Source organism: Rhamphochromis longiceps, linkage group LG20 (genome assembly GCF_057381845.1).
Source record: "Rhamphochromis longiceps isolate RC_006_pf linkage group LG20, R_longiceps_female_GT1.1, whole genome shotgun sequence".
In the NCBI taxonomy this organism is placed as follows: Eukaryota; Metazoa; Chordata; class Actinopteri; order Cichliformes; family Cichlidae; genus Rhamphochromis; species Rhamphochromis longiceps.
Window position 1 is genome coordinate 7,217,863 of NC_140576.1, and position 104,877 is coordinate 7,322,739.

The 104,877-nt window shown below is 39.9% G+C and overlaps 8 protein-coding genes across 15 annotated transcripts; 5 read left to right on the top strand and 3 right to left on the bottom strand.

Moving 5' to 3' along the window:
- The first annotated feature begins 2,424 nt into the window (after window positions 1-2,424).
- On the top strand, window positions 2,425-43,049 carry espn (espin). The gene is made up of 15 exons (XM_085394258.1): window positions 2,425-3,188; window positions 6,042-6,235; window positions 17,219-17,405; window positions 17,765-17,947; window positions 18,637-18,768; window positions 19,679-19,934; window positions 21,787-22,079; window positions 25,541-25,699; window positions 27,600-27,831; window positions 28,737-28,790; window positions 31,879-32,024; window positions 32,283-32,699; window positions 40,020-40,098; window positions 40,826-40,847; window positions 41,191-43,049. Exons 1-15 carry the CDS (start codon window positions 2,889-2,891, stop codon window positions 41,333-41,335), a joined length of 2,799 nt encoding a protein of 932 aa, XP_085250384.1. The 5' UTR covers window positions 2,425-2,888; the 3' UTR covers window positions 41,336-43,049.
- On the top strand, window positions 34,625-36,691 carry LOC146644824 (espin-like protein). The gene has a single exon (XM_085394259.1). It carries the CDS (start codon window positions 34,646-34,648, stop codon window positions 36,689-36,691), a length of 2,046 nt encoding a protein of 681 aa, XP_085250385.1. The 5' UTR covers window positions 34,625-34,645.
- A 1,941-nt stretch (window positions 43,050-44,990) lies between the features above and the next one.
- Window positions 44,991-57,715, top strand: arhgef16 (Rho guanine nucleotide exchange factor (GEF) 16). 2 transcript variants are annotated; one of them, XM_085392835.1, is made up of 16 exons: window positions 44,991-45,189; window positions 45,617-45,736; window positions 45,846-46,460; window positions 46,993-47,044; window positions 47,778-47,935; window positions 48,255-48,311; window positions 50,767-50,927; window positions 52,847-52,999; window positions 53,084-53,213; window positions 53,824-53,898; window positions 54,014-54,106; window positions 54,278-54,429; window positions 55,193-55,378; window positions 55,772-55,842; window positions 56,511-56,612; window positions 56,757-57,715. In XM_085392835.1, the coding sequence occupies exons 2-16, from the start codon at window positions 45,677-45,679 to the stop codon at window positions 56,894-56,896; spliced, it is 2,205 nt and encodes a 734-aa protein (XP_085248961.1). In that variant the 5' UTR covers window positions 44,991-45,189; window positions 45,617-45,676; the 3' UTR covers window positions 56,897-57,715. The 2 variants fall into 2 exon arrangements, with proteins under 2 accessions (XP_085248961.1, XP_085248960.1); XM_085392834.1 differs by lacking the exon at window positions 45,617-45,736 and having other exon boundaries at window positions 44,993-45,189.
- On the bottom strand, window positions 57,568-62,410 carry ybx1 (Y box binding protein 1). 4 transcript variants are annotated; one of them, XM_085392836.1, is made up of 8 exons: window positions 62,143-62,410; window positions 60,297-60,360; window positions 59,975-60,008; window positions 59,783-59,872; window positions 59,327-59,668; window positions 58,899-58,996; window positions 58,288-58,574; window positions 57,568-57,912 (listed from the first exon to the last, which is right to left on the bottom strand). In XM_085392836.1, exons 1-7 carry the CDS (start codon window positions 62,249-62,251, stop codon window positions 58,334-58,336), a joined length of 978 nt encoding a protein of 325 aa, XP_085248962.1. In that variant the 5' UTR covers window positions 62,252-62,410; the 3' UTR covers window positions 57,568-57,912; window positions 58,288-58,333. The 4 variants fall into 4 exon arrangements, with proteins under 4 accessions (XP_085248962.1, XP_085248965.1, XP_085248964.1 ...); XM_085392839.1 differs by having other exon boundaries at window positions 58,911-58,996; window positions 59,390-59,668; window positions 62,143-62,409; XM_085392838.1 differs by having other exon boundaries at window positions 59,390-59,668; window positions 62,143-62,409.
- A 4,393-nt stretch (window positions 62,411-66,803) lies between these two features.
- ppih (peptidylprolyl isomerase H (cyclophilin H)) lies at window positions 66,804-87,417 on the bottom strand. Its single transcript, XM_085392582.1, has 9 exons — window positions 87,229-87,417; window positions 75,670-75,734; window positions 75,519-75,542; window positions 69,724-69,768; window positions 68,546-68,588; window positions 68,168-68,260; window positions 67,911-67,998; window positions 67,790-67,830; window positions 66,804-67,183 (listed from the first exon to the last, which is right to left on the bottom strand). The coding sequence occupies exons 1-9, from the start codon at window positions 87,292-87,294 to the stop codon at window positions 67,115-67,117; spliced, it is 534 nt and encodes a 177-aa protein (XP_085248708.1). The 5' UTR covers window positions 87,295-87,417; the 3' UTR covers window positions 66,804-67,114.
- On the top strand, window positions 79,704-84,851 carry LOC146644828 (uncharacterized). Its single transcript, XM_085392578.1, has 2 exons — window positions 79,704-79,843; window positions 82,370-84,851. Exon 2 carries the CDS (start codon window positions 82,408-82,410, stop codon window positions 83,503-83,505), a length of 1,098 nt encoding a protein of 365 aa, XP_085248704.1. The 5' UTR covers window positions 79,704-79,843; window positions 82,370-82,407; the 3' UTR covers window positions 83,506-84,851.
- Window positions 87,418-88,379: 962 nt separating the features above from the next.
- On the bottom strand, window positions 88,380-92,170 carry taf10 (TAF10 RNA polymerase II, TATA box binding protein (TBP)-associated factor). 2 transcript variants are annotated; one of them, XM_085392580.1, is made up of 5 exons: window positions 91,791-92,170; window positions 89,880-90,037; window positions 89,701-89,765; window positions 88,847-88,961; window positions 88,380-88,701 (listed from the first exon to the last, which is right to left on the bottom strand). In XM_085392580.1, exons 1-5 carry the CDS (start codon window positions 91,915-91,917, stop codon window positions 88,612-88,614), a joined length of 555 nt encoding a protein of 184 aa, XP_085248706.1. In that variant the 5' UTR covers window positions 91,918-92,170; the 3' UTR covers window positions 88,380-88,611. The 2 variants fall into 2 exon arrangements, with proteins under 2 accessions (XP_085248706.1, XP_085248705.1); XM_085392579.1 differs by having other exon boundaries at window positions 91,785-92,168.
- Window positions 92,171-92,631: 461 nt separating this feature from the next.
- On the top strand, window positions 92,632-98,496 carry LOC146644830 (uncharacterized). Of its 3 annotated transcripts, none has more exons than XM_085394707.1 (14): window positions 92,632-92,807; window positions 93,092-93,200; window positions 93,415-93,499; window positions 93,575-93,648; window positions 93,742-93,801; window positions 94,615-94,722; window positions 95,106-95,162; window positions 95,522-95,652; window positions 95,845-95,899; window positions 96,008-96,100; window positions 96,194-96,328; window positions 96,896-96,997; window positions 97,666-97,765; window positions 98,038-98,180. In XM_085394707.1, the coding sequence occupies exons 1-14, from the start codon at window positions 92,794-92,796 to the stop codon at window positions 98,043-98,045; spliced, it is 1,131 nt and encodes a 376-aa protein (XP_085250833.1). In that variant the 5' UTR covers window positions 92,632-92,793; the 3' UTR covers window positions 98,046-98,180. The 3 variants fall into 3 exon arrangements, with proteins under 3 accessions (XP_085250833.1, XP_085250830.1, XP_085250831.1); XM_085394704.1 differs by having other exon boundaries at window positions 92,633-92,807; window positions 97,666-97,827; window positions 98,038-98,493; XM_085394705.1 differs by having other exon boundaries at window positions 92,650-92,807; window positions 93,099-93,200; window positions 97,666-97,827; window positions 98,038-98,496.
- Window positions 98,497-104,877: the final 6,381 nt, after the last annotated feature.

Sequence of the window (104,877 nt, forward strand, 5' to 3'; positions counted from 1 at the left end):
TTATTCAGATTCAGCTGAGGTTATATTCAGTTGAAGGTCATTTTTTCCTGCGAGTCAGGGCAGTGTGTCTGAAAATAAACAAACAGTGCTAGCGTATGGAAATGTGCGAAGATTTAATAGTGCCCATAAAACGACCACAATGTGCTTTGCTTCCGAGCTAACGGACTTGTTCCACATATATGTACTTTAGACTGAGCTAAAAAATCTTCTAGGTTAAATGACCTCTCCTCCCCCCTCGTTTATCTCCAGCCTTTTTGAGAGCTATTACTGTCCATTTCCTCTGGGGAATTGTAGTTAGCACGCTCGTGGGAATTCCCCCCTCCTCCCTCAAATTGGCGCGCGGTGTCCATGACAGTTGGACCTGTGAGACAGATGGGCGGAAGAGGCACGCGCCGAGCACGAGACTCGCTCATACCCCGCCCCCCGCCACCACCTCCTCCAAATACTCAGGAGTGAATCTACCCGAATACTGCAGAAATTGGCTGAGCGGAAAAACCAATCGAGTTAGTCTGGCAGAAAGTTAACCTGGTGTGAAGCTTCATTATTTTTCAAAATTTGCCCCACATCTAATCATTTAAATACCCTAGTCTTAGGCTGTAACTATAGAATAGTCTTGTTTAAATCCGGCAGTGTATACCAAGACTGTATGTTTACAAAGCAGTTAGGGGAGCATATTGCTGAGTTTTGCTTATTTTTTTTAGATAAAAATGAAGACTTTCAAATTTGTCGTTTTTAAGACATGTTATCTGACTCTTCCGGTGTGCAAGCTTATTTAAATTTGTCATTTTTCAAATAACTTGAGGTATCATCACCTGTTCCAGGTGGAGATAAGCTGCAGAATACGAGGCTTTCCTGCCACCGTTTGGTGGTGAAATGTATTACAGTTCTTTGCAATATGTTCATGAAAATACAGACAGCCTATCTGCATCATTTGCATTGAAACTTGACCTTTGAAACTTTTGTTAAAACTGTCAGTAAGGCCACATAGAAGATAATGCTCACCAACATGTGCTTCTATACCTTCCGCAGGTATAGCTGCTAAACGTTTAAAGTAGGTAGCTTTTGCACTATATGGACAAGAGTACTGAACATCTATACATTACACCTACAGGAGCTGCTCAGCCCATGCCGGAGAAGGTTCGCAGCCCTGCAGTTATTGGGTTAGAGCTTTGGAGACTTTTACTCAATGTGCGCCTCAGTACTCGGCGACCCTGCTCCATAACTTTACTTGGTCTGAAACTTTGTCTTAGTTGCTGAAGTTCGGTCAAATTTTCAGCAAAACCACTTACAATTAGTTGATCGTGGAACATCATAGGGGGAAACATCAAGACATTTCAATGGCATCCTGTCACTAATCGTGCTCCAGAAAGCCCCATTGTTTCACAAATATTTGCAAAGTCAGAGTGCGGCAAGGTGCTTGATTAGACACTGAACACATGAATTCAAAGGCTCAGTGGGTTTTCTCCATAAAGTGCACATAGGTTGGACTTCAGTATCGCTGGAAGACCAATTTGCTGTCTTATATGTAATGCAAAAAAAATAAAAAAAATAAAAATCATAAAACTGCTTTTGCAATCTTGCACTATGAATATTTACTTTCTCCAAATGTAAAAGATGAAACTTTTTTTTTTAAGAGTCCTGCATCTGTGCCTTATCTTGCTGTTGGATAGCTTGCAAGCAGCATTTTGTTGTGGTTGATTAAGGGAATGTTAATTTAAGCTATTTTATTTCATGTCTGGCACCCAAACAATGAAACACACACCACTGGCGTAAATGCACTAAAATGCATAAACGATCATTGGGCAGGACTACTTCTCATGATTTATCCGGTTTCAACATCAAGTTTTTATTCCTCAGAAATAACTTGTTCATCTTTTAATCTGGCATCATTTAAGATGTATAACTATTTCCAATTGACGTATTAACATGCGGTCTATAATAACAATCAATATAGTTATAGTTATTTTTTTTGTTTTGTTTTGGGTTTTTTTTTGTTTTTTTGGGGGGGGGGGGTTACACTCCCCTGAAATGCCACTAGATGGACCTCTGTAGTGTGCAAAAGTGCTCGGATCCTGTGATGCTGATTTCACTGCTACATGTAATATTAATGCTGTTTGCAAACAGGATCTGGGGTGTGTTCAAAAAGTTCATTGCTGAATTAATGTTTCCTTGTGAGTCTATCTTGACTGGCAGCGACGAGCACCTTCACCCCAGCAGCATAATTAATGTATATCCAGAGTTGTAAGTAGCATGTACGTACTGCTCCTTTAATTTCTGAGCCGATTTCCAGAAAGCAGCAACCTGTAACAGGCTCAGTGATCCTCCCCCTGATGGATTATTTAACAGGCGCTGAGTCCCATGTCGCCATCTGCTATAGGAAGAAAAACACAGCGGAATATTCCCTGGGGCGCATGATACGCGATAGTTATTCAACAGCAAAAAAAGGTTAATAAACTAATTTGGGGGGGAAATATAGTTTAGACCGTCTGGTAACCCAGAACACAACTTGTGCAACAGGTGGATGCTATTGGAGACAGACAGCGGATAACCTACTGAGCTACAACGTCGGGCCAGACAAAGCCTAAGAAAGAGGTTAGTTTGTCAGTCGGGTATGAAGTTTTATTTCAGCATGTAAATATTGCACTACCTGGAAAACAAAAACTTATGAACGATAAAGGGATCTTTCATTTGAACAGCGCTTTGGGAAGACCCATGGAGCGATAACCAAGCGTCTCTCCCACCAACACCCCACCCCAAAATTAACCCGGCTACTGACATGATCCACTCATTTATAAATACAACTCTGACCCTATCCGCACTATCTGCACGGTGATCGGGTCAACGGAGGCAACCAAAGGACGGAAGGAGTCGCGCAATCTGCAGCAGTCATGGTGGTGGAGGGTGACAAGACCCTGCTGGCCGCAAGGCAGGGGGACATGCAGACTTTAAAAGTGCAATTAGCGGCAAATGCGCTGACCAGCGACGTCAAGGATGCGCTGGGAGCTTCGCCCGTCCACCACGCAGCCCGGGCGGGGAAGTTAGCCTGCCTGCGGTTTTTGGTGGAGGAGGCAGGGCTGCCGGGCGATTGTGTGGCAAATAACGGGGCAAGCGCGGCGCACGACGCAGCAGCAACAGGCAACCTGGCATGCCTACAGTGGCTACTGACCCAAGGTGGATGTCGGCCAGAGGTGAGTTACTACAGTTGTAGCTGGATCGGTCTAAAAGTGTAGCAGACAGTAGCCTAGCTCTGCTTCATCCGACTTGGCTGTCATTTCTCATCTGTGGAGCCTACTCCAACCCCCATTTGAATCAGCTCTCCTCCTTAAAGCACATTATATCTATTTTAGTGCCTTAAACCTACACGTTTTTCCTAACATACACATTAAAATCCTTCTCCTTAGGAATAAAGTCTTTAAGCTTTTATTTTAACATAACTTTCTGTGGGGTTTGCGGGTTGTTTTGTGTCACTGTCAGGTATTTTGCTCCCAAGTCCATTTGGTGTGCTCTAAATGTCCTGATGATGTTGTTAATTCTCTTGTAATCTTTAAGGTTTTGACTATAAAAGCAGAAGGTTTAAAAACCCACTGGTCTTTTTCAAAAAGGGACCTTCCTCTTTCACAAGGCCCTGAAAGTTGTTTTCATATTGTTTTGGTAAGACAGTGAAATGCAACAAATTCAAACACTGTTGTAGGTATGAAAGAAATTACATTAAATACCAGAAGTAAAGTAAGTACACAGAAAATTATACTTTTAAAAAAAAAAATTTAATTTAAGGCTAAAAACCTGGTTTTCAGTGTTATGTCATGTTTCTATGGTAATAAAGTATGCAAAACTGGATTTGCAAATCCAATATCTCCTGTACAATAAAAACAGTGACTCACAAAAGGCACAAAAAGAAACACATAATGACAGTGTAGTTTGATATTATAATGAGGGGTGGTGTTTGGTGCTGTAAGGATTGTGGTTGAAGTTTCACATGATGAAATAAATCTTATTAACCTTTTCGACCTTTTATTGTTCCTATTTGTGCACAATGCGTTTTTTCACCTGGGAAGGAGTCATAGTAAATGCTCCAACACAATAACATAATCCATACCATAAGTATTCAGTGGGTTTCTCGTTTTATTAGGTAATACATTAAATCTCTCAGCTTTAATTTGTGGAGGTTTACATCAATACTCAAAGGCCTGTTTGAGGAATTTTCTATCCCTCTTAACACATTTCTTGGGCAGCTGTGTGTCTTTTTAGTGCTCATGCACATAAGAACTGGTGGCAACTAGTGAGTTGACATTTAGACTCAGGAGTTGTCTGCTGATATTACGAGTAAAGTGTTGACAGTGTCACTAAAGAAACCACTGGACCAACAAAACGATGAGACTCAAAAAGCACAACTCTATCAAAGAGGTATCAAAGATGCCTTGCAAAAATAAAAATTAGACCTCTATTATTAAAAAAAAAATGAAAACAGGAGCAGAAAACTTGTGAGGATGTGCAAAATCCACTCGAGAATGATCTTAGGGCATATTTTCGCTTTATTTGAATCTCAGATGATTCTTAAATCGATTTGCCTTTTACTATTTAAATCCCAAAATGTGGACACCTTGTAAAGGTTATTCTATGTTGATATAAGTCTTTTCAAATTGAAGCTGAACTTTGCCTTATGTATAATTTCTCATGAAATACAGATATCAAGATACAGTTTTACAGTTTAGCGTGGCCCCAATTTACAACACTTAAATGTATAAACACATAAAAGTTATTCTTGTATATATTTATTTGTAGTATACTGCATATTCCAGCATATTCCAGAAAGATACACAGATGTGCATCATTTGTGCCCTTAAAAGGAAATTCAGATTTAGAGTTTACCTATGTAACCAATATGATAATGAGGAGGAGGAGGAGCTTTGCTTTGACTCACCCACATGGGTCTCATTTATCTTCACCTTCTTGAGCAGAGGTAAAAGTGAAACTGACAAAGTGACAAATTCATATTATGTTATTATGAGTACAACACAGTCCTACAACCCTGCAGTATTAAGTTATCCACGTGAAGAACAGTCATAAGCATTCCATCTTCAAGTGACAAAGAGTGCCCACAGATGAAGTGGTAACATGGCTGGTATGTAGTCAAAACTCTCAGTACACTTGAGTGCTTAATGCTTGCTTTCACCTTTGTTTTCTTTTTTTCTTGTTTGTGTTACGAAACTGTGATCATGAGTCTATTTGATGCTAACACCATTAGTCTGTAGCAGTGCACTACCTCAGACCTAAGCATCTGTGTTAGTAAGATGTTAACAGATGACATGTCTGTTCAAGGACCACACAAGTTTGGTCTTTTAGGTTTTCTGTGTTAGCTATTAGTCTGCCTCTTGTTAAAGCTAATTGTTTTATAGCACTGAGATAAATTCTGTGCTTTATATTCTTGCTACTGTGGTAAGTTATGAAGGTTTTTTTACTTATTTCAGAAAATAAAAATTGATTCCCCTTCCCGTAACAGTGAACAGGGTGATCGTGGCTCAAGAGCTGGCAGTTTGTCTTGTGATCGGAAGGTTGCCGGTTCGAGCCCCGGCTCTGACAGTCTTGGTCGTTGTGTCCTTGGGCAAGACACTTCACCAACCGCCTACTGGTGATGGCCAGAGGGGCCGATGGCGCCATATGGCAGCCTCGCTTCTGTCAGTCTGCCCCAGGGCAGCTATGGCAACAATTGTAGCTTGCCTCCACCAGTGTGTGAATGAATAGTGGCATTGTAAAGTGCTTTGAAGGTCTCGAAAAGTGCTATATAAATGCAATCCATTATTATTATTAACAGTACAATATACTTTGTAGCCAGTAAAAGTGGCTAGAAAAAAGTATGGGTATCAATTATTTTCTGGAGGTTATTGTTTTCTGGAAAAACAAGTAACCAGTTCAAATTAAATTAGTTATCAAATCATCATTTTATAATGCAAAGTCAGGCTGACAGTTGGTCACAGTTATTTTAAAAGGAGGGATTACAGGACTCCCTAGTTCAACATGTTCCTTATTTGTTTGCTTTACAGGCCAGGGACAGTTCTGGTGCCACTGTTCTTCATCTCGCATCCCGCTTCAGTCACCATGAGATCACCGATTGGCTGCTGAAGAATGGTGAGGTAGACCCTGGGACCCCCACCAATACAGGTGCCCTGCCTGTTCACTATGCTGCTGCCAAGGGAGACTTGCCCTCTCTCCGACTGTTATTGGGGCACAGCCCAAAGTAAGACCAACATGATATTGTCTCCACAATTTTGTCTTTATCCTGCTGTTGATTGATAGTCATATATTTTGGTAACTTGTAGGATTTCAGTTGATGTTTTGAGCAGGAACTACAGATGCTCTTTATTTAGAACATAATCTCTAAAAGCAAGTCGGGTGCCACCACCTACATTTTAAAATGCTCAACAAAAATTCTATAATATTGTATTTCAATTGGGGAGGGGCATATGAACTGCGATATGTATACAAATTGCAGTCCACTTTCTTAACTGCATATCCAATCAAATGTTTAAGAATATAAAACAGAAAATTAATGCATAGGGCTGTTGTTTCTGAAATATGTAACAGTAGATCAATTCCACAGATTCAGGTTTCAGACTCAGTAAGACCACTTAGAAAGTCTGACGCTGACAAATGAAGTACTGTGATTTACTAAGGTTAGCGCATCAACTCTTATTTCTTTTCCGATGTTTAAAATGTTTAAGTCTGCTACAGAAATAGCCGAAAACACCAACTTTCACTCGTAGTCTGTAGAGTACAACTTGGCACTAGGGTGAAGTAAGTTGAACTTAAAGATTTAATTTGATACCTGATACTAAATGCTACCTATTACAATGTAAATGCTCATATATTGTTTTGAAAACAAAGGAAAAAAACTCTTGGTGGTTTAACTTTCCCAAAATACTGCACACTACTGCATCATTAATGCTGATTAAGTAATAATGCTGATATTGGTCTGTATAGCTGCATTTTAAGTATATATTGTATATTGTACATATTTAAAAAAAAATTGGTAAACTGTAAGAAAAAACGTGTTTTGATAATGAATTAATCATCAGGTTATTTACTTGATTAATCAATTAACAACACCAGTGCAAAAGTCCTAAATATTGGATTTCCTAATACCTGAAGTCTAAGAAAAACAGCAAATTTGTGAATATGTAACTAGCATTAACTTATATTAATATTTTAAATGTTGTTTTATTTAACAAGACAAGTCCTACTGAGGTAAGACATGGACAGCACCATTACAGGTTTTAAATGCAGCACCAGCCTATAGAACAGTTAATTGACCAGTAATTGTAAGATATGTGTGCATATGTGCATGGGTGATTGCCTCCTAATGAATGTTACCCTAATCAATGCAGTGTCAGACCCATCTGTGCCAGAGATAATATTTGTTCATACTCATAACCACTGTATTAGTGCCATGATGAGGGAGTCATTGGTTGAGTTCTTTGCAGCAGCAAAACCAGATAAAATCTTTTATACATATATATATATATATATATATATATAAAAAAACACCCAGCACGCCCCTGCGGGCGGTTTATCCTTCAAGCTCGGATCCTCTACCAGAGGCCTGGGAGCTTGAGGGTCCTGCGCAGTATCTTAGCTGTTCCCAGGACTGCGCTCTTCTGGACAGAGATCTCCGATGTTGTTCCCGGGATCTGCTGGAGCCACTCGCCTATCTTGGGAGTCACCGCACCTAGTGCTCCGATTACCACGGGGACCACCGTTACCTTCACCCTCCACATCCTCTCGAGCTCTTCTCTGAGCCCTTGGTATTTCTCCAGCTTCTCGTGTTCCTTCTTCCTGATATTGCTGTCATTCGGAACCGCTACATCGATCACTACGGCCGTCTTCTTCTGTTTGTCTACCACCACTATGTCCGGTTGGTTAGCCACCACCATTTTGTCCGTCTGTATCTGGAAGTCCCACAGGATCTTAGCTCGGTCATTCTCCACCACCCTTGGGGGCATCTCCCATTTTGACCTCGGGACTTCCAGGTTATACTCGGCACAGATGTTCCTGTACACTATGCCGGCCACTTGGTTATGGCGTTCCATGTATGCCTTGCCTGCTAGCATCTTGCACCCTGCTGTTATGTGCTGGATTGTCTCTGGGGCATCTTTACACAGCCTGCACCTGGGGTCTTGCCTGGTGTGATAGACCCCAGCCTCTATGGATCTTGTGCTCAGAGCTTGTTCTTGTGCTGCCATGATTAGTGCCTCTGTGCTGTCTTTCAGTCCAGCTTTGTCCAGCCACTGGTAGGATTTCTGGATATCAGCCACCTCCTCTATCTGCCGGTGGTACATACCGTGCAGGGCTCTGTCCTTCCATGATGGTTCCTCGTCTCCCTCCTCTTTCTTGGGTTTCTGCTGCCTGAGGTATTCACTGAGCACTCGGTCAGTTGGGGCCATCTTCCCAATGTATTCTTGGATGTTCGTTGTCTCATCCTGGACTGTGGTGCTGACACTCACCAGTCCCCGGCCCCCTTCCTTCCGCTTAGCGTACAGCCTCAGGGTGCTGGACTTGGGGTGAAACCCTCCATGCATGGTAAGGAGCTTTCTTGTCTTTATGTCAGTGGCTTCTATCTCCTCCTTTGGCCAGCCTATTACCCCAGCAGGGTACCTGATCACGGGCAGGGCGTACGTGTTGATGGCCCGGATCTTGTTCTTACCATTCAGCTGACTCCTCAGGACTTGCCTGACCCTCTGCAGGTACTTGGTGGTTGCAGCTTTTCTAGCGGCCTCTTCATGGTTCCCATTCGCCTGCGGGATCCCCAAGTACTTGTAACTGTCCTCTATGTCTGCAATGTTGCCTTCTGGTAGTTCAATCCCCTCAGTTCTGACTACCTTCCCTCTCTTTGTTACCATCCGACTACACTTCTCCAGTCCGAACGACATTCCAATGTCATTGCTGTATAGCCTGGTAGTGTGGATCAGTGAATCGATGTCTCGTTCACTCTTGGCATACAGCTTGATGTCATCCATGTACAGGAGGTGGCTGACAACTGCTCCGTTCCGTAGTCGGTATCCGTAGCCAGTCTTGTTAATGATCTCACTGAGGGGGTTCAGGCCTATGCAGAACAGCAGTGGGGACAGAGCATCTCCTTGGTAGATCCCGCACTTGATGGTGACTTGTGCTATGGGCTTGGAGTTGGCCTCTAGTGTTGTACGCCACATCCCCATTGAGTTCCTGATGAAGGCTCTTAGGGTCCCATTGATCTTGTACAATTCTAGGCATTCCAGTATCCAGCTGTGGGGCATTGAGTCATAGGCCTATATATATATATATATATATATATATATATATATATATATATATATATATATATATAGGAGATGGCTGATATCCAGAAATCCTACCAGTGGCTGGACAAAGCTGGACTGAAAGACAGCACAGAGGCACTAATCATGGCAGCACAAGAACAAGCTCTGAGCACAAGATCCATAGAGGCTGGGGTCTATCACACCAGGCAAGACCCCAGGTGCAGGCTGTGTAAAGATGCCCCAGAGACAATCCAGCACATAACAGCAGGGTGCAAGATGCTAGCAGGCAAGGCATACATGGAACGCCATAACCAAGTGGCCGGCATAGTGTACAGGAACATCTGTGCCGAGTATAACCTGGAAGTCCCGAGGTCAAAATGGGAGATGCCCCCAAGGGTGGTGGAGAATGACCGAGCTAAGATCCTGTGGGACTTCCAGATACAGACGGACAAAATGGTGGTGGCTAACCAACCGGACATAGTGGTGGTAGACAAACAGAAGCAGACGGCCGTAGTGATCGATGTAGCGGTTCCGAATGACAGCAATATCAGGAAGAAGGAACACGAGAAGCTGGAGAAATACCAAGGGCTCAGAGAAGAGCTCGAGAGGATGTGGAGGGTGAAGGTAACGGTGGTCCCCGTGGTAATCGGAGCACTAGGTGCGGTGACTCCCAAGCTAGGCGAGTGGCTCCAGCAGATCCCGGGAACAACATCGGAGATCTCTGTCCAGAAGAGCGCAGTCCTGGGAACAGCTAAGATACTGCACAGGACCCTCAAGCTCCCAGGCCTCTGGTAGAGGACCCGAGCTTGAAGGATAAACCGCCCGCAGGGGCGTGCTGGGTGTTTTTTTTTTTATAGATATATATATATAGATATATAGATATAGATATATAGTTTCTACCTCTTCTACTTTCTACCTCTTCTTCTTTTAAAGAAACCAGTCGTCATTTTACAATCAAAGTTTGCCTTAGCACTCATGTCAGATGCATTTAGCTAACACGTACGGCTGTTAGTTAACATGTCCCAGAGCCACATGCATGGATTAGGTGCTCAATCACGTGGCTGTTGTTTGGTTTGTTTATTGCTGTAGCCATCACTAGCTCTATTATTACTTGACATACTATAAAAGTTATAAAACAGAAAACATTAACTGCTCAGTGAAAGGATATTCTTTGTGCTTGTATCTGAACAACTATCAGTAAGAATTACATACTGCTACCATAAAGAAACAGAAATGAAATAATGGCTCAGTCTTTAACCCAAACTCTTTTCTAGAACTAGACTGACTTAAAATGACAAGCATGAGCCTTGTGCATTGACCCTTCAATATTGTGTGTTTGCACCCCAGATGGACGCATACCATCTGAAATTTTAATGAGTCTCATGGACATGTTAGCTCCCCGATAGCTGGGCTTCATTCACTCTTCTCCACCACCCCTCCCACTGTTGCTGTTTACCACCATCACCATGGTGACACACAGTAGCTCCAACTGGTGATAAGATAATGAGGAAAACAAATCCATCTGAAAAGACAAGCTGCTCTCTAAGCAGTAGCCTCGGGCATTGTTTAGATTGCAATTTTGCAGCCGAGAGATAAAATGGTCGTTTCGGGGTTTATTACAAGCTGCAAATTTGTATTAATGAGTTTTAAGAGGCAAAAAATCACCAGGACTTTTTACTCTCACAGCATTGTTCATCAGTATAAACCAATGGGTTTAAGGTTTAGGAAAGAACTCCTTATACATCATCAAAAGAGTGAATATGTTTATACAAGACCTCATAGAGTATTTCCCCCTATACTTAGTAGTCTTGAGCTACACCTCATTTCTTGGTACTTTGCCTCCAAGGAGTTGCAAGCAATAGTCTTTGAGGCTTTCTGAGCAACCTTTATTTTTACTTTGGAGATTGGCTGCTTTTTTGTTTTGTAAGACACTTAACACTGAAAAATGAATCATTCAAGTATCAAAGCTGTACATAACTCAAGAGATGAACCATTTTTGTGTCTACACATAACAAACAACTTAGCAAAGGAGCAGTTTTTAATTGTATCTTTAAGCACTTTGTTAGTAGTTTCCTGTCACATTATTTGTTCCTATTTCTAGTTGAATCTATGAAAAATAACAAACGTAACACAGTTTGACAGGGATAAATTAGTATTTCTGCACCAGAAAGGCAATTCTCAAAGAGCTTTTAACTGAAAATGCAACAAGTCCTGAAAAAATTTGAGGAAACCAGACAAGTGAAAGACATAAGAAGACGTGCCAGGCCTTAAAAACTACATACAACTGATGAACAGAAACTAAAAATCATATCCCTGATGAACAGGAAGTAGTTTAAGGAACTGACACAGGGACCTTCATTTAATCCATCTACTGTCCACTAAACCCTCATCAGAAATGGTCTCTGTGGCTGCCAATAAGCTGTTCTTAAGGAAGGCAAACAGGGAGAAAAGGCTGAGGTATGGCATATTACACAAGAACTAGACTGCAAATTAGTGACAACACGTCTTATGAATCCAAATTTGGAATTTCTTTTTTAAAATCGTCATCATTATTTATGGAGGTCATTTGGTAGTTTCAGGGCCTAACGCCAGTTGCAAACTACAAAATACTGTTCATCAGTTGTCTGTAGTATCCCCCAAAAGACAAATTATCAGCAACCGACCGATGTGGATATGGTTTGATAAATAGTGTGTTTTTGGTTATTCATCCGTATAAATAAAACATTTAGCTTAAATCTTTAAAAAAAAATCAGCTTGATACGCATGAACTCATGAAAGCAAGAACACACCCCTTTGAATGGTAACAAACATCATTGTTTGGGTGCGCAATCAGACCGGGACGCATTAGTGTCTTTACTTCCAGGGTGTCTGTTGGGTTTCAAATACACCTCTAAATTGGTAGTTCACCCCCACCCACGTCCCAGTAAACCAAAACGAAAACCCTCCTGGGCTGTGTCTCTGCTGATAGCCTCAGTACACAAAAGAGTGAATGAATGTAAGATGGTGAAGGAGGGAGTGAGCGTGAGAGGCTACAGACAGGTTATGCAATCTATTAGTGCAGCTTAAGATCTTTGGTCGTGCCACAGTTTCTTCATGCAGTCGAAAAGGTTGCACTTCTGCATTAAGATAATCCAGAAAAGTGGCCGCCTTAACCTCCTCTGGAAACATGCAGAAGGAACAAGCATCAAATATTTGATTACTTTCATCAAATCAGCTTGTTCATTTCTTGCTTTTCACAGATTTGTTGCGTAGCAGTTGCTGAAACAGGAGTGGTTATGACTGAAGTGGTTAGCGAAATCCAGAATGTAAACCCATTTCTATTAACAAAGCATGTCCTCTCCCTCCAAGAAGTAACCTTGTGTTGGGTCGGGTGTCGCTCATGTCTCTGATCTGAGCATCAAGAGCACGGGAAAACCTCCCTGCTGAAAAACATAAGAAAAGACAGAACATTATAGCTAGTTTAAACATTTATTTAGACCATAGTACTTAATAAGATTATTGAACATTAAGTGTGTTTTCTAAAGATGTGTACGCTCTCTCATTTTTCTCTGAAAAACATATTTGTTATAGTCCAACAGGTGTAGCAGCTCAAAACTGGTGTTTATTCTGTCTCTGACTTGTTTATATATAATGTTGTTTGAATTCGTGATCAGATACACGGAAAGTAAAGGGTAAACAGGCCAGTGGAGTTTTTTAGTCAGCCTGTGGCTTAGCTGCACTTTTTTTTTTTTTAAATCTTCTTAATAACGTCTTGGTACATGTTGAGTAGACCCACTTTCTGCTCTCTTTAATAAAAACAGGTTTAAACTGAGGGGCAGTAATGTAAACAGGCTGCATTTTTGTAGTGCTTTTCTAGTCTTAGTGACCGCTCAAAGTGCTTAAATTACAGCCCACACTCACTTTCTCATTCACAGATGATAAAAACAAATCAGGTACCCGGTGTCACGTCATCTCACAGACTGCAGTTGGGGATCAAACCTTCAGATTAGTGGGCAACTGAGCCACAGCTTTCTTTGTCAGGCTTCTTTCTTTATCAAGTAGGTAGCACACCTGCCATCAGGATAACATCTGTGCAGTGTGTTTCTTAAAGTGAATCAATAAATACTTTCACAGATTTCAACATGAATGATGTTTGGTTACGAAGCCAAACAAAGTATATTTTATTCAGTTTTCATCATGCACAGTATCAGTTAGAGATGTAAGCCAGAAGTGTTGCTTATATGTAGAACCACATCAGACATCCCTGTATGTTCCCGCTGGTTTATATCGCTGTTTCAGTTATACCTTTGTGGCTGTGCTGTCAATTACTGTATATAGAAAAGGTGCAGATTAGAGCTAAGTATTGTGCCATCAGATTTCCATTGTGAAATATGTAAAAACATACAATTTCATACAAAGAACTCACAGGTTGGGAAGCTAAATAAATCATATGATATTTTTCATTATTCAGATGGGAAAAACCACTGAGCGGGTAACAAGCTTTTATCAAGCAAGAAGGCCATTAGTGTGACATCAATTACTTTACTAGTAATGAAGACAACCTTGGTCTTTGTTACCGTGTACATGAGTGGCTGACGAGGTAGCGTCCCTTGTGCCACTTGCTAGCTGTGTTGTCACACAAGGCTAAGCACTTTCTTAGCTCTTTGAAATCTACACCAGTTCTCCACTTCTTTGGTAGAGAGAATTCAAGCCTATTCACTTTGAAGAGTTGTGACAAAGGGAGACTGTGCTTTGTTAGCCTGGTAACCATCAAGATTTTCAGCTATGATTAATGATAAATAGACATGGCTGTGTGCAGATAAAATTGTTCCCACTTTTGTTACACTCATGAATAAATAACTTGACTGCCCATTTCCTGATGACAGGAATGCAGATTACTTCCCCTTCTTATTTTGAAATATTTAGTATGTACTTCTGCTTGGAGCTTTTTTCTCAGTCACCCAATAGGCCCTCCTTTTTTTGATCTTCAAAGGTTAAGTTATTCCTTAGCATATACTCTTCCTGTCTCAGAATAGGACCTGGCTGATTGTCATTCACATGTGGCGTTAAGTGAGGCAAATCCTTTTAAGGGAAAGCACGACAGGTTTGTGTTTGACTCTGCAGGAACCAACCATCCACTTAAGCTCTGCCTCTCAGTTTACTCAACTTCTGTTGCTCTCTGGCTACTCAGTTTGTCTTTTCTACTTGCACTGTTGGACGAGCACAAAGCAAGCCAGGTAAAGCCAGTGGAGTGATAATCCTCTTAAGAGACTCCTTGCTCATTTGTCAGAGTCCAAATAAAGCACTACCTTATAGGATTTAGTGGAGATATTTTTGTTCACTCTCTGACCTCCCATTGTGACTATAAAGATCTGGGACAAGAAGGGATACAAGCATCAGATGAGGTTTTGCATTGAAGGCGGAGCCAAGGGTAATAAAGGTGAGCAGGATCTGGCTGTGCATCACTGCTGTCTGTTCTCAAAATAGCTGCATGTTGATGCTGACAAGTGTATCTTTTCCTGTCCCAGCTAATTGTTAACTACAGCTTACACTTTCAGTTTTTTTAGATTAATACCATTGCTTACATATGAAGATTTAAAAAGATAAGGCTTATGTTGTTTCAGGTTATTTTCATAGAGTGCTCTGTGCACACATGACGAAACTGATGTTTTGGCTGGCAAATAACGTGCACACCCATCATCTTGTAAGGAGCAGACACAGCCAGGTTTCTTCTCTTCAGTATAAAGACTGCCATCTTTTGTCAGAATTGCCACAAAGAGATTTTTTTTTTGTTTCGTTTTTTGCCTTTGTGACAATTGAAATATAATTTAAAATGAAAAATCAGCAAATCTACAACAGAATGTATTGGTCAGTCATTACAGTTTTTCTCAGTCGCTTTGGTGCATTTCTCACAACAGAATTAAACATTGCACAACAGTTAGTTCAACCACCACAACATGTAGTCGTTTTGGCACAACCCTGTGGCGGTTTCACGTTCACTGCGTCCAAAGGCAAATGCCTTTGGACATGAAGCAGTTGAGTGAGTACAAATATCTAAAGAATGGTCACGTTTGACTTCCTATTCATCACTATCTCCTTTCTTTTATCATGAATGTCACAATTATTCATACTTGTACCGGCTGAATAGTCATTGTCCTCACAACTAATAGTCTTCATTTCATTGCTTGTGTCAGTGCACTCAAAATTGTTGAACATCTTGTCAAACACTTTGTACACCCATTTTGAAAACCCTATTTTTAAGGAGTTTCCATGAAACCCCTGCACACGTTTGTATATCTTGACGAAGCGGGATTCAATCTTGCAAAAGGCGTGAACGAAATCACATTGGAGAAATAGCCACCATTGATGTCCCAGGCCAACGAGGAGGAAATATTTCAATGTGTGCAGCAATCTCAGAAAATGGCGTTCACACCCATATTCCTCGTATTGGTGCATACAATACACAACACCGGTTGGCTTTTCTGGACGCTCTTTATAGGGACCTAATCCCACAAAATGAAAGGGATGATCCTGGTGACAATCGGACAATGTATGTAGTGGTTTGGGATAATGTTAGCTTCCATCACTCTGCTGTAGTCGGGCAGTGGTTTGCAGCACACGACAGGATACTTATGGAGTTTCTTCCTCCTTACACTCCATTCCTAAATCCAATTGAGGAGTTTTTCTCTTTCTGGAGGTGGAAGGTATATGACAGGCATCCACATACCCAAATGACCCTGCTAGCAGCTATGGATGCAGCTTGTGATGACATCACAGCAGAGTCCTGCAGAGAGTGGAGTTGACACTCCAGAAGATACTTTCCCCGATGCATCGATAGAGCTGACATTCGCTGTGATGTTGATGCAAATATGTGGGCAGACAGACGGGAGCGTCTAGATATCAATGATTGATATGCAGCAGTGTCTGTTTTTCAGTTTTGTTTTTTTGTTTCATAACCACTGGAGTGAGGTTTACTGTCTAAGTGAGTTTATGTTTGCTGTAAAATGTTTGATTTACTGTATTTCCCCAGTTTGCACAATGCTGTGAACAGTTTCAATTAAATATTATCAAGAGTGCATATGGAGTGTCTTGATTTTCCTTTACAATTTATGGTTTTCAACATGCCATGCATGCTGTCCAGACTTGACATGTCATTGGGAAGCACCTACAAAGAAATCCGTCACAATGAGAACATGTTCAAACCATTTGATTTTGTGACCAAAGGTGCTGGTGTAATGACTTGTAATTGTGACAGCCCTGACACTTTGATTGATATAAGTACTTGCTTTTGATGAATGTATTATCTGTTTTGCTCAAGGGATTTGTTGTTGATGCATTGACAACTTATTTTGGACACCTGACTTTTCTTTTTGATGGAGTGACTCACTTTTGCAAGTTATCCACCATGTTTTGCAGTTTGCACTAATTGTTTTGAGAAGTGCCTTAGTAGTGGTGGAGAGTTCAATTCTGTTGTGAGAAATGCACCAAAGCGACTGAGAAAAACTGTAACACCTGACTGAAATATGGTGGTGGGACCTTAAGAGAGCTGTGTACAATCAAATACCCACAAATCTCAATGAACTAAAGCAATACTGTAAATAAGAGTGGGGCAAAGTTCCTTCACAACAATGTCAGAAAACCATCACTTCATGTCACTTTTGCTAAAAGCTACTGAATCATGTGGTGTACTTGGCTTTTCTCACACTGCTTCTGAAGTTTGGACTTTTTTTGTTACACAAATAACGTCAAATATCACATGTTGTTGCTCTGCAGCGGTTGTTTTAAACCAATTTAGAACCTGGTATGAACCAGATTATTTTTCTTTCATGATACATTAAAGCATAACATTGAAACAGGGTTTTACAGGTCTGTATTATCACCAATTTGGTTTTTATTTTTCTTATTATGCAGAAGTCTTTCATTTTCCTTACTGATTCACTTTCCTACAGCCTTGTCAACTCCCAAACAAAAAATGGTGCCACACCACTCTACCTGGCCTGCCAGGAAGGCCATCTGGAGGTTGTCCAATACCTGGTCAAAGACTGTGGAGCGGATCCGAGCATTCGAGCCAATGATGGGATGACACCTCTGCATGCTGCTTCCCAGATGGGCCATAACACTGTCATTGTCTGGCTGGTGCGTTGGACTATCAGAACACTGTAGATCATGTCTTAATAATGGAATAGTTTTTCTCCGCCAATTGTGGGGGTTTTTTTTAAACGGAACAAGTGAAGGTACAATACTGATATTTATGATTAAGCAAATTACTTAATATTAGTAGTATTAGTATAATATGCTTGTGATATCTAAAATAGCTTGTGATATCACCAGAAGTCACATCATAATTGAACTTTTAACCAAAATTTTCCTACATCATTTACTTGAAAAATGTGCCAAAGCCACCGTTTACTACTGGAGTCACAAAAATTGGACCAAAAGCAGCTGAAATCTTTCTGATGACTGCTAATCATTAACCTCCATCTCGTTTCCTGCAGATGAGTTTCACCGAGATCAGCCTGACAGACAGAGATGGTGACGGAGCCACGACGATGCATTTTGCAGCCAGTCGTGGTCACGCAAAGGTCCTCAGCTGGCTTCTGCTGCATGGTGGGGAGATCGTCACTGACAACTGGGGAGGGACCCCCCTCCATGATGCTGCAGAGAATGGTGAACTTGAGGTGTGTGTTAGGTCTTATTGGATCAGCACAGTAGCAGAATATGTGTAAAGAAGCGCTCTTTCAAGAATTGTTGAAGTATATAGAGAAAACTATGTTTTTCATGATTATGTTTTTTTTCTTTTTTTACAAAAGAGTTGATCAGTGTGGACTTTTAAGAAGCTCACTGAAACACAAGTCAATAGGGCAGAACAAAGGTTGCTCAGTCTGAGAACAACAAGCTTATTCCAGCTTCCACTGGTGCTTGGTAGAAAGCTTGTTAAATTCATGCTTTAAACTATTTCCAAGTTTCTGTAGACTTTGAAACAGAAACTTTTTCATGAGAGAGAGAAAAATGAATGATAACTAAGAGAAGATCAAAGAAAAGCATGATACTGCTACATTAAGTATTTTGCTTTTAGCTAGGACATTTACATTAATTAGTTGATCAGTGAGGGAGTGTGGTGATATAATATGGTGTTTTTCTGGTCTGATGCAGTGTGAAACAATACACAATTTATGTTAACATGTACTCTAAGCCTTGCATTTATCCACTCAATATGTCAAACATTTTACATGTTGAGAGTCTGTCACACTGAACTGAGTGGAGTGTAAACAGTTTTTATCGTTGCTAATTGAAGATGAGTCTAAGCAGCCTGTTTCACAAACACTGACATCAATCCACTCTGGAACTTTCTCTGTCTGCTTTTCAGTGCTGTCAGATCCTTGTTGTTAATGGAGTTGACCTGGGCATAAGGGACCAGGATGGCTTCACTGCAGCAGACTTGGCCGAATACAATGGCCACTCCCAGTGTGCCAAGTATCTGCACACTGTGGAGAACATGGTAAGAGTACATGTCTAAAAAAAATGTAAATGTTGGATGGATGGTTGGATGGATGGATGGATGGATGGATGGATGGATAGAAGTCAGCATAAAGTCATATGTTTTATACACACACACGCATGCACACACCCACAGACAGACAGACAGACAGACAGACAGACAGACAGACAGACAGATAGATAGATAGATAGATAGATAGATAGATAGATAGATAGATAGATAGATAGATAGATAGATAGATAGATAGATAGATAGATAGATAGATAGATAGATAGATAGAATGAATGAATAATGGAGATATTTCAATAATGTTTAGCTTTCTATGAACCTGCCTCCCATGACAGACTTCAGACTCAGATAATTAGTCAAGCTACCTGACACACAGTGCTCTCCATGGCCTTAACCCTCTGAAGTTCCTGAGTGGCCAGGGGAATAATTCTTTCTCACAGAGCTCGTTTGGCATCGATGACATATTTCTCTCTTCTTGTGCTCTTTCTCATGGGGCGCATTCAGCCAATTGAGTCCTGCATTGTGGGAAAAGCAAAAAGATCCCCAGAGCCATTCTCACTAGCTGTGAGGTGTTTCATTAGTGTGCCTGTAATGCTGTTCTTCTCCTCGTTAAGTCACCAGGGACTGAGTAGCAGTGAGATTTAACAGCTGATGAATGCACATGTAGATTTTAATAAGAGACAAATTTATGAGCCTGCCATAATGACCCTGTATCTTTCTAAATCTAAAAATTAATGAACCAGATGTGTTTTATTAATGATTAATAAAGAATTAATTGATGTACAAATGCTTTTTGCTTTGTTTTAGTAATGTGGAAATGATATCTATATATCAGACAACCAAGTAGAATAAATTGAACAATCGTGAAAATTGAATGTTCATAAAACTCGTCCCCTCGCAGAGTGTGGAGCACCGCGTTTTGTCCCGGGATCCCTCGACGGACCTTGAGTACAAGCAGCCAGACTCTGGCCTGTCCTCCCCAAACACCACCATGCCTCCTTCCGCCCAGGCAGCACACTTTGACATCGGTTCACCATCCAGCTCCCTGTCCAACTACGACTCAGCCAACTCCAGTCAGTCCAGCACTGGGGAGAAGAGGAGCAGCTTGACAACGTCACGAGGCCCACCTGCTCAGCTGAGCGCAGTTGCACACACAGGTCTGCTGCTCTTTACACATTAAGGATATAATGTGTATCTTTTTCAAGCATTTCAGAATGACAAATGCCGATCAGATCAACAGCTACATATACTTTTAATCACATCATAATAAGAATGTTGCATGAAAGGCTTGCTTCAGTCTATATCATGACTCTACTATTATGGCATTTCAGCAATAATACAAGGAGTGCAGAATTTTTTGGCAAATGAGTATTTTGTCCACATCATCCTCTTCATGCATGTTGTCTTACTCCAAGCTGTATAGGCTCGAAAGCCTACTACCAATTAAGCATATTAGGTGATGTGCATCTCTGTAATGAGAAGGGGTGTGGTCTAATGACATCAACACCCTATATCAGGTGTGCATAATTATTAGGCAACGTCCTTTCCTTTGGCAAAATGGGTCAAAAGAAGGACTTGACAGGCTCAGAAAAGTCAAAAATAGTGATGCAGCAATCTCAAAATTGCAAAGCTTCTGAAGCGTGATCATCGAACAATCAAGCGTTTCATTCAAAATAGTCAACAGAGGTTTATTTCAGAGCTGCAACATCACTGGAGTGCCCAAAAGCACAAGGTGTGCAATACTCAGAGACATGGCCAAGGTAAGAAAGGCTGAAAGACGACCACCACTGAACAAGACACACAAGCTGAAACGTCAAGACTGGGCCAAGAAATATCTCAAGACTGGTTTTTCTAAGGTTTTATGGACTGATGAAATGAGAGTGAGTCTTGATGGGCCAGATGGATGGGCCCGTGGCTGGATTGGTAAAGGGCAGAGAGCTCCAGTCCAACACAGACGCCAGCAAGGTGGAGGTGGAGTACTGGTTTGGGCTGGTATCATCAAAGATGAGCTTGTGGGGCCTTTTCGGGTTGAGGATGGAGTCAAGCTCAACTCCCAGTCCTACTGCCAGTTCCTGGAAGACACCTTCTTCAAGCAGTGGTACAGGAAGAAGTCTGCATCCTTCAAGAAAAACATGATTTTCATGCAGGACAATGCTCCATCACACGCGTCCAAGTACTCCACAGCATGGCTGGCAAGAAAGGGTATAAAAGAAGAAAAACTAATGACATGGCCACCTTGTTCACCTGATCTGAGCCCCATTGAGAACCTGTGGTCCATCATCAAATGTGAGATTTACAAGGAGGGAAAACAGTACACCTCTCTGAACAGTGTCTGGGAGGCTGTGGTTGCTGCTGCACGCAATGTTGATGGTGAACAGATCAAAACACTGACAGAATCCATGGATGGCAGGCTTTTGAGTGTCCTTGCAAAGAAAGGTGGCTATATTGGTCGCTGATTTGTTTTTGTTTTGTTTTTGAATGTCAGAAATGTATATTTGTGAATGTGGAGATGTTATATTGGTTTCACTGGTAAAAATAAATAATTGAAATGGGTATATATTTGTTTTTTGTTAAGTTGCCTAATAATTATGCACAGTAATAGTCACCTGCACACACAGATATCCCCCTAAAATAGCTAAAACTAAAAACAAACTAAAAACTACTTCCAAAAACATTCAGCTTTGATATTAATGAGTGTTTGGGTTCATTGAGAACATGGTTGTTGTTCAATAATAAAATTATTCCTCAAAAATACAACTTGCCTAATAATTCTGCACTCCCTGTACAGTCAGCAAAGCGCAGGAAACAGCACGGAGCAGTTTTCTTGCTGTCGCTTGATGTCAAAGGTGCCATACTAGTGCTGCACCCTAGTGGCTTGTGTGCAGACGTCATTAGTGTGACATTCATGTTTCTCATTCATCTCTCAGTTGTGTAATCAGATGTAGACTGGAGGGAATGTTTTACAAATGCACACATTTTCCTTCCTGTAACAGGCTGTTGTTTTCACAGGTGCACCAGAGACAGCCATTTCAGACATGCAGGCATACATGGATATGCTAAACCCAGACATCAGCTCCGATATGCACAAGAAGAATGAGGAACCTGATGATGGAGCCTCCAAGCTTCCGCCACCACCGCCCCCCTTTCCCCCACCGCCTCCCCCAGAGTCTCCTCCGACACCCCCTCCACCCCCCAGCTACCCAGCTCCACAGCCTCCACAAGAGCCATTGGCAGCCGAGTTCCTTAAAGTCAAAAGCAACTTGCGCCGTGTGGACAACAAATCCCAAAAAAAAGAGACGCTGGTAAGCTCCCGGTTCAGCTGAGGAAAAGCTGTTTGTCGGAAGTGCCATGAGGTTGTGCAAATATTTTCTCTCTATGGAGGAAAATCTGACAGAAAAATGAAAGCAACCATATTTATATAAATTAGTGTTTGTGCATTTATCTCAGCAGGGATAGGGTTTCACAGCCTGGCTTATTTATATCGCAAGACCAGCAGAAGATTTCTTTAATGTGACTTCACACAACATCAGCTTCAACATGCTCACTTTTAGTTAAACTTCAGATGTCATTAATTTTGGGAAAGCACCAAAAGTGACATGATGTGACCAAGACTAGAAACAGAAGGAGCGGGATGGGGGGGGGGAATAAACTAGCCATTAGCTGTTATTTTCCCTTGTGCCTAATCAGTGAGCTATAACTCTTATGTAACAATGTGCCTTGTCTTATACCCACAATGATGTTATTGTGTTAGCATTGCTAACAAGGGCAAAGAATATGCTCATTACCGTAGCAGGGCTCTGGCTTGACGCACAAACAATGGTTGATGGGTTTGATCTTAATGCCAGTAATTAATCTGGCCCAAGATCACTCAAAAATGTTGTTGACAAGAAGCAGCCATTAGGACTGGCATAAACATTAGTGTCTGCAACACTGCAGTACATGTGAATTTATTTAATATATGAGTCTCTCTCCAGTTACAAGTTTACTTGACTTTCACAAAACACTCAAACCAAGCATATATATTAAACAAAAAAATCAATTGTTCAGACAGGGGCCGTGTGTATGGTTGTTGTTCGCTGTCATCAAGCCCACAGTTAGTGAAAGTGTCCTTTCGCCATAGATCATCTCCATGGTGAGTTCTGTGTGTATTTGTATCTAGGAGCATGTGCCGTCAGCCATGTGGAGCTTTTAATTAGTACCCCCACCCGTCCCTCCCTTCTTTGTACCCAGGTGACCGGCCCTGGGCGGCCATCATTAACATTTAACAATGAAAGCACACATAAGATCATTGTGCGCAACATACGTCGGAAAGAAAACAAATTACCTTGAAACAGTGAATGGTGCCATTTCATAATCTAGTAAAGGAACTTCATGTGCAAAAAATTATTTTAAAAGCTTACTAAAAGATATTTTAGGAGGGGGGGGGGGGGGGTGCATCTGCAGTCCTTCTGGAAAAATTTGGACTTTGAACTCTCACTTACATGAGATCTTTGCTGCTAATTCTGGGCCCTGAAAGCTAGAAAATTCTCATAATCCTAAAGCCTGGGAGATTTGCATGTGACTGACCACGGTCAGGGAAACACATGGGTGTTGGTGTTTTGCATAAGAGGAAACGGGCAGAGTTGAGGAGTGGTTGGTCTACGGGTTAGTGGTGACATCACTGCCAGCATTGTGGCCGGCCCAATAGGTTATTGATGAGACCTGTAGGTAAATTGAGAGGGCAGGTAAAGTGACAGGCATAGCACTGAGGAGAGAGGAGGTGAAGCTCTGGATCTGGTGACAGCTACCTTCTTTGCTCTGCTGGGTTTTTGTGGATGAGACTCTGTCTGTACTGGAGGAGAGCTATAAGAGAGGACTCTCAGCGCTGAGGTAAGGTGTTAACAGGAAAAAGTGCTGTCACGTAGTGGAAAAAAATGAAGAAAAAAGATGCTACAAATTGTTTCACATATTATCTCCAGGTTCAGGTTGGAGCAGTTTAAGCCGCTGTATGAACGATGAGTGTGTTGCATAAAAAGTCATGCTTGAATTTTAGAGTTGGATTTACTTTACTTTTTAAAAGGTTATTTGAGTAGTTTGCTTTTAACTTTTAAAGGATGTCAAAATATTTTAATACGACCGTGCCTTTTGCAAGGCTACATGCAAATGTGCTAAACATCTTCAACAACAAACAGGTTAAACAACCTTCAGTAGTCAGGCATACTGACCATCTATCTATCTATCTATCTATCTATCTATCTATCTATCTATCTATCTATCTATCTATCTATCTATCTATCTATCTATCTATCTATCTATCTATCTATCTATCTATCTATCTATCTATCTATCTATCTATCTATCTATCTATCTATCTATCTATCTATCTGTGGGTGTGTGCGTGCGTGCGTGCGTGTGTATAAAACATATGACTTTATGCTGAGAGATAGATCTATATAATGGGAAGAAAGGTTGTCTGTGTGTATGCTTCTCTGTGGCTGATGGGAGCGGGGGGCAGCTATAATGCTTTGTACAATTGCTATTGTTGACCCACCTCCCTGGAGGATGACAAACCATCTGTAGCACTCCCCAGCTCACATTACTCTCCTACTTGATGAGTGCTCAGGGACCATTTCTGTGACAGCAGACATGAGTCAACAAAGTTAAATAGGCTTATAAAAACTCAGAACATGACACCACAGAGGAGGAGAGGTCAGGGGTCAGCTGTCAATTATTGGTTATGTTAAACACTGTGCTCTTGTCTGGATTTTGTGCGAAGCCATGACCTATGCACGCATTACAATGTAAATGACCGCAAGTCTGTTGCCTAGCCCTGGATTTGAAAGGCAAAGTAATTGTATTTTTTTTCCGTCAACGACTCTCGCACGCTTGTAGCTGAAAGCTTTTAAGGTTCATTTTTGACATTAAACATTAAAAATGTGCTGTGTTGTCTTTTACACACATTTTGTAGTGTACACTTTTGAAAATCAATCATTTCAATTTTAAAAAGTTTTCATTGAACATGATTTGAGTTGAGTAAATGCAAATTTGAGGCTTTTTGCATTAGTAAAATCTGTCCACAGAAAGACTGGAAAAGCATGTTAGTCATAATGCAATGTGATCGCATCCATCGCTACTGTCCAGTAACCTGGTAACTCTCATGTATATGCACGCTTTAACCCACACAGTTTCTTTTAACACCAGCTTTGATATCCTGGCTTTACAGCTCCAATTGTTGGATAGATGTCGGAGTGGAAAGTGAGAGCCCATAACTAAAGGTTCAAGTTAGTGACCTCTGACCATGCTCTTAAAGAACGGTCTCCCTTACGCTGGTGTAAAAGTTGCATTGCATGTGAACCATTATGTCCTATAGCTCCACAAATTTAGCATGAAATATCAATGACTATTGAACCAAACTAAAGCCTTGTTGTGAAGTGTTGTGAGTGAATAAAGCCACTTTGGTCACAAGAGAAGGCTAATCTGGGAATAAAAGATGGTAAATATGTTGTACATAGCATCGCAGAATGAAAGGTTCACTCCCAAAGCATTGACAATGATTATAAGTCACAATAAAATAATTCAATGCAATTCAGCACAACATAAATGATTATACATTTTTGCATCCAATTCCAATAATCAGTCTATCGATAGCAATCATTCATTGACTGGTTTTACATGCACTTCAAACTTTAAAAAAAAGCGTTAATGTACTCCTGTGAAAGTCGGTGGGTTAAACAACATAAATTATATTTCTCCTTTCTCTCTCTTGTTTGAATCTCTTAATCAGTTGACTCTTGGAGAGAGCCACGACAAATTGCGCCGTGTGGATTCAAACAGGAAGTCAAGGAGTTTCAACAAGCAGCCCAGCACTGGGGACTACTACAAAACCCTGGGGAGCGACACGGCCGAGCCTTGTGGGAGCAAAATCATGGCACCCAACGAGGAGGTGAGCCCGAGCTCTGCCGTTTCTGCAAACTATACATGGTTAAAAATGATAATAATATGTCTGCCTCTATATATGTTTGTTGTATTATAGGTTCTTATTTTAATGTATGTACTTGTCTATATGTTTCTGGAAATGTGTGTGAAAAATGCTTTTTTGCCCTGGTATGTTTGCTTTTATTTCTTTATGTGACATACCTTTTTTAACACAAGGCAGCTTAATATTGTGTGCATTATACAAAAATATAAAAATAAATATTACTTTGTTATAATTCAGTTATCTCACTATTTTTGGTGACATTGAAAGTCAGTACATGAGCTGATGTCTGATGGATGTAAGGTTAGTAGTGGGTTGACATAGTGTGCCCTGGTTCTTCCATGAAGGCTCCTTTTCTCCTTTTTCCTTTCTTAACTCCTTATAAGGTCATTCCAGTCTGAGGTTTAGCTTGCTGACGATGGCATTCGGTTACAAAACTGGCTCCACTATTTGCCTAAGCATTGCCACTCAGCATGTTATATAATGTTGCGTCCTCTTGAGCTTTTGTTTGCCACCTGATCCAAATTATCCCCTTATTTCCATTGCCTCTTGAGTCTCCACCCCATTGTGTAAACTGTCCAAGAGGCTACAGTAGATCAAACTCAGTATGATCGCTGACAACAAAGCACTTAGCAAGAAATCACCAACGAAAGGGACACAAAAAGGAGAATCCCACTGAAGCTGAACGTATTTGTTAGATAAGTGGCCAGCTTGTATGTGTTAGGCTGTAATAAAATCCCCCACATGTACATCAGACTGCAATGCAAACATTTTGATAATGCTTTTTTATTGACTTAGGCACTATTTATTAGCCTACTCGGTCACCATTGACATAATGCGCTTGCACAACAGAATTTCCCCAGAAAGGACAAAAGGTTAGTCCAAAATTATGTGCCATTGTAGGTGCCCTGAAAAGTTGATCAAGGAAAATTTCTGTTCGCATTTGCATGTCAATCCCAGTATTAAATATAAGCTGTGTGCTTGTTGCCACATACCTTCACAGGCAGCTGAATGAATAGAATCTGGCAGACTCTCACCAACATCCCTAGAGAGGTGTTCTTATAATCTCATGGGTATCAGGGGTGGGGGTGTTTTGGATGACATGGGTTATAATCCTCATTGAGCCAATTAAGGCCTCAGCGGGGCCCCTCCTGGTCTCAGCACAACCCTAGCAGATGGGCTGGCTAATCAGCAGAAGCGGCACGTGCTGCCAAGACCCATCTGGACATGGCCAACCCCCTTCCAGCTCTCTGGGGGGTTTGAAAAGTAAAGGCGGCAACAATGACAAGCACACGTCTGAGGAATAATGGAGCGGTGGAGTCGAGTTAAATGTCATGGTCTATTAATTTGTCTCCACAGGAGGTACGGCACACTTTCAGAGTGTGTCAGACGTATGCACTGGGTGGGGCAGTGACAGATGGCTGTTTTCCCCTCAGACCTTTCCCCCTTGAGATTATGTCATATTAGCTGTTATTAGCAAAAGGCATTGTGTTGTTATGAGTTAATGAAAGACAGGAGGAAGCTGAGGTATGGTGCCACTATACATTTGCGCCTGTCAAGCCTCAGCGCAGGAATCTCAAGCTTTCTCAGATATTATTTTAGATAAATGTCGTGGCACCTTTTTTTCACCAGTGAATTTTTTTTAATATTTCCAACACTGAAAAAAAACAAACTGTTTTTGTAAGGCGCAAAGAAACTCTCAAGAGTATGCAAAAAAAATATTTAATTTGTGGAGCAAAAATAAGTGTTATTTTAATTCTTTCAGGATAAAGCAGTGTTTCCAGTTAACAACAATGTCGTTTTTAAGACAAAACCTCAGAATGCAGAATGAGTGACATTTTTTTTACTCTCCCTTTTGCTGGTTCAGGGTTCTGTGTTATTGGAGGAGCCAAATGAAAATCCCGCCCAAAGCTCTGAAAATGGGACTACAGAGGAATCTGTCCCTCAACCACCACCTCCTCCACCACCACCTCTTCCCCCAAGCAATCCAATGCCAACACCCCCGCCACCTCCTCCTCTGCCTCCGGAGACACAAACCCCTCAAAATAATGCCAACGCCACGCCCACCAATCAACGACGCCCATCTTCGTCATCAGGAAGTAAGTCAACCAAACCTGCTTTTTTCCCTAATCTCAATACTTTTACCCCCATCCTTGTTTCCTGCTATATTAGTCCTAGAAAGCAGAGACTGGTGTATTAATGGGTACAAAGTAATCACCCTGGGTAAAGATGAGTTGAGTCTGACCCTAGCATTCTAAATAAGAGATTATAAATTAATGATGTAGCGCTAGCATTACCCTGAGAACTGGTTTAGTGTTCAGCCATTTCCTTAAGTGCCCTGGACGCACTGGATGATGCAGTCTGACGGTGCACATGCCGCTCGAGTTGCAGGGAAATTTTAACTTTTGTATAAGGCTGTTTTTTAAGTGCTAAAAATGTGGAATTTTAAAATACATAAGTGTTTTAAGATTTGTGATCGGAAAAACAAAATATTTATCTTGTTCTAACGTTTATTAATGCATTTCCTTTTTCTAGAAACTCATTAATATACAAGGAAATTCAGTGAAAGTGAAGTTCCTAAATTTGATTATGACAAATCCAGTTCTTGGAGCTAACATCTGCCATTCTTTGCATACATGTCTACATACATAACTTCCTGCTTATACTATTGGTCAGTATACTACAAAAGCAAACTGGAAACTGAGCAAAAATACCAAAAATCTTTGCTTAAAGAATTTGTTAATGTTAGGCAGATATCAGTTTTACCTGATAAAGATATTACATGAAGAGTGACACATACAAAATACTTTTTTCTCTTGTAATTCTAAATACATTGATGTCGCCTGGTTATAAACTGTCACTTTCAATTCAGCATTGCTTTTCTGCTTTATACGTTTCTGTTTACATGTTCTTTATCTCTCCTGTTTGCTCTCCATGCACTTCTCTCTGTTTTGTTTCTTTTGTTTTTTCCCTCTTCTTGCCTGCCACCATGTGCTCTGTCAAGGCGGAGATAACTCTGCCTCACAGGCTGAGGGAGGAGCACTTAGACAGATGAAGAGTAAGTAGAGACTGCGAATCAATTGCATTTAAGCTAAATCACTTCATCCTGTTTAGATACGTTCAGAGTTCACAGTTGTCCTTCCCACTTACATGACATTTTATAACATTTGTCTAAATTCTAGAGCATTTTAACCTGTCCATAGCATTTTATGTAAATAACTTTATATGAGATGTTATTTCAAACCATATGTATCCAATTTATCAAAGCAGCTGTTCTATCACCCTTTGAAAACTGAACTGAAAGAAATTTACTTTTAAGTACAATGTGACCGTAATTGCTGTTAACAAAGGCAATGTTTGAATGATTACCTACATTTTTTTATCTATTTTTACCCAATGCCGCATGGTCAATACAGTGAGGACTAGTATTAGTGCAGAGTGACTGTATTCCAGGTAAAACAACATAAAAAAAAAAAGATTTTTACTAAGATTTCAGAATCAGTGAAACGGCAACATAAAACACAGAATAACAGAAAATTCAACATTACAATCTAATTAAGAAACATTTTGTAACAAGTACAGCAGGCGAGGCGTTTTGTTACCTTAAACAAAGCTGTAAGTAAACGCACCATTAAAATATAACCTGGCTATAGCATAAGTGACAATTATACCTTTTTACAGTCTCTTTATGTTATCTGTACGCTTTGTTCAGCAATTATCCAACTGTCCTATCTGTTCATGCTCCTTCTGCCGACCAATGGTAGGAGAGCAATAAAAGACTTAAAGCTAAAGAGTGGTGTGTGCTCGCTAATGGCATGAGTCGCGTGACACTGTTAAACAAGTTGTTTAGTGGTCATAAAATGAAACACCACCAACTCGTTTGAGAGCTTAAGATAAATTTACAGCTCAAACACTCGTTGTCGCCACAGCAGCAGAACAAGTGGCAAATTCCAAATGCTGCTGCAACAATGGCGATGGTTACGAGTCCTTTATTGTCCTGTTGCTCTTCTATTGAGAACAACCGCTTACCTTTTATATTGTACTGCGCACATTTTCATCTAATGATTTGTTCAACAGAATTAACCAGTAGTGATAAACAGGCCATAAAATTAAAAACCTTCTATTAATCTTGGAGCAACAAACCAGGCGGCTGAATGAAGAGGTTTGTGTCCCTGTGGTTTTCTGTTTGTAAGGGTGCAAAGGATCCTGCTTTTTATATCATAGGTCATAGCTGACCTTAACAGCAACACGCCATAGGAACATGTCACACTGTTTGCCCACTGTGTGAGTCTCTTCATCAAACCTCCACCCTCTCTCCACCCACATCCCAGGCTAAATACAATCGTACTAGCAAAGACTCAAAAACACACATTTTAATCTCTTTTCAAAAAGTTGCAAGCACACCAACTTAGAATGTGTCTTTTTTTTTTGAAAGATACAGCTGTTTAATGTTGTTTAGCTGTTTTTAAGTTTGAAAAAGCATTTAATCATGCTTATGTGCAACTGATCTAGTTACATTTTAGCCCAGGATATTTTAGATTTGTACCTCTCGTGCGATGTACTGAGCTTTTTAAAATGAATTTAAATAGCTGTCAAAGGTGTTTCAGCTCTTTCTTTTTTATCCTGAAGCTTTACACAGGCCACAGTTTCAATCAAGCACACATTGTAAAAAGGCTTAGTGGTGTCACACACAGGCAAATCTCTCTCTCTTTCGCTCTTTCGCTCTCTCTCTCTTTCTCTCTATCTCTCTTTCTCTCTCTATGTGATGCAGTAAATATGAGGGACAGCTGTATGTGTCTCGAAACAGTTTATCAGGTCGAGCGAACTGAATCTTGGTCTGGCTGTGGGCACTGAGAAGCCGGGGATTGAAACACGGTGTGCGTGTGTGCGTTTGTGTGTGTTAATTCCTAGCTGGCTTGCCAATGGCTGGCTGTCACTTCCAGTTACGGGTGATTCCTTTAGATTTCCCCCAACTGTGATGATAGGTCTTTAATGGAAAGCTGTTCTCTCCTCCCCACGAGAGAGACAGAGAGAGCAGGGAGAGTGAGGTGGGGTGGCACGCTAGCGAGTCTTTGTGTCCGGCCGGAGCATTGCGGTTGTCTCAACAGGGAGCACTTTTTCAGTAAGACTCTTTTTTGTTTTGTTTTTTTCCATTCTGCACATAGAGGATGAGTAAACAATGAAGGATTGAGGATATTTATTTTCCTAGAAAAAAACATTCGCAAAAACAGGTGAGGTGTCCTTTTGTGCGTTTGCTTCAAAATATTCTACATTTAAATCCTGGTAAAAAGATATGCGTAACTGTTTGTTGTGCACTACAGCATCATCTTTGAGCTTTTTCCATTTACACTTTAAATGTTTTCTTGCTTAAGAACTCAAACGACAGCTGCAGTGGTGCTTGCATGCAGTACTTTATGGTTTTCTTTATGGTTAGTATAATCATTTTGAAAAGCTGATCTATATGTATAATTGCATAAATTAGCGGCATATTTTGACATTGCCTGATTGGCATAGGACCAATTTTATTTTTCCTTTAAAAGTGAAAATGAAGTTAATTTTCAATTGCATTGAAACAGAGTTTGAAGTTGAAGTGTAGTTAAATTTGTTGAAGGATTCATTCAGTAGATTATTGTAAACGGGAACTGAATGTATATCTTTTTAGGGTGTTTAACAGCAGCTGAGCTGTAACGATAATGGTCAGATGACAATGAAAGAGAATGTGTGTCTCTGTTCTTTGAGTTCACTGTAATAAAAGTATATTTAATTGCTCATCCTCATTTAATCCTGGCTCACTCCAGCTGTTGGCCGATTTAACAGTTGCCCAACGATATTTACGTCTCCAGCAAACATTCGACCCCAGCAGGAATAAAGGCAGATGCCAACCAGAGTAATCAAATCTAAAAAGAAACGTATCTAGCTTATCCATGAGTGAGGTTTAGAATACCATTATGACCTCCCATCATTGTCCAACATGCTCCAGGTCAGCATTGTTACCTTGCTGATTGGATGAAATATTTAACAGTGAAATGCCACTCAAGCCCTTCTTCTCCTCATCAGTCTATCTCTCTCAGTCTGTCTGTATCCATCTCTCTCTGCTCAATCTTTCTACCTGGTTTCACTTGCCTGCTCCGTCCTTTTGTCCGCAGGCGCAAAATCTTTCAACATGATGTCCCCCACCGGCGACAACTCGGAGCTGCTGGCAGAGATCAAGGCAGGGAAGAGCCTCAAGCCCACACCTCACAGTAAAGGCTACACCACTGTGTTTTCCAACAGCGGGCCCACAGGAAACAATGTAGGTCACTTAGCTTCCTTAGCTACAGACAGTGACTCATGCAGAAGGGATCGTTCTGAAAGTTAACTCACAGTTTTTACAATCACCTGTGGATTTGATGTCACGCTCTCTATTTTAAATGAACTATATGTGAATCTAACCACATTCTGGCCTGATTTGTGAAAGTCAAAATCTCACTCTCTTTTAGCCACATGTGTTAAAATTTATGTGACTCCTGTTTGTTTGTTTTTTTCCATCTGTGCCTTTATTTCTCTTCAGGAAAACTCTACATCTCCAGAGAGTCGATCATCTAGCCCACCAGCCAAACCGCCATCCCCTCCGCCAACCAGCACACCAGTGACCTCACAACCCACCAATCCGAGCCCCAGCCCCAGTCCCAGTCCCAGTCCCAGCCCCAGTCCCAGCCCCAGCCCCAGCCCCGCTGGCTCCGGATCTGGCAGGACCGTGTCAACATCTGGGAGCAACGAGCAGCTGTCCTCCAACTCTGTGATCAATGGGAACAGTGGTGGAGGCACAGCAAAAGCGGATTCAGGGAGGAAGACGAGCCTCACAGATGTTGAGGCTCTAGTGCCTACTCACGATGAACAAGGGAAAGCCATCCCTGAATGGAAAAGGCAGGTGATGGTGCGCAAGCTTCAGGTCAAGATGCAAGAGGAAGAAGAGCACAAACGCAAGGTAGGCATAATGGCTGAGTGTCATTAGCTATCCCATTTGTGGGCCTATAAATTTAACAGTGTACAGTAAAAATGACTAGAAGTGACTTCAGATTCAGATCATGAGCAAAGCAAAGGGGATAGCTGTTGCTTGGATTTGAGCGTGGAAGTTTGTGATTTTGAACCACAGACAGTATAAAAGATGGACGTAGCTACTGTTACATCACCCACTGCTTCTGCAGTCTTGTTTTGAAACCTCAAGATGAGCGTTTTCTCCATCACCGTCTTGATTTTGGGAATAAAAAGGATGTGATGAGGAGTTTTGACTGTGAAACCACATACTCACTGGCAACCACAAGACATTTTCACAGATAATCTGCCATTTTGAAACATGGTATGAACAAGATTTGCAAAAATAGACTTTTTAGCAGGTTTAAAGCACTTCCTAGCCAGAAACTACATCCATGTTTTATACTGTCTATGCTTTGAACACTGGCATTGTGCGAAGGCATGTTTAATTTAGTTCCATTTTTGCATGAGATCATTCTTGCTCTTTGTGTTAGCTTTTCTTAGAAGTCGCTAGTTTAAAGCTAAGCATTCAGTGGGGTCATATTTTTCTCAAGGACTACAGCCAGCATACACTGATGCACAGTCATAGCACTATATTATGACTATTTAGACAAGATGTTTGTACCGGAACAATCTGAACACTTGCTAATCCTGTGTAATACAAGAAGGACCCTAGTAGTATGTAACATGCTTGATTAAATTTGACTGATTAATAATTTACTGCTATCTAAGGAATTGTAATGTTGCACCACTAAACAACAAGCTTAAACACACTGCTCACGTGCAGTGTTTTAATTGTTTAGTTCCATTTTTTTGATAAAAACATTAAACTGGTAACACATAAGCTAATAACACATGAAAACATGTTCACGTCCACAAAATGATCATCTCCTTGTTCTCACATTTTTCAATTATTTATCCACTTCTTTTGCATTTCTTCACATGTTTCTTGTTCGTATTTGTACTTCTTGCCAATAGCAGACCTTTTTGGAGTGCACTGAATTGAATACTTGGCTACAACAACCATCACAGAATTTGGCACACTTGACTAATGGGTTCACAGTGTGGGCTGGTGTTTGATGGTGGAGTTTTGCTGTTCCAAGTTCTTACATGCTGATTCAGTGGTGTGATGCCGAGTCCATTCACACTACAAGTCAACCATTATTGATACCAACAGTAACACAAATAGCATATTAACAATACTGAAAACTTGTGTCCATTGAGGATTTTTTTTTTTATTTAAATCATCTCTATCTAATCATTGTAGCAGTCTTTTTTTTTTAATTTCCCCAACATCTTTTTTGGGGGGGGAGAAGCTGGCAGGGTGCGAGCAGATCATGATCTCATAAAGAGTAACGCCAATGGTTTGCAGTGTCAGTGTCCTTGTAGTAGAAGTGTTGTGTAGATGCATAAAAAAATATCAGACAAAAGTAAACACTGGCTCATAAAAACAGAATAGAGCCTTTTAAGAGGCATTACGCAAATGTTGTGAAACATCTGCAGTGTTAAGTGCCTAAAATACAAATACTAACATGTTGTAACTCTTGCATGCCAGTATTGGTCTAGCTAACATATAATTTCGCATATAACTCAACAAAGTAGTCACTGTTCTTTGACTCAAAATTCCATTGGAAAGCTTTATGCTTGTAATCAGGCAGTGCCATTGCACCACTAAATCCATGTAAATCCTGTGTGTTAGGATGGATTTGCACTGAAGCGTGTGTTCGTACCAGGAAATTCAAGCTGAAGGAATCCCTCCCTCCTTCCTCCTTTTTTTTTCCTTGTCCTATTGGTCTCCTTTGACCTCTGATTTAGTTTGCATCAACTGGGCAGTACCAGCCTCTGGAATGGCACTACTCCCACGCCCACAATGCCATTTTGGGCCCATTTGGTGAACTGATGACTGAGGCCGACCTGAACCGAATTGAGAAGCAAATTGAGAACCTACAGGTTATGCATAAGGTATCAGAAGTCGAGAAGGAACTGAGTGAATTGGAGCAGGAGCTTCACCAGCTTCTACCAGTTTCTGCTGCTCTCAATCAGGGGCACTTCTCAGTCAATCCAAAGCAGGTGCATGGCAAAGCTGAAGATCTTCCAGCCTGGTGCAGCAAGATTTCTACCCTCCTAAAGAGTATGGCTATCCTTCTTGCCACTCTGGGAGGCAAAGAGATAGACATCTTGGATCTTATATGTCCTGGATATTCCCAAGAAGACACAAGAAATGTGAGCACAGGTCAGTCAGTGGGATCAGCTGGAATTATGGGACGCTCTCAATCCTTTTCAACAAGAGAGGATGTAGAAAAGGAAATAAAGCAGTGCGGCGTTTCAGTGAAGAACCTAAAGGCTAATTATGAAGTTCAGAATCAGCCGCAGTCTGCAGATAACCAAGCAAATAGGGTTTACAAACGCAAGAGGTCACTCCCTGTGGTAAGTGAGTCTAGTTATCATCCAGAGACAGTCTGTGAGGATGAGGTCCCTTGTTCCTCTGCTTCCATACTGGAATCCAATACCAATGGTGGTTTAACTTCAGTGGAGGAATCAGTCTTACCACTTGTTGAAGAACCAGCTATCACCGCATCTCATGCTCCTAAGACATATATGTCTTCTGAGGCAATGGCACCAACTAATATTGAACAGTTCAGCCAGGTTCTTTCTGCAGACCCTGTTTTAAATAATGATCAACTAACAAGAAGCTTGGAGGTGCAGACAGATCTAAGCTATGTCCAGGAATGTATTGAAATGAGGAAAGAGAGAATTGTCTTCCTGTTCCTTGAACATTGGCGGAAGTATACAGTCTCTGAGTCTTATCAGACTAGATATACTGGCAGGAGGCGAAATCATTTAGATGTGGACTGGGAGGACTACAGCCAATTTAGTGCACAGATTGGTGGAGAGATGCACAGTGAAGACGATAAACTCCTCCTATTTATGAAATCAAAGCAGGTAGTAGGGAATCTGATTGGCCACTGGAGGGCAATCATGAGTCAAGTGCCCACACGCCAGATCCGCCGGCTGAGTCGTGCTCAGATGATCTATTGGCCACAGCATTTCCTGCCGCACATCAACGGGTTAACTGTGAGCTATGAAAGCCTAACTCTTGACCTTTTCATGCTTGGCTATTTCCAGCTATTGGAAATGAACATGTCTCAAAGTGAGCGGAAATTCCGACACCTTTTATGCTATGAGATGTTTGACCGTCTTGGCAGCCACAAATGGGAGGTCATAAGGCAGTTTCACAAGGAGGTCATGGAGGAAATTGAGTGCGAGAAGCGAGATTGGGCGGATGGTTTTGAGGACATAAAAGTCAAGTACTTTGGAGACTCGGGTGAGGGAGGAGGCATGCTGACAGCATCGCTACATTCCATGTCTCCTGACATGTCCATAATGTCAATGCAGGAAACACTCCCTCCCCCACCATCCCACCCACCACCTCCTGAACTCCCACTTTCGAATGCACACTCTGCACCACCTGCACCATCACAACAACCCTCCTTACCAGTCTCACATTCGGGGGTTTCTGAAGGTTCGTCACCTGCTGTGGCTCACGATGGTCAGTGTGTGGAGCAGGGACCCCCCAAGGACTCAGTGGAGGACAGTGTTCAGGGGAATGTCAGTTTAAATAAGCCTGCAATTTCTAATGGGAAAGGTTCAGAGCCGGACCACATGCAGGACTTGGCAAGCGTGCAACATGTTGAAGCAACAGCTAAAGTTGAGACACTTCCAGACACAGCAACACCATGTCCAGTGAAAGATGCCCAACCTGTTACTGTTAAAGTCAAAGAAGAACCCCACGTTGATAAACCTCCACCCAAAGAAGAACCCAATGAAGATTCAATTAAAGTCATCTATGAGCTTAAAGAGTTCAGCAATGAGGAAATCATCAAATACATTGACCGAAGCTTTGCTTTTTGGAAAGAAAAGGAAGCTGAACTTTTTGATATCTAATAGCTATGTAGGCTAAGGTTGTGCTGAAGGTTCACTGCTAAGATCAATTGTGGAAAACTAGCACGCACAGTGCAACATGCTGACAAGAGAACCTAATCTGCTTTGTTAATGTTTAGGTCATGTCACGTAATGGACTTAACTGCAGCAAAGAGCATCCATGCTGCTGTGCTAACATTACCGCTTCTGTATGTTTAAGTGGAGGAAAGTATGCATTGTATTACAAAAGATGCACATATTGTGTGAAACCAAGAGCTTTTCAGACGAAGTATGATTGATTGCCACAAAACACAAAGGAAAAAAAAGTTTAAAAGGAAAAGATTTGCCATAAAAATCAATGCTGTTTGTTTCTTTGGGTCATCTTTGTAATGGGGATGATTAGTAAAACTCTGCATAGTTGTTTTACACTGAATATTTCAGACTGCGTTTATGTGAGGGTTTTATCCCATCTCATTTTCATACAGTAGGTGATTAATTGGCACTGGTATTAGTAATGTGCATAAGAAGATGTGGCTCACTTTTAAGTGACAGACTCAGGTCTATAGATAACATCCATATATTCCACCGACTTTAAAAAATGACATGGAATTGCACACAGTTTTTGCTACATAAAAGTTACATTTCCATTTATCTTTCTTTCTATGCACATGATCAAACGTGTCCCTTTTTCTCCTCTTTGTCACATTTTTAGCCAGTGAACTCACACAAAAACAGCAAGTGACAGCGAGTGAGCAGCATCTGGCCTCTGTTCTACCTTCATTCTTGATAATTAGTGAAGGGGAAAATGGCCTTACTGTCTAAATGGTTCCTTTTTGCTTGAACTGAAAGAGAAAGTAGCTCAGTCTTTAGTGGGTTTGAAGTTTAGAACTACTTAGTGGTTCACAAATGTCTTTGTTTAAATTCAAGTGGATTATTTACTTATAAGGTGTGCCTTTTAATAAACATTACAGAATTGGTGAAATATGGTGAAAATGGTTCAAAAGTTACAATTATTTTCTCTGAGCATATTTAAAAGTATTCACCAGTCAAAGCTTTAACTTAAATAAAACATCACATTAAAATGTTACAACTGCTTTATGGTGTTTATTCCATTGTTTGCTTATGTTATTATATAAGTATATTTCAAATATTGGCTCAGAGTTTCCATAATTGATTTCATGTTCTTCTATTTATTGGTTTCTAGGTTGGTGTTATAAGTAAATAAAACTGTCATTTTTGGGGATTAGCAGATTTAAGCAGCAATTAACCATTTGGAGTTTTTGCACTGATGCACCTGTGTGGCAAAAAGGCCAAAACAATAGATTACCTAAGATATTGTTTCCATCCTTTTGAGAACTTACATAACGACACTGATTTACCAATGAAAGAGCAACTGTCAAACACACACTCTTCAATGTGTAATCCTCAAGTGCAGTGCTTGTCGATGCAATAAACCGCACACTGCACACTATTCTCATAGTGTCTGTTCTATTGCATCAAGATTACCTTGGAATAACCCTCTTAACACCCCCTGCTGTCCTTCTATCTGTGGCTTACAGGAGCCATAAGGAGGTTACAGTGAATCTTTATCAACTTGCAGGTCGCACGAGAAGGCAGTCAGCTGGTAAACCTAAAGCCACTTTCTATCAAACTTTTTCCCCTTTGCACAATATTTCAGGCAGAGTTGGAGCACGTACACAATGCAGTAAAGAGTGATGTTAGTAACAACACTGCCTTAACAGATGGGCAAAACTATAATAGACTATGATGTAATCTGCTGAGCTTGCACAATGCGCTCTTGCATATATGGAACTGGAGGTCAAGTTGCTGTAGTAATTACAGTATCAACAGAATTAGTCTTGACTGAACTACAGTTTATTTGTTTATTTTTCTTTCATTAGACAAAAAATAATGCTAGATTCAATAAAATTACCTAAAACTATTATTGATTATTGAAATAGCTGCTAGCACAGCAAAGTCTAGGCAATAACTTCATCTTAATAATACAATGTCATTTTCACACTTCCAAATTTATAAATCTAATAGCCTACAATTGTTATAATCCCAAACAGTATGCAGGCACAGCAAAGGGTTGTGTGTTCTGACCCTTGTGGATGTCCACTGACACTACAAATATGGCCCACAAAACCAAAAAACTTTATTAAGCCCATCAAGAGAGCTGCTTAATTCGTATTTTGCAGCTTTTTCTTTTTTAATTGGTTGGCTTAACTGTCACTCTTACTTAACTGCCAGTTGACTTGATCACACTTAGTTTAAACCTTTAATAGCTACTATCAGCTACTTTTTGGTGAAGAGTTTTGGTGGGGGGCGGTGTAAATTTGTTTATTTTGGTTTGTTTTCTCCATGTTTTTTTCTTTTTCTTTTTTTTTTTTTTTTTGAGGCAAAATTCCCAGGGGACTCATTAAATATTAATTCCATAGATAATCTTACCTGGATTCACACTGGCTAGGGCAAGTGAAATCCTTCAGTAAAATGAATGCAGAAGGGTAATGTGTCTAGTTGGGCGAAGATGAGAACTCCAAGATGGCTGCCTTCTTTCTCTCCCACTCCACCTCCAGTTACAGCCTGAAAGGGAAAAAAGGGATCCAGTTACCATATGTGTACACAGAGAATATCCTGTAAAACACTGTCCTTTTCAAAGGCTTTGTTTCATTTTAAACAAACAGCAGAAGCAGACATTTTGTGAGATCTGTTTGTTTTGGTGAATTCATACATTAGTTTCAACTATATTGGGTTACCATTGTTTAGGTTCTTAAGTCTTACATAAAGGCCATTTGTTTAAAACTGACGTTTGAGAATCTGCACAAACAAACAGACTGGACTAACATTTCATTACAGTTGTTCTTTATGCAGGTGCTTGCCTGCTTTAGTGATGATTTATGCAGTGCTACCGACATAAATCATCTCAATATCACCTTTAATTTAATATAATAGACTCAATAGTAATTTCCAAATATTTCAAATGTTAACACATCTATTATTATATCCAGGTGTATTATAACCAGATATTTTAAAAATGATCTCATGGGGCACATCTGTTCATGACTGTGTGCTAACCTAAAGGTGAAGACTGAGATTACTACTTTTTTAAAGAAGAAGGTTGCACACAAGATGATGCAAGTGAAGTCTGTAGCAGAGTTAGCTACTTAACTGACTGAAGAACTTGCTCACATTTACCAAATACATGTAGTAGACATTTTGCACTCGCGATTTCTCTTAAACTTGACACAAGTCTCCTCACAACAGAAGATACTTTAAAAGTACAAATTCATTGCTGACTGCTGTGGGCCCCTATCTCTGTCTCTCCCCGGACCCCTCTGTCCCCTTACAGGCTGAGGAGGAGGCGGCACGCTTGGCGTCAATGCCAGCCTGGAGGAGAGACATGATGAAGAAGAAAATGGATGAAGAGAGGTGAGTAGCCAGTGTTACTCAGCACATCTCATTTTTGGTGGCAGGTTAGTAGTGCTTAACCCAAATGGATGACATAAAGGCGCTCTGGGCTGGAATAAGTTGGCAGAAAACACTTAGTGGCTGTGATGCCACCAAAACATCCAACCAGTTGGGGGGTTTTGTTACTAGAGAGTTTTTTTTTCACAGGAAAGCACTTTAAATTCTTGCCATTGCAGGCCTTCTTTATTAATTTACTGTTTATTTGCATTTCAAGAAGCTCTTCTGCTCTTCTGCAAATATTCAGAAATACCCAGCTTACTAAATGTATTTTTTGTGTTTGCATTGGGAAAATGTTGGACCTAATCAAAACTGCAGGTGCGTCATATGCTCATATGCACTAAAAGTAAAAGGCTAGTTTTGTATCTGTTTTTAAATCCATAAATCAGAGCCTGGAAGAAGTAAAAGAGTCGAGAACTTTACATGAAAGGTTTCATTCATTTTTTTCCTCCAGTGGAAGCAAAAATATATTGACTAATTCAGCTTTACCTCAAGATTTGTGCGATCTTTAGCCTTCTTTGTGACATTTATTGTTGAACAATTTGAACTTGATGTTTAGAGTATAAAGTGTACTTCCTATTTTGTCACTTGCACGTGTTAAAATTATCATTTAATTGCTTTAACTTGTGAATTAACTGCTGTTGCTGTTTAAGATATTTAAACCTTGTCTTCTTGTGCTCACCATCTCCTGATGTGACAGGGAACAGAAAAGGTAAGAAAATTTTATTCATTCTGCTTTATACAACACGTAACACAAAATGTGTTGAATGAGAAATTTGTTAGGTGCTGTGAGTCTGAGATCAATGGATTAAAAACTTCTTTAATTACGTTTAAAAAGAGCAAAGAAAAAAAATTTAATATACAGAAAATACAGTACTATTCTTTTAACAGTAAATACTGCCCAAAAAGTGAGATGCCTTGGTGGTGGTTTGTGCTTCTGAGTGCTTCGTGTCTTGAGATGTGGTCATTTGCATATGTTAGAAGTAACAACTATAAACTGAAGATTTACTGTACAACTCTAACTACTGTGAATTATCCTTTATGGGTGCACGTAGAAAAGAAGAGGAGCAGGCCAAAAAGGTGAAGGAGATCGAGGAGAAGACGGAGTTGGAGCGAATACGAAACCTAGGCTATGACGAGACCAAACTGGCGCCCTGGCAGCGGCAGCTCATTTTGAAGAAAGGGGATATACCCAAATAGTAAACAGGATCATCTCCCCATCCTCTGCCCTGCAGCGCTCCCCACCCCAACTTATACCAATGCCTCCCCCTCCCTGATCCTGCATCCCACACTGCACAGGTCCACAGGGGAAAAGCTGGTCTTCCTTTAAACTGTGTGTTACTCTTTGGCCTCCAGACACACAGGGCCATGCTGTGGCTGCTGCTGTCCACACGGGCTCTGAGGCTCAGCTTGGGATGACCCTGCACCTGTTTTATTGACACAAAATCTTGTTTTTTTTCTTCATTTTTTTAACATTAACAACAGTTCTGAGATGCACTGATTCTTGTGACCGGATAAATGTATGTGTCCTGAACTTAGCATCTATCCGCTTTCCTGCAAATCACTAGACTAGACAAAAGTTAGAACATTTAACAGACTTATAATAGAAAGAGACTACTTTTAAGCCTATATGCCAGACTCACTCACCTTTATGTAATGAATGGGGAAAAAATACTCATGAAGCAGCTAATGCATTCTATATGTAGATAGTGTTACATCTCCATCATGGCTTAGTCATGACATTTTTGTACCAGTCTCATAGAAGCGTTTTACTGCCACGGTTGCAATTCTTTTCAATTTTTTAAAGCAAAATCTCTGCTCAAACGTATCAGCGTCTCGTAGTTAAGCTTGTCGTGCTTTCTCAGCGGATTTCAAAAGATGATAAAATATCCTATTTTTCAAAAAGAAAATGCAAAATGATATAGATTGATTTTCACTGGAAAAGGATAAAAGGATCCAAATGAGATTTTTCAGTGTGTGACCTAAACTTTAAGCTGTTCTGAGCACGAATGTTACATGTTGTGTGCATGTGTTGCATAAAGCGTATCAAGTTGTGTTGTTTTGTTAAGCATACTTGACCCAGGGGTTCCTGGATATTCTCAAAGGAAGAAAAGAAAAGACACAGAAAGTCTTACTAGGCATCCTCTATGTGAGCATAGCCTTTAAAAGAAATGCACATCGGCAACTTACAGCAGTCGTCATCTTCACACTAAATATTTCAAAAGTTAGAGAAAAGACAACATTTTGTCCTGTGTCATGTTCCGGTCTTTGTCCCACTAACCTGGACTCTAAATCTTTGATGAGCAGATCTGCTTACACACATAGTCACGATACAAATTTTGTGAAACGACAGTTTCAGTAGTCGACACCAGTGACTACAAAAAAGCTGATTTTTCTTTTTCAAGTATTCTTAATGATTCGCACATCTGTTGGGCACAGTTTGGCCAACAAATAGAAATTTGGAAAAGCTGTGTTGAATACTTTCGGCAGAACTGAGGAGACATACATACTGCAAGTTTTACCAGTTCACGCATTTGCACAGTGGAATTTAAGTGAGAGTAAAGCTCTTAAATGAAATTAAATCATGCTGTGTTTGTCCGGTGGTTAAAAACATGATGTTTCATTTTTGTTGGATGGACATTTTTACAAGTATGCACACGATGTCACATGAATATCATGGGACTGTTTGATCACTTGGATATATTCTAATTCACTTTCATCGGATGCCATATGATATTGAAATTGAGGATGGTGTAAATGTCATTGCCATTTGATTTTCTTTATATATAAACTGTGTACATAGTGACCCTCAGCATTTTGTCACCTCATTGTTTCCACATTGCATTATAATACATGTCTCAGCCTTGCTTGAATAGAATATTGGTTAATGTGTAATCATATTTTCAGACTGTTAAAGTTGAAGAAATTAAATCTTAAATTACCAAAAAAAGAGAAAATGTGTGCTTCGTTTTTTGTGTTACTTTCCAAAAAATATAATACTTGTGCAACACTAATTAATTCCCATACAAACTTGTCATGTATACTTTTTTTGAAGAAGCTTAAAATCTTATATGGACGGGAACACACTGGCTCTACACAAAAAATGAATTGTCCTCTAAGCCTAAAAACTGGTTGTCCCACTGCTGGCTGCAAGAACTGCAATCAAGCATTTGTGATAACTGTTGGTGAAGCTTTTGGATTGTTTTGTTTAAGCCACATTGGAGACTTGTTGAGCATTCAATCCAATTTAAGTTCTGACTTCGAATGGGCCACTTCATTTTGGGTTTTTTGAGCCATTCAGAGGTGGACTTGCTGGTGTGTTTCAGATTGTTGTCCCTTTGCATATGCTTGAGCTACGGGGCGTGAACTGACAGCCAGGCATTCTCCTTCAGGATTTTCAGGTAGAGCGCAGAACTCTCTCATGGATGCCATTTTTGCCCAGTCTCTTTTTTTATTGCTGAATTGTGAACTCTAACTCTAACTAACTGAGACATTGAGCCCTGCAGTTCTTTAGATGTTCCTGTGGGTTCTTTGGTGACCTCCTGGATGAGTCTTCAGTGTGCACTGTTTCAGGTTTCTCATAATGGCTCTCACTGTAGAGTACCAAAACCAAAACTTCACTTTATCTGTAAGGTTCTATTTAAGTGATTTTTTTTTTTTTTAAATTAAACACATCTGGTAGCAATCAGGCCTCAGTGTGTCTAGTAAAATTCAACTCAGTTTGATTCATCATGATTATACATGATGATTTAACAAAGGAGACAATTACTTTTTCACATAGGACCAGGTAGGTTTAAATAGATTTTTTTCTTCAGTAAATGAAATCATCAATAATCATTTGAATCATATTAAATGTGTTTGTGTTGGGGTTTTTTCCTCACAGCACTGTATTTTACAGCACAGCACTTTACTCAATTTGAGTGTTTAGTGTTTCTTTACTTCCAGACTCATTCACCCACCAGGCTTGAAGTAATTCATGCAAGCACTTCTTTTAACCTACCCTAACACTCCAGTGGGTGCAATCCTGGAAATTCAGGATTCAGTATCTTGCTCAAGGATACTTTGACATAAAGGGTGAAGGAGCCAGGGATCAAACCACTGGCCTTCAGATTATGCTCTACTTTCTGAGCAACATGAGTCTGAGGCTGGCTCAGCTTTAGTGACTTGTGGAGATATTTGCTGGTGATATTTTTAATCTACAAGGAAAATGAAATGGAAATTGCAAGTTCAAACACGGCTTAAACAAGAGTTGTTTTTTTGATGATTTTAAAATGATTTGTACATAAAACAGATTACCGCACAAAAATGACTGAAATATAATAATAATCATTTTTAAAAAAAACAAATGTATTACTTATTAATGACTCATTTGTGGTTAAGTTTGTGAAAATCTGGATTTATGCTTGATGAACACAGTGTCATGCCTCTTATTGGTCACTAGAGGGGAACAACGAGCTACGTAGCTATGTGTTACCAATCAGGTATACAAAAATCAGAAAAAAAAATTTTGTCATTACAAGTTTACGCAAAAGGGAACACTTTGTCTTTATGTATGCGCAAACGGATTTCAGCTACTCAAATGTCAAAATTCTACTTGATGCTCTATAATAATGTATATATATAGCCTATATATATTTATTTATTTTTTTTCAAAGTCAAGGTTTGTATGACCGAGACGAGACTGGTAAATAGGATAATCCAGCATCACAGGGGCAGGTGTTAAATATGAATGGCTAAATATAAGGCTGCTTATCCGTGAGAAGCTGTCTCGCGAGCTGTGTCCTGCTTTCATCGAAACGGTCGCTTATTAATGATTGATTGACGCTCACCTGTAGTGACGTAAAGGGTTCGCTTTAATGGGCGCCTGCAAACACAGGAGGAAGTGGGCGAGTAAAGACGGAGAATGTGACAGAAAGCGGCGGAGGAGTACAGCTGCAGCTCAATAAAAGCTGCACTCTTTCTGCGCGTCGGACAGCAGCTCCGGAAGCACCGGCGGACTGACCCGTGCTGTCAGCGAGTAAACGAGGCTGCTGTCAGAAGCTCTGCTCACTCAGGTAGGGCAGTTTGTTGGACCTCTCTCGGTGTTGCTTGCATTGCGTGTCATCTCGCTGTTTTGAACTGTGGGAATGCGAGGCAGACATTTTTTTCCCTCTCCCACCCTAATCCGTCTTACAGGCGGCGAAGTTATTGGAAATCAATTTGCGAGTAAGGCGAAATGCACGGAAAAAAAACCCCCAAAACACTTAAAGTGGATTTACAGCAGCGGGATTTTATATTTGAAACCCACATGCAAAGCTGATTTCTCACTGGCTGGTAGGAATGCCACTTAAAGACTTTCGCCAGGCTTATTTATAATAGAGATGTGTTTATAAGAAGTACGCATGTATTAAAACGGGCTTATGGGTCTGCGCTGGACTGTTCACAGAACAGGACAGGAGTAGCCAGCTTATTAAAAAGTTTCTTTTCTTGTGGTTACTGCAGCGTACAGATTTACAGTCCAGCGTAGGAGTAAGTGGTGACTCATGGGTTAAGTCCCTTCATATGAGTTTGAAGGGTATCAAAACTCTGAGTGCTTGTGTGAGAGCGGAACTGGATCACAAGGTGGGTCACTGGAGATTATTTAGGGCCAGACTGTTGCCTTGTTTCTGTTTAAGGTCCTGCTTTATACATTATAACTCATTTCAATTCTGTACTTTGTCCATTGTTGTAGTTGCTGAAGAGCCCAGACCAGCCAATATTAGGACAGGAGGACGCCATGTCTCAGAGCCAGTCAGAGGACTGCCAGGTCCCTCAGATCGTGGAAAATCAGTTCGCCACAGAACTCCATATATACGAGTCGGGTGATGAGTGCCCTTCGCCAGGCTCTGCAACACCCGAGCCTGAAGCATCCACACCCAAGGAGCAAGCGGAGGATGTGGATGATGATAAAGTGGACAGGCTTGCGGTGCCTCAGCAGGTGGTTCTGAGCACAACAAGTCCTGCTGCGCTGAAGGTTGGCAAGGAGCAAATGATCCCCAAGAAGTTAGCAGTGTCCAGCCGGCCTAAAAACCGACACCACACCACCGTGGTGACATTCCCAGTAGGACTGGAGAACTCCAGCAGTGCGAACCAAAGCCGTCGCTCGGATGTGTCCTGGGACGATTACGACAGTGATGGAGAAGGTTTTGGTATTAGGAGGAACCGCAGGAACCAGTCATACAGAGCGGCAATAATTAGCTTGAATTTTGAAACCTTGGCGACAGAACAAGCAACTGCAACCGAACTGAAACCTGTTAGAGAGGGCAGAGCACCCAGTCCTGCCCCAATTCGCACCCATGGACGTAAGGTACATAAGTTGAGGCCAGGGGGTCTAAGGATAGTGCTCTACTCTGCCCATCTGCCACAAATATATTGCAAATTAGATGAGAACTTGTATGCATGTCACAGTTTGATATTAGCTTATGAATTGGTTAGAAAAACAGGCATCCGAGCTAGTCCTTCTAATTAATCATACTTTAACTTATCCAATTACTTGGAGCATGTGCAGCATCATTTTCTTTGTGTAGTTGTGACCTTTAAACACATACACTTCGACTGGGTCTGTCAAGCTCTTTCAGTCTGGTGTAGCTACCAAAGTTCTTAAATGAGCAGAGCTGATGCAGTCTTGTCCTTTTAATAGGTGACAGGGGGAATACCCAATAGTGTCAGCAACATTCAACTTTAGTAATAAAGATGATGGCGTTTTTCCACAATCGACTAGACTAGTGTTCAGGAAGTTTGTTAAAGGCAGAATGAGGAAAGAAAGGAAAAAATATCAGCATCAGTGACACACATTTATTCCACAGTAACTTCAGGCTGCACTGCTGTTTTGTCTCTAGGGAACCCTGGGGAGAAAGAGGAACCAGAGACAACGTGGATCATTCAAAGATGGTATGTCCACCCGTGCGCCGCGTTGTCTGCGTCTCTTAATTGGGTTAAAGGGCTACAAATACTCAGAAAATACCAATTACATTTGACATTTTGAAACTAGATTGCAAATTAATCGTATGCTCAGTCATGAAAACCTCATGCAGAGAAAGCTGTAATTTCCATGCCATAGCTTGGAAAGGAGGGGACCGAAACGGAAATCGTTCTCCCTGAACACTCCTGGCATGTTAACTACTTGCTGGGCCTTGAAGGTTGTCCCGAACCGTCAGGCACTGCGACGTCTCCTTTTTGAGATGTGATTTTTAAAGTAATCTCTGAGATCTAGTTATGTGGAATTGAGAAGAAAACTCAGTTTATAAAACTGATACTGAAGCAGCTGATTGAGAACTGCCTAAACAACACTTCTGTTTGCTTGTTTGCTTCTTTTTAAGTCCTCGAGGATCATTCGATGTTTAACCTGCTCTTTGATCTTTAACCTGCACATTTAACACACTCTCTGTCTACCGGCTGTCCACCTAACTGATACATTCTCACCTCCCTCGTTTTCATTCTCAAATAATCCATCTTAGTATGGTGTCACAATCCAGCTTTGGCATTTTTGTGGCATTTGTGAGTGAAAAACAGCAAAATCCACACGTAAGCTGATCATGATAGTAGATACTTTTAGAACTGTGCATTTAGGACTCTATGACTATAAAATTTTCTGAGTTCAATTTGATGTTGATGTTGTCCTCAGCTACACCACGCCTCTACCAGGAAATCCGTGAGCGGGGGCTGCAGTCCACCAACCAAGATGAGTCCCTTGATGAGTCTGTGGTGGCAGAGCCTGCTGCAAATGATCAGGGCATTGTGATAAAGAGCTACCGACCAACCCAGCTCACCTGGAGCCAGCTGGTACATGTCCAAATGCAATGAGGGAATCAAGTATAGGCTAAGAGCAGTCTATAATAATCTTCAGTTATCAATAAAGCAGCGTGCTAGTACAGAAATCATTTTCAGTCCTCACTTCCTTCCGCAGAGAGCACTGTCTGCCTTCTGGGGGGTTTTTTTCCATTGTTTTTTTTTTTTTTCAAATCAATTTGAATTAAAGTTATCTGATATAAACACTTACTCTTACTGTACTGAATATGTTTTATATAACGGTCTCAAAAAAATTATTCAAAGAAATATTAGTTTCAAACTATTGATTATTTTTTTTATATCACTTTTAAAGGTGAAGGACACCGGTATTCTGGACTCGGTCACACCTCAGGAGCGAAAGCGACAGGAGGTAAGAGTGCGCGTGCTTACATAGCAGCTTACTATATCAGGTTGGCCTGGTAAGGTTAACTTTACTGTGTAACAAATCTCAGATTAAGTTGTCAACAAGAGATGACACAGAGGAAGGTGACAGATTATGGTCATTGTTAAGGACCAGAAGAAATGTAAAAATTGTATGAGTAGGTTTATTCGTTTAATATGGCAAGCACTGGGTAGGTGCATATTGTCTTGTTGAAGGTATCTGGTTTATGTAATGAAATCTCTTTAGCAATGAATAAAATGTGCACTGCAGGCTGTGGAACTGAGTAGTTTGTGGTAAAGATTAATGAACTAATTTGGTCAATCATCATTAGCTTAAATTTAAGATGATGCTGCTCCTTACGATCACTTCACAAACTCAGTCTTTGTAGTAGAGGTATGGGTAAAAGACAGCCACGATATGAGCTGATGGTGGATGGTGCAGTTGGATGAATCCAGAGAGACCAGTAAACCTCTGTGTCACAGCAGTACAGATCAGGTGATCACAAAGCCTGGCCATGAAGAAAACAAGTCCACGATGATTACAATACAAACCAATTTGGTTATTTTCATGTGAGTCATTATTCTCCACGACGCTGCAACACTGGATTTACCGGTTCCCTCATCTTCCAAGTACTACTGACCCCTTTTCTGAGAGGGATTGTGGTGTGCTTCAGCATGCTACAGAAAACCGCACACCACTAAAACTCCGTGGATAAACCATAAATGCAACCATAAAACATTTGACAAGTTCAAAGCATTTCACCCAAAATGTTTACATTAAGAATGACAACTTTTTTTTGCTATATAAAATGTTTTAGGAATATTCTTGATGACAGAATGGAGAGAAGAAGAAAAAAACTATGATATGATGATATGATGATATGCTGCTTCCGTTCACTCAGATAAAGAGAAAAGCTGCCACAGCCTGTGGTTTCAATAAAAACTGATACCAGAATAAGAAACCCCCACACATGCAGTGACTATTAATAGTTTTTTTTATACTGGATCGCAGTTTATTAATGCAATAATTATTATCATATTTTATAGTTTAGTAGAATTGGGGACATACAGGGAATTGTTTTTTGTTTTTTTGTTTTTTTTTAAAAAGGTGATTAAATGGATTCAAGCACAACATGATTACTGAAGGTTTCGTAAGAAAACTCTGATTTAGCCCAATAGTTTACAGAGTTTTTGTTTAGGGGGAAAAAGTTCATCCTGAATTCATTTCCTGAATGGAAACCTGTTCTCAGAGAATTTGTCTAAAGGCTCTCTAAGCAGGTTAGGATCCCGCTAAGGTGGGTTCGGGTGAAGTTAATGTAACAACAAATCCAGTTATATTTCATTCCAGAAACTTCTGAAAAGCCAACAAACATCACAAACTGATACTATCTGTGCAGTGTAACACTATCCCAGGGTGGATTTTTCCCTCACCAGCCATCTGAGATGTCAGCTGTTGTGTCAATAGCAAAGGTCCACCCTGTATGCACTACAGTCCCTGAATAAAGCCACACCCTGTGAATGTAATCATTCTCTGGCTACACAGGTGCTTATCATGCTCCTTTGTACTTTTGGTCAACTCATAGGTCTACTTTAAATGGTGAACCAGTTTCCTGCAGTCGTTCAAATCATGTTTTAGGAACTATGAAAGCATTTTATTGAAGTTCAGGATTGCTGAGGTTAATAAAAAATGCTGCACTCCTTGTGGATAGACTGTAGTGTAATGAAGATTTGAGATTCTTGCAACAGAGATCTTTACTCAGTCCAGCACGCAGTGTTACTTATTGACATTTCAAGCTTCAAGTCAGAACTTGTTAGATTTAGCTCAGCTCATGCCCTTTGGTCATTCCTGGAAGGTGTGTCGTTCCCACCTCTTCGTTCCTCCAAGGTTCTAACCACAACACTAGTGGTAAACTAAGATAATGTAAAACATAGTGTTTATTTTGTTATACAGCTGAAAACACACAGCTACTAATCAAGCAGTGGTGAAGTGTCTGCTGGTTTTGCATTCATTACACTTCAGTGTTCTGTGAATTTTAAGATGAATATCTGCAATACTAAAACTGCATTTAGGCATTGCTCCCTTTGAACCGCCTGGTTTTTTTTTTTTTTTTTTTGTTTTTTTTTTTTTGTTTTTTTTTTTGAAAACCACAGCAGCCTTGATAAACCAGAATGCACAGCAGCAAACGCTCATGTTTTATAATGTTGTCACATGCTGCACACTGGGTTTTCTGGCTGGTTGTAATGTAGTGAAGCAGAATGCCGTAAGAAGATGCTATCTCTCTAAAGGAATTCTGGGATATGTAGGAACTCACTACATCACACACATGAAATAAGGAACACGGTGAATTAAAGTGAAAGAACTTGACAGCAGCAAGTACATGTTGCAGAGTGAATGGCTCATTCCGATTTACTTGGTTGTGTAACTTGTTGTCTTCACTTGATAGGCCATTTTTGAGATCATCACCTCAGAGCATTCATACCTGCACAGCCTGGGTATCCTAGTACGCAACTTCAAGGAAAGCGAAACACTGAGGAAGACAATGACGGCCACAGAGCACCACCACCTCTTCTCCAATATTGCCGTCATCCGTGACGTTAGTCAAAGGTTAGCGCATGACTCTTAAGGATCTCATAGTCATCATTACTGTATTTTGCTAATTTCAAAAAGACCTTCATTTTTATTTTATTTTTTTCTGGGGAAAGCAGTGATGTCGAATTCATCTGAAACCTATTACTTGTAAGGAAAAAGGTTGATTCAGGTAGAGCATTTGCCATTAGCATTTCTGTAGTGTCCTGTAGGCCCCATAAACATGTTAAAACTTGCTAGTCAAACTGGTTCTGCTGCCTATCTGCTCAGAGTGGTATTCCCAGGCTTTATAATGATAATGTGTTTGAAACCAGCCTGTGTGTAATGCAAGCAACTTTATTAACAAAGAGAAATGCCCTTTCATCTTTGAGCCTCTTCTTCGGTTTCCAAGTAAAACAGTATCTGTGAAACTACTGAACGTGTATTGGAAGCTGCTGTCTCAGTTAGAGTGTGTGTGTGTGTGTGTGTGTGTGTGTGTGTGTGTGTGTGTGTGTGTGTGTGTGTGTGTGTGTGTGTGTGTGTGTGTGTGTGTGTGTGTGTGTGTGTGTGTGTGTGTGTGTGTGTGTGTGTGTGTGTGTGTGTGTGTGTGTGTCTCCCCTGTAGTTGGTTTGTTGGCTGGGCGGTTTTCAGGTTTCATTTTCTTTTTTGTTTGTTTAAAATGCACTTTTCAAGAGTGGGGCTAAAAGTCATTTTTCATGTTGATGTTTGTTATTTATCTGTTCGAAACCGGTGAGGCAAAGGTCAAAAGATGTTTCTTCCTGTTACTAAGGTTGCTTAACATTGCCACAAACTATTTCTGTGATCAGTGATAGAAGTTATATCCCAAATACTTTGATGTAACTTAAAGGTCATTTTTGATTTTTAGATTGTGGTGTGAAAGTCATAGGATTTTTTTTTTTTTTTTTTTTTTTTTTTTTTTGTACTAATATACAGTTCTGTGCAAAAGTCTTGAGCCACTTCTTTGTTATTTTGTTAGAAGAGTTAGGTGTTTGTGCAGTTCTTTCCTGAAACATGTACGCACATGGAAATACATTATACACGGCAAAAACCGTTTGTACTTTAATGTGCTAGAAAGGAAAGCTTGAGTATGGCCACCTTAGTTTTTCAACATAACCTGAACTCTCTTCTTCTCATTTCTTTAAGTAGTGTTCAAGAATATGTTGGCTGCCTTTTGCTCCGTTCTCTGTCAAAATGATCCCACACTCCATCTGTCCAATCCAAGACCGTGTTTCATTGTGGCTTTGTCTGTCTAGATGTGCTTTTACTCCGCTGGTAGTGTGTTTGAGATCATTGTCATGCTGAAAGATGAAGTTGTTGCTGATCAGATGCTTTCCAAATAGTATTGCATGGTGGATCAAAATCTGATGGCATTCTTTTGTGTTCATAATTCCATCAAGCTAATAGCTTGACAATCACAGCTAATCTAATTTTTCCCTAATTGCACTGTTGGGGAAATTTTTTTTTCTCTGTCAAACAGTGTCATCACAGTATTTTTCATTGCTTCAACTAAAGAAATGGTAACAACTGGGTTTTAGTTTGTGTTTTTGCAACAGGCTCCTAGTAACAAAGTGCCCAATCAGTTTAAAATGGGTTCTTTGCTAAGTAGTCTGTTATGTGTGGATAAAACACTGGTACTACCCTTGAATTAGGTGATTTTTTTTTTTTTGTTTTTTTTGTTTTTTTTGTGCTTGAATAAATCATTGGTCAGTGTGGGGGGGGTGCATTAACTATTTAACTACTTCTCAAAATTTCAAAGAAGTTTGGTTCATTGGAGTCAGAGAAATATTTCATCTGTGCATTGATTGATTTGTATTACACATCAGAAATGTAAACTGTTCAGTGGTCACAGTCAGTTCAGCCTGAACACCCTCTGTATATGTCCTACAGAGGTGGGAGAAATAACATATCTTTTAAATTGTTACTGAACTCTCCCTCAGGTTTTTTGAGGACCTTGAACAACGTCACTCTGACAACCCAGTGATCATGGACATTAGCGACATTGTTCAGACCCACGCTGCTAACCACTTTGAGCCGTACATTAGCTACTGCTCCAACGAGACCTTTCAGCAGAGGACCCTGCAGAAGTTATTGTGAGTAGAAGAACAAGCAAGCTATTGAGTTTCTCCAGTAACATGGCTAAATGAGCTGAACATGTGTCTTTCTGCATCTCTTAGGTCAAGTAACAGTGCGTTCAAGGAGACCCTGAAGAAAATCGAAATGAACAGTGAATGCAGAGGTCTCCCCATGCTCTCCTTTCTCATCCTTCCCATGCAGCGAGTAACCAGACTGCCACTACTGCTGGATGTCAGTTTAAGATTTGCTTTACTATATGAGTAAAAGTTTTTTTGTTTTGTTTTTTAAGAGTGGAACATACAAAGCAACTTAAAAGGGACATTTAAAAAAATATGGGTTCATGGTCAGCAGGTTCTGTGTGTATTTTCTCTTTTAGTGAATCAGAATCATACATTCATTAGAGCCCGACTGACACAGGTTATGGTAGAAATCCAATACATCAGCCGATATTTTTTTTTCTTTCAGACACATGAAACATAAACAGAAGCCTGACAATGCAGTTTAAAAATAATCCTGGTTTACTATTTCAACAAGTTGTGGATTACTTGTTTATGCTCTGCCCTTCTCTGCTCAGATCAGCTGATTGTTTTTGTAGCATTGCAAGATAGTCACAGAGTGCCCTCTGGTGGACAAACGTTTTTGAAGGGTGTTTCTACAAAGTCTTTGTGTCTATCGATCCATTTTCTTTAACATTTTTTTTATTTAAATTATTGACTATATTATTATTGAATTATAAATGCTGATACTAGTATATCAGCCCTGCCAGTATATCAGTCGGACTCTTATGTACTAAGTGTTAACTAATACACAAGAGAGTAACTGGTATTTGTTTGCTCCTCAGACAATCAGCCAGAAAACTACACAAGGAACAGCGCAGTACTTTGCTGCTATCTGGGCATTGCACTACATCAATAAGGTACTGAGCACACCTCAGCTAGTATGCATGTGAAGCACTCTGCAGCTTCACAGTTATCATCTGAGAGCAGACTGGGACATTTATGCTGCTATTGTTAAAATTATTATGCCAACAGCTGGTCACTAGCTGCAATGATGGAGCTAGACGGATGGAGCGAACTGAGCAGATGTACACCATCGAGAAACAAATGGATTTTGGTAAAATCAAGGTGTGCTTCCACACAGTCAAGAAAGAATACACTGATACATACATATGGTTACATTGATTAGTAAAATATCATAAATGATTGTAGTAATAAATAACAATGTCATTTAAAAATTCATATAAAACCTGAGTCCACTTTGCTAACCTGGAATGATAAATCTGTTGATGCTGACAGGCATTCCCACTGGTGTCATCATCGCGGTGGCTGAAGAAGCGCGGTGAGTTGCGCCTCTCACTTGAAGAGTTCAGCATATGGAAGGCTTTCAGCACCAGAAGCTACTACCTGTTTGTCTTCAGCGATGTACTGATTGTCACCAAGAAGAAGAGGTGAGTGGAGTGCCAACAATCGTATTCACCTAAAATACTATTATCTGGATACAGTGGGAAATTTTGAAGCTGAGTATGAAGATGACTGTCAGAGTTAGTTTAAGGCTTTCCCTGTGTAATGATTGAGTTTTTTCATTGATTTTGATGACAAATATTCAAATGATGTATCTTAAGATGATTCCTGGTGGACCATAAGTAGTGGACACCTAAAAGATTAATGGTAGAGTACAGTAGAACATGCCTGGACATCTGCTAAAGTGGGCAAGAGAAGAGAACACTTAAACCCACAAACAGTTTAATTCACTTGCTTGCTATTTCCTTGTGACTGTAGTGGATACGAAGTAGATCCAGCTGCTGACAGAATATGAGAAACAGAAGAGAGGAGGGAAAGGGACAGAGCATGGAGAGAGTATGGATGTGGTGCTTGCATACTTGAGATTCTTCGATCCTGCATTCAGCGTGTCAGCTCGACTGACTACAGCTTTCTGTTTTGAGTTAGGGAGAAAGCAAACAATGTCAGCTCAGAGGAACAACACTAGAGTCATTTAGACACTTTTTTAAGTCAAGTGATAGTATCTAGGAGAGACCATTATCAATCAAGTGATGGAGTTTTAGCTGCTTGGGATCTAGGTACATTGACACATGCATAAACTAGGTTTCACAGCAAGTTTGGCAAGACAACACAATAAGCTTAAAACTGCCATGTGATGGACTTTCTTTTTTGTTTTTTTGTTTGTTTGTTTTCTCCCAATTGTTTGTCCAGTGAGGAGAGTTTTGTGGTGTTGGATTACGCTACTTTAGAGAATATTGAGGTGGAGATGGGTGAGGATGGAGAGAAAAGGGCGCCTACGTCTCCCAAGAACAACTCCAGCTACCTTTCTTTTAGACTACTGATGAGCAAGAACAGTGAAGGGAGAGCAGAGCAAATCTCCCTACTGGCTGAGTCCAGGTACTGTGACTTTCAGACTCCTCTTAAGCTCAGCTATATATATCTCAAAGAAAAGTTTACTTACCCAGAGGTCTAACAACTTCTAATGCTTTATATCACAATGTGATTCTAAAATATTGCTTTCTTTCAATACTGATAGTAGTTCTTTATTCAAAATCACATTTACATTTACCACCTCGAAGACCACATCTAATAGTTTGTGTCTGGCGCTCTCTACTGCCATGAATCTTAATGGCAGCCTAAGATCCTCCCATGTTATGAATTTCACTGTAGAAAACACTGGTTTGTAGTCCTTTTTTTTTTTTTTTTTTTTTTTCCTTTCTTTCTTTCTTTCTTTCTTTCTTTTTTTTTTTTTTTTTATTAATTGTGCTTTTTTTATTTTCTATCACCAAGGGTGGACCGGGAACGATGGATAGTTGCTCTTACAGAACATAAGGAGACAGCTGGCTCCAATAATACTGATGGTAAGCTTGTATTATTATAAAGAATAATAAGTTTAATCACAGTGTTTGTTTTCCTGAGATGTTATTCATTTGTTATGAACTCCTCAGCACAGTGCAGCACAGAAAACAGATGATTTGCATTCAGTTTTGCTGTCTTATTTGTTTACACAGCTGCAGTGTTTATTTCTTCTTCGGTTGAGCTTGTTAGATTTCCTTTGATCCATAAAGAACTTGTAAGAAAAGCTTCCAATAATTCAAACTTCCTACCATTTAGACTCAAAAGCATCAAATAGTAAAAGTATTTTGTTTTTTCTGTCGACACAGATGTAGCCGAATCATTCAAAGATTACCTGGCCTGGCGTGACCAATGTCTTTGTTGCTATAAGATCAGAATAGATACAGACATTAAAATGGTATTTTAAAAATGAAAAGTTCCAGAAGAACCAGTCCGTTTACCACACCGACAGCAAAACTATTAGAGGTGGGGTTGCAGCTTGTGTAGTTTAATAGCAAGCATAGCTGTTGACATTTGGGTTTGTTATCAAAGGGTGTGCCACTCCAAAGAAGTTATGGTATGTACTTTGGTGTAATTTTACACCCTGTTGGATATAAGTTAGCTTCCTACTCATTTGTAGGACAGTAAGCTGTTCAACATAGTTTTATGAACTTCACTGCCTTGTGCTTTTCAGGTCTGCCACAGTATGAGGCCACCAAATCCTACATACCAAAGGAGCCAGATGAACTGGGCCTGAAAGAGGCAGAGCTTGTCATTGTCTTACAAAAACAAGAGGGTGAGACCTTAACTTCTTTCCAATCTGTAATACAATGCAAATTTCACACCATCAAACACAAGAGTGTCGCTGTTCTTTTGGTTAAAAGCGCAAAATAAAATGTAAGGTGCTTTAAAGTTGACCTTAACAGCGATCTTCTCCTAGGATGGTGCTATGGGGAGAGAATGCGAGATGGAGTGAGGGGCTGGTTTCCTGATAGCTGTGCCACAGAGATCACCAACCCTGACGCCATGGAGAGCAACGTACAGCGTATGAAGCGTTTGCGCAAAGAGACCAACGTCTGAGACATTGCACTGCTGATGAATCGTACTAAACATAAACTATCAATTATAGTAGATGTGGTCCAGCAGTCCATTACCGACTGAAAAACATTGACTGGGCACAGAGAAAACCATAACCAATCATTAATGCTATTCTCTGGTCTCGGATGCAATGATTCAGGTTCATATTTCTACCTTGTGCCTTCCATTTCTCTCTACCATCAGGCTATCAAAACACATTATTTGAAACTGTGTCGATCTCTTTCAGGAACAATTGAACAGTAAGGATTTTTGTCCACCTGTACGAATGTGCAGCATAAAGACTTCTTGGCCAAGTGTACATTTTAGTCACCTTGTACAGCTCACTCCAGCCATTTTCTGTTTAGCTGGTTTTTAATTTACTTGCTGCAGTAAAATGATCTTTAGATGTAGAACACATTTGTGGATAAATACTGGTACTACACTGTCAATGTCTACAAAGGGTTTTATTACTGTGCTGTGAAAAAGTGACCAAAGTTCTGATTAAACACTGTAAATATAGTTGATGATAACCACACCATTGCTTAAGTCCCTCATCTTTATATGAAATGGGGAATAAAAACAAAACCTTAAACTGTGTCCTCTGTAAATGAAAGATTGTGTCTTTTTCCATATCCTGTATACTTGAAATAAAAAAACAGCCACCACTCCAAACATTTTTCCTGGTTCTGGACTTTTATTTGAGCTTGCATTTTGTTAAAATGTTTGAATACATAAAAAGTTATTTAAAAATGTCAAACTGACCAGATATCAAATTCCATTTTATCTTTAAAAACCATTTGGTGTAAAAACTTAGGACAGATTTAGAAAAACATTTGCTGTTTCCCCAAAACGTTTTGTAGCTGTCACATAAAAATAATGGAAAAAAAACAAGTCTGCATAGATTCTGCAGGCCATCGGTGGTAATCTGGTCAAATGCATGGTGCAAGCTTGTGACGATCGTCAAGTCAAATCTTTATTGCTCAGATCTTATTTGATGTTTCTTCTTGTTGACAAAAAAACTGTAAAAGAAGAAAATTAGCAATTAGTCCACTGTAAGTTTTTATTAAACATTCCTAGCCTTTTGGATTTAGACATTTTGCATGGTGTATAATGAAATGCCTAAAAATGTGCATCACCAGAGACACTATTCAGAGATGCTGGTCAGACAAAAGACAAAAGTGATAGAGCTCAGTGGTGCCAGACTGTTTGCTTAATCAAATCCACTAGATTAGGCTTTCGGACTGTCCACTACAGAGCCAAAAAGTGTATAGTACAAGCTATTCAGCTTTACACTGCTGTAATGCTGCCTAGTTATTTTGCTTTCAGTCCCAGATGCTGAATCTAATGAACACATGTAAAATCCGACATTATGAATATGGTCAAAGCAGACTCACCCGGACGATGGTAAAAGATGGTAGGTGCCGGTGGGCAGGTTATTTCCTACTCAGCCCCACCCTGCTGGGCCTCGGGAGCGGACGTTTTCTCTGCCGATGTGTCACCTCCTGTCTTGGCCTCCTTGTTTTCCTGGCCAGGTTTGCCACCAGTCTGTTGGCGTCTGCGGCGGTAATTGAAGTTGCGGCGGTAGCGGCGCTGGCGGGGCTGCTGATTCTGACCACCTTCACCGCCCTGATTCTCCTTGTCCTCCTCAACGTCCCGCACCGGTCTGGGACGGGGTGGACCCCTAAAGTTAACAAACAAAAAGGAAGAAGCTATAAGCAAACAATAAGGGTACCAACTACAAGGCAGAAATACCATGCAGAAAAATACATCTACTAAAACAAGATGCAGGATTCAAGTGACTAACAAATTGCAGCTTTTCAGCAGCAATTTGTGGATAGGCTGCAACAAAAGGAGAGCTTCTCTATCCAAACATGTGGAGATTACTACTAGTAAAAGAATCAAATAGAGAAATCTTAGTTGCTGGACACAAGACCAGGATGGAAACAGCCCAAATGTTTATTCGCCCATTGTTGCAGCCCTACATCAGTGAAGCCAACATGCAAACCTTGGTCTGAACCTTGGTCGGAAGCCTCTGTAGTAGTTCTGCCTCGCTGGTTTGTTGCCCTGGTCTTGACCTCCCTGGCTCTCATCACCCTCACCTCCCTGAAAGCAAATGGATCAAACTGGTCAAACGCCTTCTGAACCATAGTTCAGTAGTGACATGCACCACTCTAATGAAACTAGCAAGCTTAAAGAGTTAATATTGAAATGATGAATGAGCATTACCGGGTAGTTCACCGTAACAATCATGGGACCCTATTAGAGTCAGTTTGTAAAATACTGGCAAGGCCCCCGATACACCAAGATTTATTGGTCACAACCACGTGAGGGTTAGGAGAGGGTTAAGAGCCGAGTATGACATAATCATATTACGGTCCCGACTTTAGGGACAACTGGGTGTCTGTTTCAGGATAGTAGCCTGTGACAGCATACCTCAGTCATCTCTCCGCGTGGTGGGTTGGTGTACGGGGGCCGGCGGCCGTATCGTCTACGTACAAAGTATGGTGGGTAGCGCCGTCTGCCAGGGTACGTGGGTCTGCGCTGCTGTTGCTGCGAGTCTCCTTCAGGGGCATTCTCTCCACCCTCTCTGCTTTTGTCACGTCCTCCGCTGCCTTGTTCACCCTCTCCATCACTCTGGTAGTTCTCTGGATAGTCTCCTCCACGGGGAGGGCCCCTCCTTCGGGGGTACCGCCTATAGCGGTTCCTGTCAGCAGCATACTTGCTTCCCTGGACTGCAACACCTCCTGGGCCGGTGACATTTGCAGCCTCTGCTCCCTGTGTCCGCAGTAAGATGTTTTTTATTTTTTTAAACTAGAGAACATTCATGGGATGTTTTCTTTAGAAGCTGGCAGACTACAAAACCAAATTACTAACCAAAGAACAGCTTACCTTCTCTCCTTCGACTACATCAAACTCCACAGTTTCTCCATCTCCAACACTGCGAAGATATTTTCTCGGGTTGTTCTTTTTGATGGCTGTCTGAAATCATAATGGTTCACATTTGAAATGTTTCTAATCATCATAATCATCTGATGTTGGTTTAAATTGTGAAAAGAAAAAAAACAACATTGCAAAGCTTACCTGGTGTACAAAAACGTCCTCTTTTGTATCATTCCTATGAATTTAAAGAAAAAGGAAGAAAAAAAAAAAAAAGAAGCAGAACACCATTAGAAGTATCCTACTGAGCCACAAAAAGCAGTTATGCCTCTGCAGACTACAACAAAGCGAATGAGTGTAAGGATTAACAGATGCATGCAACCAGAGTTTGGAGACGTGTAGATAATTCATCTGGGCAGCTTTGTAAGAGAATCATAGCCATAATAGGATTGGGAATGTTGCTTCACACACTCACACTGTTGTTATCAGGGTCTATGGAAAGAAGGGATGGGTGGAGTCAACTTACCTGTTGATAAACCCATATCCATTCCTGACGTTGAACCATTTGACTGTACCCAAGACTTTTGTTGCTGTAAAGAAAACAAATTATGATATATTACTGATCATTTTAGATGCATCTTGGTATTTAATAAGACTTCTAACAATGACAAAGTGTAAAATAAGAACAGACCATGAGAAAGTGACACATTTAATGTGTAAGTTAAATATAACTCCCAACTGTCATTCTTATTATAGATCCTGGCGCTTAGGAGTGTCTTGTGCCAGCTGCATTTGGTGTGAGGTAAGCACCATGAACGAGTACCACGAACGAGTACCGACTAGATTACTTCTCGGGTAAATTTCAAGACTGCCCCTATTTTTAATGTCCCCGTCTACTGTAATGCCACCCAAATCAAAGATTTCAATATCATCATAGCAGGCCGCTGTAGCTAAACACATTGACTTTTAACTACAGCAGACCTACCGCCCCATTTTAGACGCACTACTGAGCGTTCACACGTGGTAGAGTCGCGCCCGGATATGTTAGCGAGCCCAGCTGGCTTGTTAGCATAGCTATGTAGCTGAGATGGTCTGAACCATGTGCTTGGATTACTGCCAGCAGGCGGAAATGAACATAACACATCGGACAGTTTCTATTGTGACCAAATGCTTAGAACGTTAAAAAAATTAAAATAAAATAAAAATGCCACGGTTATACTGGTTTCAATTAACAGCCAAGGAAATGGCGAAATAAATCAGCGGAATACACGGCGGACATTTTGGATGGCCTCTTTAGCCATGTAAATAGCTCAAGCTAGCTGGCTAGGCTAATATAGCTTCGCAAGCAACCGTCGGTCGATCACTAGGCCCTAATTGAGACCTCATCAGTTCCACCGAAAATAGTCGACCATTGACAGTTGTGCTATGGTGCTTTTCTGATCAAATCCAAATATAAATCGCTGCTAATTGTAACAGTGAAAAGTTTGAATATAGTTTCGACTGTTTTAGATTATTTTTTTTTAATCTTTCACCGGGGAGCAAGACTCGTGCGAACAAAGGATGGCAAGTCGCTAACGCTAGCTTGATTTCGATATAATTTGTAACCGGTTAAGCCATTTGATATCTCGGTGTTCCACAAATATGGCATTAAAGTTCACTTTAATACATCATTTCCCATTTCCTGCCTGCTTAAAAGGAGCACCGACGTTGGCATATACACACAGAATCTGATAACGGGCAGAAACCTTTTAGTTTACGTGACGGCCGACCGGTACCAGAGCATTCTATGGCGTACGTTAGACGCGAGGAGGCCAATGAACATAAGGGATTAAGTCTAAAATACCTCATTTAAAAAGAATACTCACATGTCTTCTAAAATTATTTTAATATGAAGGCCAAAGTGTTAGCTATTAAAGAATGAATAAGCAGCGGTCTATAAAAACTATAAAAAGCTTGCGCCGTCTAGCTTCCAACCGATACTTTAATTCTGTATCGCCAGCACGTAAACGTTTAGCGTTTTTAGGCACCAAAAGAAAATTATTAAACTTTAAGAATGCTTCTCGTTAGTAAAAGCCAATACACTGAATAGAACACAGCCCATGAAATAATAATTTTAGCCAAAGGGACCAAAAAATATACTGGGTCCCGTTGGCTAAAATAAAAATTTCTCTAATGTTAATGTAACAGTGTAATTTAACATGTGCTAACGTTGTGTGGCTCAACGGTCGTGTCTAACGAACGTTTTTTAGTTTACAGTATACTGAGCTGTGGATCGAGTTGACAACCTTACCTGCCACCACTTTTGCGCATTGCCCCTGTGCCATAAAATACGTTAGCTATCTAGTTAGCTTAACTAGCTCCAGCAGTCTTACCGATGACCTTCTTATCCCCCGCGGAAGCTGCGGCTGCCGGGCTGGATGGGCTCTCCGCATCGGCAGCAGGCGGCGGCGGTTGTTGCTGTGTCTCGGCCTCGCTGCTCATTGTTACTTGTTGGTAATGGCTTCAGCCGGCGGCGGCTCTTTGCTATAGTTCCCGGTGCTAGATGGTAACCTGGGCCGGCGGTGGTGGGGGCTACTGCCTTCGGGCTCTCTGCTTTCCTCTTTCCGCTCCCGTTGCCGATCGAACTGGGCAGAATGAGATGAGGTGCCGGAGAACGTTCCTACTCGGAGGTCCGCCCAACTGCCATTCTAATTGGTTGGAAAGTGTAACAGGAAACACTCGCGTTCCAATTAGCCTGAGCAACTGTCAATTTCGCTTCAGAAACGCGTTGGGTAAAATGATTGGGTAAAGGAAACCGTACCTGTCCATTCTCACCACCCCTTCATGATGTCAGAGCCAGACGAATCAGACCACATAACCGTGACAGTTTTGGAACAGTGTCTACTTGGTAAAATCATGTTCTGCTGACGGACCTGGAGCTAATATACATATAGTTTAAAATATAATTGTAGTTATCATTATGCAATACATAAAACTGCATGGAAATATTTCAAAAGACTTGGCCAAAATAGTAGGATTATCGTGTGTTAATCGCACAGGGGGCAAAGGAAAGTCAACAGCTGAATATTCTGCTTAAGAGATCTAGAATCACGGGTCCATTAAGAAGAAAAACGATGCCTGAATGTTTAAACTATTTTCAGTTTCATTGTGCACGCTAGTTGAATTAAAAATAAAAAGGTGCATATATATATATAAAAAGAGGGGTAACTGATAAAGTAATCCATGTTACTTATTACACCTAAGCATTTAAAAAACTAATAATCATTTAACATTTCTGGAAATCTTAATTACCTTAGTCACACCATAATTATCTTTGACTGTCAAAAATTACATCACAGTTTAAATAAGCTGTTTCTGTAAATCATTTAATTATTAACCTTAAACCAAATCTTAGCAGAAATAATGACAAAGTAAGTCAGGTAATTTTCTATTTTAACTGGTTAAAGCCAGTCATCATCCTGTGTGAATTTAGAAACCCCACTTCCAGAGCAGCCGGGCCCAGACTGAGTGTAGGACAACCCCACCACAGCCTCCCCCCCTTCCATTGTCATGTTAATGCTCCACTGGCACTGTTTACGAGCACTGGTCGATGTGTGAAGAGCTTGCTGTTAATGTCTGAGCACCGTTGTCCCATACACAAAGATGGGCTTTAGCAACGACCCCAGAAAGCTTCCCAACAGAGATCCCCCTTTCAAAAAAAATGGGGGGGAAAAAGCCTCCTTCCTGCCTCCATAAGAACAGCGTCTCCATCTGAAAAGCTTCTTTTATGCCAAGGGAACGATGTCCAAGGCCGAGGAGGGAGAGCATGGATGGGGGAGGGGGTCTGTGGAGGCTTAGATCTGTATAGATGGCTGAGATAGAAGAGGTAGCCATAAGTTCAGCAGACGAGTGCTTGGCACTGGAGTGCTTGCCATGGAAGATGTGTTTCACTGTAAAGTGGTCCTCTCATTTCCTCCATAACTTTGAGGTTAAGATCAATTTTTAATCAAAGGCACTATAAGGAAACAGAGCTAGTAACACTTACCAAAGCAGCTCAGATTACTCTGGGTACACAATGTTCTTTCAAAGTTTGGACACTGCTACAGTTTCTCAAACACACATTAAGTTGATAAAGTTTAATCATCAGGTAAATCTGATTATTACAGATGTGAATTATTGAATTATTATTAGAGGGACTATTTATAGTTGGCTTTCACTACTTTCTAGACCAGGGGTATTAAACTAAAATTTGAGGAGGTCCAGTTGGAGAAAATCTTCTCAAGCAGAGGTCCGGGACATCATAGTGTCTAACTTACGTTATGATTGTGATAGAGAAGCAACCTTTTTTTTTTTTTTTTTTTTAAATTTATATCTGAACGTATGAACAATAGACTGTCAAATCAATGAAAATACAAGTTAAAACATTTCAACAAAATTTATTGTTAACACTGAAACACACAGTAGGCCTACATTAGAAATAGGGCTGCTGTTTAAAATGAATTAGAGAAAATAAATAAAATGGCTAAATTGTGCATCTTAAAACAAAGTGATTAATTTCAGAAAAAAAAAGTTTCCCTTTTTCTTTACATTTTACATCTCGACTAAACAGTCTCAATACATTTTCAACAGATAACATCAAAACATTTTAACAATTTTACAGTTTCTCTTTCTTTCCCCCTTATATTCCACGTCCCAACTTTCTGTTGTTCAGTGAGAGAACTGAGCTTTAGTTCGCTCTACTAGGATTTTAAATCTGGGCTGGAATGGTGTCAGGGCCATTCTCATACACATGTGTAGGTGCTCATTGGTGATCCTGGAACGATATTTAGTTTTTATTATGTTCATTGTGGAGAAAGCTGCCTCACAGCTGTATGTGGAGCCAAACATGGTCAAGATGTACAGGGCTACTTTCCTCAGATTTGGGAAAGCTGTCTCAGAGACCAATTGGGGCCAGAAAGTGGCAGGTTCAGTTCTTCCAAACTGCTCTTTCAGGGCCACATCTGCTTGGAGATCAATTAGTTGCATTTGAAGAGGCCCAGCATTTGCCCACTTGAAGTGCTGTGTGACTTCCTTTGAGAACCCTCTGACATCAGTGATGGCAAATGGGTTCTTTATGAACATGGTGAGCTGCTGTCCAAAGCTGAAGCTATCAAAACGTTTGCTGAAGTTTTCAATCAGCTTATCAACAAAGTCAACAAAAGAGGACACATCTCTCTGTCCCTGAGCCTGTTCCTTCACTGTTGGGAAGTGTGCATAGTCTCCTTGCAGGTCTTCTTTGAACACTTCAAGTTTCCTCTGAAAGCAGTGGACAGCTGTCATCAGTTCACAAATTGAATTGTCCTTGCCCTGCAGCTTCAAATTCAGTTCATTTAGGTGTGAAGTGATATCAACCAAAAAGGCCACAATATCCATGTTTTTCCCATCATTTAAAAAGAGAGAAAAGTTTGTTGCTTTTTGACTTTCCAGCTCTTCCAAGAAAGCTGCTACTTCACTTCTGATGGACCAAAATCGCTCCAATGCCCTGCCTTTGCTAAGCCATCTCACATTGTTGTGAAGCAGAAGATCATCAGCGTGTGCATCAACTTCTCTGAGAAATTCCCTGAGCATGTAATGCTGACAAGAAGAAGATGCCCTGAGAAAATTAATCATTTTCATCATTGTTTTCATCACCTCAGCATACTCGTCTGACAGGGTGGAGCATAACACTGACTGATGAATAATGCAATGATAAGAGATTAGCTCGGGATTGTCCTCTTTCATTCTTGCTACAGCTCCTTTCTCTCTCCCCATCATAGCAGGGGCTCCATCTGTGGTTATTGAAACCACTTGGTTTGGCTCTATTCCTCGCTTTGTTAACATTTCCTTAATGGCCAGGTAAATATCCTCTCCTCTTGTAGTGCTGTGAAGGGAAGTTACACCTAGCAGGTCTTCACAGAACTCTTTCTTATCATTGTTGAAGAACCTTACATAAACTAACAGCTGAGCATTGTCAGACACATCAGTGGACTCATCTACAGCCAAGCCTACACATGGTGTCTTATGAATAGCTTCTTCCAGCTGGGATAGCACATCCTGAGCTAATAATTCACTTCTCTTTGTGGCTGTTGATGCTGACATAGGTATTTGCTTTATTTTGTCATGAAGCTCTTCTTTTTGTTTACCCTCAAGTAATGTTTCTGCTACTGCACTCATGCACTCTTTGACAACACCTGCAAAGGGCTTTTTGTGTTGACCTAAAATCCAAGCAACTCTGAGGGAACATTCATGAGCACGTTGTTGGGCGGTGAAAGAACTGGTTAAGATCCTTGTGGACTGATCATATTGGGCTCTGAGACTGCTAATTTTCTGGGACCTGAGTTCAGACTTGGGTGGGTATGATTGTTCAAAAGCTTTGTGCTTTGTCTCATAGTGGCGTTTGACATTGCCACTTTTAATCAGTGCCACGGTTTCTGAACATATGAGACACACTGGTTTGCTGCTTGCGGCCGGAAGAATGAACATATATGCGTCAGTCCATTCAGTCTTGAAAGTTCTATTTTCGGTGTCTACTTTTCTCTTTTTTGAAAGCGCCATAGTTGTTTTACCTCTTGTGACTCCCGCTCACGTCTTGTCTCACTGTATCGTTAATCGTCTCGCTTGTCATTCACCTCTCACCATGTCTTTCCTCTGTCTGTCTGTGTCTGCACTCAGCGTTGCGATCGCCTTGAATGCGCAGATGTGATTGGCTAAGTAGTGTCACGTGGGTGGCGTAACTCGCACACAATTGGTTAGTATGTTCCCTGGTCTAATACAGCATGTTCCCTGGTCTAATACAATGTAAGGTTACTGCTTAAAATTGAATCGCCCCGTCAAAATTAAATATAATTTAATATTTTGTTAACTATAGGTCCGGGTCCATATAGGATGGCGACTGGGTCCGGACTCGGACCCCGGTCCGCCTGTTAGTGACCCCTGTTCTAGACTATATCCAATGGTCAGTATTGCAACATTTGACACCCTTTGACACTTAATGAAATCCTTTTGAATAATTTGATATAAAAAAAAATCTGCAGCATTTATAAAAATGTACAGAAATTTATTGATTGGAAATAACACAAAGTATGACCACCATCCAATTCTTTGTTCAATTAAAAAAAGAAAAAAGGTACACAAACAGTCTTAATTTGGACTTGACAGAACAACAGCAATGAAGCAATGAATTTAAAACAAATGCAGTCTGAAACCAAATAAATACATCAATGTCCACTACTGGTCATTGTAGGAATCAGTGTGTTAATGTTTTCTGAAGAGTAACAAGTCACAATTAAGACATTAAAAGTATACAGAGGCTGTGTAATGTTGGCATGGTGTTTAGCACGTGTCGGCTCACATCTCTCCACACTGTGCAATGACGATGGGGAGTTTAGGCTTGTTGTTGGGCCCTGTTGGGACATTCTGTAGGAAGAAAGTGACACACGTTTAGAACAAAAATGCCACTCTAAAGCTGTAATCTAAGCACTACATCCAACTACGGTGATTTATATGGACTTGTACGAGTTACAGGTTTAATTATTTGTTACATAAACATTACGTTATAAAAGATTAAACTGTAGGTGTTAGTATTAGGCTGGATACCTGCTTTAAAAAAAGGTCTTGAAGCCTTAAACATCACAGATGTAAAGTGATGAGTGTTTACAAAAGTCAGCATTTTATTGGGTTGTGTTCATTTATTTCCCAAAGAAAGGCATTTCAAAATTAATTTTATGTAAGAATTTATTCATTTTACTATTATTATTTGAGCATTTTGGCTCTATTAGATAGCACAACAGAAAACAGACAGGAACGTGCAGAAAGAGAGCGGAAGAATTGTGAGAATTTCTTAAATTTAAATGGTAATACTACATTTTAGCTTAAATTTTTTTCATGGCTATTCTCCCCCTTTGAAGTTTTTTAGCTTAGTGTACAATGTCTCTGTCAATTTACTCCTACCAAAAGAACCACAAATACAAATCTGTCCGTTTAAACAAATATGGTAGATTTATAGGGAAGATAAGTTCTTACCTCAATTTTTCTCATGACCAGCAAGCCATCAACCAGTTTTCCTGTAATAATTACAAGTAAGACAATTCAACTCTGACACAGACAATACAGTAAAAAAATGCAATACTGTTGATTTACTCACCAAACACAACATGTTTCCCATCTAGCCAGTCACATTTAGTGCAGGTAATGAAAAACTGACATCCATTTGTTCCTGGACCACTGTTTGCCTGTAATATGATACAATATTAAAACAGACACATTTTGGTTAGGGTGATTTACCTGAAGTGTATCCGTGGAGATTAAGCCATCCAGTAGGAGTTTAACCCAATCAACTGGTAACATTTTCAATCACTATACTGCAAGATAAAATGTAAGTAGATTTATCAAAACACGTACCATTGAAAGAAGACCGGCAGCAGAATGCTTTATTCTGAAGTTTTCATCTGCAAATGGACCTCTATAGATGCTGCAGATACCTGTTCCATCACCCTGCACAAAAGATTAATAGTACATACAGTAGTAAGTAGGGGCTCATAAAGAGAGCAATAGATTAGGAAATTTTAAATGTGTTGTAATATGCTGCATAACCACCAGAGGGGGAAACACCAATGTGGTATAAATCTGCTCAGTTCAAGTCAATAGTTACCATGGCAAGATTTAATCAACAAATTCTCAAATTCACAAAGCGTTTGTGCAAATCTTCCAGACACAGTCAAAAGACAACCATTAAACTATGGATATTTGTGTTGTCAATCCAGTCTTCCATGTACTTACATTTACAAAGTCTCCTCCCTGTATCATGAAGTCTTTGATCACCCTGCCAATGACCAATGGAAAAAGAAAATATCAATTCTGCTAAAGAAAACCTCACAAAAGTTAACAAATATATGAAAAGTATTACAGTCTAACTGTAATAGACAGCAGATTACAAATGTATGCTGTCAAAGGAGCTTGCAAAGAAAAGCGTCTGGACTTCTTTAAGTTGCTTGAAGACGTTTCACCTCTCATCCGAGAAGCTTCTTCAGTTCTAAGGTCAAATGGTGGAGAGTCCCAGATATAAACCTAGTGGGAGTGTCCCCCCACAGAGGGACAAAAGGACCCCCTGATGATCCTCTAATCGCCTGAGCCAAGGTGTGAAACTGGGTGTGGGTCCCAATCAGCCAGAGTTTCGGGTGTGTTCATTGTGAAACCTGGCCCCACCTTATCATGCGAATTCCTGAGGTCAGATGGCCCAGGATGTGAGTGGGCGTTAAGGCGTCTGGGAAGGGATCTCAAAACTGGATTATAGATGGCAGAGAGTTGGTGTCGTAAACCCCCGCCTCTGTTCAAAGATGGTCGCTCACAGTGGACATAGATGGCTTCTTTCACTCCTCTTTCAAACCATCTGTCCTCTCTGTCCAAAATGTGAACATTGGCATCCTCGAAAGAGTGACCTTTATCCTTAAGATGCAGATGGACTGCTGAGTCTTGTCCTGTGGAGGTGGCTCTTCTGTGTTGTGCCATGCGCTTGTGAAGTGGCTGTTTGGTCTCTCCAATGTAGAGGTCTGAGCATTCCTCGCTGCACTGTACAGCATACACCACATTGTTAAGTTTGTGTTTTGGCGTTTTGTCTTTCGGGTGAACCAGTTTTTGTCTGAGCGTGTTGCTGTTCTCTGCAAGCTCCTTTGACTACGATGACCTGGATGACTGAGAACCTTCACAGACACAAATGTATGCTCTTTTCCATTTTCGAAGAGGCAGTGTAGCATTGCAAAAGTTTTCTAAATGACACTATGAATCACATAACAGATGTGCTAGTCTTGTCATCATAGACCCTTCGTTAACACGGTACATTTCTTCTGTAACTATAGCGCAGAATATCATCTCAGCTTTGCTGCTGTAGTGTACACACTTCATAAGTCAAACACCAGAGTTTAATGTAAGCTACAGAAGTCAAGATGCCATGTGAGTACCTGTGGAATGTGCAACCTTTGTAGCCAATAGGAACGCCATCTTTCCTAAAAAGACAGGAGTCAGTGAGAAAAGAAAATGAAGTAAGCAGTAAAATACTTTAATGTACAAACTGTGTCAACTGTCTCCTTGAAACGAAGTAGATTTGTCTATGTTTGTGATTCAGATTTTCACAGTAAATGGGCCAGCATGAAATATAGTACATCTGGAAAGTATTCACAGCACTTTCTCTTGTTCCACATTTTCTTATGATACAGCCCTATTTCAAATATTATTCTTGGAAATTCATTTAAAAAACAAAACAAAAGTATTCGCAGCCTTTGTCATAACACTCAAAACTGTTATGGCAAACCAGGAGACTAATCAGGTTTGAAGGAAAGACGAATGCAGCATTGTACAGAGTCATCCTTGATGATAACCTGTTTCAACAGAACAGCAACCCAAAGTACAAAGCTAACATATCTCAACCCCTCATTAGGCTAGCTATCTTAACTGTCCATAGACAGGAGTGATTTCCTAACTTTTCCTCACCGGCCGCTAGCTACCTTATGGTTGTCTATCCTGAACCCGAGACTTCATCACTGATCGAGCATCATACCACTTACTTTTCAGTAAGGCGGGGGTTTTTTTTGTACAGTTTAGCACACCAGCTAACTGATTGCCTTTGTTGTAAACATCCCAGCAATCAAAGATATGCACTTTTTTCCCCCTCACACCAGAGGAAGCAGAGAAACTAGGGCTCTACTCTTCGTTTGTGGCAACAAATTTTCAATTACGGACACACACACCAGGTCTCAGACCACCAGATCACATTATGAAGGGAAGAAATTGCCCCAGGCCACCAGGGCGGCAAAGCAGTTACTCATGTAACATGGGGCTTCTTCCCTGGATTTTGAGGGCACAGAGAAGCATGGCTTACTTTCACTTCCTATGATAAGTCGGAGCCCACCTCCATCCACGGCTGGCTACGGGCTCCTCCAGGAGTTCCACATTTTCATTGTGAATGAAAGGGCCTACAAAGTGGCGGCTTTAGCGGTAAGAGCACTGAAAATTACCTCCATGTTAGCTGCTTACCAAGCAGAGGTCTATGTGAGGCCAATGCGACTAGGACTGACTAATGTGTGGGAAGAGATCACTGTGATCACAGACATTTATCTTTGCATACAACGCTGCACAATCCAAGCCACATTTCAGGACTGTTCTGGGTTCCATAAGGCATAGATGTGAGACGGGGAAGCAGGAGGATGAGGTCTCAATCTCCATCTTCCCAGAAAACTGAGCCGACACCACCTCCGACCCCATGAGGGATGTGAGATGGGCAAATGAACTGAATCATTTCTTCAACAGATTTGACTCAGCCATGAGGCAGTCTGCAACATCGGCTGCAGACTCACCCACCCCCACTGCTGCTGTTCCACCTCAGACACTTCACACCTCCTCTATTCACCCTGCTCACTCCCCCCCACCCCCAACAACAGCATCCAATACACACTCAACACAAGGCTCCAGCCTGTCTCTCTCAACCACCCAGGTTAGGAGGGAACTGAGGAGGATTAATGGCAAGAAGGCAGCGGGTCCAGATGGCATCAGCTCGAGGGTCGTCAGGTCCTGCGCGGACCAACTGTGTGGGGTGATGGAGCACCTCTTCAACCTGAGCCTGAGGTTGGGAAGAGTCCCACAGCTCTGGAAAACCTCCTGTGTTGTACCAGTGCCAAAGACTTCACGCCCCAAGGACCTCAACAGCTACAGGCCGGTGGCTCTGACATCCCACCTGATGAAGACCCTGGAGCGGTTGGTCCTGGCTCAGCTTCGGCGCCTAATAAGCTCATCACTGGACCCACTTCAGTTTGCCTACCAGCCTGGCATTGGAGCGGATGATGCCGTCATTCACCTCCTACATCGTTCCCTCGCTCACCTGGAGACCGCTGGAAGCACTGTGAGAATCATGTTCTTTGATTTCTCCAGTGCCTTCAACACCATTCTTCCCTCGGTTCTAAAGGACAAGCTGGTGAACTCTGGAGTGGACCATCACCTCACTACCTGGATCCTGGACTACCTCACCGACCGACCACAGTATGTGAGGACTCAGGGCTGTGTGTCGGACAGGGTCGTCTGCAGTACGGGGGCCCCACAGGGAATGGTTCTGGCTCCGTTCCTCTTCACCATCTACACTGCAGACTTCTCCCACAATTCCACCCAGTGCTTCCTGCAGAAGTTCTCTGATGACTCTGCAATAGTCGGCCTCATCACTGATGGGGACGACAAGGAGTACAGAGGTCTGACCCAAGACTTTGTGGACTGGTGCCAGCTGAACTACCTCCAGATCAACGCCAGTAAAACCAAGGAACTGGTGGTAGACTTCCGCAGGCACAAGCATTCTCCACTGCAACCACTGAACATCCAAGGTATGGACATTGAGGCTGTGGACAGCTACAGGTACCTTGGTGTTCATCTGAACAATAGACTGGACTGGACTCATAACTCAGACGCCCTCTACAGGAAAGGGCAGAGCAGGTTGTACCTGCTGCGGAGACTCAGGTCGTTTGGAGTGGAGGGCCCACTCCTGAAGAAATTCTATGACTCTGTTGTGGCTTCTGCTATCTTTTATGGCGTGGTCTGCTGGGGCGGCAGCATCTCTGCTGGGGACAGGAAGAGACTGAACAGGGTGATCCGAAGGGCCAGCTCTGTTCTAGGATGCCCTCTGGACCCAGTGGAGGTGGTGAGTGACAGGAGAACGGCGGCTAAGCTGTCATCCCTGATGGACAACATCTCCCACCCCATGCAGCAGACTGTGACAGCACTGAGCAGCTCCTTCAGTGGGAGACTGCGGCACCCACGGTGTGGAACGGAGAGATTTCGCAGGTCTTTCCTCCCCACTGCTGTCAGACTCCATAATAAAGACTTTAACTGATCAAGCACACACATCCATACATATGCAATAATACTAAGTGCAATAATCCTTTCTGTCATCGTTGTATTTTTACTCAGTTGTATATAGTATTTGTATTCTATTTTTATCTTATTGTATATTTATTTTATTTTATTCTACTGTATATAGTATTTTATTTTATTCTATTCTGTACAGTTGTGTACTGTATTTATTCTTATTGTATTCTAATTTTTGCCTCATAACTTTTGCACTGTCCACTTCCTGCTGTGACAAAACAAATTTCCCACGTGTGGGACTAATAAAGGTTATCTTATCTTATCTTATCTTATCTTATCTTATGACAGACCTTTGCTCAGGCAGTCACCCAGCTTCCCACTCAGTTCAAGGTCCCAAAACAAGGGCTGGTAAGCCACAACTCAGACAGCAGTTCCACCGGGACAACCCGCATAGCAGGTAAGTCAGCAGCTCAGGAAAAAGAAGAGTGTGGCCTGACATTCCCCTGCCATTTTATCAAAGAGTACTCCAAGTTACTGCCTGTCTTCTGGCCTCGTGCACTCAGTTTGCTCTAGGGCAGACCAGGGTGTAACTGAAGCCCAATCTGGCCTATGTGGAATCTGGAATCTCCGTTTTCCATAATGGGACATCAAAACAAATGCTAGGAATGAGAACTTTAGGCTACTTGTGTAACCCCAGTTCTCAAAGTAAAATGAGTAAGATGTCTCAATAGACAAGCCCTTCTTGCTAAGGAAAGGCAAGAAGAGGTGCTTATCCTGAATAACAGCTACGTAAGCATAAGTTACTAAAGGATAGGTGGTTCTGCCCAACGTGGGTTTTACAATTAGGGCTGGGCGATATGGCCTAAAATCCATATCACGTATAATTTGAAGCACGTGCGGTAACTATATATATCGCGATATATTATTTTCTTCTGTATAACGTATTTTCAATAAGGCACACTTAAAATCCTTTAATTTTCTCAAAAATCAAGAGTGTGCCTTATGTATGAATTCTGGTTGTGCTTACTGACCTCGAACCGATTTGGGCGTGCAGAAATCTGTTAAAAAATGTTTTAGTACAACTTTGGTAAGCCGCACTGCTTAATGGATTGTCAGAGCATTACGGCTGCCGTAGTGAGGAGCTTCGCGTAGTAATCTGGGTCCAAAACGCCATGGGTTCAGGTCCCAAAGTCAAACGAACACTGAGAGTTAAAAACGGTCTAAATCCTTTCATCTTTAATATTAATAAAATCATCAGTGTTGCTGCTTTACCAGGTGTAACAATTAAGTTTAACATCCAGGCATCCATGAAAACAGAATTTATTAAATTTAACGGAGTTAGAAGTTAACAGGAAGTTAGCTCGCTAGTTTCCACCTAAACATTTCATACCATGTTCTGACAGAAATTTCTGAAACTAATTAAAACGTACAGCTCTGCTACCACTTCCAACATAAATGAAGACAGAAAACTAATCAGCAGTGGCGTTTTGCAGGGTTACTGAAGTTGAACTACCTGGTATATGTTGTGCTATGTGATTGCTAGCGACACAGCTATGTTAGCATAACATTAGCACAGTGAAGCTGGAGGATGAACGCCAAACGTTTTTTCCACTCGATAAAAGTTAACGTGAGGGATTCTGGTGGTTAGGGACAAATGCAATCGCATAGCAGGATTCTATAAACTTCAGTCAGGAGAACAACTGAGATTTTTCATCCACAATACAAGGTTAGTTATTAATATACTGCAACAACATGGGAATAGAGCAGCTGCGAGAGAATTCAACATTAAGGAATCAATGTTACGGAAGTGGAGGAAGCGCAGTTTTTGGCTTTCCCCATATTTCAGAAGTGCTTCATCTCTTTGCTATGACTGTCGCCCAGCATAATTTGCAGACGATAATGGTTGTAGCCGCTGCGATGCTTTCGACCAAAACAGGCGCAGCTGGATGACATCATCAACATGCGCTATTGCGGTAGAGCGTATAGTCAAAATCTCTATCGTTGGCCAAATTTATATCGTTTCTATCGTATATCGTTTATATCGCCCACCCCTAGTTACAATCACCAGCCAATCAAGATTAGTGGAATGAGATAAATGCTCATCTCAGGGAGGCACATCCCATTGTGAGACATCTCACCCATGCTATTCTGGGAACTGGGGTTATGCAAGTAACCCAAAGTTTTCTGCAGCAGGAAACACTGCATCAAAGCACAGGACACACCTCAGTTCTGATAATGTTGATATGCGCTTTTTTCTTCCTTCAGTCACCAGATACTTACTCCTTCTCTAGTACACTTACCACGCAGGCACACATTTCAGCCCGAAAATACAGTGGAATTTGTAAAATGCAAACCAATGAGCACCCCAAAGAGTTAATTCTGTTCATCTTGATGTAGCAATGTCAGTGGGAGAAGCGTTTCTCAATTTGCATATTAATGATCAAGAAACTGACCTCATAGCCCATTGTTCATTCAGTGGGCTAGTTTCAGTCATTGTGCAAAGGTACTGTTTATATGGTTGGGGAAACCTGCAGTCAGCTTAGACTGAAGAAGTCACTTGAATGAGTGACGAAACATTTCTCCCACTGAAAAAGTTACGTCTAGATGAACAGAATCAGCTTTTTGGGATTTACTTAAACGGATGATTGAGCATGCATCAAGGCAAACGAATGAGCGGTTCAGTTCGCAAAACCTTTGCTTTTCTCTTAAGAATATTATGCTCATTATTAAGACAATAGTATTTCTTATGTGATTACTCGATAATTGATGGAGTACTTGATCACTAAAATAATCAATAACTGCGGCCCTGCTAACAAGTGCTTTCAAGAAGAGCATGTAAATGTTATGTCAATAACTGTACAGATTGGTGATGTGGTATTTGCAAATATGCATCCACCACACATTGCCTTACCTGAACTCTCCAGTACAGAACTGCCTGTAAGAGATTATGAAACTGTTAAAGTTTGATTTCTGTTAACACATACTGTATATCAAACAACAACAAAGAAGATTATATCATATAAGGCTGTGAGCAGTCTGTGATTGTGTGACTTGTTCTCTACCGGAAGTTCTCAGCTGTCTTTGGAACCACATCAGCAAAGAGCTCAAACTTCATCCGTCCAACATCCTGTCAAACAGTAAAGCAAAGTTAACAATAATTGATCAACAGAATTATCAAAGTTCTCGCAAACTTTTTTTTAAAAACAAAAACAAGATAATAAGTTTGATGGGGTGGTCCCAATTGTCATGAATACACAACAAAATGTCAGTGCTTGGGAGGAAAAGAAGAGCAGACACATGGACAAATTTCAACTTTTATACTGAATATTTTAGTCAACTGAATCAAGTTTATAATTAGTCTACTAAAATCTTATGACATTTAGGCAACAAAAGCCAGACAAAAACAAAGAATTTAGATGTTTAATTTAATGACTTAAACTAAATAATGTTTTAGTCAAAAGAATATACAAAACTACATCTAAATTTCATGTCAAAATCAACACTGCAGTAAAGAAAACTACTGGTTAACCAACCAAAGGGTAACCACACAAAAGAATATACCTCGCGGAGATTTGGCACCAGAACACAGAAACAGGTTATTCTTGTCTAAATGATAATGTACACTCACTAACACCCTTTCAGAGGGAGCTGAAGTTACACTTTCTACTTTCTACTTCTGGTTTTTAATTTGTGTCGACTTCGCTGAACACTTTACATATTCGGCGAAGTTGAACATAACTACTGTTGTTTAAACAACACAAGCTCTGCTGTGTCTCAGTTTTGATGTCATGCAGGTGTGACAACAGAAATAATGAGATGCTACAATCTTGATGCAAAACGTCACTGGACTATAAATTATCTTAGCCTTGTATTTACATATTTACATGTAAATGAGTGTGGCCATCTCTCCGCCCAGTTCTCTGATACTGTTGAATTCATGTAAGTGGCCCACTGTTACAACAATGTGTGCAAGTCTGTGTGAGAGAACAGTCTAACATTTGGAGTACAAGGAGCGGTTTGTCCTCATGACATCACTGCACAACTCGTCCTCCACTCCATGTGGACAAACCACAGTGGCCTCTAGATGTCCTGTGCTTGCCAGATAAAAGAGATAAAACAGTATGCTTAAGGTTTCCAGACAAAGAAATGAAATCAGAAATTGTGTTGATAAAGAACAAACAAGCACAGCACATTTTATCTGGTAAGGGTTTTCCCTTGTTGGAGTCTGGTTTCCCCTGACGTTTTGTACCCAACAATAGGTAAGACAGCTTTTAACTTTCTTTCTTAACAGTGGACTACTTTTGTTGTCATCCTATTACTAGGGTATCAACTTTCCAAGATTATTTCCATTTCAAGGGATTTATGCTACTTGGAAAAACCAGGTCTCAAGTGCACCGACTTAGACATAAGGCCAAGGCTTTAACTAACAAACAATGTTGAAATTTTCCAATCCACAGCGAGCAAATTCACCACACCTATATTAACTGATCAGGAGGAGTAAAAGAAAATAATAACAATACCAAAACTGAGAATAAAACCACACAGCAAACTAATCAAGCCAAACCTGAGGCTACAGTGTTGACATAGTCCACATATCAACTTTGCAACAGGAATAATCACCAGTCTATTGTGGTCAAAGACAGACGAGTTGACATTTCTGTGAACCGGCCATTCACTGGATCTTGAGTCCCAAGAAACGAGTGTAACTTGATATACATGAGGTGTAGGCAAACAAAATAATTTAAAGGGAGTAGTTTCAAACACACATTGTGTGTTCTACGGCGTTTGTGCAGGCGCGATGAGAGGAGGTGGAGGAATGATAGACTCCAGTCATCATATGACATTTTACGTATTAGCCGCTCGAAATTCCAATCTGCTGCCAGAATGGCTAAAGCAGCCTTCTTCGCTAAGATTATTACTTCTAATGGTGACAATCCTCGCATCCTATTTAAAATTTTTAACTCAGTGGTGAATCCTCGTCCCTCTATGCCACTCTCGTGCTCCCCAGGTCTCTGTGAAAAATTTTCAAACTACTTTCTAGATAAAGTTTTATCTCTTAGATCTACGCTTCCTTTGGTGGCTGACAGTATGTCTAATCCTGACTGTTCTGCTGCCTTACATCAATTTGAATTAATTTCACTTCCCACTCTGAAGCGTATAACTGAGAAACTAAACAATACTAATTGTGTACATGATGTTCTTCCATCTCGTATAGTCAAGGATTGTTTTAATGTAATTGGACCCTGTCTATTGTCTATATTGAACCTCTCCTTGCTTTCTGGTTATGTACCTTCAGTTCTTAAACATGCTTTTATTCAACCCGTTTTAAAGAAAAATAACCTGGATCATAGTGATTTTGCCAACTATAGACCGATTTCCAAGCTTCCTTTCTTGGCTAAAATCCTTGAGAAGGTGGTTCTGCTTCAACTGCAGACCTACCTGGACGAGAATAATATAAATGATAAATTCCAATCAGCCTTTAAACAACATCATAGCACTGAATCAGCGCTGCTTCGTGTTTTTAATGATCTTTTACTTATGGCTGATAATGGTCGTCCTTCTGTTTTAGTTCTATTGGATCTTTCATCTGCATTTGATATGGTTGACCATAACATCCTAGTCGCAAGATTAGAGCACTCTGTTGGCATTAAGGGCACTGCCTTGGACTGGTTCAAATCTTACCTCTCCAATCGGCTTTCTTCGGTACATCTGGCCTCATCTTCCTCTTCCCCTGTACCTGTTTGCTGTGGTGTCCCCCAGGGTTCTGTGTTAGGCCCGACCCTTTTCTCACTGTATATGCTTCCTTTAAGCGCTATCTTTGAGAAATACCACATTGCTTTTCACTATTATGCGGATGACATCCAGATTTATTTTGAGTTACATGATGATCTCGCTTTATCTTTAAATAACTTTCGTGAGTGCATGAGTGAGGTCAAGAAATGGCTGTTGGCAAATACTCTTATTCTCAATGAAAAAAAGACTGAAATCATGATTTTTGGCAGTAATGCCCTTCGCGCCAAACTTCAAGATGCCTTTGGCTTTCTTACTAGTTCTTTCTCTGATACTGTCAGGAATCTGGGTGTCTTGTTTGACAGCTCCTTTAAACTTGATAAACAGGTGTCTGCTGTTGTCAGATCTAGTTTTTATCAGCTTCGTCTCATCTCCAGGGCCAGACACTATATCCCGTATAATGACTTAGAAAAGCTCATTCATGCTTTTGTAACGTCAAGACTAGATTACTGTAACTCACTCTATTCTGGTCTCCATGTTACCCTTCTACATAGATTACAGACAGTTCAGAATGCTGCGGCACGTATTCTAACTAAAACCAAGAAGTTTGACCATATTACTCCGGTTCTTGCTGAGCTGCATTGGCTGCCTATCAAATACCGTATTCAATTTAAAATCTTGCTGCTTACGTTTAAAATTATCAATAATACTGCACCAACCTATCTTAAGGAACTTTTAAACCCTTATGTCCCTGCCAGGGCTTTAAGGTCATCCTCGCAGTTATTGTTAGTTCAGCCCAGATCTCGGTTGAAATCTAGAGGCGATCGATCGTTTGCCTTTGCTGCACCTGAGTTATGGAACAGCCTCCCGATTGGCATTCGGGAGTCTGATTCTATTTTTTCTTTTAAAGCACGCCTTAAAACTTGTCTTTTTGAACTTGCCTTCTCTACCCGTTAAATGCTGACTGTTAACTGCGACCTATTGCATTAACTTTTTACTATTCCTTCATTCTTGGTGTTCTCTATCATGCGGCACTGGGTCTGCTATAATCTATGTGCTGCAGTCCATTTTATTAGTGGCTTTCTACTGTGAACATTGTCTGCTGTTCTTATTATATTTGATATTAATGCTCTTAACTGTATTATTTTATTGTTTTTTGTAAAGCACTTTGGTATGCCTAAGGCTTTTAATGTGCTCTATAAATAAAGGTTGTTGTTGTTGTTGTGAACATTCACTGGTTGTCGTGGCTGCAGGACATGCAAATTGATGCACCAGGAAGTCGTCACTTCCATGATACATGTGGGAGGGAAAACAAGCCGAGTTCTTGGAAAAAAGAAATAGAAGGTGTGCCTCATCAGGTGTGTGCATCAACAATGGGGAAACAGGATCATGAAGAGTTGCCTACCTGCTCATAACAGTCAGGTCAGAAGCAGGACTTACATTACTAAACAAGAGTTATCCACCTCTGCTGAAGCTTACGGGACTAATACAACACAGCATAAAAAGGTAAATTCAGAGCCATTTATTATTTCGTTCTCATGACAAACACAGGATTCTTCAATGGCAGAACATGATTTAAATCTAAAGGAACATAAAGTTTATGTGTGTGCTGTATTGTGCAGAAGTGATTCTGCGGTGGCAAACTGATTGGTCAGTTTGAATACAACACTTTAGCATGTCTTAAAATTACAATAAAAGGAGTTTACCATACCAAAATAACAACTGATGCTTATTTTCATTAGCGATTTCCCACTTTCTTAGGTATGTAGGTACATACAAGATAAGCAGACTGGTCATGTTAATCAATGAGGCCCTTACAATTTTTTCTGGGATGCACATCAAGTACTGTGAGAGAAACTGAGAATTTTTGCATTTGTTCATTTTTAACACTGCTTGGTATCTCGTTTCCTCTTTTAATCTAATATTTTAATATTAATAATTTACCAGTGCATCAAACGGATACACCCCAATTTATTTTCAGGGTGTATGGTTTGTAATCATCTCAGTCTTAGCGACCTGTAAGCAGGGTAACACAGCTTTTAAGCTACGACTACACCAAATTTGATAATGATACATATCTATAGTACTACATGAATGCATTTTGCCAGTCCACTGTGACCCCTTAACTGTTCAGACTTTACAAGTGCGGTGCATACTGTAATTATCAGGAGAACGTTTTCTAAAATGAAATTGAATGTAAACAAGAAAAGACATTTTATAACTTGCAGGAGAAAATTATCTTTATAGTTTAATGAACTTGAGATTCATACAATGTATATGTATTCCCTTTGGTGGAGTCTTAAAGCAGACCTCTAAAATACCCTCTTCATATAATGATCAAAGTTTAGAAATACAACGATAATCTGAATAGGGGCAGGAGCAAAGGTATTCAATAAAATAGATCTGCAACAATTTACTCAGTAACTCAATTATAAAATATCCTGAAGGCAATATTTTTTAATATGTTTTACAATTAATTATTAACATCTACACCAGGAGATCATCTGTAGCAGGAAAGATTGCAGCTACTGATTATTCTATCTATTATTCCTTCAATTAACCCTTTCATGCATAGTGGTCACTACAGTGGACAGCTACTCAAAGGCTGTTTTATTGTGTTTGTGTCAGTGTTGATGGTATACTTGCACATAAACTACTACATTGGATACTGATATGTCACTCCATACCTTGCCACCCACTGGTTGTTTAATATTACTATAGATGCATGGCATGTTTCATTGTAATTATCGTTATTTAACCCTGTCATGCATGAATCAGGATTTTTTTCTCAAGTATTTTTATTCATCTTTTCAAACTTGGTGTGTGTCTGTGTTTTTGTGCATGTGTGCACATTAACCTATGTTTCAGCGATCTAATGAATATGCATGACTGCAATGAAGATAAACAAGTTTATCGACATTCTCAGAACTGAGGCGTGCCCTGTGCTTCAATGCAACTCTTCCTCCTGTACAAAACTGAAGTTTTGATGCTATAGATGTTAATAATTAACAATAATATTTCAGTGTCCAACCTAGCAGCACTGGGTCAGTGGCTCAGTGTGTTACATATTTATATTAATATAATCCAGAAAAATAATCCTACTAAAACCGTGAAATAAATATGATCCAACTCCACGCCCTTTAGACTCACACTGGTTGTTGCAGGTATTGCTGCCATATAATGTAGAACAGCGGCCAAAAGCCTTCAGCGAGCTTCCTGGTTTAAAGATTATATCAAACTAACTTTACAGTTCATCTCCGTATTTTATGTTCTGTAGCTCTACTGTAGATTTTAACTGAAGAAAGCAGCAGACGGGAGTGGCGAAGTTCGCTTTTATTCATGTTGAAACTTGTTTATCGAGTGGTTTCAGAAAAGAGTCCCACCAGCTTTTTCCTAGTAAAGGTGTAATGGTGATTACAGGAACAAGCGCTGCTGTTTTGCAAGGCAGAACAATGTTTTCTTTCATTCCACGTGAGCTCACCGTCTCGCTAACGACCGCAACTCTTTGCGTTAAACTATGACAGCATTGTCATCATTTCTGCTGTTGTGCTATCTAGGGGCAACATGGGCTTAAGACAGTATGCTTGCTGGTTAGTAAAAGGCAGACATCACAGCTCCCCCTACCAAATACCAAGTGTGTGGTTTAGGTTGTGATAAGTAAAAATACAATGGCATGAAAAAAAAAATGTTTTTCCTTTTTTGTTAACTACCATGTTATTTTATTTTTATATTTATTTTTTATTATATTTTCTCCCCGTTTCTGTTAAATCAAAGTAGTGTTTTTTTCTCTTGTGAATATTTACTATTGTTCATTAATAAAGGCATAAGTACTTTTTATCAGATGACTTGATTAATTGATAGAATACTCAAGAACTACAACAATCAATAGCTGTAGCCCTAGAACAAAAGCCCTAGAAGAGTCAGAAAATAGGTGGTTTCTCACCTTGCACTCACAGCTAAAAGCTCTTTTGTGGTTTTTTTCTCCCGTATAAGCTTTCATCATGTCTATACAATTTCTGCTGTCTTTCACAGAATTTCCTGGAACATCTGAACACTGCAGTCCAAGTCAAATGCTGCCAGAGTTGCCATCTTTGTTTGACACAAGCCACACTTTCAGAATGATGGCCATTATACATGAATGGGAGGGCATGTCTGCCAGTCACACAGACAACACTGGAAAGTATGTTTCACTTTTAATTTCCAAAGCAGGCCTGGAAACAGTGATCTTTTATTTATTGTGTCAAAAACGGTACACCATCTTTATGAGTGCGTGCAGCCTGTCCATCATACTGGCTGACTGGCTGATGACCATTTTAATGGCAGCTGTGTGGTTACTGGGTCCTGTCCACTCATTTACACCCTGCCTCATTTTGACTAATGCCTCAGCAACATATGCAGCATTACCACTGCCCATGATATGCCTGAGTTTAATGGACTACCTTTTAAGAGACAAAGCTCTTAGCAACGGCAGAGCCTTCTTAAAAACCCTCAGAAATATACTCCTGACACTTCTCGTGTGGCTGCTAGCTTTTATGTGCTCTTTTAGCCATGCTGATGCTAAACTGATGGATATGAGTTGCGGCAAAAGGTTGAAGAAAGCTCTGGTGTGTGAAGTGCAGGAGTCAAAACTGGTGATCAACTTCATTGCTGGGATTTTCACTGCAATCCTTTTAGCACTGCTACCATTTTGCTCACATATTCCCCAGTGGGTAAGAGATGCTGACAAGTTCTGTGAAGCAGTGGAAGAACAAGAGAAGGTGGGGAACAACTTGCTACTCACTTCAACCCTCTGCCCAGAGACAAAAGGTGATGAAAAGAGTTACCTGACACATACAATCCACCATCGACCGCCTCTCTGGATCAGTCTAATACTGGGCTTTGCCACATTCTGGATGCCTTTTCTTGCTGTGTCTCTGGCCTGTTTGGTTTTTGGCCGTGGAGTACCTGCATACATCTCTGTTAACCTGTTGTGGCTGGAATGCACCAACAGTTTACTGCTGGGTGTGCTATTCTGGGTAAAGAGCAAGACTCTAGGGCCACACACCAATTTACCAGAAAATCTGTGCTCATGGCACATTTACTGGCATATAAGCACAGAAATGCAACCCGAGCTGATGGTTCCTGAGCTCAACCCATCAAAAGAGAAGAGAAATACTTACAATGTGTAAGAAAAAACCTGAAAGTAACAGACATCATAAGCCTAGATGGAAAGTCAAACTCATTGTACAACGTGGGCCACATACAGCAGACTTTGATGCTAAGTGCATCGAATCCCTATGCATGGGACAAGTTTTTCTATATGATAAAGAAATATTGCTGTAGTAAATAAAAGAAATCTGTCAACACAGCTGGACTTAAAGTGTAAGAAATGTATAACATTACAGAAAGGTTTTGGCAGCTCATTGGTCAGACTGTCCTGTAATTATAAACAGAGTTTATGTTAATTCAAAGAAAATGTCATTTTTACCCCCGTCTAGGTTTTTGATAATGTTTGTATATGTAAGCATCATTCTGTCTTTAAACACACTGACTGAAAAAGCTTTGAATAGCAAACTTTGTAGGGGTCTAGAATGAGGTCCTATTAACAATCTATTCAAATCTGACTTATATCCATCAAGCTATTCAAGGTCAGCTTAATGTTTTATTGGTCAAAAATTGCCAAACAGACTTATAACTTAGAAACTATGACTGTTAAAGTTGTAATGTGTATTGCAAACATATACAAACAACAAAAAAGGTTAAAACTAACTCACATTTGACCTCTGACATCATCTTTAAGGTAAATAGATTCATCTGAAGGTCAAAGTGCTAAAGGCCGTTTTAAAATATCTTACAGCCACTGTTTGCACTGCCAGCATAAGCGATATAGGTTACCAGAAGTTTATATTATATTTACTATACTATGTTTTAAAGCAAGTACTTTAAGAATTAAAAAAAAAAAAAAGAAGAAAAAAATAAATAATATATTACACAAAATACAATACTATTCTAATAAAAGTAAATACTGCTCAGAGTGTGAGCTGCCTTGGTGACGGTTTCCACGCTGAGTGCTTCTTGGTTTATTGGGGCTTTTTTTGGTTTTTGTATTTGGATTTTTTTTTGTTTCTTTTTTATTTTATGTAACCGTAGCCCCTTCATAATAGTTGTTGTAATTGTAAAAAAAATTTTCTTCTTTATCTATTAGTAAATTGGTGTAGTATGAATGGCAATTCACCCCTGGTCTACACTACAAGAAACGTGATGTGATGAGCCACTAAGAAAGTTTCACCTGTGTCAATGCTGCAGGAAATGTCTACTCTACTCTAAGTTACACACCTGATGCTATGACTGAATGATTGATTCTAATTTATTCCTTCTTCTGTTAGAATCAGGTAACATCATAAAATTTTATTTTACAATACCTTCTTTTTCCCTCTTACCACTCCTGCTGCTTGACTGTTTTGTACATATCAAAAAGGTACAAAGTTTCTTCTGGATGTTCATGAACATCATTAAATATGATCAGCAGCTACAATGGATGTAATCTTTTTTCTATCATATGTTATTTCCAAGTTGGAGAATAAACTTAAACTTGACTTAAAACTAAGCTTTTAATCCGACACTGACGCCATCTGCTGACGAAGCTGAGATAACACAACTGAACGCACTGCAACACCAACACTGACCTCACAGTGGCATTTTGTAATTGGCTGTAACTAAAATGCATCTTTTCTTTACTTAACCATATCATTATAATAAGGCTGTTTATTATAAGTAAAGGGGTCTTATGAAGACTTTTTTCTTTTGTTGTAATTATTTTAGATGACAGATGTGTCCTAAAAACTACAATATGCTGGTACACGTAGTTCAAACTTCATACCACCACCATTCTATGTAAAAACAGTCGCTACTAGCACTACTGACATTCTCCTTTCTTAGGCTAACATATTTTTCTCTCAAAGTCTTAAGCAAACCTAAATATGGAACAATCTTCAACTAGAAAATTCAGGAAAATGAATTAAAAAAAAGAGGACTTAACTAACATGTTAACATAATATGGTACTTAGAGTCTGTATATTATTTTAATGCTTTCAAAGGCAAGTTATGATAATAGCGGTTCATTTTTAATGTTAAAGGGAACTTCTGTCACTTTCATTAAAAAAAGAAAAAAAAATATGACTAATCAATGCGAGAGTCTGAGACAATGAACCATCATTAATCAAAATGAAAAATTAAAGATAAACATAGAAAATAATTCTTGGTCTCTCTGTTTTAAATAGCTTTTGTCTTTTTATCTTTTCTCTAATTTCTTTTTACATTGTTCCTGCTTCATTATGCAACTGGGGGCGGTGTCTTTAAAGGAGCTCATGGGATCAAATTTCCACCTATTAGTTATTAAGGGGCAGGCTCATAAAGCACCACAGAAAAAAGCTAAAAATAATATTGACTTTCAGGACTATTTACTTCTTTTTAAAACTCTAAAAATATATTAAATAAATCTGTCTAAAAATACATTAATACATAATGTAAGCTTGAATGGCAATGCCAATAACACTTGATGCAGAAAGAAGTAAAATACATATTAATTTATAAATACTTGTATTTCAATACACACACTCGCATACATATATAAACTTTGCACAAACAATATTTGTGATTGGTCAATTACTTCTTTGTTGTAATGATTTTTTTGGCACTAAATCTTAAACTGTCAGAAATCCTGTTTATTTGCCCTTAAATGGTGCCACATCTATAAGGAAAATGCTTTTGTGGGTTGAGCAGCAGGTAGAGTATGTCTTCTTTTTCAATGCCAAACAGCTTATTCTGCTATTGATTCTAGTTTTGATTCTCAGGTAAAGGAGGTCCTAGCACTCAGGTGCCATGGGCAAATGATTAGAAGCACCCATAAGCAAGAACAGTGATCAGATGTCTTTTCCAAGCATGCTGTGCTTGACTGCTCTAGATATGGCAACTTCAAGATGGCGTTCTGCAAAACAAGCAATACTTAGTGTGAGCAATACCGAGTGAGCCCTAGCCCCCTACCATCTCCAAGTTGAAGGCCAAGATCCGTATAATGGGGGATGACAGAGACGGTGGCGAAGTGTGCATCTGAGGGCAACAAGACCACACGAAGACCGTTTCCTTACCTGTCACCATAACAGTATGTGACCACCATGAGGTGGAGGTGCCAGGTTGGTGTGGCTGTATGGGTCTTCCACATGCTACTGAGGCTGCTGTTTGTTCAATGAATAAATTGTTAAATTGCCAGGATGTATTGATTCTTCAGATTTTAATCATCCAATCTGATAAATGACACTAAATAAAAGTGAAACGCAAATAAGATATTTGGCATTGGAAAAGATTTTAATGGGCACAACCCACATACAAAATTCTCCTTCTCAAATCACAAATGTGGTACCATTTAAGTGAAAATAAATAGGCCAAGAAGCATTGTTACAGGATAATCCCCAAGTTTACATACACACCAAGTCTATACATGTGTGCGTGTGAGAGACACATCTAAAGTTTTCAAAAAGTCATTTTTCCAAATGCAGCTTTTTCCACGGTGTCAATAGAGGAATAACAGTCACATAACAAATTTATCGTACCATACTGATATGCATTTAGTTGCGAGGGTTATTCTTTTGAACAACATCGGGATATCTTCGATTTGAAGTCAACGTGCTTTCTCTGTCCGCGTCAACATTAGTTCAACAAACTCACCCGAAAATAATGAAATGGATTATAAATGTTTTGCCTCCCTTATTGTATATAATGTACATCAGGTGTGTATGTTTTACAACAAGGTCGTTTAACAGGGTTTAACCAGACTATGAACTTTATTGTTGCCACTGATGTGACGCGGTAACGTTGCCCGGTTAGCTTCAAAGTGTCTTTATGATGCTACTCACCTGCCCTCCAATGGTAATGTCGAAGAACACAACCGGGTTGTTGGGGTTTGAGGCTTGAATCGACATTGTCGTGATTTACCCGCTTTCTGAGACAACAAAATGCAACGTTTGGCTATTTACACAGCAATCATTTGAACCACGATCTGCGCTGTCGGAACTACGGCGTCTCGCGAGAGACGTGCTACAGATCCCTTCTGCGGACAAAAGACTTTCGTCACCAAAAGCGCGATTGTACGGAAATAAATGATAATGGCGACATGCCTACTGATAGCAGCGTAACAAATGAACAGTTTATTTTAAAAAAAAAATAAATAAAAAAAGGCTGAATTTGTCTTTACTTCTACCTAAAAAACTGTCAACGAAATTACTGCATTTAGTAGTCCTTTCCATATCAAATTCATTAAGTGAGTATCAACTGGTAAGGTAAAGGTCTGGAACTTAGTTTTTCTTTTATTAAAATCTATACCATCTATAATCTCAAATCTATGCTTATAAATACAGCAGCAAAAAATCTTTCACACGTGAAATTTCCAATTTAGACTAATTATACAATACAAAATGAAAATGTTGGGGGTGTAAATCACTTGAATTCCAGAGTGTCAGTCCTGCTCTGGTATCTGACATTTGTGAAGAACATCACATAAAGCTGTCATGGGCCGCATCCATAAAGGAGGAAAAAAAAAAAAAAAAGAAAAAAAAAAATCACTGTTCACAAAAGTCCAGGAAAACTGATAATCTGACCTTCACCAAAAAACAAAGCCTTGTCTGATGGGTGCAGTAGGTTTCATGTGGCTCTAGCAAGGGCTAAGAGGAACTGTGTCGGCCAGGATGTATAGAGATGTAGCTGCATGACTGTAGTTCAGACAATATTTTAAGACAGCATTATAAATGAAACCTTATATACTTAAGCGAGGCTCCCAGTCTGAAGAAGCTTTGGAAGTGGGGAAGTTTCCAAAACGAAAATGATCCCAGACAGACCGACAATTACCAAAGTTGTTTTAAAGAAGAAAAAGGAGAAAGTTATGACAAAGTATGTCCCTGATCTGAATCCAGTAAAATACATTTGAAGAAATTTGAACTGTAAGGCAGAGGAACAAAAGTCATACAGAAAAGATTAGCTTAACTAATTTTGACACCTTTGTGGGAAAATGTTTCTGTTAAAGGTTTTATTTTCACAATAAAACATTTTTACAAATTAACAAATTGCAAAGACTGCGCCACAAAACAAATGACCAAATGCAAATTGACTGCAAAGATTTCTCAAAGTTGTTCTAACTCAAGGTGAGAAAAAAAAAAAAAATAGCAATACAGGTTGTCACAAACTCTGCTGTGCAAGCAGGCAGATAAGTACTAGCAATAGCAAAAAGCTCTAAAGAAATTGTTTTATGTAAAGTAATAAGGTTTCTTCACATTCACACCATATTCTGCGAGGGCAGGAGTCAGGTCCTCCATAGTCAATGTGTACTTCTTATCCTATACACGGGAGGAGGAAGAAAATTATCAGGAACAAAAATAACTGAAAGCAGATGAAACCTTCCTCTTCTAGCAACACTCACACAGCGCTCTCTAAATATTGTACATCATATTTAAAGTGCCTGTTAAAATTAGACAAGCTTACCTTTGTCTTACTTCTTGAGCTTCCTGAGGCAGTGCCTTTCATTTTGCAGTACTGCAGCGCATCATTGGCAATGTCTGAGATAAATTTCTGAGATGCGAGGGAGATCAGACGAATTCTATGCATGGAAAAAAGAAAATAATTAATGACTTCTTCCCTTAATGGTTTACAGCCTATCTGTATCCTTACTTTGAAAAACACCACACACATAAACCTCAGATTTTCTCTGATCTTGTTCGGAGTGATCACAAAGCTGACATTAAAGAGTCTTACAAGGTTAGAGATGTTGCATTTTGGTTAAAAGGTTAAAGCCAGTTTGTTTTAAGCAAATCTAATCAGCCAACACTCCCTTTAATATCAGAAAGCACAGTGCTACCTGACTAATACAGTATTAAGATAAGAAATGCTGTATACCATTGGGAAATTCTTTAAATTAAGCAGGAGCATAGAAATATTTGACAATACAGTCATCTATTTGTGACTTCAACATGTTCCCAATGCCAGATTACATTAATTTCCGACTCATTCAGTGCCTTGAACTCGGGTTTTTAATGGTGAACTCATATTATATAAAGGCTTTTAAGTCATAGGTTTGTTAAGTAAATTGGTGGCTATCAATCAAACCTCTGAATGTACCAACTGAGCAGCCTTATGATTTGTGCTGTTTGTTTTGTTAGTCACACTCATATCAGGATTATGTACTCCTCCATGCGTGCACACTGACAGACACAAAGCTGTTCCTAGTATACAATTTCCCAGTCTATTTAAAGGACACATGTATAGGTGGAGCCTTTTTGCTGTATTTAATGTCTAAACTGACAAGTCCATGACATTAGACCAGAATTGAGTGTACTCACATCCTTGGATCAGAAGCCTCAAAGCCAGCCCGGTTGAGGTAGTAGCCTGTGACTGCATCAGGAATCTGATGGGGGGGGGGGTTAATAACTACTTATGTATATGCCAATCAAGCACTGATTAAGAAACATTACTGTCAAAAACATGTGAAGATATGATGTAGCAGGGTTAACTGACTTACCGTGGGAGTGTACTCTTCCAGCTGCATGAGGAAATCAGCCAGTGGCGTGGTGGAAACAGCAGGCTTCACATCTCCATTGGTGATGCCACCAGGAACATACACTCCATTGGAAACAGATGTGTCTGCAGACGGTGTCACCACAGCCGATGAGGACGAAGCTATAAAAAGAGACATCAAGAAGGGTCTATTAAATGCTTGGAAAAAGGGTGGCTTTACCCCTCTGGAAAATTAGGCAAAAGGAGGCCAACTGAACTTCTTTAAGTTTGTGAAGACGTTTCACGTCTTATCCAAAAGCTTCTTCAGTTCAAATAACGAAGGTGGAGAGTCCCAGATATTTAAACCCTAGTGCAGAATGTCACCTTTGGAGATAATCGTTGACCTACTATTAATCGTGTGTGACATGACATGAGCCAAGGAGTTAAAAAAGGGAATGAGTCATTAAACCAGAGGTTTCAAGTGAAATTAAAGTGAGACCTTGCCCCTCCCTATCATGACCTATTGAGGTTACCTGAGGCAAGGGTTGAAGTGTCTGGAAAGGGATCTCAAGATAGCATTGAAGGTGGCAGCTTGTGTTCAGTGATGTTTGTTGACACAGGGCAAAGATGGCCTATTTTACTCCTCTTTCAAACCATCTGTTTTGTCAGTCCAAAATGTGAACATTTGTATCATCAAAAGAGTGTAGCTGTGCATCTGCACCTAAAGGATAAGTTGCACCTTTTGCCGCTTGGTTATTTGGCCAGTGGTGTTGAGGATTTAGGTAAACTTGATTAAATTATAAACACACATGAATAGGGTCAGATTTTGATATCCACCACAAAAAACTATCTGGACACAGTTTCATCTTTTAGCATGACAATGACGCCAAACATATTGCTAATGCATTAAAAAATACCTGGAAAGAAAAATATACAATTAAGCACTATCACTCATGGATCGGGATCCCAAAGAACAAACTTCAACTTTACTGAAGAATAGTTGGACCACCTTGACAGACAACATAGCAAAAGGCAGCCAACATCCAAAGAAGCTTTAGATGTCCTTCAAGAAGCCTGGAAAACTATTGCTAAAGACTACTTGGAGAAGTAGTTTCCCATTTTTACATAAAAATTAAATCTATCTTAAGGATGGGGCCAAAGGGTCTTTCACCATCTCACAATGCTGTGACTGCACCAATTCCCCAACTCTCACTGAACGGTACCCATGGCCATTAATTAATGATCATGACAATTTCTATATTAGTAATCAGGAAACTGACCTAACAGTTAGTCAGTTGTGTTAGTTTCAGTCTTTATGCAAATGTAATGTTCACAAGGTTGGGGACCCCACAGTCAGCTGAAACTGAAGACGTCACTTGAATGAGTGATAAAACATATCTCAACAGTCAGATAAATAGAATCAGAACTTTCTGTGACGACTTAAAGAACCTACAAGAAAGCTTGCCTGAGAGAATTCAAGCTCTTTTAAATAATAAAGGTGATCATATCAAATATTCACTTTATTTTCAAGCTTGTGAGAATTGCACAAACTGTTTTTACCTTATATACTAACATTTTTGCAATACACTGTACCCATTTCCAATCTTCCCTGGCAAAATATAAGGAAATCATGGATGGCTTGAGACTTTTGCAAATTACTGTACTAACAATCTAAAAATTGCTACAGTGGTTAAGTTAGTGATACGGACTTAACCTGAAACATGGTAGTTGGTAGGTTTTGTAATAAATATGTTTAAATCACTTTAGTGTAAGACGGCAGCCAGGTTAGTACGCGTTTCTCTCAGTCAGGCTTGGTAATGTTGACAAAGTCAATGTACATCGTGGAAAATTCCGACTTCCACAGCGAGATGAAATCATCAAATGCTCTCAGAATAATAACAAAGACAATAACAAAGCCACGTTACGTTACCATTACTTGTGACCGACGGGATGCTGCTCACGTTGGTTGTCGTATTATCATTGGCAATGCAATTACTTGCCGTTGACGATGTGGTAGAAGGCACTCCTGTTGTTACAGACTGATTTAAGTTGTCCATGTTCATGTTGGCGTTAGCTAACGAGCTAACCGTGGTTAACTAGCACCGAAATATGCAAAACACCACAAATCCGCGATTTATAGCTGTAAGACAAATATTTTACAAAATTCTGTTTTAGTATAACTCTACCCTTTAATTCAACGAAATGAATTACCAAAACTAAAAAAAAACTATAACTCGTAGCAGAAGTGTTCCTAAGTCCTTTGCAGTAAAACGCTGAGCCACCACTGTAAAGTAGATCGCTTCACGTGACCTATAGTCATCCTCTTCTTCTATGTGTTTTATTGCTGACTGCACACCGCCTCCTACGCCCCCTGCCGTAGCGGAGACTGTAGGTTATAAATTAATACACTTTCTTCGTGATATTTAAAGCATTTAATTCAGATTTGTTCAAAATTATATTGTACTCACAAATATAAAATGATTAGTGTGTAATTATGTCTTCCAATAAATTGATGCATTCTCATAAACTTAAAATGAATCCATTATGAAGACATGGGATCAGGCTCTGGCTTGAATAAGCAATCATGTTGCCCTGTCAGAAAATTCCTGTAAGAAATCAGCATTCAATTGATTGCAGTCTGCAATCTTTTGACATCTAGCGGTGCGATTTTATACCTTTAAACAGAGATTCACCTCTACTGGCGGTGCGAAGTGGTAGTTTACGAGGTGCACTGAATACAGCAGAGCGATCTCGTGAACACTGCAGGGGGCGTTAAGGGAGTGTCAGACATTTTCTCGGTTGATATTCTTGTTCGAAGAAGTGAGTCTCCGTTTTTGTGGTCAGTCTTTCACTGCAGTGGACTGTATGCTGAGCTCTGGACAAATTTTAGTCCCGTATTCGTCTGACCAACGCGGGAGACGGACGTTTGTGACAGTTGAATGGGACAAAACAGGTACTGACAGCCTTTATAAACGTGCAAGTTAAATTCTCCACAAACGTCGATTAACGACTTTCACAAAGTTCCTCTCGTCCCCTGTTCAATAATCACTCAGTTTAGTCCACTTTTAAATGATTGGCAATTTTGTGCCTATCTCTGTAGGTTTAACGTGTTTACATATCGCCGTATTAAGGGAAGTATCGTGCATCTGTAGAGGACTGCTCAACCTGTAATCTCACGATTATGTATTTTCTTCGGTTTTGTGGCGGTGTACCTACAAGCTTTAATTTGTATCAAAGTTCACAGGCTGGCAAAATGACTGCTCCTGTCCGTGCCATCGTGGTAGGAGGAGGATGTCGGGGTGAAATCTACTCCCAGTATGCGTCTATTCATCCCGAACGAATGAAGGTTAGGAGAGGCTTGTGTTTCTGAGGGAAACATTTGTCAAAACGTCAGCATGTCTTCGTCTGTCGAAAGGAAATAGCTGAAATCTGAAATTAGTCTCCTAATTATAACCCTTCTATGCTCAAGTCATTGATGCAAGCTGTTCCTACCAATGTCACATAGTAAGTTGTAATATTTAACGGGGCGTACCTTGATTTATTCACTTTGACCTCCTCAGGTTGTTGCAGTGGCTGATCCACGGAAATTTGCAAGGACCAAACTTCAAAAACAACACAAAATCGTGGAGGAAAACGTATTTGAAGGTGAGAGGAAGAGAGAAAAAGTGTCAAATCCTTATAATTATCTGCCTTGTCCTTACTGAGTCCTCTTTTATCCAGACTGGCAGGCTGTAGTTGAAAGAGACAAGTTTGCAGACGCTGTGTTAATTTGCACCCCAGATCGCCTCCATAAGGTAAACATTGTCTGCAGCAAATATTTATTGGTTTAAATTACTTTGAGATGTTCTTAAATTAATTATTATGGTGATCACATTTATGCTTCCTAGGAACCTGCTGTGGCCTTTGCAAAGAAGGGATACCATGTTCTTCTGGAGAAACCAATGGCAGTGAGTGTTTGTGGATGTTATTGATGAACTGATTTTACAGTAATAATGAATCCCTGATTTGCACCAAAAGTTTTATTGTCTGAAGTTTGGACACACAGTTTGATTTTAGCTTCTTTTTAAAAAAATACTTTTTAACTTGTATTGTTTAGAAAAATGGCCCATTGAACCTCTCTCAGACCATTTATTTTAGCATTCTAAAATCTGAGGCAGTGTTTGAACAACAGTATCAACATCAAGCAAAGATATTTTCTTCTATCTTGAAATTTGTATTTAGAGAAGACAGTTTAAAATATAATGTTAAAAGTAGTCTGTGTTTTCTTTTAATTTTCTTTAATGTGAACTTTATTAGTGTGTGCTCAAATATGGAACTTTACAGGACACCATAAACTGGCTAATACTTAGACATTTTTTATGTATCTGTTCAAAATTACAGATGGCAAGAAAGACCAGTGAAAATTTCAGGCTTATCTTGAATAGTGTTTTAAATATTAAATATCTTCAAATAGGTCTTTAATGTACAAAAAAAAAAAAACTTCTGAAAGTGGGTCAACAGATTATTTTTTTCAAAGAAAGGACATCTGGAAAAGTATTTGATACATGAAGCTAAATTTTTACAGCAATTGTTCTACGTGTCCAAACTTTAAAGCTTTAAAATCTGCTGATTTGAGCTAGAGTGACCCAACAGTTGTTTGTTTTAGTTGCTTTCACGATTCACTATTCTGAGCAAAAGCTTTAACAAAACCACACACCCTCAGTATTTTACATCAAACTGAAGCACAGCGTCCCTCTTTTAATGTCCCCACATGACTTCAGACAACTGTAGAAGACTGCACGGCGATCGTGGAGGCTTGCATTCAGAGCGGCGTGATGCTGTCCGTGGGTCACGTTCTCCGGTACGATCCAGTCATCCACAAGATAAAGGTGAGCATTTTCTAGTGCACTTTATCCAGCTGTGACAGTTTTCTTCAGCAGGTAGTGGAATCTATTGTGGGTTCAAACACTTAAACTTCATCTGCCTAAAATCTATAGGAACTCTTTCTCATTCAAAACAGCCACACATTTACAGAATCAGCAGGATTGAGGAAAAATAAGCAAACAGAGCACTCTTTTGTGTTTGTGAAAGTGCAAAAAAAAAAAAACCCATCAAAAACAGCATTTTAATCAAGAGTGCTGAGGCTGTTTTGACTTGATTAAGTCAAAACTACAATTTTCTCATACTTGGGAAAGTGGTAAAGAAAATTTACAAAATCTGTATGAGGGTTTTGCTGTTTTTTTTATTTATAAAAATAAATGGTCTTTTACAGAAGCTCATAGACGCTGGAGTCATAGGTGAAGTGATCCATATTCAGCACCTGGAACCGGTGAGCAGGCAGATACGATAGAAACAATAATAATAATAATAATAATAATAATAATAATAATAATAATAATAATAAATTATTATTATTATTACCATTGTTAAATTGAATTTAACAGACACATGTTGATTTTTCTTTTGTTGTTAATATTATATTGCAATATAAGACATAGTTTCATAATTAACATATTCATTAAGAAAATCATAATTTGGAGACATTTGCACATAGTTGTGGCCTGTGGACAAAATTTTGTAGCATTGTATGTTTTTGTTATGTTTTGGGTTTTTTCAGGGTTTTTAAAGTGTTATTCAATGTTAACATTTCTGCAGCATGGTTAAAAACAGAATCGATCTTTCTTCCAGGTTGGATTTTATCACTTTGCTCACTCGTTTGTTAGAGGGAACTGGAGAAACGAAGCAGAGAGCTCTTTTGCTCTTCTCACTAAATCTTGCCATGACATTGACCTCATACATCACTGGGCTGGAGGGCGCAGGTATATCATTAGACAGTAGTCAGTGATTAAACTCAAGGCTCAGTGTTCAAAAGTAAGATTTTCTTTCTCTTTTATTTTGGCCTAAAACAGCTAGAAAACTACATGTTTAGCCCAATTTTGTTGGACTAGAGGTAAATGGGGATGTTTTTTTGTGTAGTTTGATTATTTACTCTGGCAGTTTGTTCTTGGCAGGTGTGTGAAAGTGTCGTCATTTGGATCCGTCAGCCACTTCAATAAAGACAACAAGGTATGTTGTCTGTTCAGTGATCAAATGAAGATAATCAGTAGCCATGATGGGTAGAAATCTCTGTACTAAGCATGAATATAAAATGTGACGTTACTAGTTTTGTGTCAGCCAGCAGGGGCTGCAGATCGCTGCCTTAACTGTTCAGTAGAAAAAGACTGCCCGTACTCAGCATGCAAAATCTACTTGGACAGTGTGAAGAAGGTAAAAATTTCACCAATTTACTTTCATCATTTATGTACTTTTTTTATATACTTCTTATAAATAATTTTTGTGTTTTGTATGTTTGTGTGCTAGGGTCACACTGGCTGGCCAGTATCAGTCATATGCCCCAATTCACTCCCAGACATTGAGTCAGTAACAGAGGCATTGAAGACTGGACCGTATGGCCGCTGTGTCTATGAGTGTGACAATGATGTCTGCAGTAACCAGGTTAGAAAACACTGTGAAATCTGCAGCACTGACCCTTTCTGACTCAGTTATGCAGTATTAGGTTCCTATCAGGCATCAAAGATGCATTTAGAATATACAGAATATATTGTACTTCTACCTGCACCATTTTCATTATGTGTACTTTCTTTTTTCTTTAATCTCAACAAACAGTTATCTGCATATGAGTTAAAATAACTTAAACACAGTGAAATTTATTATTCATTTATTTATTTTTTAGCACAAGAAGCTTTCTGGTTTCTGCCGTTTTGCAGTTCTATACTGTACCTCTCATATTTAAGCAGGCTTTGTTGCAAGCAGGAAGATGGTGTGTGTGAGACTAAAAGACAGGTTGAATTTGGAGGACTGTAATTACAGAACCATTAGTTGTTGCTGAGATTAGTTTTTGTTTTGTAATTATGTGCATTTGCCCAAAATATTGGACATTGTCCCCATAGCTTAAATCAGCTGACTGACATACGAATTCCCAGACTGCACTTTGTTTATTTATTTATTTGGTCTGTGATTCTTTCCTTTTATCTCTTTTAACTTTTCTGATCTCCTGAGCAGGTTGTCAACATGGAGTTTGAAGGGGGTGTGACGGCAGCCTTTTCCATGGTGGCATTTACTGAGGAGATTTGTAAGCGAAAAACAACCATTTACGGCAGCAAGGTAGGACTGTAATTAATGTCTCTGGGAAAGATGAGAATGAGAGACTGAAGAAAATCACATAGAAACACATTAATTAGCAAATGAATTATATAAAAGTAAAAGTGTGAATGCTTACAGATACAGCAGGTAAGAAACATATATCACAGCACTGTTAATCCTTATAGACCCTGTAACAGTTCAAACTGTTAGAAGCATGTTATTTACTTCATAGGACAAAGGCACTCTTCTGCATCATAAAGCAGAACCGCAGACCAAAATCACCCATTCCATAATATGTTGAAAAATGGTTTAACAATGATATGTTATTATAATTAGGGATTTCCTGCCTCGTCATACATTCACAGAAATCTGTGTATTTCCATGTTTTTTTTTTATGACCATTTGATTTAAAAACTATTATATTTTAGCAATTCCTTATTTGATAAAACTGATTCAGTTGTTTTACAATACTTTCAATTTTGCTTTGGACACCCTCAAAAACAGGACAAAGTTTCAATATTCAGACAAAAACCTTGTTGATAAAACCAGTTCGATGAGCTATCATTCATACTACTGATGTGCGACTGATGAAATGATATCTCCTTGAATCTTTAGTATTTGATAAACATAGAGTTAAGTATTTTACTAAAATTCAGCTCTTTCCTACATAATGAACTGGGTCTTCTCAGGGCGAGCTCTCATGCAATGGCCACGAGATCCATGTGTTCAACTTCCTGACCCAGAAATCCAGAAAGCACACAGCAGACTACAACACTACCAGGCAGTTCGGTATGAGTGGACATGGTGGAGCAGACTACTGCCTTATGCATGCCTTCATTTCTGCTGTGGCAGTGAGTGCTCATTACACTTTTTTTTATTTTTTAAAATATCTAATTTTAGATAAGATTTGTTGTTGCTGAGTTCTACTTCCACTTGAGATTGTCTGTATTTGCTTTTCTTGTACCTGTGATGCAGGACTTAAAGGATGCATGTGTCGTATCTATGTGTATCTGCTCTGTGATGGCTAATTTTTGTTTTCATATATCTTTATATGCATACAGAACAATGATCCATCACTGATACGGTCTGGTCCTGTGGAGACACTGCAGAGTCATTTGCTGGTGTTTGAAGCTGAGCGCTCACGACTAGAGAGCAGAGTGCTGCACTGTGGGGACATTAAACAGAGCTTAAAAAAAAATACCTACAACATTTTTTTTTAGCATATTTTGTTATAGCTTCTTAATAAATCAGTGTAGTAATACCTATATTGTTAGTTATTGAACAAAACTATTAAACTTTCTCATTTGTCAATTACTAGATTTATATCCACACACTGACATATATAACAAGGACTTTTTTCTAGTGAAGCAAAGATGTCCTGAGAACGTATGATGATTAATGACAATGACACTCACTTCCTAAAATGATTACATAACTGATTCATGTCAGAAAAAGAAATATTAATTTCAAGGGACTGCCTGGTTTAATAAATGCTAAATAAAATCTGTTTTTAGTCTTGTGTCTTTAGTTTCCACATTTTTTTTTTTTTTTCTTCCACACACTATCACGCTACAAAGCCTGACACTAGTCTTGAGGCAGTAGGACATGGAAAATATGTACTATTTAAAGAAAAAAGTAATCTTGAATTTAATGGCAACCGCACTCAAATTTTGAGACTGTGTGTCACATCCAATCTTCAGCACCTGGACTCTTCTGCTCCAAAGCCATGCTATTGTAAGACATGCTGTTTTCCATCGCTTTGCTGAAATGTGAAACCTCTTCCATAAAAAAGATGTTTGGATGAAAGCGTATGATGCTCTGAAACCTGTAATCTTTTTTTTTTTTTTGGTCCCAATAATTTATTACATTTTGACATCAGGACAAATGGAGTACATGAGACCTCAGTTATTAATGAAAACATGAATTTCACAACTTATCACACCACTTTACAACTGCTCATTGAGGCAAATAGGTAGGGAAATATTGGGTGAATGATCGGGCACAAGCACAGGACTCTGTCAGATCTTTATGTAACAAGAAAGCTTATTTACACAACACCAAGACACTGAAGAAGTCACTTGGATGAGTGATGAAACGTTTCTTCCAATGAAAACGTTACATCCAGATGAACAGAATCAACGTTTGGGGATGCAGAACACCAAGTGCAGTAAAAAGTGATATTTTTTTAATTAAAAATAATTTTTTAAATGGAGGCTGTATGATAAAAAAAAGTATTTCTATACTATAAAATTAAAACAAAAAGACATTTTAAAGTGGCACATGGCAGCAGGTTTCCATGTAACAAAATTATGTTGTGATTCCATTTTTGCTATCGTTACCATTTAAAGTAACATAACATATATGAAACATAACAAGCAAAGGTCTTCACCATTTCAATCCAGAGCTTGGAGAGAAATTGACTATCACAGCGGTTGCAAAGCAAGGATTTACTAGCAAGCAGAAATTTGTTGGATTGCAAAACCACTGACCATCGACTGACAGCATGGGAAAAGTAAGTGCATGAATAAATGAATAAGTTCTTCAAGTCATTTGTTTTTGAATCAGGTGTTTAAACTTGAAATTCATATTTGCAAATCTAAAGATTGTACAATTTTTTTTTACATTCCTGCATTTTTTCTGTGCAGTCCTGTGAAAGGAAACCTTTTGAATCACTGTTTTGTTGTAACAAGAGTAAAAAGCATCTTTTAGTTATTGTATTTATTTTGAACCTTTAAAGCAGCTTGTGGTAAATATAACAGACACTCTGTCACGGTCCTCGGTCGGTGACCCAGTGTTTTGTGTTTTGTATTATTATTGTTATGAATTGAACTTAAATTTTTTATGATTTTTCATTGCTAGTCTCTTGGTTTTTGTTTCTGTATTTCTAGTTCTGTAAGCTCTTTAGCATCTCCTTATTTCCAGTCTTTACCTTTTGTTAATGTGCCTTCCCTCTGTTCACTGTCTTGTCTCTCTGTGCCTTTACTGTGGGACACAAATGTCTTGTTTTCCAGTTTCCTGAGACCTTACTTTTTTTAGCTTCTAGTTATTATGCTTTATTTTCTGTTACCCCTATTTCAGCTCTCTAGAGCGTAAGCTCGTTTAGTTCATCCCTCTGTGTCCTGCAAGTCCTGCATTTGGCACCTATCTCCTTCCTTCCACACAGCTGTAGCCTTTACACACAGTTACTGAATTTGACTCATTTAAAATTTTAAAGGTAAACAAAATAATAACCACTGACCAAATTTAAAAAAGCAAAACAAAACAAAAATAATATTAATAATGATAACAAAAAAACGCATTACAAAACTTAAATCTTCAGATAAAATGAACTGTTTTCATTTTGTTTATATCTATGTAAAAATGAAATATTTCTAATGCTCTGCTTTTTCCTTTAAATGTGGTGTCATATCATAATAAAAATTACTTGAAATGTGTATTGAAACAGAAAACATAAACCTACAATATATTTTTCACTACAGTTAACATTTTAATAACAGAACAGTGGTTTCTAGAATATATTTTTCATTTCATTATTGTTTAATCCACAAAACTTCTTTTAGTTCTTTAAGAAAATGTCTTACAGTGAAATAAATACAACTAAATTTTTTTTTTTTTTTACACCTTGAATCCTGTCTGGCAGCTTTGGCAATCAGAATTATGATCTCAGTGTCAGTCACTGTCATTTATTCAGCACCAGTGTTTTGATGGGTATCAGTACATCAACACTGAAATGGTTTAACTGTAAATAATAGCAAGAATAAAACAAAGCAGATCACAACAAAACTTGTACCATGACTTCATATATTTGAGTATGTTTGCCCTTTATGTTTACCTGGTTGTTGAATGTCCCTGACAGGCAAAGATGAAGACAAAGTGGCTAGAGGACAGCAGCCCTGAATCCCTCCAACACCCTCCCGAAAAAACATATTGGACCACATTTGGTGCTCTGCTGGCGAGAAGCTCCAGCCCTCAGCCCTCCACCTCTGGCTTCCAGCATAGACGACCCAAGTATGCCAATCAAGAGGTGAGTAGAAAGCATATTCATAAGCTCATAGACAATGTAAATGTTTTGACATCTTCTAAATCCTACAAAAACAAGAACTGAGCGGTGAAAAAATACAAACTGGCATTGTAGACAAGCCAAGAGTTTTGACACACATTACTCCATCTCTAACAGGTAAACACTGCCCAGCCAGTGAGGAGGTCAAGCCCCCAGCCCTCCACCTCTGGTTTACACTTGAACCGTGACTGGAGAGCAAGGAGATCCAGCCCTCAGCCCTCCACCTCTGCCTTCAAGCGTGGGAGAGAGGAGGCTGACCAGGAAGAGGTGAGTAAGCACAATGCTGTAAGCATCAGTGGTGGATATTTCAAGAAAAAAAAAATACTGTCATGTATTCACTGTATTCACTTCAGCTTTAAATGTTTGTTGTCTGATCTCACTGTGCTGCACACACACCATACCCGCAGTCATTAGTGGCTTATACAGTCTCTATTTCTGACCCCTTCTATGCACATTACTGCCACCTTCTGGCACTAGCAGCATGTAGCAGCACACTATATTTGAACTCATGTTGGTTACATAAAGGTACATTTTGTTGCACTTTGCTAACTATTTCAGTATTCACAAACCAATTACCACCCCCAGTGTGCATACAGAACTGACTTCTGTTGAAGTTATCTGTAGTATTTTTGAAAAAAATAAAAGAAACTGCTAACGTAAGAATAATAGTTAGCATTTTCGGTGCTTAACATCAAGTGATATCTCACAGCTACCCCCTGGTCGGCGAGTGAGGAGATCCAGCCCTCAGCCCTCCAGCTCTGGCTTCCAGCATGGACGACAGGTGGGTGCTCATCAGGAGGTGAATAGAACGTATATTGTATGCTCACAGAGAAGTACATGTTTTAACATTTTCTAAATTCTACAAATACAAGATGTGAGTGATAAAAAAACAAACACTTGTTTCTAAAACTGGCATTTTCAGATAAACGAAGATCATGTGGTCCAACCAGTCTTCTACCTCTTTTTACAACCCTGGAAGAGAGGAGGCTGACCAGGAAGAGGTGAGTAATCACAATGCTGTAAGCATCAGTGGTGGATATTTCAAGAAAAAAAAATACTGTCATGTATTCACTTCAGCTTTAAATGTTTGTCCTCTGATCTCTAATGACTGGAGCATTTTTAACCTGTTTGTTCCTTTTCGTTACTGCAGCAGGAACGCCAAAGATTCCGGAGCGGGTACTACAGAGTCCAGACTGACACCGACGGGTCCCGCCCCACCGTGTGCTTCCCTTATTGTTTTCTACCAAAAATTGTTAATGTTAATATTGTATATTGTATTTTGACTTTTCATGTTATGACATAAAACAAACAAAATAAAAACCAACTAATCTAATGGACCAGTTTTAGATTTTTATTGATTTGATGGGATGTTTCCAAAGGGTCGCGCCTATCTGTCTTTTAATGTTTTGTTTTATGTTTTCATTTATTTGATGTTTTTTAAGGTTAATAAAAATTTGCTAAAAGATTCAGTAAAGCCTTAACATTGTTTGCATTAAACTAATTCATTGTTTGGATTTTGAGAATATGGTTTCACTTCTTTATCAATCTGCAAACTGCCACTAATGAAAGAAAGCTCATGCTCAAACCATTATCTGCCCTGGTTTATTGATGAGTTTTGTTGTATTGCTAGTTCATTTTTCTCTCGCTCTCACAATGATGTGCGGTCATTCATTGACAAATGTACAAAGTAGAGAATGCCGCCGCCCGGTACACATTGCACCTGACCCCTATGGCGCCTCCTGCAGGAGGATAGGCCCATGTCCCTTTTTCAGGCTGTGCCCCGGCCGGGTCCCAAGGACTAAGGCCCGGGCACCAGACACTCGCCCTCGGCCACCCTCCCTGGGCCTGGCTCCAGGGCAGAGCCCCGGTAACACTATCCTGGGCAGGGTGAACTGTTCCCTTGATATTGTATTCATAGGGGTCTTCTGAACCTTTGTCTGGTTCCTCACCCAGGACAAATTGGCCATGGGAGACCCTGCCGGGGTACCAAAGCACCCGGGACAACACAGCCCCTGGGATCCCTGGGACACAGAAACCCCTCCACTACTATAAGGTAGCTATTCGCAGAGGGGATGGTGTAGAGCGTAGCCTTAAAAAAATCCAGCAAAGGCCTATCTATTTTAACTAAAATCCTTATCATAAATGTCCTTTGTTTCAAAGTTCGAGGAGTCAATTTTAAGGAAGGGAAAAAGTGAGTAAAGGCTGAGGTATGCCAAACACAAGAATTGGACTGAAAATCAGTGAACTCAATTCCTGTGGTAGGATATATATATTAACATGTGATTCAGAACCATAACATTTGAAAAATACCATAATGCAACATTAATAGTGAAACACATATAACAAAGTGGGAAAGGGTATAAAATCAAACAGGAAAAGTCAATAAATTTAGCCAAGTAGCTTTGGTATAGCAGCTAGTTATGTACAGAAGTTCCACCATTTGTGGGGATAGCAGAATAATACAACTTTGTACAGTCAGACAAGTAGCACTGAAAATGTCCAACTGCTGAAGTCATGAGATTAACTTTAACTTTATTACCATTACCTTTTCTGTATACTCTCGTTGATGTGTGCAGTATCCTTTGTGTATGGAAAGCCTGAATATTGCAGTAATGGGAGATTGTTTTGTTTCAGATCGAGCTTCTCTTTGATGTGCTGATCCACATCGTTAGCATTCTGGTTCAGCAACATCCTCTGTTTTTCCTGATTCTTCACACTAGATGGAGCCATCTAGTGTGAAGCACTCCAAGCACTGAATGTTGTTCCAAATTTGATGCTGAAATTAGAGATCAGCAGGTATAAAATCACCGCCCACTGACCATTCAGTTCTTTGGAAAATAGTGTCACCATTCCTGGAAGATCCCTCTGACCCCCTGCAAGCAATTTTGTTTTCAGATCATTACACAGCTCAACAGATAAAACTGTCTCTTAAAGATTGATTTAATGAAATACTTGATAATAATCCTTCTAATTGCCCTGTGCCTTAAAAACAGAGCAGTGATATTAAGTCTGCTAACTTAAACAGCATTTTTGCCACTTTGCTTTCCTGGCTATCCATATATTTCCAGTCTCGCTGACCAAAGTCCTTAAACACATTCAGAAATTCACACACCTCTTTTGTTACTAAACTACTGTAGAGCCCTTTTCCTTTCACACACACGTTCATGTCACTACTTTGTCTGCAGCAGCTTTATTGTTTTCCGCCTGTATTGTGAGTTTAATCTCTTAAGATTTTTCGGGTAGTATAGTTTTATCTTCCTTTGAAAAATCAACTGCTCTGCTGCCACTACACTCTTTCATGTTTGTGATTGGTCAGATGCTACCAATGCCACTCCTTACATGGAAACGTGCAGGGGAAACCCTGGATTTACTCAACAAGCTGTTAACTAGCTTTGTGATCACTTTTTTTTGTTGCAGATGTTAGGGTAAGTGAATCCAGATAACAGAGAGACACCCTGAGTATATTGAAAGGAGGCAGGCAGTGTTGGACCCTTTAATAACTCTGCTGGAAAACTGAACTCATATTTTCCAGCAAAGATTTCACATGTAGAAACTGTTTCTTCTCCATCAGTAGTGCATACAGCTCCCCCTTCAACTCACCATTCTTGGTTATCAGGCTATTTAAGCACTGGCAAGCCTTAAGTTAAAAAATATCTTAGCGTTTGTTTTTAAAAGGATTCCAACATCAAGGGGACCTAATACCAAGCACAACAGATATCTATTACTTTAGAAGTTGGCAAAATCACAGTGAAACTGACAGTAAAGTGTATTCTCTGTGCAACACTAACCCTGAAACACTTGTCTTCAGTATGCTGCATAGTTTTTAGAAATTTCCTGTTAT

Excerpts from the sequence above, each read along its gene's own strand:
- ybx1 (XM_085392836.1), bottom strand. The coding sequence starts at position 62,251 with ATGAGCAGCGAGGCCGAGACACAGCAACAACCGCCGCCGCCTGCTGCC. Across the intron at positions 58,997-59,326 it reads CACGCGGAGAGATGACTGAG|GGAGGTGAGGGTGATGAGAG; the intron begins GTATGCTGTCAC and ends ATTTGCTTTCAG. Across the intron at positions 58,575-58,898 it reads CGACCAAGGTTCAGACCAAG|GGGTCCACCCCGTCCCAGAC; the intron begins GTTTGCATGTTG and ends TGTTAACTTTAG.
- espn (XM_085394258.1), top strand. The coding sequence starts at position 2,889 with ATGGTGGTGGAGGGTGACAAGACCCTGCTGGCCGCAAGGCAGGGGGAC. Across the intron at positions 22,080-25,540 it reads CCCAAAAAAAAGAGACGCTG|TTGACTCTTGGAGAGAGCCA; the intron begins GTAAGCTCCCGG and ends TCTCTTAATCAG. Across the intron at positions 25,700-27,599 it reads TCATGGCACCCAACGAGGAG|GGTTCTGTGTTATTGGAGGA; the intron begins GTGAGCCCGAGC and ends TTGCTGGTTCAG.
- LOC146644824 (XM_085394259.1), top strand. The coding sequence starts at position 34,646 with ATGACTGAGGCCGACCTGAACCGAATTGAGAAGCAAATTGAGAACCTA.
- LOC146644830 (XM_085394704.1), top strand. Across the intron at positions 93,201-93,414 it reads TTCATCCCGAACGAATGAAG|GTTGTTGCAGTGGCTGATCC; the intron begins GTTAGGAGAGGC and ends TGACCTCCTCAG. Across the intron at positions 96,998-97,665 it reads CAACCATTTACGGCAGCAAG|GGCGAGCTCTCATGCAATGG; the intron begins GTAGGACTGTAA and ends GGGTCTTCTCAG.
- LOC146644828 (XM_085392578.1), top strand. The coding sequence starts at position 82,408 with ATGCTGCCAGAGTTGCCATCTTTGTTTGACACAAGCCACACTTTCAGA.
- arhgef16 (XM_085392835.1), top strand. The coding sequence starts at position 45,677 with ATGAGTTTGAAGGGTATCAAAACTCTGAGTGCTTGTGTGAGAGCGGAA. Across the intron at positions 54,107-54,277 it reads TGGATTTTGGTAAAATCAAG|GCATTCCCACTGGTGTCATC; the intron begins GTGTGCTTCCAC and ends TGATGCTGACAG. Across the intron at positions 55,379-55,771 it reads TCCCTACTGGCTGAGTCCAG|GGTGGACCGGGAACGATGGA; the intron begins GTACTGTGACTT and ends TCTATCACCAAG.
- ppih (XM_085392582.1), bottom strand. The coding sequence starts at position 87,294 with ATGTCGATTCAAGCCTCAAACCCCAACAACCCGGTTGTGTTCTTCGAC. Across the intron at positions 67,999-68,167 it reads CTGCCGGTCTTCTTTCAATG|GCAAACAGTGGTCCAGGAAC; the intron begins GTACGTGTTTTG and ends ATCATATTACAG. Across the intron at positions 67,184-67,789 it reads TGGTCATGAGAAAAATTGAG|AATGTCCCAACAGGGCCCAA; the intron begins GTAAGAACTTAT and ends TTCTTCCTACAG.
- taf10 (XM_085392579.1), bottom strand. The coding sequence starts at position 91,917 with ATGAACATGGACAACTTAAATCAGTCTGTAACAACAGGAGTGCCTTCT. Across the intron at positions 88,962-89,700 it reads GAGGCTTCTGATCCAAGGAT|AATTCGTCTGATCTCCCTCG; the intron begins GTGAGTACACTC and ends TTCCATGCATAG. Across the intron at positions 88,702-88,846 it reads GCTCAAGAAGTAAGACAAAG|GATAAGAAGTACACATTGAC; the intron begins GTAAGCTTGTCT and ends TCCCGTGTATAG.